We start from the raw sequence: 144,179 nt of genomic DNA, 5'->3' as shown, positions 1-144,179 counted from the left end.
TCTCTCCATAGCTCGCTCAGCCTACTCTGTTACAGACCCCAGGACCACCAGCCCAGGGATGGCCCTACCTATAATGGCCTGGGCCCTCTCCCAGCAATCACTAATCAAGAAAATGCCCTACAGGCTTGCGTACAACTCGATCTTATGAACTCGACCTTACGGAGGCATTTTCTCAGTTGGGATTCCCACCTCTCAGCTAACTCCAGCCTGTGCGAAGCTGACATAAAATTATCCAACAGAGAGTGATCCTGAATATTAAGTTGCCCTTTGACCTTTGCAAAAATAACAGCTGCTTGGGTGGTGGATTTTAAATCCAACAAAGAGCAGGTCTCCCATGGGTGGATCCACTTGTCATCAAGAAGATGAACAGCGTGTCTGGGGGAGGGGGGCTGTTCTTCCCCAGGGAGGGATGCCATGACTGGCTCAACAGATGGTAAAGACCCACGGGACATCCTCTGCTCCACTTTGCAGTACTTTATTTTTCTGGCTCTGAGACACGCGCCATTCCTTATTCACACAGTCTGTCCTTTCTCTTCCAGTTCTGTGACCTGGAAGAAGTCAGACATTTTTATTATAGACCCCTGCTGCTGGCCTTTCAAACTCCAATGCATGCATGAATCACCGGGGCATTTGGTAAAATGCAGATTCAGGCACAGTGCGTCTGTAATTCTAGCAAGCCTTCAGGCAGGCCTTGACTGCTCCCCAAAACATCGGCCGCCTCTATCCATTTACCCTTCCTAAGTGTCTAGCGTTGTCGTATCCAACTCAAGTCATCCTTCTGAGGGGCTGGATAGAGTGATTACCTGACTGAGGTACCCAAAGTCTTGGGTTCAATCCCCATACTGCGTAATGCCAGCATGGTGGCACATTCCTGTGTGATCCCAGCGCTCAGGAGGTGGAGGCTGGTCCCTTTCAGCAGCAGTGTGAGTTCAAGGCCAGCCTAGACTCTATGAGACCAAATCTCAAAACAAAACAAACATCCTGTTGAAGAAAGTGTGGTAGTTCACATTTGTAATCCCAGCACCTAGGACAAGGAGGCAGAAGGATAGCCACAAGTTCTAGGCCAGCCTAGGCTACAGAGTGAGACTTGGTCTAGGGAAGAAGAAAGGAAAGAAGGAAAGAAGGAAGGAAGGAAGGAAGGAAGGAAGGAAGGAAGGAAGGAAGGGTGGAAGGGAGCAAGGGAGGGAGGGAGACAGAGACAGAGACTGAGACTGAGACAGAGACAGAGACAGAAACAGACACTGAGACTGAGACAGAGACAGAGACAGAGAGAGAGACTGAGACAGAGACAGAGACAGAGACTGAGACTGAGACTGAGACAGAAACAGAGACTGAGACAGAGACAGAGACTGAGACAGAGACAGAGACAGAGACAGAGACTGAGACAGAGACAGAGACAGAGACAGAGACTGCGACAGAGACTGAGACTGAGACAGAGACTGAGACAGAGACAGAGACTGAGACAGAGACAGAGACTGAGACAGAGACTGAAACTGAGACTGAGACAGAGACTGAGACTGAGACAGAGACTGAGACAGAGACAGAGACTGAGACAGAGACAGAGACTGAGACAGAGACAGAGACAGAGACTGAGACAGAGACAGAGACTGAGACTGAGACAGAGACTGAGACAGAGACAGAGACAGAGACAGAGACTGAGACTGAGACAGAGACAGAGACTGAGACAGAGACTGAGACAGAGACAGAGACTGAGACTGAGACAGAGACAGAGACTGAGACAGAGACAGAGACAGAGACTGAGACAGAGACAGAGACTGAGACAGAGACTGAGACTGAGACAGAGACTGAGACAGAGACTGAGACTGAGACAGAGACAGAGACAGAGACAGAGACAGAGAAAGAGACAGAGACTGAGACTGAGACAGAGAAAGAGACAGAGACTGAGACAGAGACTGAGACAGAGACAGAGACAGAGACTGAAACAGAGACAGAGAAAGAGACAGAGACAGAGACTGAGACTGAGACAGAGACTGAGACAGAGACAGAGACAGAGACTGAGACAGAGACAGAGACAGAGACAGAGACTGAGACAGAGACAGAGACAGAGACTGAGACTGAGACAGAGACAGAGACAGAGACAGAGACTGAGACAGAGACAGAGACTGAGACAGAGACAGAGACAGAGACTGAGACAGAGACAGAGACTGAGACAGAGACTGAGACTGAGACTGAGACAGAGACAGAGACAGAGACAGAGACAGAGACTGAGACAGAGACTGAGACAGAGACTGAGACAGAGACAGAGACTGAGACAGAGACTGAGACAGAGACAGAGACAGAGACAGAGACAGAGACTGAGACTGAGACAGAGACAGAGACAGAGACTGAGACTGAGACAGAGACAGAGACTGAGACAGAGACTGAGACAGAGACAGAGACTGAGACTGAGACAGAGACAGAGACTGAGACAGAGACAGAGACAGAGACTGAGACAGAGACAGAGACAGAGACAGAGACTGAGACTGAGACTGAGACAGAGACTGAGACAGAGACTGAGACAGAGACAGAGACAGAGACAGAGACAGAGAAAGAGACAGAGACTGAGACTGAGACAGAGAAAGAGACAGAGACTGAGACAGAGACAGAGACAGAGACTGAAACAGAGACAGAGAAAGAGACAGAGACAGAGACTGAGACAGAGACTGAGACAGAGACAGAGACAGAGACTGAGACAGAGACAGAGACAGAGACAGAGACTGAGACAGAGACAGAGACAGAGACAGAGACTGAGACTGAGACAGAGACAGAGACAGAGACTGAGACAGAGACAGAGACTGAGACAGAGACAGAGACAGAGACTGAGACAGAGACAGAGACTGAGACTGAGACTGAGACAGAGACAGAGACAGAGACAGAGACAGAGACAGAGACTGAGACAGAGACTGAGACAGAGACAGAGACTGAGACAGAGACTGAGACAGAGACAGAGACAGAGACAGAGACTGAGACTGAGACAGAGACAGAGACAGAGACAGAGACTGAGACTGAGACAGAGACTGAGACTGAGACAGAGACAGAGACAGAGACTGAGACAGAGACAGAGAAAGAGACAGAGACAGAGACAGAGACTGAGACTGAGACAGAGACAGAGACTGAGACAGAGACTGAGACTGAGACAGAGACAGAGACAGAGACTGAGACAGAGACTGAGACAGAGACAGAGACTGAGACAGAGACAGAGACTGAGACTGAGACTGAGACTGAGACAGAGACTGAGACAGAGACAGAGACAGAGACTGAGACAGAGACTGAGACTGAGACTGAGACAGAGACAGAGACAGAGACAGAGACAGAGACTGAGACTGAGACAGAGACAGAGACTGAGACAGAGACTGAGACAGAGACTGAGACAGAGACAGAGACAGAGACAGAGACTGAGACAGAGACTGAGACAGAGACTGAGACAGAGACAGAGACTGAGACAGAGACTGACTCAGAGACAGAGACAGAGACAGAGACTGAGACTGAGACAGAGACAGAGACAGAGACAGAGACAGAGACAGAGACAGAGACAGAGACTGAGACAGAGACAGAGACTGAGACAGAGACAGAGACAGAGACTGAGACAGAGACAGAGACAGAGACAGAGACAGAGACAGAGACAGAGACTGAGACTGAGACAGAGACAGAGACAGAGTGGAAGTAAATCAGACAGCAATTCTTCGGGTCAGGCCTAAAGAATTGGAAATCTCTCTGTGACTCCCTTTGTACTGTAAGCCCAAACATTTACAGTTCAACAAGGACTCACCTTTACTGCTCCCCAAAACAAGACAAATCTCTAGACATGCAGCCCACAGTCTGACCCTCCTTCCTCACCCTACAGAACATCATCAAAACAATGTCATGAACTCTATATTCAAGAGAAGTCAAAAGACCAGGGAGGCCCTAGGCGAACTGAGCACAGTTCCCGGCCACAATAAAAGCATGCCTGGAAAATTAGGAAGGACTCACAAAGGACAAAGAAACGGAAAACCTCAGGGCAGATTGAGAGTCGGGTGGCACGTGCCTATAATCTGATTATCTGTGAGGGAGAGGCAGGGGATAGCAGTGAGTCCCAAGCCAGACTGAGTAACACAGTGCCTTTCAGGGCAGCCAGGGCTATGTAGCAAGAACAGATCTGAAAAATAAAATCACTGAAAAAAAGTAGAATAAACTTGTCCTCAAAAGTCTCATACATGTATTCATCTTGTAACCAAAAATGTCCTCTAAGTGACACCTAAGGAAAGAAACAGAAGGGAAAGTGACACATAGAAAAATCAGATCTCGTGCCACTCGGTTACCCCGGTTGGTGTCAATTAGATGATTAGACCGCTGCTTCTCAGCCAGTTCTTCACAGTCATCCCTAGGGAGTCCCTTTCAGATGTTTTCTCTTTAATTCATCCATGTGGAATGTTTAATCCACTCATTTGTAATTGACAGACTATAAAGTATGTCCATTAATGGGGTGCAACATAATATTTCTATATATGCACCCATCCTGGGATAATTAAATCAAATGACATCACATAGCTATTACCTCACAGACTTACAGCTCACGTGAGAAGAGCCTTGACAACTGACTCTCCTCAGCGTCGACACTTTCCACTTGCTCACCACGGTCTCTACACTCATTGTCTGATGCGCTTGTGGGACTTGCTTCTCAGGATGTGAAAATCTGTGCCCTTTGATGGTGCCCGGCCGCTTCCTGTCTTCTCCCTTTCCTCATGGATACACCAGATACATATATCAATGTTCAGGATCATTTTCCATATTTGTTCTTCCATCCCAAAAGCCAAGTTTCTCCCCTAGAAAATGACGTCACCCTGTTTACGATGCATCTGACGGTGTACAGGTTACACGCTGCTTGAGAACAGATATCCCCATGTCTTAGTCAGTCGCAGCCAAACTGGACATTCATCCCCACTGAACACTGGTCAGATGGAAGGGCTGTCCCTTACCTCAAGATCAAGATTGACAGAATGGCCAGCAGCTCCAGTGTTTCTGGGTGTCAATGAAAGTGAGGAAAACGGGGTTCTGTATCTGTAGCCTTTGGGAAACATAAATCAAAACTGGCATTGAAATTCAATGTTCCAACTCACTTATCAAATTATCAAAGGAAAAGGCAGAGCTGTAGTAACAAAAATCAGTATTCCAATGGCCCCCAAACAGACATGCAAACCAGCTAGGGCAGGTAAGATGGGATAGGATAGGATAGGATAGGATAGGATAGGAGAAAGAAGCCACCTGATTCTCAACAAAGGTACTCAGGACTTACACTAGACAAAAGACAGAGTCTTCAAAGGGTGCTGGGGATGAAGAATAAACCTAGATGTGCAACTCTCTGCCTGTACAAAAGAAAAAAAATCAAGTCAACATGGATCAAAGACCTTCACATAAGACCCAAAACTTTGAAAATATTGGATGAAAACATCAGCACACCGTAAGAGATGTGGACACCGGAGAAGACTTCAGCAAAGATTCCAATAGCCCAGGAAATAAAACCAAGGATTGAAAAGTGGGATCTGGAGCTGGGACATAGCTCAGCAGACCCCATAGGGACCCAAGTTTAATGCTCACAATCTACAGGGCTGCTCACAGTGGTCTGTCACTCCAGTTCTCAGGGACCCAATGCCCTCTCTGGCCTCCATAGATCCTGCATGCATGTGGTGCACATACATGCATGAAGGCAAAAACACACTTATATAAAATTAAAATGAAATTCTTTTAAAAAAATTGCATGAAATAAGAAAGCCTATGCACTGAAAAAACAATTAACAGAGTGAAGAGATGGCCTAGGGGGTGGGCAGACCTCTGCTGTCTATTCATCCAGTGAGAGATTAAAATTCAGAATTAAAAAACAAAGCCAAAGAACCCACTAAATAAATGGACAAGCGAGTAGAATACACATCTGAGAAGAAATATAAATAACCCATCAATGAATAAGAAAATACAGGCTCAACATCCTTAGCCACTAGGAAAATGTAAATCAAGATGTACAGAGAGTGTAACTTACACCGTCAGACTGGTTTTCACCAAAATAAACAAATAAACAACAAATTCTTGGGAGGTTCAGAAGCAGGGTGTGTGGGGGAAGCCTTATTCATGGCTGATGAGACAGTTAACTAGGGCAGCCTCTATGCAGATCACCTTGGAGGCTCCCCACAAAACCAGATCAGCCATGTGGTGCGGCCCTTCCCCATCTTGCTACATGGTTACACTCCAGAGAGAGCACAGCACAGGGGGATCAGGTTGGCACAGCTCCGTTTGAAGCTGCATTTTCCTGCAATAGTGAAGATAGAGAAGCAGAGCCTACATTCCCCATGGAGATATGGATAAAGAAGATGTGGAAAGTGGACACATTGGAGTTTTATTCAGCTAGGAAGAAGCTTGCGGTGACGTCATTCACATGGATGGAACTTCAGCAGAAATAAGCCAGACTCAGAAAGGTAGATATTGCATGTTTTCTCCCAAATGCAAAAAAAAAAAATCTAGATTTTCTTTTTCTTTCAAAAGGCATGAAAGCTGATGAAAGACTATTTGGGAAGAGGGATAAAAACTGTACATCCTGATTTACAAAAATAAAAAATGCAATGGGGTGAATTAGATCCAAGCACATTAAAGACATGTTTGGAAATGTCATAATGAAACACTGTTTTCTGCAATGAATATGTGCTGATAAAATTATTTACTTGTTGGGGTAGAGTCTTGGGTAACCCAGGCTGGCCTCTAATTCACTAGGTAGCCAAGGATAACCCAGGATGTTTGATCTTCTTCCTCTACATCTCAAATGCCGGATTACACATTACAGAAACACACTCAGTTTAATTTTAAAAATTAAAGAAATGCTCTAGGTCAGAACACAGCCATGTTACTTTGCATGTCGGCTCACTGGTCAGAGTCCGCTGGGTGTCTCCAACCACAGGAAGGCCGCGTGCGAAACTAATCTGATCGCACCCCTTGAAACTAGAGCAGAGAAAAAAGGAACCAAGTGTTCTTGGAGTAGCCTTGCCCTCAGCCAACCTTCTACATCAAAGGGAACCGCTGCCAACCTTATACCAAACACCACAGGACATAAATCTCCGCATCCCAGGCTCCCCTCAGTCCTTACTGGAATGAATTATCATCGGCACTTCCCCTTTCTCCCAACACCCTGCCCAATGTCCTAGCCATTTATCCTTCAACCTTTGCGGAGACACCGAATCCACATCCTCTCTCTTCTCCATTCCACTTCTGCTCTCCCACTGGAGACCAAACACACAGCCAAAGCAAGTAAGGCCGCTGAGGAACTGGGTCAGGGAGACTTGCCGGATTAGAAAGCGGCTCCCCTGCACGAATCCTTTGGAGAAAGCACACTTGCTAGAGGAACCTTTAACCAGAGCGAGAACCAAATGAGCCCCGGGAGGAGCTAGCAGACCCTGCAGGAGGAATGAATACCTGGCTGCGCCTGGCAGATGGGGAACGAAGACTTGGGTCCTTGGGGCACGCTTCCCCTACAGTTGCTGACCCCTTGTCACGACATGGACCCATGGTGTCCTTCCTTTCTGGACATAGTCCCATTTTGGTTTGGTTTGGTTTTTTCCCAGGGCTTTGTAGCCAAAAATGACCTTGAACTCCTTGTCTTCCTGCCCCTGCTTCCCGGTGCAGAAATTGTTGCCGTGCAAGTCGCCAGCACCCTGGGCCAGCATTCTGGCCCAGGCTTTCTAAACAACAGGCTGTTCCCTCATGGGCTGTGGCCAGCTTGACAACTTAATTTCAATTACCTGTGTTTATTTCTCTGCTTCCCCCTTCCTTCCTCTGCACTCACAGGTGGTCATTCCTCTGCTCCACCCTCGGTGGATCTTTGCACTATCCAGGCCTCTGGGTAACTCTCCCCAAAGTTCCCTGAGAGAGGGACCTACCATGTAAGTGAGACCCAGCCGTCTGAATGCAGCCTTCTAGAAAAGAAAAATACATGAAACTGTTACAAAACACACTGAGACAAACGCATACACCACACACATACACACCTATATAGCATAGCCACAAATAACACACACACAAAACATACACAGCCCTATATCATATACACACATACCATACACACACAACAAACATACCTACATACCATGCATATACACCATATATACATAAATAATACACACACTTGTATACCATATAAGCAGACAAAATATTTACATATAACATACATTATATATTCACTCCACAAACACACCATGGACACCATACATATCATGTATACACTCATTACACACCACATATATTTACCACAAGCATACAATATGCACCATACAGACAGATACATCTACAGAGTAACACAGACCCTGGCGTAAGAGAGAGCCCTGATGTGATCCACAGCATATCTGGAGAGAACTACCTGCTTTAATGACACGGTCTGTCTTTAAAATGAACACAATTTGTAGTGGATTTTAAATCCTTAGCTCTGTATCGGGCACACAGTAGGCACTCTACAAATGTTGTGGCTGGTCTTTATAGCGGGGCATTTTGGAATCTCCATGCTCATCCAATGGAGTACCCCACGTCACTGCTCTGACCATGATCACACGATCATACAGGCTCCTGTGGTTTTCCCAACATCGGCTCTATAGCCAGGGCAGTTTGCAAGCTGGAGGATTATACTCAAAACTTCCCAGAGAAGTAAAAAGCACCATTCCCTTCTCATTACACACCAAGGCATCCTCATGCCTCCCTCAGGCAAGCGTAAGGATGCTCTTCATAAGAACCAAGGCGTGCTGTTCACTACTGTAAGTAGATTTAGAAATCACAAACATCAAAAAAAATTCAGTGAGATCTATCCATTGAGTCCTCGAAGGGTAAGGATAGACGTGCGGCTGCCTGGTGGACTCTGGGACAGGTCTCACAGCTTCTGCAGCTGTGGTGCATCCTGCGAGCACGGCTCTGCTTCCTTGTGGCACTGGTTGGTACTTCCACAGGCTTCAAATCTTGACTCAATATAAAACGTCTGATGCTAAGAACCAGGACTCAGTTCTCCTCCTGAGCACTTCCTTTGCCTCACATTTCCCATCATCCCCCTGAGTTCTTTCTAGTGGACTCCTTTGCTTTTGTCCATTAAAACACGCACAACAGGCTCAGGATGGCCTGAGGTGAGGGGATTAGGAACTGAACCCCATCAGTGCAAGGTCCAGAATGTTACAGAATCCTGGCCATTCAGAGTCTGGGGAAGGAGATAAAAGTCCTGCCTTCTGTGGCTTTCTCTCCCTTCTTGCATAGCTCCACTAAAACCCCAGTGAGTAGAGAAAAAGTATTTTAAGTTGACTCAAAAAAACAGAGCAGAGGAAGAGGATATAGCAAAAGGGCGGAGTTGGAATAGAACAGGATGGTAATCAAGTGTCAACGTGATTGGACTCAGGCAAGAGCGAGGCTTTTGGGTGGGTTTGTGCACTCCTAGAAAGGATTGACTTGGAGAAGATATCTCTTCTTCCCCAAAGTGGGCATCCCTTCCAGTGGTGCAGATATAAAGACTCCGCGTATCTTGCTCCTTTCCATCCTTGTCCATCTTACTGTTTCTGCTATTCATCCATCACTGACATCATAACCCAGTTTCCATACCTGCCAACATGGTCTGAACCAGTGGCTCTCCAGGAATTCTCTAGGCCTTCAGCACCCAGTCAGGTGCTGATGCCTTGTGTCTGGTCATCCTCTAGGTTCTCGCTCTCTCAAACATGAAGACAGCTGTAACTGAACTACACGGTTCCTAACACATAAACCACTCAAATAAATCTCTCTGTGCATATGTTCATTCTACTGCATCTGCTCCTGTAGAAAACCCCAACTCATACAGGTAAAAAGCTACCTATTGATCTACAGCAATGTCATGGAGGCTGTATTCTTCTCTGAGCAAGCCAAACAGCACAGACAGAATAAACATTTATACATGCTATCCCCCAAGAAAAATTTCTCACCTGTAGCCTATGATCCCTATATGAAGTATATCAAGGGACAAGAAATACAGGGGACAGTAAAGGGATGGAGAGAGACAGAGAGAGAGAGAGAGAGACAGACAGAGAGAGAGAGAGAGAGAGAGAGAGAGAGAGAGAGAGAGAGAGCTTCCAGTCTGCTCTGCTTTCCAGACCTTGAACCTGGATCACAAAGCTCATGATACAAGCATTTTTACCCACTGATACATCTCAACAGTCTTTTTTTTTAAACAGTTGAGAATTTTATTGAACCATAAAGATATATAGGATTATTACACATTCTACAACACAAATGAAACTTGGAAACATGTAAATAAAATAAGCCAGACACAAGAAGATAAAGGCAGAGCCTTTGGTCTCCAGTCTTTTTAAAAGGGTTTGATGGAAATATCACAGAAGAAATGCTAAGAACTTACCCAGAAACTACAATCAAACTTATCCATAAAATAGAACAATTTCAAAAGCCATCATATGCAAGAAGGAAAATAGAATAAAGTTAGGTGATCAGCCAATTAAATTAAATATCTAGTTAATATGAAATACAGAAAAAAGAAAGAAAAAAAAAGAACAGAGAAGATTCCTGAAGTCACAGGAAGAGAAAGCAGCTCTGGACTGAAGACACGAGTTGTCTGGCTGTCTGACAAGCAAGAGACCTGACTGTGGGCATGTCATCATGAGGTATCAGCACATGTGGAATAAATAAAGATGCTGAAAGCTTTTAGAGAAAGGAAATATGTCGATGTGGGGAGCAAGAACAGAGACGCGAGATGGAAAGAGATTGGAGCGATGGATTTCTGATTCAGCCTAATCTCAGATTCTGCACAAAGTCTAACCATCCATCAAACGCAAAAAGAAAACAAAGACACTTACAGACATGAAATTTTCAGATAAACGACCTGTCAGGGCACCCTTCTTTCAGGAAGCTACTAAATAATACGTTCCCTCAAGAGAAAGAAGAGGGTGTGGGATCGGGAAGATGCAACAGAAGAGAGACTAGACAGAACCCACAGGCGGGAGGTAAACCGAAGACTCGGGTGACAAACTGTGTGGAAACCTAGAGATCAACCACTGCAGACTAGAAGGGAAGATAAAAAGACTGTGAGGAGGATTCCAGAGAGGAAAAACAGAGCAGGCAAACGCAATGTGTCTGATCACTTAAAAAAGTGGTCTTCATAGGGCATAGCTACTCACACACATCATCCAACCACTTAGTAAGTGGAGGCAGGACAATGCCACCTAACCAAAGCCAGCCAGGGATGGAGAGGGAGGCCCTGTCTCAAAAATCATTAAAACAAATGAGAAAAAGAATGCCAAAGGTAATTATTCCTTTAAAAAAAAGATTTATTTATTTTACGTATATTAGTAGCTGTCTTCAGACACACCAGAAGAGGGCATCAGATCCCATTACCCATTACAGATGGCTGTGAGCCACCATGGGGTTGCTGGGAATCGAACTCAGGACCTCTGGAAGAACAGTCAGTGCTCTTAACCACTGAGCCCTCTCTCCAGCCCCAAGGGTAATTATTCTCAAGGGATCAATAAGAACATTTTGGGTAGAGAAATTGGGGAAGGTTTAAGGAGGGCTAATCAAAAGTAAAACAAAAGGTGACTACCAACTACAGGAAAAACTAAGTTTCCTTCAAACATGATTTAAAGATATTACTTATCTAATCAGTGAAAGGTATTTCTAAACTGGAACAATGCAGATAGTTACTTAATCAAAATAAAAGTTATAACTGGGGAGACAGAGGTGATAGAGACATAGAAAGAGAATTATAGAGAGGTACAATAAGGAGTGAAACCCCCAGTGGTATAGCAGAAGATGAAAATAATGCTAAGAAACAGCATGAGAACATTATTTGCTGTCAGTGTGGGAGTAGAATGCAGGATGGCCATTACCAGAAGCTGGGATGATTGGATGAAGAGGGAAGTCACAATCACACTTACACAGAGAAACAGATTTCAAGGTGACCACAATTGCTCCTTATAGTCTTCAAACATAAAAAAAGAGTGGCACTGGAGAGATGGCTCAAGGGTTAAGAGAGTGTGCTGCTCTTGCAGAGGACCCAAGTTCAGTTCCCAGCAATGCCTCTAACTCCAGCTTCCTGGGATTCAGTCCCTTGTCTGGCTTCTGTGGACACTTCTGCTCACACATGCATAAATCCACACACAGGCACACAGACAGACACAGTTTTTAATGTAAAGAGGGAAGATACTGTGTGTTCTTAACACACACACTTGGATGGACACACACACACAAACCTGACAATTTAAAGTCATACCTCTGTCAATTAACTATATATACTTAACCATTAAACCACTTTTAATCGTGTATTCTTCTTTAGTTTCTGCCACTGAGATAAAACACTGACCAAAAATAAGTTAGGGGAGGAAAGAGTTTGTTTGGCTTACACTTTCAGGCTATCTCCATTACTCAGGAAAGTTGGGGCAGACAAACGGTCAACTTGCTTTCTTATTTAGTGGAGGCCTGTTGCCTACAGTTAGTGCCACCCATACTGGGCTTGGTCCTTCCACATCAATTAGCACTTATGAAAATGTCCTACAGACACACCCACAGGCCAGTGTGATGGAGGCAGTTCCCCACTGAGATTCCCTCCTCCCAGGGTCACTCCAATTTCCTATGGAGTTAACAATCAAAACTAACCAGGGTACCGGGTAAACCAGACTTAACTCTTCCTCATTGTGTGCATCCTTCTGAGCTACCACATGCCTGATGATGGAAACAGTCAGTGCTGTCAATGAAAGATAAAGACATGAGAGTATCATTTGAAATGCTGGCCTCTATATGACGAATGATTGCTTTAATAGTGTTGCAGGTGGTTAAGATAAGAGAGAGAGAGAGAAGGAAGGGGGCTCCTCTCAGTTGTCATAGGTGTATGGGAACAACCACAGGGGCTTTTTAGAATATGTATAATGTTTTCTTAAAAGTGATTTTACCAAAAGAAAAAATGGGAACAGGATAAGAAAATCAATAGGCTGTCACTGTCTGTTCACTCGCTATCGGCAAATGCTCTTGGAAACAAAACTGCTTCTATAGGGTTCTCTCTGGAAACCACAGTTTCGGTTTGAAACCAAAAATTGGTTTTCCGTAAAACAAAGATTCAAATTAAATAAATAAAACATCAAATTTATTTTAGGCTCAAGTTTTTTTGTCTTTTGGTTTTTTTTTTTTTAAGCATACGTCAGCCTTTCAGTTTCGATATTTTTAGCCACTTTAGTGTGCACGCGCACACACACATAGTAATGAATGTGCATGCGCACACACACACACACCACACAGGCATGTACACACACAGACATGCACACACACACACACCACAGAGGCATGTACACACACAGACAGGCACACACACACACACACACACACACCACAGAGGCATGTACACACATAGACATGCACACACACACACCACAGAGGCATGTACACACATAGACATGCACACACTCTCTTTATTCAAACCCCCTAAAGATGTTTGTTCTCATCTTTTATTTTACTTTGGATCACTTTGATTTATAACAGACATTACAAGCTGCCCAGTTGTTGACCTTTGTGCCTTGTAAAGCAAGGTCTCTAAATAAAAGAGAAGATGCCCAGTTAAATTTGAATTTCATGCAAATAGTTAATATATAATAATAGTTTAATATATGTGCACCTAAATGTCCTCCTGTTGAGTCCTACTTACAAGTTACTCTGACCCACCTGAAACTCAGATTTGATTGGGAATCTGTGCTTTTTCCTGCTGGGTGACAGCCCTATATTACTGCTGCCCTCCCCTCCCTGCCACCCCCCCCCCGTCTGCTCCTCTCATACTGGCTTCTGAGTTAGGGTTGAGCCTGCTTCTTTCTCTCATAGATGCCTCTCTGCCACTTTCAGCTCCACCGCAAGCCTCCATTTCCTCATGCATGGCCACTAGTACTGCAGGAGTTCTTGTAGGGAGTTGGTGTGGGTGTGTCCTGCTTGGGGCAGAGCCATTGACTTACTGGCTGCAGTCAAGGGACCACACAAGGACGAAGGGGCTTCCCTTACTGACCTGGCTCTTGACACCTACCACTAACCTGGAATTTGTGCAAGATGAAAGATTCACCAACACATAACACAGAGTATTCTTCTTGACTTGAAGAAAGGGCCCCTCCTCAGGGTCTTCTCATGGAAAATCCCTTTTCCTGCCTGGATTCCCATTGTGGCAATTCCCATCAGCCCTCCCTCTGGGTGACTAGTCCTTGCAAACATGAATCCACTCTTAGTTTGGTCTATAAGATTGCATCCTGACTAGCTTTGCATCAACTTGACACAAGCCATAGTCATTTGGGAGGAGGTAATCTCAAGAAAATGCCTCCATAAAATTGGCCTATGGGCAATTTCTTAACTGGTGATAGACATGGGTGGTACTACCCCAGATGGGTGGTCTTGAGGTGTGTCAGGACGCAATATAAGCCTGAGGAGCAATCTAGTAAGAACTCGTCTGTGTCCTTTACATCAGCTCCAGTCTCTGGGTCCCTGCCCTTTTTGAACTCCTGCCGACTTCCCTCACTGATTGACTGTGATATGTGATCTTAAGCTGAAATAAAACCTTTCCTCTCCAAGTTACTATTGTCACAACAATAGAAACCCAGTGAAGACAGAAATTGGTTCCAGAAGTGGGGTATCGCTGTAACAGACCTGACCGTGTTAGGGGGGGAATTATGGAAGCACTTTGGAACTTTGGGCTTTAAAAGCCATTAAATACTCACAGATTAATGATCTGTTGTAAGAACTTAGACACTAATGTTGAGAGCAGATCAGATGATAAGAGTTCTAGCTTATGAAACTTCAGGGGAAAATATAGGCTGTATTGGAACTGTTTGTGTTATATTTGTGTTAAGATTCTGCGCTGTCTGGTCAGCTAGAGTTGAAGAATCTGTTAATGAAAGACCAACACCACTGAAGTGTTACCTTTACTTCGCTGACAGAATGGATACTTGTCAGTTGAGGCTAGACGATAAGCCATGATTAACAAGAAGTCAGAACCACTAAAATGAAACCTTATCTCCACCAGTACAATCCATGCTGGCCAGCTAGAGCTGAGAAATCAGCTATGATTACAAAGAGACTGGCATCACTGAGGTGAAGTCTTCCAGGGAAGCGTCCTCAGGATCAGCATATAGAAGCTGTGGTCCAGGGTACACTAAAGTTGCATCTCATGCTGATAACTGAACTTGGTCATGTGCAGGAGTCTCCCAGGCATTACTGGGTTTGAACGCATGAAGGGGCCATGGATCAAAGGTGAGACTTGGTACTGTGTGATGAGACTGGGGTCTCTGAGGACAGAGCAGAAGAGGCTGTTGGTAAAGGTGTAGCCCCTGTTTCAGTAGAAGGGTGAATGGGGTCATGTTGAGAAACTGAGGCTTGGCAACATATGGCAAGATCAGAGTTCCTATGCTGACTAATTTTATGTCAACTTGGATGCAAGCTTAAATCATCTGAGAGGAGGTAATTGCAATTGAAAAATGCCTCTATAAGATCAGGCTGTGGGCAAGCATGTTAGAGCATTTTCTTAATTAGTGATTGATGGGGAGGGCCAAGTCCATTATGGGTGGTGCCATCTCTGGGTTAGTGGTCCTGGGCTCTATAAGAAAGCATGTGAACAAAGCCAGTAAGCAACACTCATCTATGGCCTCTGCACCAGCTCCTGTCTTCAGGCTCCTACCCTGTTCCCGTCTTAACTCCCTTCCATGATGAACAATGATGAGTGTTTTCCTTCTACGTTGCTTTTGGTCATGGTCTTTCATCACAGCAATAGTAACACTAGATAGAACAGTCCCTGGAGGCTGTTGGTAAAGGTGCAGCCCAGTTGCAGAGACCCTGATATTTTGGAGATCCCAGTCCCATAGAACAATTATCAAGAACATCAGCCACTGTAGAGTGGAGCTGGCCTGAGCCCAGGAGAAAAGTTATGTGTGCGCAGAGCAGAGGTGAAGAAGTTGACTAAAACTTTTGGAGAAGCTTAGACAATCATGAGTGAATCTCAGACACTGGACACTGAGTTATTCATACGTAGAGAATTTAGATTTGCCTTGTTAGGATCGTGACTTTACCCTAGTTCTTAGAAAGTATCTAGCAGCTTATTTTTATTTTGCAGAAACCCATGGTTGAACTTTTTAAAAGATTTTGGAGTTTCACAGAGACTTTAGAGACTTTCACAGAGTTTTAGAAAGATTGTGGCTGTTTTAAAGAGACTGAATATTTTAGAGACTTTGGATATTTTAGGGAAGCTTAAACTTTAAAGGAAACTTTTAGATGTCATAAAGAGACTGAACTTTTCAAGTGTTTGGATTTTTATAGAAAGTTGGACTTTTAAAAATTGGAATGTTTTCTATTTATGATATAAATATTAATATTAGTCCTTAGGAATGACCAAGAAAGGAAAGGTTATGAATTAATAAGTGAAATGTTTGTTGTGTCAAGCTGACAAAAGGTCATTTCCTCCAGCTAGTTTTATGTCAACTTGACACAAGCTAGAGGCATTTGGAAAGAGGCACTCTCAACTGAGAAACCATCACCCTAAGAGGGGCCTGTAGAAAGCCTGTGGTGTGCTGCGTTTTCTTGACTGATGGGCACAACCCCTGGATTCCTGGTCATAGACTGTGGAAAAGAGAAGGCCAAGCTAGCCTTGGGAAGGAAGCCAGCATGCAGCACATCTCCATGACCACTGCATCTCTCCCTCCCTCCAGGTTCTTGCCCTGTTTGAGTTCTTGCCCTGACTTCCCTTAGTGATAGTCTGTGATATGAAACTATCAGCCGAAATAAACCCTCTCAGGATTACTTTTGGTCATGGTGTTTTACCATAATAGAAACCCTAACTAAGATGAGCTGGACCCACCCTTCCTATAAGAGGACACAGTCAGGATTCCAAGCCCTGAACCATGGGGATGCTCTGTCTTGGCTGTGGTGACATTGCACGAGTACACACATTTGTCAACATTTATGAGTTCTGTGGAAAGAATGGGTATTTTTTTAACCCTATCTTAATGATACCTCAATGAAATAAATATTTTTGGGAAAAAATCCTAGTAGTTCTCTCTTTAAAGCATGAGTTACTCATTTTTAAAGATCTCAAATAATATAATAGGAAGCTGAACAGCATAACCAGAAGTTTGCATTCCAAAATCTGGATTTTTGTGTGTGCTCTGGCCATCAGTGTGCACTAGTGTGAAATACACTATTTATTGCTATGGTGGCCTCACCTTCTCCTGTGGATACTTTAGAATAATATACACAGAGAGACATGGAGAGAGAGAGAGAGAGAGAGAGAGAGAGAGAGAGAGAGAGAGAGAGAGAGAGAGAGATGTGTGCACACACACTCACAAACAATGCAACAAAGTCCCCTTAGGAATCTTAGAGAAAGCAAAACTGTGTGATGGCTAATCTTCATTGTCACCTTGACTCAATTCAGAATTGTCTAGGATTCACACGGGGTATGACTGTCATGGTGCTTCTGGAGAAGTTTAACTAGAAAGAGAAGAACCATTCTAAATATCAGCGGCAATATCCCATTGGCTGGAGTGTCCGGGATGAATAAAAGGGGAGGAGCCTCATTACCTCATGTCTCTTCCACGATGCCTTTCCTGCCACACTGGACCATACACCTTGGCTCTAGACTGTGAACCAAACGTAAACTCTTTCTCTCTTGGGTAACTTGGGCATTTGTTCACAGCAACGAGAAAATCAACAAATACATTGCCTTAATGATAAAACTCTTACATTCCCAAGAGATGGAGAAGGTACAGCTTGGTAGAACAGTTCTATCAAATCCCAATCCTTGGCCTCTCTAGGTAAATGCACTTGAATATGAGGCAGTTTTGAAACTGGAATTTGAAGATGAAAGTCCCCCAAACTGTGAGGTGGCATTAATGAAATGGTTAATGTTGTCTAGACCCAACTAAGAGACAATTACACCTTCAACTCAAACCAATCAGGAAAAGAATCTAAAAGAAAAGGCAGGAGCAGGGAGATAGGTCAAAAAATGCTTCTCTACTACAGAAAACACAAACAGGACAAAGGGCTCAAGTCAGACAGAGGGACAGGAAGGGACTGAGTTCACCCTAGAAGAGCCATTTCTGGGTAAGGAACTGGAACGGAGCCAGACATCCTGCAGATAGCAAGAGAGGGAAGCAAGCCTTTGAGAGCATGCACGCAAACTCTGGCAGCTTCCTGTAGGCTTTGATAAGTATCTGCTTTGATACTGAAGCGAGAAAAGAAAAAGAAATACGGTAATCTAACTCCAAACCAAGACACACAAAGGGTCTCCATCAGGCAGAGGAATATCAAAAGCCACAACGCAGAAGGGACGAAGGGATGATGATCAGTGTGGAATAATAATGGCTATTGTGAGAACTCTCTGGGTGTCCAGAGCCCTCCTAAGATCTCCCTGTAGGTTTAATCCTTACTTATGCAAGCCGCAAAGCTGAAACTATGATAAGCACGCTCCCAGCCCTGGGAAGCTGGTACTCTAAGACTCGACATTGCATAATTTTAGGCAGCCAGTGAACAGCACCATCCATATCTGATGGCATCTCCATCAGACTGAAACCCCCACCCCTTGCACTTGCTATCCCCATTGAAGACCTGTTGAGTTGATCAAGAGCCTCCAAGTTGACCATCTGCATGGTAAATTTCAATAAATGACCTCCCCAGCCTATTCCAAAAGGCAGGCACATCCCTTAATTTCATCTGATTAAGATGTTTGAATCTCAAATGTCTAAAATTTAAAAAGGAGAGCAAGAGAGGGTAGCATTAGTTGATGGGGAAGGATGCAATGCAAAAGTCCAAGTGAGTAAAAAAATAAATACACAAACAAGTGTTTTCCAACACACATACATACACTCATACACATATACACTCACACATACACACTCACACTACACATACACACACACATATATATATATGCATACCCATACACATATACACACACATATACATTCACAGGTGCACACACATGCATACACATATACACACTCATGCAATATACACACTCTCACATACATATATACACAGATAAATATAAGCACATATACGCTCACACATACATACTCACAATACACATGTACACACACATATACATACTCATACATATACACACATGTATACCTTCACAAGCCCATAAGTGCATATGTATGTGTGCTCTCTCACACACACACACAAACATACACCCACTTGTGCATGCACATGAGTGACTTTCATGTTGAACACTTGGCCCCAGCTGACACTGCTATTTTGGGAGTTTCAGAAACTTTAGAGTTGGAGGAAGTAGGTGACAAGGGAAAGGTTTTTGGAGGTATCTTGTCCTGGTTTGTTCTTCTCTACCACGGGTGAACAGCCTCCTTCCACACATGTTCCTGCTCCCATGATGCTCTGCACAAATGCATGAAGCTGAGGAACCAACAGATGGAAACCCTGAAACACAAAGTAATTTTTCCCTCTCCTATGTTGCTTTGGCCAGGCACTGGGCTAGGGCTACATAAAACTAGCTAGTGTGCCACCACTAGCTCCTTCGGAGAACAGCCTGGAAACTGGTATCAGTCTCAACCCTATAGAATTTGTAAGTATTTTAAATAGTGTGTGCTTTAAAAGCATATGTTTCTTAGTCCGGTGCTTTCGGGCTTCAGGGACTGGGCACCCCCAAATGGCTTACCATGCGGTTACCATGTGGTTTTTTCAATAAATATTCTGACAGCTTGAGAGACACACAGTTCTCTGCCTGCCTCATGCTTTCTCTCAGAGTGCTATGGCTTAAATCTAAACTGTACCCCTGCCCCGGATGCACGCTGTGATCACACAGGGCCAAGCTTCTTCTGAAGGCTGTAAGCCCTGAAGAGGCGACACCTGGCGGATAGACGTTGGTCGGTAAGAGTAGGCCTCAAAGACTCACTTGCACTCTGGCTCTGGCCTGCTTTCTCTGCCTCTTGTTCCACTGTGATCTGAGCAAGTCTCACCACACACTGTCACACTGTGCCTTCCCTACCGGAACGAACTGCAATCTCTCTGAAACCTTGAGCCGTAATAACCCTTGCTCCCTTAAGATAGTCTACCACGTATTCTGTCACAGCAACCCAAAAGAAGGGCAATTAACACAGAAAATTGGCACCAAGAGTGAGGTTGCTCCAGTGATAAATCCAACTCTGGGGTTCTCGGGCCTTTCAAATTGATTTGTAGGGGGATGGTGGAAGAATGTGAAGCACTGATCTACAAAATAATGTGAGCAGAGTCTGATGGACCCTTCTGGTGGGGCTTCAGATGGCCAGAATGCATATAGGCAGTAAAAGTCGTCCCCGTGAGCTTTCAGATGGGAGCAATGATTCTCCTGGGAATCAGACCTGAGGCCATTCATGCTACATCCTGGCAAGGAATCTGGCTATGTTCTGTCTGAGTCCTGAAAAGGTTTGCTGGAAGCTTGGATGAGGGTGAATTCGAAAGCAATGGACTATCTTCAGAGAGTGGAGCATTCAGGAGACAGCGTGGTTGTCACTCGCTGCTTTTAGACAGGTTGGAAGTGAGAATGTTGCAGAGGAAAACGTGGAACCAAATGATGTTGGGATGGTTTGGGAGCATTCAGGCCGTCAGAGCTATGAACAAAACTGGTGTGGCTGTAGTATCAAAGAGTAGCACCATTAAAGAGATGGTACGCTCTGCCTCAAACTAACAGGAGTCTTACAACTCCATCCACTAAAAGATGGAAGGTGTAAAAATGCCATCCCATCAAAAAATATTGCATTTGGAAAGAAAGAAAAGATAGAGCTGTGGGGTGCCCTGTCCAAACATGACCAGCTTTCAGAAGCGTTTCTTCAGGTTTAGTCACATAGGTGTTTGGGGGTTCAAGTCCAGCAGGCCCCAGTGTAACCGTGGACTGGCAGCAGACATCAGCATCATCTATGTGATGCTTATTATACAAGTATGCAGGAGTTGGGGGTTCATGGGGATTTTACCTCTGGATCTAAAGAGAAGCCTATGAGGTCAGGCAAGGTACAGCAGGCCAAGCAGGGTGAGATTTCCTGTATGGAAGATCAGATTGGACTATGCATGAAGCTGTATAAATAAGGCTTAAGCTGTAAAGGAGAACCCAGGATCATGGGACATATGCCAAGAAAAGCTAAGGATACTCAGTAGAACTGGCCTCAGAGGGGGATGTATGTATGGCAAATGTCAAGGCTCCCAAGTTTGTTAGGATCTGGAGGAGACCACCACCTGCCTGATATGCTGGACCTGGAGCTATAGGGTTTAATGATTGGCCCCACTAGGGTTTGGATAACGTGTTTTCCAGTGTGTTCTTGACATCCTCCACTCCCCCAGTTTGGGATGGGCTATTTCCTTGGAGCTCCCATATACTGGAAAATGGAACTTTCCTTTGTCTATTCACAGAGGTTCCCATTTAAGAGTTTGCCATGAATCTCAGAAGATGCTTCAGATCTTCAAACAGTACCGGGTCTGCTAAGGCAATGAGGACTCTTATTTTATTCGTTGGTTCTTTGGAAGTTTCATCTGAGGTATTTTGGTCATAGTCATCCTATGGCTACTCTTGAAATTGAATTGGATGCATTTTGAGTTGTGAGACGGCCATGAGTCTTTGGCAGCCAGAGGTAGCATATTATGGTCTGAGCCTGGATTACCCTCCACAGGCTCATGGTTTCATACTCAGCCTCTAGCCTGTGGCTCTGTTTGCAAGGTTGCAAAGACTTTCGGAGACACAGCCTGGCTGGCTGACATAGGTCACTACCGTCCGGCCTTTGTATAGTTGATATCTGTCCTTTGAGCAGTCTTCAGCTACTGCTAATGGGTTTTTTGATGTTGTTTTGTTTATGTCTATAGATTTGCCTACCCCAAGCATTTTGTATAATTAGAAGCATAGACTGTGTGGCCTTTGTCCCTGGCTTGTCTCACTAAATGTCATCTTGTTGAGGCCTGTACATAGTCTAGCTTATATTGGTTCTTAATTCTTTTGTCCATGGAGTCATTTCCGATGCCATATCCCACGGTAAGAAACTTCCCATGGGAAGAAGTTTTGAAAAGAAAATACGAATCCGTACTTGGCTTTAGAAATCCACTCTCATGTTCTGTGAGTCTGAGCTGGCTTTATAATTAAAATGTTTGAAATACTTTAGCTTCAGTGCTTATCAGGGACCTTCCCCACGAACCCAACTGGATTAGAGTCACCATGGAAACACACCTCTGAGTGTGTCTATGAAAGAATTTCCAGAGTTTAACTGAAGATAGAAGACTCCCTTGAGAGTGGCCGGGATCCTGTGGGCTGGGATCCCTGACTGACTTAGAAAGGAAAATGGAGGAGAGCTGAGTAGCAGCGTTCATCTCTCTCTGCTTCCCGACTGGATGTGGTGTGACCCAGGCTTCAGGCTCATGTTGCCATGGCTTCCACCAGGATGGACTGGGAGAAAATGAACCCTCCTTCCCCTAAATTGCTTTTGTTGGGTATTAAGCCAAAGTAGTGAAGAAAACAACTGATATAGTCTCTTACAAGCAACCTGGGAAGCCTGGTCTATTGCAAGAATTAGCCAGAAAAGAGGAAAAGCAAATAGAACCAAGAATGGCATCAAGCAAACACAATACAATGTGTGCAAAAATCCACAGTTCTTCAATAGTAAGTACCCAGTAGTAAATGGTATTCGGAAGAGGCTTGACAAATGGATACAGCTAGCTTTGTGTGGACACACATCCAAGCAGCTGGAGAGGAAAGATGGGGTTGATGGTATGGTAAGTAAGCCCTCTTGAAGGGGCCAAAGAGCAATGGGTCACAGAGATGCATCTGTGGTTAACAGTCTGTACATGCAGAGGGCTTGGCTTCAGTTCCCAGCACCCACATCAAGTGGTTCTCAGCTGCCACTGAGTCCAGATGGAGAGGGTCTCTCAACTTCTTCCAGTCTCCAAAAGAGGGGGGATCCACCGCCTGTGTTTCTTGGGAGAAATATCTTCTTTCCAAGTCCTTTAGCCACCCTGGGTTTGCTCCACCCAAGTTCCCTCCCGTCACCAAATTGAAAACAGACACAAAATGGCTGCTTCTTTGCTAAAGTGGGAGGGAGCAGCCTGCAGAATGGAAGCATCCAAGTGAGGGTTGAGAGTATCTCCAGCAGTGTGGGGCCCCTGAGAGACAAAAGCCAGACACCAAACCGAGCTCTTACCACACCGTTCTTGGAATTTTTTACACCTCTCTGGTCTTAAAATCTGTTGTGCAAGATCAAAACAACCTTGATGTAAGGTAAGTGTTGATTGGTAGGCAAATCTTTCAGAGCAAAGTGATCAGCAGAGAGCTTGAGGAAAGTATTAAACTGCAAGATGAGCCAAGGGGAGTCCCACATCTTTTGTTACCTTGTCTCAAGACTTTGCCAGCCCCCTTCTGTGTGAGTCTGTGTCCTTTCCCAAAGAGAGAGGGCGGCACAGTCAGACAAACTCAAACTGCATTATCTCTCAAGTGCCTTCAGGGCCTAAGCTCTTATAATTCTAGAAGTATTACTTCAATAATAAAAACAATATAGTTATAACAATTGTATTCATATATCACCCTTACTACATGCTAGGCACTGCACCACACACTTTCCAAATATTGTCTCCCTTAATCCTCACAACCATTCTAATAGGTAGGTTTTAATATTCCCAATTCTCTGATGAAGAAACTTCAGCCCACAGAGTCAGAGGTTACGAGCAATCTCAGCGAACATGAGAACATTTAACTGAAGTGTACGCAAATAAAGCCACATGAAGCAGGGCGTTAGGGGTCTGTGTGTATGCATTTGTTGCCATAGTATCTAAAAGTTCAATCCAGAGTCGGCTCAGCCCACCTCTATCCATAGTAACAGTTCACAAGGGCTGTGTATTCCTTGGGTTCTCTAGAGGAACACAACGATCAGATGACTATATATTATAAAGGGGACTTAGTCCATTGACTAACACCTTTCAGCTTGGTCACCCAGCAATGGCTGCCTTCACACTGGATAGTCTGGGGACCCAGATGCTTAGTTCATGGAGCTGGACACCCCAGCAGTCCCAACGTGGTGCTGAAGGCATGGCAGACTCCTGGAAGGATTGAAGGATTGTCCTTCAGTCTATGTTGGAAGGACAAAGAAACTGAGTTCTAGTGCCAGCGAAAGGGTGTGTAGTAACAATAGTGGCTTCAGCAGTGGTGGCAGCGACAGGGCGGATGAACTAATCAGAGGAGTAAAAGGAAAAAGCAAGAAGCTTTTTTCTCCTTTAATCTGGGCTGCCTGATAGACAGTTCTACCCATATCCAGGGTGGGTCATCCCACGTCACGTAATCTGGTCATGATAGCTCCTCCCAAGTGTGCTCTAGCATGCACCTCATGGTTGATTCTAGATCCAGTCAACCTGACTTGAGCCATTAAATAATGCTTCCCAACTTGAGAACATTAGCATTATCTGTGAGCCTGTGTGATGGTTCATTTCCATAGAAGCTAGTCTCCGGGCATGTCGATGAGGTGGGAAGATGCTCCCTAAATGTGGGTGGCCCCATTCCTTAGCCTGAGCCACAGCAGCATCTCCTATTGCTTCCTGACTGTGGATTCTCTGTGACCAGCTGCCTCTAGCTCCTGCCACAATATCTTTCCCACCACAATGTCTTGTAAACTCAAACTGTAAGTCGAAGTAACCCTTCCTTCTTTAAGTTGGACTTTTCCCCGTATTTTATCATAGTTAACAAGATAAATAATTAGCACAACTTAATAAACTTGCCATCTGTCCTACCCAAGTCTAGACCAATGGAACCAGCACATCTAGAGCCACAGCCCAGCTCTGTTGGGACACGCCCTCTTAGACTGATGAGAGCAGAGCCTGGGAATGCCTGCCTGTATGGACCTTGCTCTGGGCATCCAGTAGGGACTCAGCTCTGGGCATCCAGTAAGGGACCCAGCTCTGGGCATCCTAATGTAGAGATCCTGCTCTTGGCATCCTGTAGGGACCCTACTCTGGATATCCTATAGAAATGACAGTTCATCCAGGAAGCAGAAGGCATGGCAGGTGCCCTCCACCAGCCTTCATTCCAGATGAACTGAGGGCTCTCTCTCACAGAGGAGCAAAGCTGAAAACAAAAAACCTGCAAAACATAGGCCATTACCGTGGGGCCAGTTACCTTCAGAAATGACTTCTTTTACTTCTTGCAACAGTACTCAGTGAACAAAGAAAAGGAGAAAATCCCATTGTCACCCACTACACGTATTGCCCACGGGCACTCTGTCCAGACAGAGACATCTTCAGGAAGTGTCCCTGGGTTTCCTTCATGGGGTAAGAATGCCACTACAGGCTCCAGTTACATCAGGTAAGGAGAGGCCCAGCAATGGAGGTTGGGGGATAGGAATGGTCGAGAAGAAGGAGGGTGTGCCTTCTCAAAAGCTTCAGGTTCTAGACTTGGCAGCAGGAAGCATCTACCTCCCACTTCTTTCTCTTTAGGCCCAGTACTCTCTATTAACCATTGCCTTAGCTAAGAGGCACACCAGATTGTCAGTGTTCTTTCTGGGGGAAAAAAAAACACTACAGACTAAGGTATTCAAATTGCCAAGCCAGTGGTATCATGGGAGACTATTATAAAATCCACTCCAAGTTAAGTCTGCATGCCTCAAAGAGCAAAAAATTAATATACTGTCATTACACAGTTGAGAGAGGAAATTAATTTATACAGAAACCCTTTCTAAAGCATGTTCAGACTGCCCAGATACAGCCCCAAACGGGAGCATTATCTGCCTTCCCGAAATAATACACCATACGCCCTAATCTGGCAGACACGAAGATAATTATACGATCCTGGCAGCACCAATATGCTTGCTAATAAATGGGGAAATGAGAACAATGCAAATCAAAGCTAAGTTCAATGGTTATTCAGAGTGTGGTAGGGATGTTACAGCTACGACAACACATAGCAGCAAGCGGAAAGTAGGCAGAGACAGAAGCCAAAGGCTGGTGAAGGGAGACATGTGTATTAAGAGAAGGTGGCATAGTTGGGGCAGTTACAGCATACATAGAAGAAAGTGGTGTGGGATTCCTTTCCTATAATCTGCATTCTCAGGGATTGAATGGAGCTTTTTAAAAACTCAATCTCAAAATACAAAGTTACATGTGTGTGTGCGCACGGATGTGTGTGTGTGTACATATGTGTGTGTGTGTGAATGTGTGCATTGTGTGTGTGTATGTGTGCATGTGTGTGAATGTGTATGTGAGTATGTGTGTACATGAGTGTGTATGTGTGTGTACATGTGTGTATAAGTGTGTGTGAGTTGCATGTGTGAGTATGTATGTGTACATGTGTGTGTACATGTGTGTGTGTGCCTGTGTATGTATGCATGAGTGTGTGTGTATACATGTGTGCACATGTATGAATGAATGTGTGCGTGCGTGTGTATGTGTGTACATGTGTGTGAGTGTGTATACATGTGTGAGTGTGAGTGTGTGTGCATGTGTTTGTGTGCATGAGTGTGTGTGTGTGTGTGCAAGCGCACGCGAGTGCACACACATGTGCAGTGCCTGTCCGCATTTGCCATCGTTAGCTTTATCAACTTGACCCAACATAGACTCACCTGGGAAGATAGTCTCAGTAAGGGATTGTCTATGCTGGCTTGGCCTGTGGGCATATCTGGGGTGGGAGTGGGAATTATCTGAATTATATGAGTAAATATGGGGAGACCCAGACTACTGTGGGCACCACCATTCCCTAGGCAGGGAGTCCTGAACTATAAGAACAGAGAATAAAGCTGAGCACAAGCAGGTAAGCACCCATTCCCTCAGCTCTTGGCTGTGGATGTGATGTGACCAGCTGTCTCAAGCTCCTATCACCTTCATTTCCTCACAGTAATGTACTTCAACCTGGAATTTCCAGCGAAATAAACCAACCCCTAATCCCCTAACCACCATTTTTTTTGAGTTGAGGTCTCTCACTAGCCTGGAGCTAAGTGCTAAGTAGACAAGGTAGGCTGGCCAGCTAGCCCCAGGTCTCTGCCTCCTCTTGCCTCCCCTTGCCTCCCCTTGCCTCCCCAGTGCTGGGTTTACAAGCACACACCACCAGTCAGCTACCTTAAGCAGGTTCTGGGGACTGAGCTCAGGTCCTCTGGTCTGCAAGGCAAGCACTTACTCACTGAGCTATCTCGAGCCCTAGAGTCCCTTTTAAGCACCAAAAGTAAGAAAGTAAGTAAATAGCTAGCGAGTGTGTCTGCAAGTTCTGTTCCCACAAACTCAAACCTACCCCCAGCTCCGGCAACATGCTGTCCTTTCCCAACAGCCCGTTCTCTTTCTGTCAGGTGACTTTCCTCTAGTCAGATTCTCTTGCAGAGCGACCAGTGTTCTCATTTCTTGGTGTTGACATGTATGAAAAAGTGCTAAGTAAGTGGAATCATCAAATCAGACTGTACAGAGCCTGGGAGCTGCAGAGACCAACCAAAGCAGATGCTACTCTGACCTTGGGAAATAACTCATTCTGATGGAGTTCTTTTTCTCTCTCTTTCCCATACCAATAAACCCCCTGTCCCAATTTTCTGGTCTTTAGCTTACTTGAGTTTGGTTTTCAGTTTTGTTGTTGTTGGTTTTTGCTTTTATTGCTTATTTGATGAGTCGATTAATTATTGAAAGCGAAGCAGTCATGTGTGTGTGCCATAGCACACGTTGTTAGTTATCTCCTTGTATCCTGTGTGGGCCATGAGGTCAAACCCAGGTCATCATACTTGGTGCCAGGTGCCTCTTCCTCCGGAGTCAATTTTGCCTGTCCCAGTTTTTGTTTGCCTGTTTAATTTTTATCAAGATCTCTTTTATCTATATGTATGGACATATCTGTGTGGATATATGTACATGTGTACCCAGATGATTTCAGAGGCCACAAGAGAATCTGAATCCCCTGGAACTGGAGCAGCACGAAACTGTGAAATGCACGGGTGCTAGGACTCAAACCCTGGCCATTTGGAAGACCAGTTTGTTCTTTTAACCACTGAGTCATCTCTCTGGCCCAGTGTTCTGTTTGTTTTTGAGACAAGGTATAGCTGAGGCTGGCCTGACAGTTGTCGTGTAGCTAAGGGTGACCTTGAAGTCCTGGTACTCCTGTCTTCACAACACCAATGCTGCATCCCAGGGCTTCGTTAATGCCAGGAAAGGCCCCTCTCTACCAACTGAGATACATTCCCCAGCTCCTTCCTGTCCCTAAAAAAGGGGGATGGGGAGGAAGAACAGTAATGGAGAAGGGAGACCCGAAATTAGAAGCACCTGGCCTCCGATGTGTTGCATCTAAAACCAGCCAGAAGCCCTGTGTGGTGTGCTTCAGACCGACACTGGGAACATGAACCCTGAGGGAGTCTATCCCATAATGCTAACAAATAAGGTCCTCTGAGTGACTCTTGCCAATTAAATTCCAGGATATGCACAGATGTGGGTGCCAGTGGATTTGAGTTCTGTCTGCACAGACACCTTTGCAAGGGACCCTCCATTGTACAGGCAAGGCAGCAGCAATGAGCTATTTACATATTTATAAACATCTAGACAGTAAGGGGATCTCCACACCCATCTACTCCATGCATCAGAAAGAGGAGTTCCAGGTAAGAGAGAGCAGGGACCCAGCCCTGCAGAGGGCCACAGAAGCTGGAGACAACACTCGACAGTCAAGAGTGCTCACTGCTCTTGCAGAGGGCAGGAGTGTGGATCCCAGCACCATGGTGGCTCACAAGCACCTGTGACTCCGTCTCTAAGGGATCCAGTATTCCCTTCTCATCTCCGTGGGCAGCTGCACACGCATGTGCACAAATACACTCATAAAGACACATACATGTACATAAACAAAATAACGATTTTAAAAAGGACAGAGAGCTGGCCCCAGACTTGGAACACTGAGCAGAGCTCAGCCAGCTTCTCCATTCCAGGCCACCCCACACAGGATGGCCTTTGACGGCAGCCATCAAAGGAGGGCTTAGAGCAAGCTCACCAATGTTCTTAAGCAATACCTTCCCAACAATCTCCTCATTACTCCCCAGAAAGAATCCTAGGGAGGGAAAAAGAAAATAACCAACCAGCTTTCAGTTTCCACCAAACCTGAGAAATGTATTATTCTTAGAGTCTCAAGATGACACTTGGGTAAGGTTCACACACGTCCTGCTGTTAGAGAAAGCTAACTGTTGCTAGACCCATATTTTCCCATCCTTTTACTCCGAGCTGGAGAGATGGCTCGGCTTTTACCAGCTCTGCTTGCTCTTGCAGAGGACCTGGGATTGGTCCTCAGTACCAACACTATCTACCATCTGTAACTCCAGGTCCAGGGGATCTGGTGGCCCCTTCTGACCTCAGAGAGCACTGCATGCATGTGGTGCACACACATATATGCAAGCAAAACACCCATGCAGGTAAAATAGAAATAAATAAGTTTCAAAAAAAAGTAATTCTTTCCCTCACCGATGCCTCCTCTGTGTAGTAAGCATCCTTCATCGCACTGTTTAACAAATTTAATGAGAGGGAAAAAACCACATTGTTTATTGTAGTGTTGAATTACACAGGAGAACATTCCTTTTCCTGTGTGGACAGAAGGCAGTTTCCTGAAAGAATTTTGAAAAGGGGGTGTGTGTGGGGAGGTACTGGCGTGCCTAAGAGGCTCTGTTTGATTTAAATCTTCTTTCCGGTGTTCTTCTGGAGGAAGACAGAGGTCAGGATTGCTTTTCCGTAGAGACAAGCACTTGTATACTTTAGGTCATCCCGTGACATTAATACAATAATGGTGACACAGGGCCTTTCTTGGTGAGCAGGGAGTTGTGAGTTTTCTGGAAATCACCTCCTTCTGGTGGTTTTCTTGGGGTTCAGTTTGCCTTCCTGCTGTGATTTAGGGTGATGCACCTACCTAATTATTAACACAGGGCTACTACTGATGGACGGATCCAGTTCATTTCCATTCAAGACGAACCTGAAGCTAGGGATGTAGCTCAGCTGGTAGATGCTTGCCCAGCATCCACGAAGGCCTAGGCTTGATCTCCAGCATTGCGTGAACCAGGAATGGTTGTTCTTGCCTATAACCCCAGCTAGGGAGGTAGAGCAGGCTTGACCACATAGTCCAAGGCCAGCCTGAGCTAAGTGAAATTCTTGTTTCAAACAAGCCAACAAAAGCATAGGGCTGGGCAGGCAGCTGTTGATAAAACACTTTCCTCATAAGCATAAGGGACCTGTGTTGGCGATGGAGATGCAGCACTTGGAGTTTACCCAGATGGTTTTCGGTCTTGCTTCGGTCCAGTATTTCCTCACTATGATCCCTCTCTTCCCTTTTGAAATAGTTATGTATATTTTGCTCCATTGTATGTGGGAAGTATGTGGTCTGATTTTTTTAAATTTTGATCTTACAGGCATTACAGTTAAGAGATTATCTTGAGTCTCAGAAGAGACTTCGAACGTTGAGCTTTTAAATACCGTTGAGACTGTTAGAGACTGTGAGGACTTTTGAAGTTGGTCTTAATGTGTTTTGTGTTATGGTATCGCTAAAGCCCGTGAGGGCCAGGGAGTGGGATGCGGTGGTTTGAGTAAGAATGGGTCTCCACAGGCTCAGATACTTGAATGCTGAGTCATCCGGGAGTAACACCACTTGAGAAGGATGAGGAGGTGTGGCCTTGTTGGAGGAAGTGTGTCACTGGGAGGGGCTTTGAAGTTTCAGAAGCCCAAGCCAGTCCTAATATGTCTCTCATCCTACTGCCTGTGGATTCAGATGGAGAACTCCCAGTCGCTTCTCCAGCACCACATCTGCCTGCATAGCGCCATGCTTCCTACCATGTTGATCATGGGACTAATCCAGCTATGTGTTCTTGTCTGGCGTTTGCTCTGTTCTCTGCCTCTAACTTCATCTTCAAGGCTCAGTGTGAGCCCTAGAATACTTATGCTATCCCCTCTCACTCTGCTCTAAGGCTGGTCTAGAATTCTCCATGTAGGTAACTCAGGCTGGCCTTAAACTCATGGCAATCCTCCTGCCTCATTCTCCCCAGTGCTGAGATTACAGGCATAAGCTACTATGTCCAGAAATTTTTTTTCCTAAATAGAAAAACCACAATGAGTTGAGGAATTTAGAAAAATCTCCTTCTCTATCATTTCTGGTTCATGAACCTGTCCCTTGGCTCAAGATGTCAAGCACCTGACCTTCCTGTCTGAATCAGTAAACCTCCAGACTGGCAGTTCAAGGGAAACTCTGTAGCTTAAAGTAACCAGCACTTATTCCACCCATGAGTCTGCAGGTCAGTGCAGAAAGCTCCTTTGATTTCAGCTTAGCTCACTTGTGTCTGCAATCCCACTGTGGGCTGGCTCCTGGACTCTGCTGATTTTAGCTGCACTCTCCCTCCACATCCTGGGTGATGCCAACTCTTCCCCAAAGACCCCTGTGTCTCCACATCCCATTCTCTGGCCTATAGCTTAGCCATGTTCTGGGATAGTCAGAGGGAGTAAAGGAGAAAGCTGAAATTTGCTAGGGCACACAGCAGGTCTAGGGACCTACAGATCAAGCAAAATCGCCTACAGAATGGATGTAAATGACAGATGCCCTCTCCTAAGCATGAAGAACTGCAACGCCATAAAGTCACAGAGTTGGGTCAAAGGCCGGACACCATCAACATAGGCCTTCTGCCTAACCCAGAAGCCTCACCTGCCCTTAAGTCAGGGTAGCTGCCCAACACTGCCTGAGGCTGGCCCACAAGCTCAAGCCAAGAGAAACGTTCAGGCAAGTGGAAACCTGCACTATTCCAGAAGCCACTGGAATTCTGAACACCCAGAATGTGTGTGGGACTTGGTAGTCCACACACAATCTCACAGGTCACTGGTGATGGGACCAACCCATTGGAGTCTCACTTAGGAATACAGGGATTGCTATCATCAGGACAGAGGTGATAGGAAATGGAAGACATGGCAATTAACAGGATAGAGAGGGTAAGTCCAGTTCTGGATCTAGATGCAAGCTGTACCATCGAGCCCTACAGATTTCATATCAAACCCCATTTTTGAAAAATCGCTGTGTATATTGGCCATAAAAGCAAATGGGCCAACTTCTTCATCTCTCCTTCTCAATGTATGCCCATTTGCCATGGAATATTTAGGCCTTCCAATCAGATGCCCATTACCATGGCTTCTGACTCTGGCTGGTGTGGTGTGTGTGTGTGTGTGTGTGTGTGGGTGTGTGTGTGTGTGTTACACATGTGTGTATACACTCATGTGTGCACATGTGTAGCTACCTTTTTTCACTATACAGTTGATTCTCTTGAGACAAGGCCTCTCTGTGAACCCACAGATTTCTGGTTTTCAGCGAGGTTGGTGACTACCAAGCCCCATCAATCCTGTCCCTCTCTTCCCCCTTCCCCAGTGCAAAGCATGCGGTTATACATTGAGTGCTAAGGTCATGCCCGGCTTTTTACACGGATGCTGGAGAGCCAAACTCAGGTTCTCTGCAGCAATCCCTCTCGCTGACCCATCCCACTAGCCCCTTGGTTGGAGTTTAACTGGCAGGAAGATGTAATGAGCTTATTTTTGCCAGGTTGTCATTGTAGCACACATGGCTCACAGCTGGATAAGAATATTTCTCTCCCCCAGTAATAGGAATAGAACCTTCTAGCACTATAAAAAGCTAACTATCAGGAGTGAAGCTTCCAGGTGAGTTCCTGCTTGATGTCTCCATGTCCAGCTGTAGGTCTCACGTCTGTGCTCATGCAGGCATGACTAAGTGGACTATGTACGTTTTAACAGAGAGACGTGGTGGGGGTGGAGAGAGAGCACATGAAGTTTGGAGGGAAAATGAGGGATGTAGAGGAGGATGTGAAAGGAGGGGTTGGGAATGGGTTTGTTCAAAGAACATTATATGTGTGTATGAAATTCTCAAACAATAAAAAAATATATATTTTAAAGATGCCATGAAAATGATAGTAGGCCAGGTTCAAAACAGAACCTCAAAAGGTACACAATTCCATATTAGATTTTTAATTTTTGCCAGCACATAAAAAATAAATCATAGACAGATGAACAGACAGACAGATACATAGATACATAGATAGCCAGACAGCCAACAAGGAAGAAAATCAATGTGGAAAGAAGCAAGCATTGCCGTTATTCTAGCTAAACAGCAGCAGATCCCCTCATGTTAGGCAAACTCCTCTTCAAGCCAGCACAGCAACCTACCCAGCCCACAGCTGACCACAGCCCTGTAGGAGAACCCAGCCCAGGCTAGATCTTCCCAAAGCTTTTGCTTCTCTGGTTTGTTCATGTGGCAGATGGCATGGGTTCATTTTCCACACAGACACCCTTGCAATTCTACTTTAAACACAACTTTGTTCCAGTCTCCTATTTATAATTGTTGGATTCAATTTGTTAACTTTTGTTGAAGAGTTTTGAAGGTTTTTAAATTTTGTGTTTCTGAGTGTTAGTGTTAGTGTGTGTGTGTGTGTGTGTGTGTGTGTGCGCGCGCGCGCGCGCGCGCGCGCGGGGGGGGGGTGGGTGGGTGTGTGTGCATGCCAGGGTACACACATGGTGCTGGAGTTAAAGGATATTGTGGGCCACCTGACATGGGTCCTAGGATCATGTGCCCCTAACCACTGAGCCATCTCTCCAAACCACTTTTATTCTCTCTTTATACCCATGGTCCCTGCCACAGATTCACTGGACACTCTTTTAGCTGGGATCCGACATACTTTATCTTCCCATCTTAATTCATTTCAAAATATTCTCCAACTAACCTTAAGATTTCCTCTTTGACCCACAGATTACTTAGAATTATATACGTGCCAAGCCTCCCAGTGCTTATAGTTTGTATCTTTGTGGATTTCCAGTTTTCCTTGTCAATGATCAGTGGACTGGTCTGCCTCTCCTTTCAGATCCACTGGGTTCTGATTATGTTTTGTGGAGTCTCCAACAATACTAATAGATTTGTCTATTTCTGTTTGCAGTTTGGTCTTGTACCTTGTTTATTTTGACCCTCTGGTGTTAGGCAAGGCACATTAAGGGTGACTTTCTCCTCATGGAGAGCCATTTCCTCTGTCACCAAACAGTGCCTGTCATCAGCCTAATTCATCCTCCTTGCCCTGGATGCTGTTTTGCCCAAGTTAACGTAAGTTCTGCAGATTGTCTTGACTAGAGTTAGCATGACTTATCTTTCCCATCATTTTCACCTGTTATTTTACACTGGAAATGGGTTCTTATAACTCAATAAACAGCTTTGTCTGGTTTTTTCACCCGTTCTGTCAGTCTGTCCTTTACCTGTTTGTCAGTCTGTCCTTTTCCTGGTCTATTTAGGCATTTATATTTAAAGCTATCCTTATATATTTGAATATATATCTACCAGGTATATAATCTTTTTCTCTAACCATTGCCTTTGTATCTTTTAAAAGACACATATGAGTAATTTAGAATTAAAATTAATATTTTTTTAAAAGGATAAGAAAATGGTAAAGAATTTTAAAAAGAAATGTTCTAAGATCTGGAAGATGGCTCAAAGGCTAAGAGTCCTGGCTGCTGTACCAAATAAGCTGAGTTCAGTTCCCATCATCCATGTTGTGGTTCACAACCATCTGTAAGTTTCAGGAGATCTAGCACCCTCTGCTGTTCTCTAGGGGGCACCAGACACATGGGTGGTTCATGTACATACACACAGGCAAACATTCACACAATAAACTTCTGGGGGAAAAGGAAATGTTCTATGTGTGCCTTCACAGTCCTCCTAGCCCACTTCCTTTCTTCACATAACTCAAGACTCTGTCTCAGGCTCTTTCCTTCATTTTGAAGAGTCTCTCTTAACACTTCTTGCAAGGCAGGCCTACTGCCAAACAACCCAAGGCAAGCGCCCCAGCGCCCTTACTCTAAAATGCCTTATTCCCCGTTCTTTAGAAAGGACGACTCGCCAGACACAGAGTTCTACATGTTTTTCAGTCAGTCATGTAGCCCCTCCTGCTCTTCCTGCCGTGCGGATGAGGGGACGTGGGTTGTCATCTACGCCCTGGCCTCTAGGGATCATCTCCCTCCCCTGCCTTCTTCAATTTTATCTCAGTCTCTCTGAGGGTCTTCAGTTCTCTGCTTGTACTATCCTCCTGCCCTTGCATGCTATCAGCTCTTCCCATCTACACCCTTAGCATTCATGGGAATCATCTTAGATTCCCAGTGTGGTTCGCATGTCTGAATCTCCAGTCTGACTCGGGACCTGAGGTTTGCCTTGTCTCCTTAGACTGTGCTGTGTTGCTGAGATCAGACTCCTGACTTCAAAGACACTGTCGTCATCAGGTCAATTTTCTAGCCACCTTGAGGCCTTCACGGCCAACCCTCTATCTATGACCTCTTGGAATATCTTTCCAGATTTCTATGTTCCTATTATATTCTGTCTGGAAAAAATAGATGAAAGGGGTCCACTCCTATGTAGTCTCTGGGGTCACACACACACACACACACAGAGAGAGAGAGAGCTGTAAGATTTCTCATGACTGCAGTTGGAGTGGAATGTCTTCAGAAACATGTGACATACAGGGTAGCAGAGGAACTGAGCATATCAGCACATAGCGAACAAAAAGAGGAAACAGCTAATGAATTGCTTGGCCCCATATCCTGCCTTTAACTGCATCGCCCAGTCTTAACAAAATATGCACAGCTATCAGAGTTAAGCATGGACCCTGTGTCATCTAGCCTAACAAGAAAATGTGTCCCCACCATTACTGCCGGGAGACAGGTGTGCCGCATGCTATCGCCACACCCCGACATGAGCTTGGCCCTGTAAAACTATAACTCTGTACTCTGGAGAGTATATGTAAGAATGCAAAGGAGGCCGAGGGGATGGGTCACGTGACTGGTAAGGCATGTGCCATGCAGACATGAAAGAACTAAGCTTAATCTCCAGAATCTACATTTTAAAAGCCAGGTATAATGGAACACACGTATGATCCTGGCACTGGGGCGGGGGGGGGGGGGGGGAGATAGGCAGGCAGATCCCGGATGCTTTCCCGGCATTCAGACTAAGCTACTTGGTGAGTCTTTGGACAATGAGAGGTGAGAGAGAGAGAGAGAGAGAGAGAGAGAGAGAGAATGAATAACAAAAGCAAACATTCACACACAAACCACCAAGAACAGCACCACAGATTGATTATCCAGATCACACACACACACACACACACAAGAACAATTACATCTGCAATCACACCCACATGAACATATATCCACTGCTCACACATGTACGTGCAATACAACATTTAAGAAGAAAATTCAAAATTGATATTACCCAACAGGTGAAGAAAGTATGTGTTCTAGTTAGTTTTAACTGTCGACGTGACTCGGCTTAGACTCGGCTTACAGTTGTCGTATAGGAGAACCTCAACTGAGGCCTTGTCTGTATCAGTTTGGACTACCACATGTCTGTGGGGAGTTTCTTGACTATGAATTGATATAGGAGGACCCAGACCACTGTGGGTGGTACCATCCCTAGGCATGTAGCTCTGGGTTATAAAAGAAAGCTAGCTAAGCATGAACCGGTGAGCAAGACACTGAACAGCAGAGACTCCCAAGCTTTCTCAAAGTCTGGCCTTGAATTCCAGCCCTGATTACCTTTACTGATGGCTTGCGCCCTAGAAGCATAAGCCAAATAAAGCCCTTCCTCCCCTAAGTTGCTTTTCACTGGACGTGCAAGGGCTCTGTACTGTATGACTGTATAGGGGAATGTCCCTGAAGACCAAAGCAAACCAGGAAGGCAGGAAAATGTTCAGCACCACCAGGGCCCTGAGAAGGAAGAGACAAATGAACAGGGAGAACACAGACAATTAAGGCTATGAAACTTTTTAGGACACAAAAATATGGGACTCAGATTCTACACACCCCATAGAATGCACACACACACACCCCCCCAAGACCCAGCTATGAACTGTGAACCTAGGACTACGGTGTCTGTCTTAGATTTATTTTACAGTAGCATGGTTTGAGTCCCAACCCTCAAATATACTAAGTAACTTCTCTACCACAGCATTGTATTCCCCAACCCTTCTGTGTTTTTGACTTTGAGACAGGGTCTCATTAAGTTGCCCAGGCTGGCCTTGAACTCATTACATTACCAGGCTATCCTTCAACTTGTGATCCTCCTGTCTCAGACTCAGGAGTCAGATTATAGGTCTGCACCTATATGATATTTCAATATTGCCTCATTGAGTGTAACAAATGTGCTTCTTTGGTTTGAGTTTTTTGACAGGAGGACTCAAGGGAGTGTGGTATCAGGGTACAAGTTCTCTCTACTACCTGCTTCATGTTCTAAGAACCTAAAACTTCTATTTAAAAAAAAATCAAGTATCGATTCTCTCCTGCTGCTGTGTGGGATGCACATGCTTGCGCGCGCGCGCGCACACACACACACACACACACACACAGTGTGAAAGGAACACAGGCTAACAGGCACATGCAGCTTTTTACAAGCACAACCCTTTCTTTGTGCTGAATGGAGATCGCACGGTCATTCGGAAGTGAAATTAAATGAGGGACTCAATGCTCGAGCTGTTTATTGTTTGTGCCAATCTAGAAAAGTACATTAGGCCCCAAAGGAGAAACTCCTAGCGCAGCTGAATGACAGCATGTTTATGGTTTATTGCAAGAAAAAAAAGTGAGCTAGGCTCACTCTGTAAAACTACATTCTGACAAACATGGCTTAAAACAACAGAAATAATCATACGCTTTTTTTTTAATGATCTGAGTCCCTCCCACTGGGTTTAGCCCAAGTTTCTCTTCTGAACAGGAGAAGCCAGCTCAGACTGAAGGAGCAAATGGGTGGGAAGCCGCTCACAGAGTCCTCTGGAGAGCCAAAGACCCAGGTCCACGCTGTGAAATGAAATTAGTTTCGCCATAAAATTCATACCTGCAAGAAACGGATGCTCTCTGGTGAGGAATCCAAAATGCCATAGAAACGGAAGAGCACAGCCCTCCAGGAGGCTTGTGTGACCTCGTGCCTCCCAAAAGCTGTCCCTGCCTCTCCCTCCTCACAAAATAGATGGATGTGTTTGTTCCTCTGTCATTGCAAGAGGAAGCACACACACACACACACACACACACACACACACACCTGCTTGTCACAGCAAAGTGACTGCACCTGGAAGCCTCCGAAATTGCTGCCTGGTTTAATTGATTGATGAAGAGTAACACCTGAAGTCAGCTCTGCAGCATCTCTGCAGCAGGCAGGAGGAACCTGGGGACACACTCCATGGTGCTGAACCCCCTCCCTTCACCTGTAAATGCAGCTTCCTCCCTGGCTTTATGGTGAGAGAGAACAGCTTGTTTCTATTCACACAGACTGTTTCCAGGAGCACTCACAAGTGCACAAGTCTTTTTAAAAATTTATGTATGTGTGTGTGTGTGTGTACATGTGTATGTGTGTGCATGTGTATGTGTGTACACGTGTATGTGTGCATGTGTGTATATGTGTACATGTGTATATGTGTATGTATGTGTGCATGTGTGTATGTACATGTGTGTATGTGTGTACATGTGTGTATGTATATGTGTGTACATGTGTATGTATGTGTGCATGTGTGTATGTACATGTGTGTACATGTGTGTGCATGTATATGTGTGTACATGTGTGTGTATGTGTGCATGTGTATGTGTGTACATGTGTATTGTGTATATGTGCATGTTTGTGTGTGTGCATGTGCATGTGTGTACATGTGTATGTGTGTGCATGTGTGTATGTGTGTACATGTGTATGTGTGTACAGGTGTATGTGTGTGTGTCTATGTGCATAGAACACATAGTTCATGGAAGTTCATGGAAGCCAGAAAAGAGCATTGGACCCCTGGAGTTGAAGTTACAAGCAACTGTTTGTCCTAGGAACAAAAGTGTCAGTCCTCAGGAAGAGCAGAAAGTGCTCTTAACAGCTGAGCCATCAGCCCAGTCCCCAAGGTCACAGCCTTACATCTAAACAGGCTTGGTGTCCTCTCCCACCCAGCTCTTGGAAATAAAGATTAGGTCTTAATAACCACAGTGAGTTCCCATCCACACTAACCCTTGCCTGTCACTTCCCAGCCTTACTGGGAGACGTAGAACCTACAGGATGTCACAAGACAGCCCTGTGGTCTCTAAAGATCCTTGGCAGGGCAGAGGGGACAAAAGTAGAGCAGGAATGCATCAGAAGAGGGGTCCTCCTTACTGTCAGGAGGGAGCACTCAGAAGAGTAGTCCTCCTTCCCCTCAGGAGGGAGCACTCAGGAGAGGGGTCCTCCTTCCCCTCAGGAGGGAGCACTCAGGAGAGGGGTCCTCCTTCCCCTCAAGAGGGAGCACTCAGGAGAGGGGTCCTCCTTCCCCTCAAGAGGGAGCACTCAGGAGAGGGTTCCTCCTTACTGTCAGGAGGGAGCACTCAGAAGAGGAGTCCTCCTTCCCCTCAGGAGGGAGCACTCAGGAGAGGGGTCCTCCTTCCCCTCAGGAGGGAGCACTCAGCCTCAGTGAGGGCAATGCTAGGCAGGAGGCCAAGGCTTTCGAAGCACTTAGCTGTGTCTGCTGTTCCTGAATGGCAGTTTTTCCTATTAGCTTGCATTTAGGCCAGGAACCATAAACTGCAACTCCCCAAATTCTTTCACTCCAGACCACTAACCATGAATTCCATGAGCAAACATGATTAAAAGTCAGCCTAGTATTAAGGCAGGCAGACTCTTCTCTTAAAGGTCCAAATGTGGGAGCTCAAAGGTGTCGTATCAGATGGAAGCCGCTGAATTCTAATTACCACTTGCTACTGACTTCCAACCCTGGCAGGTATTGAGTGTCCCAACCTACAAAACTCACCTCCCTCCCAGGCATGAAGGGCATGCCTCCTGTCCCCCTCCAGGTGGTGAGCATCCCAGAGAGACTGATCAAGTGCCAAGCTCCCACGGAGTCTTGGGGGAAATCACAGCATCCCAAACTATGATGTGTGTTTTTATTAGCTTGTGTTTGTAAACAAAGAAACCGGGAGGGACCTGGATGGGAAATCTGGGCGCAGCCAGGTGCAATGGGAATACGGGCACATTCTAAGATCCAAGTGCAGTGCCGTGGTCATTGAGGAAACAGGAAGATGCGCGTAGTGGCACAGTCCTCTGGTCCCACTGGGGCAAGATTATGAGTTTGAGTATGGGGGCTGCATAGCAAGGCTCTGTTAAAAGAAAAGGAAGGGAGAGAAGGAAGGAAACAGAGAGGAGGGGAGAGCGGAGGAGAGAGAAGGGGAGGGGAGGGAGGAGTGGAAGGGGGATGGAAGGAGAAAAGGGGAGGAGAAGAGGAGAGGAGGGGGATGGAAGGAGAAAAGGGAAGGAGAAGAGGAGGGGAGGGAAGGAGAAAAGGGGAGGAGAAGAGGAGGGGAGGGGGAGGGAAGAGGAGGAGAAGGGGGGAGAGAGGAGAGGGAAGGGCATGGGCAGAGGAGAGGGGAGGGGGAGAGGAGGGAGGAAAAGAGCTAGGGGGACTAGAAGGGAAGGAAGGTCTGGAGGAAGAATATATACCTGAGCACATAAGGATTAAGCCATCAGGTGTAGGTTCAGTGCCAGAGAGACAAACATGAACAAGACAGAGAATTCCTGCTCCTCACAGAACTTATGGTCTCTGGGAATTAGAAACAGACATTGTGAAAAGAATGGCATGGGAAGGTGAATTATAGAACACAGACATTTCATTTTCTAAGCCAGGAGAGGCCCCCTGCAGGGGTGACCAGGAAGCAGAGACCTCATCAGAACATCTTATAACGTGAGTCTCTGAGGCACCAGCTCCCCAGTAAGGACACTGAGACCTTTTATTATTTATGAAAGCTTGGCTTAGCTCAGGCTTATCCCAACTATTTCGTAACTCAATTATCCATTTCTATGAATCTAAGCTCTGCCATGTGGCTGGTTGCCACTCTCAGTTTCATACAACCGACTTCCTCTGGCTCTGGATGGTGAATCTCCTGTGCCTTTCTCTTTCCCAGAGTTCCTCCCTCTGTCCAGAAGTCCTGCTTTACTATTCTGCCTTCTGCTATAGGCCATAGGCTTTTTATTTTAACCAATCAGAAGGTGTCTTCGGTGGGCAAGGAAGGATAGAGACACATCTTCACACAATGTACAAAGACCTCATTCCTACAATAGCTGACGAAGTTGGGGGAATGCTTGGTAGTGCAGAACCCCTCTCCCTTCAGGTGTAAAACTCAGCTTCTTCCTCAGCTGGAGGTGCCCATGAGGATTCTCACCACAGGCTGCTCCCACCGGACATCCTTCACACCCCACGAGCTCCCAACAGGCAGAGCACACTAACCCACCACCAGCAAACCATCTGCCTCACCAACAAGAAGATAATAAGATAAATAAATAAGTGGACTACTTTCAGCTCAATGAGAGTTAAATAGAAATTTTCTGTTTACCGGGCAGGGGTGGGAGTGTGGGAGGGGGAGGGGGTGGAGAAATGAGCAGATTTGGATGTGTGGGTCACAAACTCCCGCCCCAATCACAGTAACTTCAAACTTCTCACAGTCAGGAACGCTCTTTCGAGGCCATTCTTAGAAGATAATAAGATGAGAAAAGCGCTGTGTTATAAATGAAACAGGAAGGAAGCGTTGCTTGTCAATCTTTTGATGAATGTATTTGAAAACTTTCTTCCTAGTCGGTGCACAGGAGAGAGACAGCGAGAGAAATAACAGCAGGTGTTATCGCAGTCAATATCGCTCTTATGTTTAAAGATAAATGTGCGTTGCTTTCCGAGAACGCTACGTTCAGTCAGAAGCGGAGTTGTTGATCTCGCTTGTCTCACGAACACGATGAACAGTGCCCAGCTTAACCGGCAGGGCTCTAACAGCCAACCCGGTGCTTGTGGGCATTTGATCTGAATGTCAAGGCTGCATGCAGAACCCCTGTGATAACTGATTTTTGCAAACAGGAAAATCACGTAAGAACTAACGGCTTGTCCCTCAGTCAAGTGTTTACCACACAAGTACAAGGACCTGAGTTTGGGTCCCCAAAATCCATTTAAAAACCGCAACATAAGTATGTCTCTGTAATCCTAGACTTGGGAAGCCAGAGAGGCCCTGGAGATCCCTGGCCAAACAGCCTAGCCAAATTGGCAAGCCTCAGGTTCAATTAGAGAGCTTGTCTCAAAAAAATTAGGTGGAGAGCAGTCAAGAACTCAACTCAGTGTCAGCCTCTGGCTGCTTCAGACGCATGCGCATGCGCATGCGCACACATAGGCCACCCGTGTACAAAAGCTGGGTATGTGGCCATAACATAAAATGTCCCCTGATAAAAATTTTCATAATGAAGATGCTAGTTTCTTCTGGGGATTATCTTAGTTACATACGGTGTCTTGGTGTATTCTTCTTTAGCTGTACAAAAAAGACCAGGAGACAGAAAGCAAGGCTCACTCACGGAGCTCTGCGCACTCAGTCTGTCACCCGGATCGGGTGCGTCCCAAGGACATCCTCCACCCGCCTCTTCCTTTCCCAATAATAGGTTTCAGCTGTTCTCATTTCACTACCAAACAAATTTAACCAAGTCCCCCCTGGCAAACCTTGAGGGCTTTCTGTAGATCAAAACCTCCTGAGCCAGGAGACACCGTGCTGAAAGAGCCCCAGCTCTGAAGAGCACGTGCTCGGCTCCCAGGGATGCCTTTACTGAGGACACAGAGCCCATGTGGGACACATCCCTCCCGGTGCTCGCTGCTGTAGGTGACAGGCAGAAAAGACTTCAGAGGAGGTCTTCTCTGGCTGTCCTCTCAAGTACATGTATCTTTAACTTTGCGTTTGGGGACACACAAGTCTCTAAAAACTGTTCCCAGGGAATGTCATTTGTCGTGATACATTTGTTGGGTGGGAATAAAAGCCTGAAAGTTACATCTTAATCAGCTCAGGAAGAACTCTCTTGAGGAGAAGATAGCAAAGCAATTGGAGGGTTTTTTTTTTTTTAAATTGTTTTCTCTTTAAAAAAGAAAGACCATTTTTCTATAGTGATGTTCTTGTCAAGCGAAAGTTGTATTTCGCCTTCTGAATGACGTTGCTTGAACGATTATTATTTCTGCCATCCGTGTGTGATAGGAATGATTGCCATGTTCCCACTGGGGCTAACGTTCATTAACTAGTAAAATAGGTTTTATTTCCTCGAAGCACTGGCAACGCATCTTAAAAGTCAATCTCTCAATTAGGAATCAGTCGGCTCAAGTAAGACACAAAGGAACCCCTCCTCTCCCCAGATAAGCCAGGTTCTCGCATCGCCTGGGCTAGAGTAGACTTAATTCTGCCGCTGAAGAATATAACAACTGAGCCATCAGATGACTTCTTCTGACTTTCTACATCTTTCCTTCCCTAACACGGGGGGGGGGGGGATTTTTTAAAAATATAAATAAATAAATAAATAAATAAATAAAAGATTCTCTAAAAACTCAGGCTTAAGGACTCAGGCGACAGACAGCCTTTTAAGTGTCTCCCATGTGACCTTGAAGACCTGACTTCAGATGCCCAGAACCACATAAAAAGTGGGGCGTGGCAGCCTGCCTCAAATCCCAATATTGATGGGAAAGCGGTCGGGCAGATGCGTGAAGCTTAGAAGCCAATCCAGTCAAATCAATATACTTCACATTTAGAGAGATTCTACCACAAAACCCATAAAAGGTGGACAACCATCTACGAAAGGCACTCTGTCAAGTTTTGGCCTCCACTGGCCCATGCCAAAGTACATATACCACAACGCATCTCACACACACACACACACAGAGGCTTAGATATAAATGTTAACGGATTGTAAACTTTCCTATTGTCAGGAGGAGAGGTAAAGACCCCAGAGAGATTATTGGTTTGTGTTTAAACCGACACACTGTTGCTATGTCCAAATGCCTGGCAAGGAGCCACTTAAGGGAGGAAGTGTTTTCCTGGCGTACAGGGAGGGAGCTAAGCCCAACATGGCTGGCAGGAAAGGTGTAGGCCTAGGAACACAAAGCAATGGTCACACTGAATTCACAGTGGGGAAGCAGAGAGTGCAGACAGGAAGTGAGGAGGACAGGAAGTGACGGCTGACAAACTTCCTCCAGCCGCTTCACCATTTAAAGTTTTCATGGGCTTTCAAAACAGTACCACCAGCCAGGGATCAGGTCTAATTTTTTCTTTCTTTCTTTCTTTCTTTCTTTCTTTCTTTCTTTCTTTCTTTCTTTCTTTCTTTCTTTCTTTCTTTCTTTCTTCCTTCCTTCCTCCCTCTCTCTCTCTCTCTCTCTCTCTCTCTCTCTCTCTCTCTCTCTCTCTCTCTCTCTCTCTCTTTCTGTGTGGTGTGCATGTTTACATGTGTGCACATATGTGAGTGCATATGGAGACCTGAGGTTGATGTCCAGACTGATCCTCCATCAGTCTTCCACCTTAGGATTATTGAGTCAGGGTCTCTTAATCAAACCCAGAGCTCACCAATATGACTAGACTTGTCAACTAGCTTGCCCTGGGGATCCTGTGTCTGTGTCTTCCAAGACTGGAATGGCAAGCCAACTTTCATCCCATGGAGCATCTGTGTGGGTTCTGGGGACCTGAACTTCTGTCTTCAAATTCATGCTTTAAACACTGGGCCATCTCTCCAGTTCTTGATATTTAATATAGGTGACTGTAGGAGCCATTTCACATGCAGGCCATAGTAGCTTAGCTGTCAATAGAAGCAGGGACATAGAAAATGACCCTAACCCATCTGAAGAACCTCTGTTGTCTCCCTCATCCCAGACTTGTTTGACAAGATCCAAGTGTAGATTCTATCTGAGGATTTACAAGTCTTTTCTACCTCTCCCTCCTCAAATTGACCCATACTCTCTCCAAACGCACGCCCTACCCCAGAGGCTTTGGTTCCCAGGAGAGACAAGGGTCACCCGTTCAGAAGCATCTCTATGGCTATAAAGAGAAAGCCTGCATTTCCTCTTGGAGTTTTCCTAAGGATAGACTCAGGACTTACAAATTTCACCCTGATTCTTGTAATTACCCATGCTTCCGAGGAGATGTGGTTTGTTTTCTGCTCTGAAATACCTGTAATGTCCTCACTCTCTGTTAACCGCTTCTGGCTTCTGGCAGGATGGATCCTCACTTGTCCCAAACGCAGCAGGGAAGTCTCTCTAAGACCCAAGAACTAGCTAGTGTCCTCCCTGCTCCTGTCAATCATGAAACATCCCAGACCTTTCTCTGATGTCCCCTTCCAGACAAAGGGAAGCTGGCTCCAGGAAAGAAAGTAGGAGGGTGGGGCCCATGAATGAAGTGAAAGATTTTTACTTCTTGGTGTTCTTTTCCATTGCAAAACCCTTCACAGCATCAAGTCACACAAGATGATAATCTCATAGGCAGAGCCTTGGTTGGTTTCATGGTTTCTCTGCTCTGAGTTCCTTTTCTTTTTTCTTTCTTTTTCTTTAATTTTTTCCTTTCTCTGACAGTTATTGATTTAGTGTGTGTGTGTGTGTGTGTGTGTGTGTGTGTGTGTGCTTATGAGGGTGAGGCATAAACACATCACTAGGTATCCATGGAGACCAGAGGACAACCCACATGAGTTGGCTCTCTCCTTTTACCATGTGGGTCCTAAGGATGGAACTCAGGTCATCAGGATTGGAGGCAAGCACCTCTACCCTCTCAGCCATCGCTTGGCAGTGAGTACTCTACCCGCTGAGCCATCTATGAGCCAGCCATGCTGTGTTTTAGGTGCTCTTTTTGTTTAGTGGTCTTTGTTTGGGGGCTGAAAGCAAGGTGGGGCAGGGCTGTGCTCCTCGTGGGAGGCTCAGAGAAGAATCTGCTTCTAAGCTCCCCCAGTCTGTTGCCTGAACCCAAGTTGGTGACGTTGTAGGTCCATCTCTTTAGACAGCATCCCCTGCCTTCCTGGACAGATAGCATCAGCCAGTCACCATGGGATCTCTTCCTTTCTCCTCTACCATATTTCTTAAATTCCAGTCTGATTTTTGAAGAACCATTTTGATGACAATGGGCCCACCCAGGCTGTCTCAGGTGAGCTCCCTGTGTGTGTGTGTGTGTGTCTTTTTTTTTTAAAATAAAACAAAAATTAGGGTATAGTGTAGTGTATGTATGTGAGTTCAGGTACACATGTTCCACAATGCATGTGTGGAAGTCAGAGGACAACTTTCAGGAGTCAATTCTCTCCTTCCATCATTTGAGTTCCAGAGGTCAAACCCAGGTCATTGGGCTTAACTTACCAAGTGCTTTTATCTGCTGAGCTAGCTCACCAACCCTGATGTTTGTCTTTTTTGGGGGGATGGGGTACAGCAAACTTTATTGATGGTATTCAAGAGTGTTTGGAGGGCTCCCTAGGCCCCTCCTGTTATTATGGGGGTCTGGGATGGAAATTGTGATGGAGATGCTCAGTGTTGGAGCTGAGACAGGGACTCCTCAGCAACTGAGGGCCTCTCTCTTGCTCTCAGTGTCCTTGATGGGGTGGGTGGTTCAGGGTTTTTTACTCCTTGGAGGTCATGTTGGCCATGAGGTCTACCACCCTGTTGCTATAGCTGTATTCATTCTCATATCAGGAAATGAGCATTGCAAAGTTGTCATTGAGAACAATGCCACCCCAGCATCAAAAGTAGAAGAATGGTAGTTGCTGTTGAAGTCGCAGGAGACAACCTGGTCCTCAGTGTGGCCCAGGATGCCCTTCAGTGGGCCCTCAGATGCCTGCTTCACCACCTTCTTGATGTCATCATACTTAGCAGGTTTCTCCAGGCGGCATGTCAGATCCACAATGGATACACAGGGTGTAGGAACATGGAAGGCCATGCCAGTGAGCTTCCCTTTCAGCTCTGGGGTGACCTTGCCCACAGCCTTCACAGCACCAGTGGATGCAGGGATGATGTTCTGTGCAGCCCCACGGCCATCACACCACAGCTTTCCAGAGCGGCCTTCCACAGTCTTCTGAGTGGCAATGATGGCATGAACTGTGGTCCCTTCCACAATGCCAAAGTTGTCATGGATGACCTTGGCGCGGGGGGGGGGGGGGCACTAAGCAGTTGGTGGTGCAGGATGCATTGCTGACAATCTTGAGTGAGTTGTCATATTTCTCATGGTTCACACCCATCACAAACATGGGGGCATCGGCAGAAGAGGTGGAGATGATGACCCTTTTGGCCCCACCCTTCAAGTGGGCCCTGGCCTTCTCCATGGTGGTGAAGACACCAGTAGACTCCACAACATACTCAGCACCGGCATCACCCCATTTAATGTTAGCGGAGTCTCGCTCCTGGAAGATGGTGATGGGCTTCCTGTTGATGACAAGCTCCTCATTCTCATCCTTGACTGTGCCGTTGAATTTGCCGTGGGTGGAGTCAGACTGGAACATGTAGACCATATAGTTGAGGTCCATGAAGGGTCATTGATGGCAACAATCTCCACTTTGCCAAGTGGAGAGCAGATGGCAGCCCTGGTAACCAGGCCCCAAATATGGCCAAATCTGTTCACACCATCCTTCACAATTTTGTCTACGGGGCGAGGCTGGCACTGCACAAGAAGATGTGGCTGTCTCTGGAACAGGGAGGAGCAGAGAGCGATGTTTGTCTTTTGAAAGAGGGTCTCACGTAGCCCAGCCTGATCTCAAACTCATGACATGGTTGAGGATGACCTTGAACTTCTGAACCTCCTGCCTTCCCCTCCCAACTGCCAGGGTAGTTAGTGTCTGTCTGTGTGTCTCACGCCTATTTACACATGCTGGGAAGTGAACCCCAGGGCATCGTGCATTCAACCAACTGAGACACATCCCCAGCTCCCCAGCTCCCCAGCTCCCCTTTATAAATTGTTTATCTGAGCTGATTGTTACAGTCACAGAAACCTGACACATACAAGGTGGGAACATGGGCAGAAGCTGCATGTCCTACGTGGTAGAACCCTGCATCCATGCATGATGTGACAGTCACGCTCACAAGTAGCCTCTCACGCGTCAGAGTGGCGGGAGTACGAGCATTAGACCTTCATCTGAGATCCCATCCACCCCTCCTTACGTCAGCTGTGCATGACCCTGGGACATCCTAGAGTTGACAGGAGGCAGCAGGTTGAGTGTGGTTGGGTCTGTAGTGATGCACCTTTGTGACTCAACACCCAAGCTAGGGTGGATATTTTGGAGCTGCAGCTATTGAAAGGACGTGCTTCTGTAAGTAATTCCAGTCCACTCTTTGGTTTACCAAGCTGGACTTGGCTTGGAATCACTTCTTTTGTGCGTCAAGTTTCCTATCCAAGGTGAGCAGATGTTTCTTTTCCTCCGTGAAAGGTAACATGACTTTATAGGTTATTTACCAAGCACTTACACAAGTAATAGGTTCTGGGTATGAGTTACTCAGTTTCTTCGGCACAGCAAGATGGTCAAGGTTTTAGACATGAGGAGGCTGAGGCCTAAGGGCATGTTTGTCCAACTTATGAGCATCTGACATACCCAAAGTAGTTTCTTTTATCCATCTATTTATTGACGTGTGTGTGCGCGCACGTGCGTGAACACACACACCCATGTGGATTTTTTTTCAGCTGCTCTGATTACTAGCTGGAGTTACAGGCATATGTGTGCTCACACTCAACTTGTTACATGGGTGCTGGGATCCAAACTCAGGGGCACCTACCTCCAGTTGAACCAGCTCTCCAGCTCCCAAAGACCTGCTTTTACCCACTCCACAGTGTGGCCTGGCCAGATCCCACCTATGGCAACATCTACACTAGTCTCTCCTTGTCCTAGACCATCACTCTCGAGAGACTGATGGGAGCTTTGGGGTAGCTTACTATGCAGTGGCAGATGGCTAACATTTGAGCTGTTTTCTGCACAGTGACAGAGGAAGAACCAGAAGGGCAGGTGTTCAAACCAAACCCGGCAGAGGGTGACTCAAAGCTGCTCCTGTAAAAACAAGAGCCCTGTCCTAACTTGGGATGAAGTTTCTGTTTCCCTAGTTATTGGATAAAAGCCCAACTAGGGTAAAAAAACAAATGAAACAAAACAAAAACTTGTGCTGTGAACTCCAAGGCTCAACTAGCTTTCCAAAGCTCAGGGCAAGGTTAGCCACCCCTCGGAGTCTGCCTGGCTGGGACTGCATCATCACTTCAGAGCATTCACTAGTAACTCTTGCCAGATACCTAATCAATAATTAAAGAAAATTAGAGCCCAAGCCAAAAAGAACTATCATAGGTACACAGTTCAAGTTTAATCGACGAAAGGGAACCAGGGCTTTATTTAACTGTAACAAATGGCAAAAGGAGAGGTAGTAGTTTTGGTTTGATTTTTTTGTTTGTTTGTTTTGCTTTGACAAAATAGAAAAAAAATAAGCCCTGAAAAATAATGCGGGGGGGGGGCGGTAGGGGGGGAAGGGTGCTTGCCTTGTGAGGCGGGGCTGAGAGCTCCTGGCTCTACAAAGCAGTTATGAGGCAAGGACAAACTTCCTTGGTGGCAGGTGTCTTTGACCTTGCTGTCTGGCCACACCCACCTTCCTTAATTTCTGACCCCTTCCAAAGAAATGGCTCTGATCTTTTGGTGGGTTACACCTCAGGTGTGATTTCTTTTAAAGCAAGAAGTTGCCTAGAATTCCATTATGATTTCGTTGGAGAAAATTAAATCTCAACAGCATGTGTGAAAATCTGCACTGACAGCTTGGGGAGGAAGATTTCGTCTTCTACTTGCAAATTGTGGCTGCCAGTGTCTTTCCCTCCTATCTCCATGCCTTCAGATATAAGAAACAGAAGCAGGCTTTACACACAGCACACAGCATTGGGCTTTCTCATTGCCCTCCTAGGTTGGGTTTCATCAGGAAACGATTTTCTGCTTTGAAGTGTTTGGGAGAGGATGGTCCTGGCATCCATCTGCTGAGCTGATCTGCCCCACTTGCTCGGCTGTGCGGGCTCCATGCTTTTGCTGGGCCATGTAAACTCTCCTCTGTGGCTTTTTCAGAATGGGGTGACAGCTTCTGGCAATGCCAAGGGGGAAAAAATTTAAAGGAGGAGAAAGTGGCTATGGCAGTGGCTAGGGAGGAGACACCACTCCATCCTGAGTCCCAAATCTGACCCCCAGCAACACTATAGAGACACAGTAAAGACAGTATAGAAACACCATAAAAGCACAGTTGTAACTCCAGCTCAGGAGTAACAGAGAACAGAGGACTGTCCAATGGGCCAAGCCCAGGCTCAGTGAAAAACCTTGTCCCCAAAAATAAAGGGAAGAAGAACCTGGGAAGACACACTAGCAGTTCTCACAAGAAGAACCAGGTTCCGTTCCCAGTACCCACATGATGGCTCACAATTGTCTAAAACTTCTGTTCCAAGGGATCTGACACCCTCTTCTGGCCCCCAGCAACACTTCATGTGCATAAAGTAAATTTCTAAAAATAATAAGGACAAGCACAATTGAGGAATATGCTTGAGGCACATGTGCACACACACACTCTCACATACACACATACACACAGTCACACACATACACACACAAACACACTCACAAGCACACTCACTGGCATACTCTCACACATACTCACACGCCCTTACACACACACATGCACAGAGGGTGCAGGATCTTAACTGGTGGGGTTAAGTTGGGTGCTCAGGATAAATGATGCTTCAAACCCAGATGAGCCAAGGCATCAGTTACCCTCCTTAGCTGGCTGCCACTCACCTGTCCCTGCTGTAGCTGACTGTTCTGTTATAGCTAGCTACCCCTGCCATTCCATCAGGGCTGACTGCTGGGAGAAACACCTTGGTCAAGCAACGCGTGTGCAAGTACATCAGCATGCCTATAGGACATCAGCAGGAGGGATCAGCTGACCCCTAGTTAGCATCCTGCTGGTACCAATTACCAAATCCTCCATCCAGATACCTAATCTAGAAATGATGAAATGATAACACAAGTCGATTGTGTCCCAGGGACTCCCAAGTAACAGCTGACGGAGGAGAAAGGCTTTGTGGGGTCACAGGCGTGATCCCTGCCCCTTCAGACCCAACCATGATTGCTCACTGCTGAGGGGGTGACCAAAATTAGCAAGTTGATTATAGCTGGACGTTTTGTGGCTGAAATAGAATTTCTCAGCTAATTGCTGGAAAGAGGCCAGATGTTGGCTGGACAGAGCTCCATATGGTGGCTTACGTGCTCTGTGACTGAAACCAGATGCAGGCAGGGTACATGCAAGAGTTTCTTAAAGGGAAACTTCCAGAACAGGTGCTTCATCTCCTGACAAGAGGAGGAAGAGGAGAGGCTGGGCTGCTCCTCTGGATCGGGCACTCAAAGAAACAGAATCAAAGCAAACAGGCTTCTCCCTCTGGAGACAGTTTCAAAGGCCAGGCTATTTCTTTCTTCATCTGAAATCCCTTCCCTGGTAATTTCAGTCTTCTTGTAAATGTTCATGTCTTTCACAAAGCTTCCCTGTGTGACATCACTTACAGTGCTTGAGATCTGATTAAATTGCTGCCCCAGTAAAGTTTTTTTTTTAATTATTACATTTATTAGTGTGGGGAAGGGGGTTACGTGTGCTGTGGAAATCAGAGAGCAACAGAGGAATCAGCTGTCTTCTACAGGAGCTTGAACCAAGGTCCCCACACCTGGTGGCAGACACCTTTACCTGCTGAGCCATTTTACCAGCCTCCAGAAAAGATTTTAAAGCATAAACACAAAACAGGCTTGCACCATGCTAACATTACAGATGTTTTCAAGATATGCTTGGGGAAATTTCTTTTTCAATCATCCCAAATAAAAAGAGATCTTCTGAAGCCTAGTAACCTATCACCAAGAAAACCATTTAGCAATCAATATTGACCACTGAGTGTGGCCTTACAGATGGATGTGTTCTTTGGCCCAGTGCTCCTAAGTCTTTGACCTTCAGAAATAATCAAAGGTGTGAAGATAGTGTTGGCCCCGCTCATGTTTTCTGGTTCCTGTCTGAAAGCTGACCTAGCAGAAGCTCTGCCCTTAGTGATCAACCCCGGAGGACTGGAATAGGAAGACCTGCATCAGGAACCTTCCAGTCATGGAAGCATGATCATTTGCTCATCTGGATTTTCAAGGTTTTACTTCAATAGATGCATTACTCATGTAAAAGTGTTTTCCGAAACCCATTTTTGAATTTTAAAGTACTTAGCTTAAACCAGGCACGGTGGTGTACACTTTAAATTCAGGCACTCTGAAGCCAGAGGCAGGCAGATGTCTATAAATGAGGCTAGCCTGGTCTACACGGTGAGTTCCAGGCCAGCCAAGGCTACAAAGCGAGACTCTATATGAGAGGGTGAGGACGGAAAGGGGAGAGGATTTAGCTTGCAGAAGTTTTCTAATTTAAAAAAGTTAATAAACGAATGCAAATAAAAGGCTATGGAGCTGCATTTGGCGCAATTCCATTGTTTGAAAGAGAAATCAATTTATTCTCTGCCCCCTCCACTCACACACCCCTGAAGCGCACACACCAATAATTGCCTGACTCTCTTTGAAGATAAAATAGTGTATTAATTTCTTCCCTTTGTTCATTTGTGTAATTTATCATTTTCATCTATGAACATATAATATGTGTATAACTGAAAATATAGTTAACTTCACATCTGGGTAACAGGAGGCCATAAGCATGTACAAAAAGGGGAATTGTCAGGTGTCTCTCTCGTCTTTCCCTGCCAGTTTCTACTTACAGTGTACTGGTGTAGGCTTGGGACTTCTTTCTTATCATATGTTAAACAGAGCCTCTTGGTTGCCGAAAGGTAATCTGGAGCTGAAACCCTCAGAGAGCCATGAGCCATCGACCCAGTGGTAACCTTCAGAGTGTACCATGTGCATTTAGAGCTTAGACGTAGGTCTTTCTCAAATTGCTAAAAAATTCTGTCTAGCTGTAAATAAATGTTGACCTAGCCCAGGTCTCTGGCTCTTGGGGCCTGCTGGAGCCTGGAGCTCTCTCTTACCTGGGCAAAAGGAAAATAGCACACATAGTGTGTAGAGGGATTTTAATTCAGCAACATGGCTGCTCTGGCAAAGGCTTACATCCAAAGACCTTCTAGGTCTGTGTGATCCAGCCATAATGCAGACATGTCCTAGCTTTGGGTATGATCTGGCTGGAATAAACCTTTAATCCCTAATAATGGAGATAAGGTTAGTTTGTAGAATGAAGCAGCCATGTTTAAAAGTGACATCTAACTAAGGGTTAGAGAAAGTTTGACAGAATGAGTCAGAGGTAGGATGTGCCCAACTCACAGGAGAACAGCACAGGAAAAGGAGGCTACTTGAGATCAGAAGTGGGAGGGGGTTTGTGGCGTGTAGTGTGTGTGTGTGTGTGTGTGTGTGTGTGTGTGTGTATGTGAGTTTTACAGAGACAGGTTGAAGAGAGAACAAGCGAGACACAGGTAAAAGAACAAGCCAGAAAATGAAAAGGAGCCAGAAGGTTAGAACAAATTGCTGAAGTTAATATGAGGCCAGGTAGAGCAGTTCAGCCAGAAGTCAAGAGAAGTCTGATTGAATCAGTCAGCTTGGAAGATTAGATTGTATAGAGGCTAGAAGCTTCCAGGCTTAGGTCTTGGGATAGTGAGACCCGAGAAGGAAACACTCTGGGCTCAACCCAAGCCATGTAACCACACAGCTTGGATACATCTCATCCCTTCATCTGAGGAAATAAAAGTGACATTTAAAATAGTATCCTAGTTAGCTTTAACTGCCAACTGGACACAGCCTAGAGTCACCTTAAAAGGTAGTCTCCACAGATCAGATTGGCCTGCGGGCGTGTCTGTGGGGGATTGTCTTGATGGACGTAAGTGGTGTAGGGAGTCCAGTCTACCGTGAGTGGTACCATCCCCTGCGTAGGTGGTCCTGGACTGCATAAGGAAGCTAGCAGAGCATGAGCCTGGGAGTGAGCCAGAGAGCAGGATTTCTGCTTTAGGTTCCTGCCCTGTCATCTCTCAATGACTGACTGTGCCTGGAAGTACAAGCCAAATAAGTCCTTCCTTCTCTGGTTTGCTTTGGTCGTGGTATTTATCCACAGCAACAGAAAGGATGTGTTGATCATACAGGGTATAACCTTTCAGCCCCCGAGTCTGCCCTGGGCTCTCACATATAACTCTATTACAAAGTTTCCTCCCTGTGATCTGGCCCCCTGCTCTCCTGATCAGGAATGACAGCAGGGTTCCAGTTCTCTCCCATCCTGTGGCCTTTCTATGGCTCCGGCTTTAACTCTCTTATGATTCACTGGCTTAAGAATGTTGGGGAATTTTTACATGTCACTTGGCATATGGCAGTTTCAGGAGAGACTGCCTCAAAGATAGGCCTGGAGTTGTCCCCTCTCGTCTCTGTCCTTGTCTGCTGGGGAAGGCATGTGGTAAGGACAGCTGTAGTAGGAGGGACTGGGTTCCACCCTGGGGAGTGACTCCATATGACAGGGCAAATGGAGGATAGGAGCAGGTGTCCTTTCCCTTCCCCTTCCTGCTTACCCCCACAAGGTAACCCTCCTTGCAGGAATGAGGATATTCTAAAGAGACGTGTGTGCCTGTCCCTCTCATGCCTCTCCTCCTTCTCAGTGGCATGATCACTGCCATCAGACCGGTGGCCTGGGAGAGAAAATGAAGCAGGGATGGCAGGAAGTGATGAGACCTCAGTAGAGAGACAAGCTTCATTGAGCAGCTTGGTTCATTGGAGGGAACATGGGCTATTTAAAAGGGGGAAAGGAAGTTTAACCTGTAACCTGATCACTAGGCTATGGGACTACCCCAAGGGTGCAGAGGTGGGAGTTAGGCTGGGACATGCAGGCTCAGAGCAGAGAGGAAGCGGTCCTACTCCTGCCAGTCTCAGGATGAGATTTTTGGGGTTTGGACATGTCTTGACCTCAAGATCCAGACCGGCTCCTCTACTCACATGGCGTTCCGGTTCCATTTTGATTATCAGACTCTTGAGATGATGGACTCTGTATTAATCAGAGTTCTCTAGACCAATGGTCCGCAATCTTCCTAATGTTGTGACCCTTTAATACACTTCCTCATGTTGTGGTGACCACCCCCAGCCATAAATGGTTTTTGCTGCTACTTCATAACTATGATTTTGCTACTATTATGAATCATAGTATAAACATCTGTGTTTTCCAATGGCCTCAGTCAACCCCTGCGAAAGGGTCACTCGACCCCCAAAGGGGTTGCAACCCATGGGTTGAGGGTCACTGCTCTAGAGGAACATAACTGGTAGTGTGTGTGTATATGTGTGTGTGTGTAAGTGTGTGTGTGCGCGTGTGTGTGTATGTGTATGTGTGTGTGTGCATGTGCATGTATGTGTGTGTGCATGTGCATGTATGTGTGTGTGTGTGTGTGTGTGCATGCATGTGAGTTATTAGAGTGGTTTATAGGCTGTGGTCAGACTAATCCAGCAATGGCTGTCTACTAATGGAAAGTCCAAGAATTCAGTAGTTTTTCAGTCCACGAGGCTGGATGTCTCAGCTGGTCTTCAGTGTATGACAGAATCTTGAACAAGTATGCTCTAATGCCAGTGAAGGAATGAACTGGCCGGGGAGAGTGAGGGCAAAGAGACAAAGAGCAAAGGCTTCCCTCCTCCATGTCCTTTATGCAGGCTGCCGCCAGAAGGCATGGCCCAGATCTAAGGTGGATCTTCCCACCTCAAAAAATCTGGATTTAGGATATGTCTTTCCATTTCAAATGTTTCAATCAAGAAAAATCCCTCACAAGTGTACCCAGATGTACTCAAGTTTATAACCATGAATGCCCTCACAGACTCTGAGGAGTTAGAATTTCCCCAGAAGTTTCATGCTGAGGGTTAGAAAGGGCTGACGGTTCTTATTGCCCAGGCAGAGATCGCACACATTTCTAACGCTTTCGGGCCTCCTTGCTGGGGAGACTGAGGTCCACTGGACTGAGGTCCAGACAGTGTGGTAGGTCAGTGTTGGGTTGAACCACACCTGGAGCAGAACTGCCTCGTCATACCTCTCTCCCTTTATTTCAACCTAAACCTCATCTCAAGAGGCTAGAAATGGAGAAGTCATCTCTTTGTTCCTCTTCCCAAAAGGGCCACGGTGAACTATTCTGCTTTCTCACGATGGCTAAGTGGATGTCCAGCCTAGCTTGTTAGAGCTTCCAGAGCTCAGGCTATGACCGTCACAACTCCACTAATAGTGTGTCCCCACCGGAGCACTTCTTATGAACCCATGGACACGTGAGACCTCGTCCCAGAGCCAACCTTCATGGAGCCTGACTCTATGAGAGGACTTATTCCCATCCAAGGGATCTGGCCTCTTCTTCAAGGAGATTGTCACAAAGCCAAATCCATGCCCTCTTGCTGACACCACCAAAACTCAGGAGCAAGCATGACAGCACTAGGCCAGGGGCCTTCATTTGTACTCTTCACTATCAACCTGGGAGAGCCTCAAGAAACTCTCTGGGTTGAGCCCCAGCCTACCGACCCTATCTTAAGTGGGCTGGAATAAAATGTTCTCTGATCACTCTGACAAACGACCCATGTGGACACAGGAAGTGGACACAGAGCATCCTGGGAAGAGGAGAAACAAGTCACCCTTGACAAAGTCACCTTTGCCATCAAATGCTCTAGGCTGCTGATCCGGTTTCTAAATCCAGTTGTTCCATTTACAGGACAGGAGGTGGGGGCAGGGATGTGGCTGCTCCTGTGAGTCCCAGCCACATAAAAGTCATAAAAGTGATACATTTGTTTTTTGGGTTGTGATTTAGCAAAACAAACTCCAACCAGCACAAACCCTCTGCGTCATGTCACATCGCATATCGAGTGTGAGCCCTGAATCCCACGGGTGTTCCCCTGACATGTAACAGCGAGCTTTCTCCTCACCAGGGACAAAAAACAATCTTGGCTATATCAACACCTAAGCCGGGGAGCAAACACACCTTCAGTGCTATGTGCTGAGCTTAAGGGGGGATGGGCCTGTGAACACCCCATCTTCCAGGAGGCTACTGCAAAGGTTAAGTCAGGGAAGAGGGACCGGCAAATAGCTCCATGGGAAAAGCACCTGCTGTGCTAGTGTCAAGATCAGAGTTAAGATCCCCAGAGCCCATAAAAAAGCCAAAGGAGAGGTGTGGGTCTGTAGTCACACTGCTCCTGCGACCAGATGGAACAAGGTGATTAGACACAGGAAAAACCCTGTGCTCAGGGGTCCCTAGCTCGGCACATGCAGAGGAATAAGAGCACCCATGTTGAGCAACATGGAAGGCAAGGACCAATCTTTAACACTGCCTTCTGACCTCCACACATGCGCACACATGACCTGGCACACGTGCCCACACACAGAGATACACACATGCACATTTTTTTTTAAATCAGCAAATCCTTTGCAACTAACTCCACCCTGGGAAGAGCAGTATCCCTCCTCTCCCGTTTTCTTCTTGCTAGGCCCATTCACTCATCTCCAAAAGATACAGAGGAGAGAGTGTTCTAGCTTCCTGTTATTACAGACTGTTAAATTTTATACCGGGTCCTAATTCTCCACTTGGCTCCTATAATCACCGGCTTTTATTCTAGAAAACCCAGCTTTGTAATTAGCAAGATAGAGATCTCCATGATTCGAAATACGTGCTAAGCCAGTGGCAGCTTCCGCCCACCCAGGCACCGACGCCAACGCCGACGATGCCAACGACGCCAAAGCCTTCAGAGAGATAACCTGCAGAGACACAGTTCCAGAGAAATCTAAATCTCAACCCAGAAATAACAGCTTCTTCCTGGGAAGCAGCCATCTTGAAACAGCCCCCTCCCCCCCAATGGCAAGGGCTCTGAATGAGATATGATGAAAATGGGCATGGTTTAGTCCGTAGATAAAATCATGATGTACCTCAAAATTGGCACTCTTAGTTTACATGAGACATTGACTCATCGCTGACCCAACCAAAGAGAGAATGGCATAGATATCAGATTAAACCAGCCACGTGAAGAACAGATGAGAACACTGAATTTCCTGTTTTAAATCTGTCTAACTTTGTGAGTGTGTGTGTGTGTGTGTGTGTGTGTGTGTGTGTAGTGTGTGCACACATGTGTGTACAGGTATGGGTGATGTGTGGTGCTGCACATGTAGACCTGTCTGTGGAAACCAGAGGGCAAGCTCGGGAGTCAGTCTCCACACACCAATCACTATGTTTTTGGAAACAAGAGTTTCCTTCTGCCTGGGGCTCTCCAAATCCGGCAGGCTGCCTGTCCTGCAGGCTGCAGCCCCAGAGCTCTGCCTGTCTTTATCTCCCAGTGCTGGGATAACTAGCATGCATCGCCATGTTTGTTTCCACAGATTTGGGGGATCAAACTCAGGTCCCCATACTTGCATGGTAAGCACTGAGTCATCGATAGAGCCCAGCACTTCTTTTTGGGTCCCAACACAAGCAAACAGCTATATAAAATTATATGTATATATACATATATACATATATATGTGTATGTATGTATGTATATGAAATTAGCACTCAGAATAAAGTGTGAGGGATACTGGATGCAGTTTAACACATATATAGTATACCTGATGTGTAAAATATACTTCAGTTTTTATCTATTGCAGTCAATCATATTAGCCACATTTAATATATGGTCTGAAACAGACTGCATTGGAAGTCCAAGCTTGAGCTCAGACTTGCAATTGCCCTGTTAGGGTTTGATTGTATTGCTAATTGCTATGACCTGAGCCCTGCTCACTCCCCAAACACAAAAACAGACCTGGGAGTGGCATTTTCATGTCATGGAGGACTCTAAGACAGGAGATCTCAGTAGGTCTGAGCTTCGGTGAGAAGAACCTTTGCATTTATCAAACCTCTCTCTCCCAGAGTCTCGCCACAGACCTTCGGAGGGTGGAGGGACACTGGCAAGCTCTGGGAGTGAGTGGGATGTGGTCTTAGCTTGCTTCTGTTGCTGTGATGAAGTGCTAACTAATACTTACTTGGGCATGAGAAGGATTATTTTGCTTTATGCTTTCAGGTCCCAGTTCATCACTGAGGAAGTCAGGCAGGAACCTGGAGGCAGGAACTGATGCAGAAGCCATGGAGGACTGCTGTGCATTGGCTTGTTCTTATGGTTTCCTCAGTCTTCTGTTTTATAAAAACCCAGAGATGGCTATTCCCTGTACACTGGGTCCTCCCACATCAATCATTAACTAAGAAATGCTCTATAGATTTGTCTACAGGCCAATACAGTGAGGGCATTTTCTTCGTTGATGTTTCATTCTTCTGGATAGCTTGTGTCAATTTGATTGTGTGTGTGTGTGTGTGTGTGTGTGTGTGTGTGTGTGTGTGTGTATGTGTGTGTGTGTGTGTGTGTGTGTTTGTGTGTATCCCATGCAGGGGTGTTGGCATTGGTAGTTCTGGAGAACAGTAAGATGATAGATTCATGGTTTTGAGCCTCCACATTTACGACAATGTTAAAACAGCAATGCAAAGAAATACAGTGGGGTTTGGGAGCCGGGGAGACAGCTCAGTGGGTAAAGTGCTTGCTGCTGTGTTAGCATGAGCACCTGAGTTCAGATCCTGGGCACCCACAGAGAAGCTGAGGATGGGGGCGTGGCTTCGAGCTCCTTGTCAGGGAGCTGTTGGGAGACAGGGGGATGGATGCCAGTGGTTCACTAGCTGGCTGCAGTAGTGACTATCTCAGAAATATTTTCTATATAGAGGAAGACTTTCCGATACCACCCTCTGGCTTCCACATGTGCACACATAGGCACATGGATACACAGAGAAGGAAAGAAGAGTATTAAAGTAGGGTGTTCAATTATCTTGCTTACAACAGAGCTTGAAATCCCCTGGACAAGCATCCGCCTGGGGAGAAGCCCAAGCACAGCTTACACAGAGCCTGGGACCACCTTCCCCTGTTTCTTCAAAGCAGATGGGATTAACCAACTGTGTCTTTGCCTCTTAAGCAACAAATACCCAGGTCTCTGGGGCTGTCCCAGGAGATCGCAGCATTTTGCAACCAAGCAGGAATAAACCCACAAGGTCTGCACCTTGCCAGCTCCGACCTGCTTGGCTTGGAAATTGTCACTCCTGCACCTGGTCCGTCGTACATTTCCATGAGCCCCAGAGCAGCGCAGATCAATCAGTGTCCTCACGAAGGGAAAGGAAGGAGAGGCCCTTTAATTTCTTCCTTGCTGTGAAGTGCAATAAATAACACCAAGCCCTGGAAGGGGATTTCCCAGATGCCCTTGAAAGGATTCTCTGTAGTCCAGAGAAAGTTCTTTTCCAAGCCCCCTTCATTGTCCCTCTGGCTCTGAGCTTTCCCCTGTGCACCTATCCCACTACATCTATCTTATCTTCCACTGACTCTGAAGTCTTGGCAGTCTTTTGATTTTTACCATCAGAAGCGAATAGAAGGCTGGGCATGAAGTGACAGGCAGTTTCCTCTCAGCTGGTGTCCTTGTCCTCTACCACCAGCCTGAAAACTACATTTCTGACTTGCCTTCTGCCTGGCCTTGCTGACCGTGGCGGCTCTCACAAGACTTGTGAAGGTGGGAGGAGTGGAAGGAGGGAAACAGGCCTTTTTCTGTAGATTCGGTCTGTCTCGAGAGCAGGGGTAACCTCTGCCAGTGATGGCGGAGGCAGAGGCAGCGAGAGAGAGCCGGGCCAAGTGGAGGCTGCTGCTGGCCCTCTGCCAATCTGCCAGCCTGGCTTGGGCTCCAGTTACACACCATGAACCTTGAAGAGCGCCCCTGCCTCTGTGTTTTCTCCCACACAAAGGTGGCGGCAGCTTCTGCGGTTACGAATGCCAGGAAATCTGATATTACTTTCCTTTCCTCCAGTCCCACCACCACCAGACGGAGCTGCCTCTCGGCGAGCCGGGAGCAACTTCTGTTTTCCCACTAGACTCTGGCTGTAGAGTGAGTGCGTCTTTCTCGTGCATTAGTCAGGGACAAAGGGCAAGTGAGACTCTTGTCCTGCGTCTGCTTCAGGCTCTTAGCAATGAAGTTTTCACTAAGCTCAAAAAAAATAAAATCAAAGTAGGGTCCTGCCCAGATAAGAAAGTGTCTGGAGTCTGGCAGACTAGTGACAAATGAGGGTAGGAGCCCATTCTTTCTTAAAGGCTCCTGTCCACGAGTTGCTTTCTTCAGATCCACTGCAGACAGTGGGATCTGTGGCGCAGTCGGGAACTTCACATCAGGGAATTCATCTAAGGAAGCTGTTGGGTAAGCTTGCAAATGTAGCTCAGTGGGTAGAGTGCTTGCCTAGCAATGTGCAAAGTCCTGGCTTTAACCACCAGCACCTCAGGAACCCACTGTGGGTGTACACACATAGACCCCATCCCCCAGACAGTGAGGCAGAAGGATTAGGTACTCCAGGACATCTGTGGCCACATCGTAAGTTCAAGGCCAACCTTGGAAAATAAGACCTGACCTCAAAAAAAAAAAAAAAAAAAAAAAGGAAAGGAAAGGAAAGGAAAGAAAAGAAAAGGAAAGAAAAGAAAAGAGAGAGGAAAGGAGGAGAGAGGGAGGGAAGGAGGGAGAAAGCAAGAGCGAAAGGAAGGAAGGAAAGAAGGGAGGGAGGGAGAGAGAAAGGAAGGAAAGGAAGGAAGGAAGGAAGGAAGAAAGGAAAGGGAAGGGAAGGGAAGGGAAGGGAAGGGAAGGGAAGGGAAGGGAAGGGAAGGGAAGGGAAGGGAAGGGAAGGGAAGGGAAGGGAAGGGAAGGGAAGGGAAGGGAAGGGAAGGGAAGGAAAGGAAAGGAAAGGAAAGGAAAGGAAAGGAAAGGAAAGGAAAGGAAAGGAAAGGAAAGGAAAGGAAAGGAAAGGAAAGGAAAGATGAAGGAGAAGGGTAGGAAGAGGAGAAGAGGAAGAAGAAAGCACCAACAGACTAACAAAAAATAAGATGAAGAGCAATGAAGACAACTGGACTTGACCTCTGGCCTGCATGCTCAGGTTTACACGTGTGCACTTACACCTGTGTACATGCACACAAACAGATAGATATACATGCATACTATAGTGATTTCACTGAGAATGGCTCCCCACAGGTTCATATATTTGAATACTTGGTCCATAGTTTTAGGAACTGTTTGGAAAAGAGGCACAGTATTGGTAGAAGAGGTGTGACACTGGGTATCATTCTCAGTTAGTTCTCTCCCTCCCCTTCTCTCTCCCCATCCCCCTCTCTGTCTCTCTGCCTCTCTCTGTTTCTCTCTGTCTTTCTCTCTGCCTCTTGCTCTGTCTCTCTGTCTCTGTCTCTGTCTCTCTGTTTTTCTCTCTGTCTCTCACTATCTTTGTCTCTTGCGCTCTCTCTCTCTCTCTCTCTCTCTCTCTCTCTCTCTCTCTCTCTCTCTCTCTGCCTTATTCCTTGTGCTTGTGGATGTGATGTAAGCTCTAAGCTACTGCTCCAACACCATCCCTGCCTGCTGCCATGCCCCCCACACACACACATGATGAGCTCTACCATTCTGGAACCATGAGCCCTCAAATGTTGTCACTCCTGAGTTGGCCATGACGCTTTGTCATAGCAATAAAAAAGTCACACACACACACACACAAACGCAACGAAGAGAAAACAGTTGTGTCAGGGCTACCTTCAACACACGGAGCCTGTGCTGAGTCTGGGTAGTGGTAAAACTGACTGCCAGCACCAGGTGTTTTAATAACCAGCTCTCCAGGGAGGAGGGTACGGTGATTTCAATGAGAAATGCCGACCACAGTCTTGGGCCTTGGACACTGGGTCCCCAGTTGGCAATGCTCTTTGGGGAGATTTAGGCAGTGCAGCCTTGCTGGAGAAAATGGGCCACTGGGATGAGCTATCATAGCCTAAGGTCTCACGGCATTTCCAGTTCTTCATCTGCTTAGTGCTTTTAATAAAGGGGTGAGCTTCCAAGGCCCTGTTCTTGCTGCCACACCCAGTTTCCCCACTATGGTGGACTCCTATCTGTCCCTCTGGAACCATGGTCTCAAATACATCCTCCATGCTGGAGGTGGCTTTGGTCATGGTTTTCTTTTCTTCTCTCTTCTTTATCATGGAAACAAAAAGTTTACTAATACAGAGGGTGAAGCCCCAGGCCTTGCTATTGACAGCGCTCCATGAGGTAAACGCTCCTGCTGTGGCCAAGCCAGCATTGCTCTTGAGCCCAAGAGGAGACATAGATCAAGTCCCTCTGCATTTGTACAAGCTGGCCCCAGCTTCTATGGCTTTCCTTCTGAATAGACAGTCCGACTTCTCCAACTCCGTGCAGCAGATACGCTGGCGCGTTCTCCCCTTCCTGGATGCATGCAAGAATATTCTGTGCAGCAGTTTGTTCTCACAGCCGTTCAGAAGTAACCTCTGGGCACATCAGTTAAGCTCAAACAAGTCTGAGTGCATCAGGGAGGCAAAGTGCTCTGCAGGCCTCAGAATGAGGCAGATGTACCATGCCGGGGCATCATTTGCAAGCTAGATCCTAAGGGACTGGTGCAGAGCAGTCTGCGTGCTGCACCATCTGGGACAGCATAGCACGGGATGGCTATTAGCCTGCCTACATATATGTAGGCTATCTTGAGTAGTAATAAAGAAAGGGGCGGGGGGGAGCGTACACGGTGGCTTCAGGGAAGAATTTGATTAGATGGTGCCCTGAGTTTAATTAGAGCTGTTTCCATGAGTTAGGGGTATTTGCTGAAGAGCAGGTGACTTATCAATGGCTATATCACTTAAGAAAAAAAATGACTCCCCAACCCCGGTAACCATCAGTCATCAGGTAGTTCCTCGGCTTGGGATGAGGTCTCGTGAGCCCCTCCCCCTTCATGACAGAACGTTGATGAGCTCACGCTCATGCAGGTCTTGCGCATGCGCGCGGCAAGTTCACACACAGCAGTTGCGTCGTGTCCAGAAGATACCGTTTGGAAGCAATCCCATCCTCCAACTCTTACATTCTCTCTGCCCCATCTTCCACAGCATTCCCTGAGTCTTGAAGGGTTGTGGTAAAGATGTCCGACCTGGGGCAAAGCTCTCAACAGTTAGCTATGCTCAGCACCGTGGCCAGTAATGAATCTCTCTGTACCCACTGCTGTGCACAGCCAAAAGAAACTCCTCGGACCAAGGCCAGCCCTCACTCATCTGTCAGTACACTGTCTGAATTCTTCATGGTGTCTATTTAAAGAAAGCAAAAGGCAGTAGCAGAAAGTAGGCGAGAGGAATGATGGGATCAGTTAGCGAATGAGGAGACCCGGTGAACCGCATGACCCAAGCTATTTCATCGCAGCTCGCACACTTCCTGCAACCTCTGTACACAAGCCTGAGCTGAGGTCTGTTTCAGGGACCCTGGGTGATGGGGTTCAAAGAGAAACCACAGAGCATTCGCTGCTGTAATAAGGCCACACACTGAAATGACTGTGGATGCCAGACAGGCACCGTGAGTGTGGGAAGCTGCCCAGGGAGTGGCAAAGCTGAATCAAAGGTTTAGCCATGCACAGGGTGAAGCCACAACTCTGCAGAAGTGGAAACCCAGGGTTGCTAGCTTTAGTCACATGTCACATTTCCAAAGAAGTCATATATCTACTGTAGGCAGCTGAGGAGGCGGCTGCGTTGGTAGCACTTGCCATGCCGGCATGACCCAGAACCCATGTGGAAAGCCAGATGATGGAAAGGAGACCTGTCATGCCAGCGCGGGGGAAGTAGAGACAGAAGGAACCCTAGGACGCATTAGCTGGGCAGTCTTGCTGAATCGGTGAGCTCTAAATCCAGTGAGAGACACTGCCTCAGAAATTAAGATGGAGTGACAAGGGAAGATTCTCAGTGCCAATGTCTGATCTGCGCCCGTGCGCGCGCGCGCGCGCGTGTGCACACACACACACACACTCACAATCCAAAACAGTATGTGAAATCCCTTCTCCTTGCAAAGCCACTACCTTCGACAGATGCCAACCACATAATGTGGGCAAAGGAAACATACTAGGACTTTGTCATTGGAGAGAGAACAGTTGCATCTCCATCCCGGAGATGTGAGGCTCACTTTAGGCTGAGCCTTAGATGAGGAGCAAGCACCTGGACCTGCACACTAAGGACAGGAACCCTATCAGTTCCCCCAAGTCCAAGACAATTAAATGTAATGATGGTATTTCCAAGGTCAATTAAGTCCGAAACCTCTTCCTCTTGATGCTATGTGCTAAAGGATTTTAGGAGCTATGAAAAGTCTGTCAAGCTCATATGAAAGTGAAGAAGGAATGGGGGTGGGGTGCATGGGGCAGACATGGACAGAGAGTGAAGCATGGTCACATGGAGAGCTACGCCACACAAGCCACAGCATCACATCTGCCTCAGGACAGGGGCGAGGCCAACGATAGGAAGTCCAGGCATTTCACAAGTGGTTTATATTTCCTTTGACATGTATGTGTAGCTTCAGGACTTGAACCCACAGCCTCCGACATGCTAAGCGAGCACTCTCCTACTAAGCAATGTGCTCAACCCCTCCCAACAAGCTTGCTGGTTTATTGCTCTGCCTGCCAAATCCCTGTTCCTGTTCTAGTTTGATTAGAACTGTCTGAGCCCATCAGAATCAGCAGGAGATTCAGCTCTCAGTTGATAGAGTACTTGACTAACATGCAGAGTCCTGGGCTCAGTTCCTGGCATAAATAGCGTATAATGATGCACATCTGTAATCCCAGTACCCTGGAGGTGAAGGTAGGAGGGCCAGAAAGTCAAGAGACCAGCCTAAGCTATAATGAACCCCCATCTGGAAAAAAATATGTACACTTGTACACACACATGCACACATACACATATACACACCTAGACACACACACATACATAGACACAACATACAAATACACACACATACATACACAGACATATACACACACATAGACATACACATAGACACACACATAGACATACACAACATATATATATATACACACAAATACACACACAGACGTATACACACACATAGTCATACACATAGACATACACACACATACACATAGACACAACATACATACACACATATAGACATACACACATATACATAGACACAACATACATACATACACACACAGAGACATAAACACCACAACATAGACATATACTCACACACACACACACACACACACACACACACAGAGTGGTGACTTGAGGATTGGCCCATGGTCTTGGGTATTTGAATTTTTGCTTCCCAGTTGGTAGCACTATTTGGGGGAGGCTAGGAGGAAGTGTGTCAGTGGGGATGGGCTCAGGGTCTTCACTTGCCCTACTTCTAATGTACGCTTTAGGCTTCTTACCTACGGCTTAAGATGTGAGCTCTCGGCTTCTCGTTCTCCTGCCATGCCTGTTACTTATGCCCTGCCTCCCTTCACCATCATGGATCCTGCTCCAGCTGGAACCAGAAGCCAAAATACTTTCCTCTGACACTTGTCTTGGTGATGTTGTTTTATCAGAGCAACAGAAAAGTAACTAAAATATACATACATGGTACATATATCACATGAAATAATATTATACATGCAAACAGCAACAGAAAATTAGCTAAAATATACATAATACACGCATGGTACATATATTACATGAAGTAATATTACACACACAGCAACAACAGAAAACTAACTAAAAATACATAGACACATGATACATATAGTACATAAAATAATATTGTATACACAGCAACAACAGAAAATTAACTAAAATATACCTACATACACACACACATACACACTGTGATTAATTTGCCCTCAGTGGCTCCTGGCTGAGAGTGTATTGATTTCTAGAACTCAAGGACCTCAGCAGGAACCCTGGAGCTTCTATAGAGCAAGCCCAGGTGGAACTGAGATTAATGACCACAGCCACATCACCACAGACCCAAGAGTGACCATGGTGACAGAAGCAGCTAGCCCACCCCGTCCTCTGAGCACCTACTATAGTCAAGGTCCTTTGGAAAACAGAAAACCAAAAGTCACCCAGTGACATCAGTGCATCTTCTTCCTGCGGAGAAAAGTATCACTTTTCAGGGTCCAGTGACACATCAGGATAATTCTAGGACTAGAGAGATGGCTCCATAGTGAGCAAAACCCTTGCCTGCTGTGATGGCTGATCTTATTAGTTTTACACCCCTGGGAAAAGAGATCTTCAATCTAAGAATTGTCCCTATAAATTAGACTGAGAACATTTTCTGGACTGCTAATTGAGGTGGGAGGGCCGAGCCCACTATGGGTGGCACCATGCCTAGGCCTGTGGGCCTGAGCTAGGTAAAGAAGCAAGCAAAGAGCATGGGAGAGCAACCCAGTAACCAGTGTTCCTCCCTGGCTTCTGCTTCGTGCTCCCACCTTTTCTGTTTGTCTCAGTGATGGACTATATAAGCTGTAAGCTAAAACAAACTCTTTCCTCCCCAAGTTCCTTCTGGCCGAGATGTTTATCACTGCCACAGAAAACAAACTAAAACACATCCCAAGAGGACCTGAGTTCAATCCCCAGAACACACATAAAAACCTGGCAAGGCAAAGCTTGCTTTGTAACCTTGGCAATGGTGAGATGGGAGGCAGAGACAGATAGATCTCTGGAGATCACTAGCCAGATAGCCTAGCCTACTTGACAAATATCCAAGCCACTGAGGGACCCTATAGCAAGGAATAGTAGAAGTTGCCTGAGGAACAACAGCTGGGGTTGTCCTCTGACTCCCACAGGCAAGCACACCCACTTGCACACAAACCAAATTTCAGATACACCACACTCAACAGGATAATAGTAGAAAGAGAAGAATGTTACAATGGAGTCTTCTTTGAATGAAATTAAAAAGGGAGAAGAGCCCAGGACAACTGTCTGTGCTGCGCCCAGCCAGAAGGAGCTGGCAGGAGACCCATCTGTGCTGGTAGAATGATGTCCTTCGTCAGCCAGTCCAGCTGTCCCCGCTTCTGCAAGGAGGACAAAGGGCTTTACATAGCAAGGTCACTCCTCTTAAGAGAGCCAACTTGGACCAAACTTGGTCTCTTTCATTCAGAACTTCCTTGTATTCTTGGCTCTTAGAATAGGCCAGAACACTCCAACACTGTGATGTTTCCAACCTGTGTTAAAGCTGAAATCACCATGTATTGTAACCTCTTATCTACAGAGCAGGAAGCCAAGGTTCCAGGAGGTTAAGTAACTAGTCCTACCAGAATAAAACAGACCACAGGGATGAATGAATCTAGTCTATTCCAAAGTTATTCTCTCTCCCCCTCCCTCTCCCTCTCCCTCTCCCTCTCCCTCTCCCTCTCCCTCTCCCTCTCCCTCTCCCCCTCCCCTCCCTCTCTCTCCTCTCCTCTCTCTCTCTCTCTCTCTCTCTCTCTCTCTCTCTCTCTCTCCTCCCCCCTCTCTCTCTGCAAATGTCGGGGTGGGTGCAGGAACATATGGAGGCCAAGATGAATATCAAGTGAATATCAGTCCCTTTCTACTTTGGTTGTTTTGTTTTGAGACAGGGTCTTTCTTTATAGCCCTGGCTACCCTAGAACTCACTCTGTAGACCAGGCTGGCCTCAAACGCACGGAGATCCACCTGTCTCTGCCTGTCAAGTATGGGGATTAAAGGTATATGCCACAGTGCCAGATCCTTACTTTTGTTTTTTTAAGATGGGGTCTCTCACTGGACCTGAAGTTCATAGATTTAGCTAGTCAGGCTGGCCAGCAAGCTCTTGGGATTCTCCTGTCTCTGCCTCTCCGTTGTTTGAACTACAGGCATGTGCGTATACCTGGCTTTTTTGCATGGACCCTGGGATGCTAACTCAGGTCTTCATATTTGTGCCGCAAGCACTTCACCACTGAGTCATCTCTGCAACCTTTATTGTATTTATTTTTAATCCTGTACTATTTGTTCAGTTCCTATGTTTTGGTTTCTCTTGGTTGGTTGGTTGGTTGGTTGGTTGGTTAGTTGATTGATGTATTAAGCTCCAGCAAGCCTGAAATTCTTTATATCACCAAGGCTGGCCTTGAACTCACAACAATCCTCTGACTCAGCCTCCAGGAGCTGAGATTACACACATGAGCCGCCACACTCAGCTCACTCTTTACCGTAGAAGCAAATGCATAATTGTGATGATAAACTTAAAATCCATGACAAGTGTTTGTATTTCCACCCCCACTCGCCTTTATTATCCAAGCGCACACGAAAACACACGCATGTGTCGGTTTTGTCAGGACTGGTCAAAACACGTTCTCTGCACTCCTTACAAAAGTACAGAGCGCTTTGCGTCAGGCAGAGAAAATAGCAGGAAGAATTTCAGGTTGCCAACAGCTCATTACCTGGATGAGAGCTACCTTGAAATTACCACAAGTGGGCTCAAATTACACTGTGTCAACTTGCAGATAACCTGTTATCATTTAATACCGGCCCTGCGTGGATTTATAAAGCATCTCTGCTCTGAGTTTGACTTCAGAAACGGTTCTGGAATCCAGTGAACACCAGGTTTACCAAACGTGAGAGCAACCCTGGCTACTTTGGCCGATCGGGAGAAATAACAGAATCCTAACGTGGCACCTGTTCACTGCTCATGCATGGAATAAACCAAGCACTTCCATATGCTAGACCTTGGTTTGTGGAAACGAAGCTACAGAGGAGGCACATGGGTTGATTCCCCAGGCCTCGGGGAGCTTTTGCTCATGAGAGTCTGAAGATAGACCCATAAGGTGGAAAGACATCAGGTTGTCATAAATCCTATAGAGGAAAGCAAGCTAAGGAGCAGGAAGGTGGCTCAACTCCCACCAATGGGTCAAGCGCTTGCCATGTAAGCATAAAGACTGGAGTTGGAAGTCCCAGAACCGAAGCGAATGCTGGGAAACACATGGTGGCCGCCTGTAATCCCAGCACTCAGGAGGCAGAGATCCCCAGGGCAGTCTGACTAGCAAGAGAAGCTAGAATCAGCACACTCTGGGTTCAGCAAGAGACCCTGTTGCAAAAAAATAGTGTTGAGAGAGCTCAAGGGAGGCACCCAACATCAAGTCTGTGTGCAAATAGGCACACACTTATGTGCACATGCATGCACACACACATACATGCACACACACATGCACACACACACATATAATTCTACACACCACACACACACACACATGAGAAAAACATACATGCACACATACATACATGCACACATACATACATGCACACATACATACATGCACACATACATACATGCACACATACATACATGCACACATACATATAATACATATAAAACATGCATGCACACATACATACATGCACACATACATGCACACACACATATAATTCCACACACCACACACACACATACATGAGAAAAACGAAAATGAAAATTAAGTTCAGACAAAGGGAAGTGCTAAAGAAAGACTTTTTTTTTAAAATAAAATGCACCAGTCAACTCAAGCTGTACTGACACAATGCTTAGACCTGAAGCCTCAACAACTTGTTGTATTATGGTGCTGGAGGCTACTGTGGAGGCAAAGTCGAGGATGTAGTCCACACAGTCTCCAGTGGAGTCTCTCCCCAGGGTTTACTATGGCTGAGTTCTTGCCACACCTTGCCCTGGACTTGGTTCTATGTGTTGGGAGAGAGCCTATGTGGGTCTAGGGAGAGAATATGAACTAGTTCTCTGTAGTCTCTTGCTATGAGGACACTACTCTTGCTGGATTAGGGCCCTCACCTTGACTTAATTATATAAGTCATTAGTCCAAACACAGTCACAGGGGTACTAGGATTTTAGCGAAGGAGTGTTTAGAGGGACATAGGCATTCAGCCTATAGCATTCAGGATAGATAGATGGAGATAGAGCTTGCCCAGGGCAGCCTTTACTATTTGGCATTTGTACCTTTAGGCAGTCTCCTCCCACATAAATCAGGAATGACCAAGGCATAATAGAATTGAGCAGAAAATAAGAGATTTGGCTTCCAGGGCTAGGTCTTAAAAAGCCCAGGTGCTGTCCTCAAACTCATGATCCTCCTGCCTCAGACTCTAAATTGCTGAGGAGCAAAGGTGTGCAGAGCACACCCCACAAGTCCTCTTTGTCCTTCTATCATTCACTCAGCTCATTTAGTCTGTCTCCCCCAGACACACACTAGGATATAAGTTATGTGTTGGAAAAAAGAATGTCCATTCGTTTGAACCATTCAATATGACACACACCTAATAAGTATTTGTCAAAGGACTTAATAAAGCCCTGGGGAGTAAAGATGGTATGCTTCGGGACAAGAGCAGGTGGAGAGAGGTGGAGTTAACGTGCGTGCCTAGGGAAGCCTCCGGTTGCTTTGGAGAGGGTGAAGGGGGCAATAAAGGTCAAGTGTAGAGAACATGGCTGAGGAGGAGAGTTCTTCCCTTGAGGTGGGTCCAAAAGACTAGAGGGAACTGGAGCTGTTGAGGAGAACGATTAGGCTAGCTTTCTGTAAGGAGTGTAAGATACATACAAAGTTCCATTTCCACAAACTGCACACACCAATTCTTTCTTGCTTGTTAATGCTTAGCAAGCTGTCGGAGTCAACATCCTAGGAGGGAGACAGAAGCCAAGGGTGGAGAACACAGCCCCCACTTGAGCTGCTCGCTTGTCTATACCATCCCCGTCCCCGCATATCTCCTTGGCTGGCTTCCTTAGAGTGGAATGGAGGTTTGAATGAGGACCAGAGTTTTAATTAATCAGACACTGTTCACGGTGGCTCGGCTCCAGCTCATCACAGGGCAGCCACTTCCATCCACGATCCTCAACTCTTATAATTATTATCAACATCCACAGCCTACACGGCGGAGGGACACACGGCAGGGCAGCGAGGTAAGCAGTTCAGCCTCGCCATGACCGGGTGCTAAGCAAATGCTCTACTTTCCCACGATTTTATTCTACAACCCTCGGACCCGACTCTGCCATCTTTCTTTAAATAGAATCCGCTTATTTAAAGCAGGGAGCCATTCAGATTTGTTTCCTACCAAATCTTGCTGAAGCTTGTTCTCCGGGAGTGCTGCAGGCAGAGAGATGTCTTTGAAGAACAACAAAAAGTGGCCATTCCTACTGGAGCATGGCCAGAAAATTAAAATACAGAGATAAGAATCCAATTGTGCATTGCTCACATAAAATCACATTGAGATTGTGCATGCAATGGTGCTTAAACCTATTCAGAGAGAGAAAAGAAATGTGTTGCCTAAAGGCCTTATTCTCAAAATTACACACACACACACACACACACACACACACACACACACACACACCTATCTGGCTATCTTTATGTCTTTATTTTATTCTTGCTATATTTTATCTCATAATAATAGTATACCATCTGCTAAAATAGGCATAAGGCTCCTTTTTCTTCCAGCCTTCCTGTTTTGGAGCATCTACTGATGCGCTTGGAAACCCCTTTCCCATTTCTCCTTTCCCAACCTTTGACCTTATACCCTGAAACCATTATTCTTGTAGAAGCTCCCTTCCAAAAAAGAGTCTGGTTTCTTTCTTGTTTTTTTTTTTGTGGGGGGGTGGGGGTGAGAGGCAGGGGCACAGAGGCAGGAAGGACAGATCCCACTGTTACCCTCAGCAGACTGAAGGGTTCCACTCGATACTTTTTGAGACCTCAACTCAAGCAAAACTGGGATTTGTGATTTTGTTCCAAAAAAGAATTTTTGGACAAGCTGGTATATGGCCAGAGCTGGGGATTAATAAAGACATTTTGATACAGACAAAGAAGATGGGTAAGAAGTAAGACAGCCTCAAGACGGTAGATGTGGGCTTTTCTGGGACGAACCTGCTCCATCCTCTTGGCTATGGTCACATGCACCATTTTAGTGAGTTTTGAAGTTGCTACCTTCAAAGGGTTGCTAAGAAACCTGATGAGATCACTGTGTGGTTCTGAGGACTTCAGTTGATAAGGACCCCCCAGGACACAGGAAGCTAAGATAGGCTCACTGCCAACAAAGTTAACCTTCTGTTTGACATTCTCAGGCCATGCAGGGGGTAAGGAGTGAGGCCCAAGGTCGTTGTTAGAGCAAATACTGCTGGTTTTCCTGGAATGTCTACTTTCCACTTGTCAAAAGGCTTTGCAGAGACTCTGAGGTACTGACTGGTTAAAAGTTCACACCATTCTTCCAGAGGACCAGAGTTCAGTTCCCATCACCCACAAACAAAGAAACCAGTAAAGTGTGGTATCTGAACAGCAGAGTCCCTCAGTATAGCTGCCAGCACCAGCCAGCAGCATATGGGAGGGAGGCTACAGACGCAAACACCTCAGGATATAGTCACTAAACACAGTGCAGAATTAGTAGGCCATTCAATGAGCTTTATTAGTTATCAGGAAAACACAAATTATGAGAATTTGAGACAACTTTACCTCATTCTATTGGAAAATAACTGAAAAAAATCTAAGACTGGTTTTTGAGGCCACAAAGAATGCCATGGATAATGAATGAGAAAAGACAATTTGGTATCACGTCACTGAAGGCAAGAGAACTTTACATACAACCTACCAATTCTACAACTAGGTGGAGATCTAGAGAAACACCTAAAAAGGAACTCTCTGAAAAGAATTTACTTTCTTTCCTTCCCTTCCTCTCTCCCTCTTTCCCTCCCTCCTTCTTTCCTTTCTTTCTTTTAAGGCAGACCTTGCTGTATATTCCTGGCTGGTCTGCAACTCACATAGATCAGCCTGCCTCTGCCTACAGAGTGCTGGGATAAAGGCACCTACCATTACACCTCCCCGCCCACAGAGAGAGAGAGAGAGAGAGTCAGAGAGAGAGACAGAGACAGAGACACAGAGAGAGAGACAGAGAGACAGAGAGACAGAGAGAGAGACAGAGACAGAGAGACGGAGAGACAGAGAGAGAGACAGGCAGACAGATAGACACACACACACACACATACATACACACACACACACACACACACACACACACACACTGTGTCCACTTAGTATGTGCATGGATACCACCTATCAGAGCACAGATAGCCTTTGAGGGGCCACATCCCTAGAGAAAGCTGAGTCTCTATGCCCATAGCCACAGATTGTCAATAATACTTCCTCAGCCAGGGCTGGGCTTCGTTGCTCTCTCTCTCCTACCTGTGTTTGGACTTTGTCTAGATTGATCTTAGGCAGGTCTTATGGATGATTGTTTTTAAAACAAGACAAGACTTCTCTACATTGCTCAGGCTTGAGTCAAAACCTTTCCATTAGCCAGGCAAGCCTTGAACTTGCAAGTCTCCTGCCTCAGTCTCCCAAGTAGCTGAGATTACAGGCTTGTTCAGCCAGGGCCAACTATGACACGTTTTTAAAATAAACTCTACTTTTCATGCTTTCCAGGCCACTCGGTGTCTTAATTACTCTTCAGTTGCTGTAAGGAGGTACTGTGACCAAAGCTACTTCTAAAATCAAAGTGTTTAATTGGGGGGTTGTTTACAGCCTTAGAGATTTCATTCATTATCATCATGGTGGGGAGCATGGTGGCAGTCAGGCTGGCATGGCTGGCACTGGAGCAGTAGCTGAGAGCTCACATCTGATCCACACCACAAGTTGGAGAGAGAGAGAGAAAGAGAGAAAGAGAGAGGATGGGTATGGTCCTTTGAAGCCTCTAAGCCCACCTCCAGAGACGCACATGCTCCTACAAAGCCCCACCTCCTAATCCTTTCAAAACAGTTCCACTAACGGGGGGGGGGGCAAGCATTCAAATATTTGAGCCTACAGGAGCCTAATTCTCATTCAACCACCTCACCCAGTAGTGAGAGCCACAGAGGCTCTACTCGGTTCCCCTTTCTCCTTTCCTTAAAACAGTCGCAGCTTTCATGTGGGATCCTCTCCCTCCAACGCTAAGGCTCCAGATCAAGCCACATGCAGCTGCCTTCATCAAATGCTGAGCTGATTGGCTTACAGATAACATGGGAGCAGGGCTGTCCAATCAGAAGGAGCCCCAAGATGACTGGGAAACACCCTTGCCCTTTTCTACGGATCTAGAGTCTTGGAGGAGCGGAGCCCATCTTGCTCTAAGCCCGCCAAGTGGAAGCTGAGGATGAAGCCAGCAGAGGTGGGAGGTGAGCTAAGTGAAGGGAAATAATTAAATCCCAATGACATCATTTATGAGCTGAAGTAACTAAACGCAAATCTACTCTTGAACATCTGACTGCCTGAGCCATAAACTCCCCTTCTGCCTAAATGATTTTTGTCTGTTCTGTGACTCACAACCCCCAAATTTCTAGACCATGAATAGCTTTCTTTATCATTTGAATAATTTTTGTTAATTCTTTGAGAACTTCATTCATGTGTATAAAGTGTTTGGAGCATATTCACCCCAATTTCTTCCTCCAACATTTCCAACATCTCAATACACCTCCCACTCAACTTCATATCCTGTTTTCCTTTTAAAGTAATAACCATTGATATTGTTGTTCTTCCTATGGGGTTGCAAATGCCTTCAGCTCCTTCAGTCCTTTCTGTAACTCCTCCACTGGGGAACCCACATTCAGTGCAATGGTTGGCTGTGAGCAGCTGACTCTGTATTTGTAAGGCTCTGGCAGGGCCTCTCAGGAGATAGCTATATCAGGCTCCTTTCAGCAAGCATCTCTTACCATCCACAGTAGTGTCAGAGTTTGGTGACTGTATCCGGGATGAATCCCCAGGTGGGACAGTCTCTGGATGGCCTTTCCTTCAGTCTCTGCTCTGCACTTTGTCTCCATATTTACTCCCGTGAGTATTTTGTTCCCCTTTCTAAGAAGGACAGAAACACCCACACTTTGGTCTTCCTTCTTCTTGAGCTTCATGTGGTCTGTGAATTGTATCTTGGGTATTCGGAGCTTTGGGGCTAATATCCACTTATCAGTGAGTGTATACTATATGTGTTCTTTTGGGTTACCTCACTCAGGATGATATTTTCTAGGTCCATCCATTTGCCTAAGAATTTCATGAATTCATCATTTTTAATAGCTGAGTAGTTCTCCATTGTGTAAATGTACCACATTTTCTGTATCCATTCCCCTGTTGAAGGGCATCTGGGTTCTTTCTAGCTCCTCGTTATTATAAATAAGGCTGCTATGAACATAGTGGAGCATGTGTCCTTGTTATATGTTGGAGAAACTTTTGGGTATGTCCCCAGGAGTGGTATAGCTTGGTCCTCAGATAATAAATATCATATCCAATTTCCTGAGGAACCACCAGACTGATTTCCAGAGTGGTTGTACAAGCTTGCAATCCCACCAACAATGAAGGAGTGTTCCTCCTTCTCCACATCCTCGCCAGCATCTGCTGTCACCTGAGTTTTTGATCTTAGCCATTCTGACTGGTGTGAGGTAAAATCTCAGGGTTGTTTTGATTTGCATTTCCCTGATGACTAAGGATGTTGAACATTTCTTTAAGTGCTTCTCAGCCCTTTGAATTTCCTCAGTTGAGAATTCTCTGTTTAGCTTTGTTCCCCCCACCACCCTGTTTGTTTGTTTGTTTTTTTGTTTGTTTGTTTTTCAAGACAGGGTTTCTCTGTGTAGCCCTGGCTGTCTTGGAACTCACTCTGTAGACCAGGCTGGCCTCGAACTGAGATATCTGCTTGCCTCTGCCTCCCAAGGACTGTGATTAAAGTCGTGCACCACCACTACCTGGCTCTTTCCCCATTTTATAATAGGGTTATTTGTTTCTCTGGAGCCTAACTTCTTGAGTTCTTTGTATATATTGGATATTAGCCCTCTATCAGATGTAGGATTGGTAAAGATCTTTTCCCAGTCTGTTGGTTGCTGTTTTGTCCTATTGACAGTGTCCTTTGTCTTACAGAAGCTTTGCAATTTTATGAGGTCCTATTTGTCGATTCTTGATTGTCTTAGTCAGGGTTTCTATTCCTGGACAAAACATCATGACCAAGAAGCACTTGGGGAGGAAAGGGTTTATTCAGCTTACACTTCTACATTGCTGTTCATTACCAAAAAAGTCAGAACTGGAACTCACACAGGTCAGAAAGCGGGAGCTGATGCAGACAGAGGCCATGGAGGGATGTACATTACTGGCTTGCTTCTCCTGGCTTGCTCAGCCTGCTCTCTTATAGAACCCAAGACTGCCAGCCCAGAGATGGTCCCACCCACAAGGGGCCTTTCCCCCTTGATCACTAATTGAGAAAATACCCCACAGCTAGATCTCAAGGAGGCACTTCCCCAACTGAAGCTCCTTTCTCTGTGATAACCCCAGCCTGTGTCAAGTTGACACATAAAACCAGCCAGTACAATTGACCCCTTGTCAACTTGACACACAAACACATCACTAATAAGCCTCAACCCTAAGTTCTTATTCATCCCCAAGATCTTAAATAACTTTAAAAGTCCCACAGTCTTGACATATTAAAAATTCAATCCTTTTAAAATATCCAATATCTTTTAAAATCCAAAGTCGTTTTACAATTAAAAGTCTCTTAACTGTGGGATCCACTAAAATATTTTCTTCCTTCAAGAGGGAAAAATATCAGGGCACAGTCACAATCAAAAGCAAAAATTAAACTCCAACTGTCCAATGTCTGGGATTCAACTCACGATCTTCTGGGCTCCTCCAAGGGATTGGGTCACTTCCCCAGCCATGCCCTTTGTAGCACACACCTTGTCTTCTAGGCTCCAGCTGCCTGTACTCCACTGCTGCTGCTATCTTGGTGGTCATCTCATGGTACTGGCATCTCCAAAACGTTGCTTTCTTCCACTGTAACTAGGCTTCACCAATAGCCTCTCATAGGCTCTCTTCATGGTACTAAGCCTCAACTCCTTTGCATGACCCCTTCAGCCCTGGGCCATCAATTGCAACTGAGGCTGCACCTTCACCAATGGCCTTCCATGGCCTCTCACAGTACCGAGCCTCAGCGTGACCCCTTCATGCCTTCAAAACCAGTACCACCTGGGTAACTCTTACACATTACCAAGTCCAGCCACAGCACAAGGTACAACCTTGGCTATTTCTGGAACACAGCCTCTATGCTCTCAGAAAACACTTCCCAGAAGATGCTGGTCTCTTCTTAATCACCGCTAATTTCTTAGCTCCAGCTAACCAGCATAAATAGTCCCGGTAATACAAAGTTTTTGCTTTAGTAGTTCTGGTATCTTGTTAATCACAGCTGATTCTTCAGCCCCAGCTAACCAGAACCACAGAATCTTCACAATCAAACTAGCAATGGCCCTGAAAAAAGTCTTTAATCTTCCCTCTGAAATTTCACAAGCCAGGCCTTCATCTTCTGCACTGTTCTCAACATTTTCTTCCAAGCTCCTACACAACATTTGACAGAGCTCTTAACACCGAATGGATCTTCTGGCCCAAAGTTTCAAAGTCCTTCCACAGTCCTCCCCAAAACATGGTCAGGCTGTCACAGGAATACCCCACTATGCTGGAACCAATTTGTCTTAGTCAGGGTTTCTATTCCTGGGCAAAACATCATGACCAAGAAGCATGTTGGGGAGGAAAGGGTTTATTCAGCTTACACTTCCACACTGCTGTTCATCACTAAAGGAAATCAGGACTGGAACTCAAGCAGGTCAGGAAGCAGGAGCTGATGCAGAGGCCATGGAGGGATGTTCATTACTGGCTTGCTTCCACTGTTTTGCTCAGCCTTCTCTCTTATAGAACCCAAGACTGCCAGCCCAGAGATGGTCCCATCCACAAGAGGCCTTTCCACCTTGATCACTAATTGAGAAAATACCCCACAGCTAGATCTCAAGGAGGCACTTTCCCAAGTGAAGCTCCTTTCTCTGTGATAACCCCAGCCTGTGTCAAGTTGACACATAAAACCATCCAGCACATTGATCTTCGAGCATAAGTCATTGGTGTTCTGTTCAGGAACTTCCCTTGTGCCCATGTGTTCTGGAATTTTCCCCACTTTCTCTTCTATTAGTTTCAGTGTATCTGGTTTTATGTGGAGGTCCTTGATCCACTTGGATTTGAGCTTTGTACAGGGAGATAAAAATGAATCAATTTGCATTCTTCTACATGTTGACCACCACTTGAACCAGCACCATTTGTTGAAAATGCTGTCTTTTTTCCACTGGATAGTTTTAGCTTCTTTGTCAAAGATCAAGTGACCATAGGTGTGTGGGTTTATTTTTAGGTCTTCAATTCTATTCCATTGATCTACCTGACTGTCACTGTACCAGTACCATGCAGTTTTTTAATCACAATTGCTCTGTAGTACAGCTTGAGGCCAGGCATGGTGATTCTGCCAGAGGTTCTATTATTGTTGAGAATAGTTTTCACTATTCTGGGTTTTTTGTTATTCCAAATGAATTTGAGAATTGCTCTTTCTAATTCTATGAAGAATTGAATTGGAATTTTGATGGGGACTGCACTGAATCGATAGATTGCTTTCAGCAAGATGGCCATTTTTACTATATTAATCCTGCCAATCACGAGCATGGAAGATCTTTCCATCTTCTGAGATCTTCGATTTTTTTTCTTCAGAGACTTGAAGTTCTTGTCATGCAGATCTTTCACTTCCTTAGTTAGAGTCACACCAAGATACTTTGTATTGTTTGTGGCTATTGTGAAGGGTGTCGTTTCCCTAATTTCTTTCTCAGGCTGTTTATCCTTTGAGTATAAGAAGGCTACTGATTTGCTTGAGTAAATTTTATATCTGGCCACTTTGCTGAAGTTGTTTATCAGGTTTAGGAGTTCTCTGGTGGAGTTTCGGGGGTCACTTAAGTGTACTATCTGCTAATAGTGGTATTTTTTACTTCTTCCTTTCCAACTTGTATCCCTTTGACCTCCTTTTGTTGTCTAATTGCTCTAGCTAGAACTTCAAGTACTATATTCAATAGATAGGGAGAGAGAGAGAGAGAGAGAGAGAGAGAGAAGCCTTGTCTAGTCCCTGACTTTAGTGGGATTGCTTCAAGTTTCTCTCCATTTAGTTTTATGTTGGCTACTGGTTTGCAGTATATTGCTTTTACTATGTTTAGATATGGGCCTTGAATTCCTGATCTTTCCAAGACTTTTAACATGAAGGGATGTTGAATTTTGTCAAATGCTTTTTCAGCATCTAATGAAATGATCATTTTTTTTTTCCTTTGAGTTTGTACTCCACAGAGCTCCCAGGGATTAAGCCACAAATCAAGGAGTATACATGGCCTGCAAATGTAGCAGAAGATGGCCTTGTCAGGCATTAATGAGAGGAGAGGTCCTTGGTCCTATGAAGGCTCGATAGATGCCCTAGTATAGTGGAATCGAGGGTGGGGAGGTGGGAATGGGTAGGTGGGTGGAGGAGCACCCTCATAGAAGCAGGGGGAGGGGGATGGAATAGGGGAGTTCCGGGAGGGGGGAAACAGGGTAAGGGGATAATACTTGAGATGTAAATAAATTAAATAAATAATAATAATAATATCCACTGAGTCCAATTAATACTGTTCATGAAGACATGGATATGGGACCATCCCCTGGGACATGACAACCCAGCATGATTCTCTTTGCTTCAGCAGCAATCAGATATCAATAGCTCCTCACCTGGGGTGGGGCTTTGGGAACCTTTCTCCCATTCATTGGGTTTTTTGACTGTCACACAACTGCTTGATCTTTAGGTCAGAACCCCAGATAGGGTAGCTTAAATAAATATGAGGATCACACACACACACACACACACACACACACAAAACCCAAATGATAGCAGTAAATTAGACTTTTGAATGTTCAGTGGTAAAAACTTTTTCAAAGTAAACCTGTAAGAGATCCAGAGTGTCTCCAGTACTGTGCACTGTGTTACAGCATGTGAGTGACTTCACTGCTGTCTTGGTTCCGAAACGCAAGTTAGGACCGGAATAACAATTTTAGAGTCAATGTTCTACCGTGAAACCATACACTGTACTTCGTATGCCATCGCACCGTGGGACGTGCAGAAACGCTGCCTGCGCACCTCAGACTCCATCGCGCCGTGGGACGTGCAGAAACGCTGCCTGCACACCTCAGACTCCATCGCACCGTGGGACGTGCAGAAACGCTGCCTGCGCACCTCAGACTCTAGGCTACATCGACGGTCTCAGAAAGTTTTCTGCTCCTCTGAAAACAGTTTAGTGATGGAAAAAAAGACTTTATCTGTTTTCTTTATGCCACTCTCCCAGCATGCACCTTTTCGTATGTCTTTGTATGGTTCTGTGTCTTTGTATGGGTCTGTGGTAGAATTTTGAGTCTAAATATTGTTATTCCAATTGCTAACAACTGGAGATTAGAGGATACTTGGTTTGGGATTGGGAGAGAATTTCCAACAGTTTCCGGAATGACCCTAAATAAACATCAGCCATTTTGGACTACATAGTCACATGCAGCAGAATTGTCGGCATTGACAGTGATCAAATCAGCAAACGTCAACTCTGGGGAGCACTGAAACTGTTCCAGGTCCTGTAGTATCAGGGTGTCGTGCTTTATGCAAAAATAAATTAGCTCATTAGGACACAAATCTGCTTTCCTCTTTAATAAATAAATAAACACAATCGTATGCATGTTAACAAAATTTCTTTGAAAATAACTTTATTTATCATTTCCCAACATTAAATGTTTGTTTTTGTATAGTTATGGGATAAAAACAAGACCCAAAACATTTCAATACCCACTTTCCATAGCACTGCCTTACAAGAGGTATCATGAAACAGTAAATTTTTTTCCACTGTGAAATCTTTGTGGTGTTTTTTTTTTCTAGGCTATTCTACATAAGCAGTGTTTCTGTCTCTTACTTCTATGGGTATAGATCTAGCTTATCTCTTAACCTGTTTCTAGGTCAACAGTGTCAAACTCAGAATCATTTCTTTGTCAAAATTCTCCTAACATGGCTAAGGTCAATAATCTATTACAGGTAAGTTCATCTGAAACACCAGTTGTGTTTAGAAGTGATCAGGTAATGTGATATGTTAAAGTCACATCATAAAAGGAATTTAGACAAATTCACAGGACTAATGCCCATGGGAATGGATACCCAACAGAAGCAAGCCTCGCCTTTCCACGGGGAAGGAGGTCGTCAGAGTTATCACCAGGATGCTCTTATTCTGACAGAGGCTGGCAACACTTGAAAGGATTCTCACCTCACCAGCTAGAGACAACGAGCTGAGACTGGAGAGTTCCAGGCGCTTCTAATACATGTTTGTGCCACCCTACGCCCAGTAGGTGCACAGTCACGATTCTCAGTCAGAAGTATGGATGGACCCATGAAGACCTTGAAAATGGGACTTCCTAGGAGTCTCCTGAAGGATGACAGCCATGATGGACCATCAAAGCCCTCTCAGTAGGAAGGTGGGAGACCCAATGGCAACACTTGGCAGAACTGCAATCTCCCACTGCTGGCCTCCTCCCTTCTCTCCGTGCCACTTCCTTCTCCCCCGTACTTCATCCCGCACCCCAAAAGCCCACATCCTCCGACCCTTGAGGCACCCAATTCACACCCTCTGAAGAATGTCTTAAAGCCAAAGAATTAAGTGTTTCTTTCTCTCTTTCAAGTTCAGTGAAGTTTCCATGGTTTCACAGAATCATGATGGCTTAGCAGAGCTAAGTTAGAAGCAGAGCCGTGTACCTTACAGGATAACTGACGTGGCAGGCCAACATCCTTAAACACGGCCTTATGGGAAAGATGATAGATGATAGGAGCAAAGCTGTATCGGTGTGTTTCAGTGAATGGGAAGAGGCGGGAAACACAGAGTAGACTCTAGCCCTGGAAGCAGAGGAAGAACAAGCATTAGTTTCTACAAATGGGTCAGGTCACAGACCTAACTCATAGGCTGTTCAAGGAAGTCAGCATAAGGACTAGAGAACAGTTATCAAATGGTCAGCCAGAGAAAGAGCAGAATGCACATGTGGAATTACCACTATTAATAGTAATAATAATAGAAGCATAGGACATGAACTCAGTAGGTAATAATAGCTGGATAGTTGTCTATTGTTGAAAAGATTTCATTGTGAGGTAGCCCCTGGGCGAAGGATCTGGCCAACAATTTGCATTTTGCACCCACGTTTTTGGCCCTCATTCTTTGTATCCACTTCATGGCGTATCTATTACAGATTTCAAGATTACCTTTTCTAGGATTCCTCAGATCTGAGGTTAAAAACCTTTAGTACATTGCAGGCAACAATAAGCAATGGGAAACAAAAACCCAGCACTAAAGGCCTGGCTCTTCTTTTCTTGGGAGATTCGCTGGGTGAATACACTGATTTTCCTTAAAGGTCACTGTGTTGTTTTGAAACACCTCGCACCTGACACGGCCCTCTTCCTGTGGGACGTAGCACAAAGGTCGTCTAAGAGACACTTCCTACCATTCACCCATCAGACCATCATGCTTCCCCCACGGGAGAAACAACTCAAGCTGGTCCATGAGTTCACGAGGGAGTTTGCGGGGGGGGGGGGGGGGAGTTGTTATCTGAGATCAAGACAGTTAAGCTTATTTTATACATCTTCTTCCATTTGAGTATGATTTGTTACAGTGGGTGTTTATTAAATTTTTACTATATACTGGGAGGAAACATACTAAAGGTTTTGAATGTATCATTTCATTGAGACCTGAAATTTATCTTCTGAGGCAAGTTATTATTAGTCTCATCGTAAGATTATTTTTATTTATGTGTCGACGTGTATGTTTACATGTAAGCCCGAGGAGGCAGAAGAGGGCATCGGGAGTTGGATCTGGAGTTATAAGTACTCATGATCCACCGGATGTGGGTGCTGGGAGCCAAACTAGAGGCCTCTCTGAGAGCAAGAGCATCAAGTGGTCTTAACCACTGGGCCATCTCACCAGCCCCCAGTTACTCTTGTTTAAATAATAATAATAAGACAACAGCCAGGTGTGGAGGCATTTGAGAATTGGAGACAGGAAAATTGAGGCACTCAAAGTAAACCTTCGCTACATAGTGAGTTTGAGACCAGCCTGGGCTATATAAGACATTGTCTCGAAAACAGAAGAAAAAGGTGACAAAGACTCACAGAGTCTTAGGAGTGTTCCTTGCCTTGGGGGAAATGTCCGGTGAATAGTGAGAACGGAGGAGCCCTTCCTCCACTCTAAGCTCTGTGACCAAATGAAAGTGTGGGCGATGGAAATCAGGAGAGTTCTGAGGAGCTGAGAGGGAAGCTGGGTCCCTCAGACATGTGGTCTCTATTCTCTGAGTCTTCTCCACACTGCCGGAGCTGACCAGCTCACTCCCAAAGATAAGAACCTGAGAACTTCTCAAACCTAAGGCAAAATGTATCACAAAGAAGGGGAACACAATAATTGTCTAGCAAGGACATATGCCGTCTCCTTCCACCACCATCCCCCACCCCCTTGTGCTTCTGAGAAGAGTGACAATCCCATTTCTCAAATAACAACAGAAGGTCCTAGGCTAGAAAGATGGCTCAGCAGCTAAGTGACAAGTTATTTCTCTGCTGGTGAAATGCCAATCCAAGCCAGATTAGAATGTATTAAAGGCAGGTTTATTGGGAAGCTCCTCTTGGGTGAGTTCACTGGCCTCAAAGATTGAGACCAGGAAGTGGGTGGAGAAAGAGGGAAAGGGGTGTGGAAGGAGAGAGAGAGACAGAGAGAGAGATAGAGACACAGAGAGAGACAGAGAGAGACAGAGAGAAAATAAGAAGGAGGAAGAGGAAGATTAGGAGAGGGGGGAAAAGAAAGAGGAAGGGAGGGAGGGATGGTGGGAAGGAGAGAAGGAAGGAGAGGAGAGGAGAGGAGAGGAGGGGAGGGGAGGGGAGAGGAGGGGAGGGGAGGGGAGGGGAGGGGAGGAGGGGAGGGGAGGGGAGGGGAGGGGAGGGGAGGGGAGGGGAGGGGAGGGGAGGGGAGGGGAGGGGAGGGGAGGGGGGGAGGGGAGGGGAGGGGAGGGGAGGGGAGGGGAGGGGAGGGGAGGGGAAGAAATGTTGTCTAGATTATAGAGAGGAGCCTCTAGGGGAAGGGCAGCCCATCCCCTGGGCTGGAAAGATCAGGGTTGAGGGCAAGGTGTGCCAGGTAGGGACTGAGGAATGATGGGAGAACCTAATGGCCAGGTCTGCTTTAATATGTAAAATATGCACCTCAGTCCCTTGTTCCACGTCTGAAACCAAACAAAAAGCACTGGCTGTCCTTGCAGGACCTGAGACCAGTTCCCAGCAACCACATGGAGGCTCACAACCATCTGCAACTCCATTTCCAGGGGACCTGATGCCCTCTGTGGCCCTCCACGGACAGCATCCCCACATGTAGTACACAGACACGCAGGCAGCAAAACACTCATGCACGCAAAGGAAATGGAGCTGTGTAAGAATATCAGGTCCTGAGGGGTTGACTCAAAGACCAGAGCTACACTTGGCCTTTCTGGATGTTTTCTTTGCTCTGTCTAGTTATATTGAAATATTTGAGTAAACATTGAAAAGCCAGGAGATTGAGCAAGGTGCAGTCGTTAAACATGCCCATTATTTAAAAGAAAAATCAAATGTTACAAATTTACAGTGGAATACATTATAAACGAAGGGAAACCGTGTAAAATAACAACAGGAATAACAAGTGTGACCTCAAAACAATTATGCTGATGCCCAAACTGAAAGACGATGTATTGAAAGGTGCCAATGAAAGGTGTCTATCAAAAGCTGACCTATGGCGGTCAGAGGCGAGGAATGGTTCCACAGAGATGGGGCAGAGAAGAGGGGAAGAAAGAGGTTGGTATAAGGAGAACTGGGGAGTGGTAGAAAAGTCCACAGTCAGTTACTATGACGTTCCCATAGCTGTACTTCCATATCAAGACCCTTCAAGCTGTCCACCACAACGTTGTATGTCAGCTCTCCCCCAGCAACAACATCCAAGAAACACTGAAGTCCACTATGGCCTCAGAGTTTACTGTCCATACCACTTATCCTAGTGGGAGATGGTCTTCCGTCTACTGAGTCTATCTGCAGGAAGCCATGTAACAGGACAGGCAGTGTAGCATGGTCCTGGGGATGCATCCAGTAGTGTAAGATTATCTTCCTTATGTTAATAGGTATGAGAAGATCCATCTTAGCTGTGGCACAGATTACCCCCTACGTAGGGGTCCTGGGCTATGTAAAGTGGAGAAAGTGCCAGTTAATTTTTGTCAACTTGACCCAAACAAGAGTCATCTAGAAAGAGGGATATCCACAGAGAAGCCACCTCCATCAGACTGGCCTGGGTCCATGTCGGAGGCATTGTTGGTTTTCTTATGACTTATGATTTCAGAGGGCCCAGCCCACTATGGGCGGAGCTATCCCTATGCGGGGTTGTGTTAGAAAGCAGGTTGAGTGAGCCCCAAGAGCAAGCCAGCGAGAGGCAGTACTCTTCTGTGGCCTCTGCTTCCGTTCCTGCCCTGGCCTCTTTCAATGATGGGCAGTAAACTATAAGCAAAATAAGCCTTTCCCTCCAGACATTGCTTTTGGTTATGGCTTTATCACAGCAACAGAGAAGCACCTAGGACAGCCAGCACTCTCTGCTGTGGAGTCCAGATGCAATGAGATCAGCTGCTTCAGGCTCCTGCCTCGGTGACTTCCCTGCCACTATAGACAGAGAACTGATCAGAATAAACCCTTTCTCCCGCAAGTTGATTTTGTCATAGCAACAGGAAAAAGAAACTTAGAAGCATTTTAATTGGCTTTCCTGCAAGTCCTGAAAAGGCATAAAAATGAAAGTTCGTGTCTACCGAGGTAGTCAATAGACAGGTAGGATTTTATTCTGTGCTTTTTGTTTGTTTTGTTTTTGATTATTAGTTGGCTGGCCTTTAAAAAAAATTAATTATGTGTATATGTGTATGTCTGGGGTGGGGGTGTTGGGTGGGTTTAACAGGTGTGAGTGCAGTACCTGTGGGTGCCAGAAGGAGGCGTCAGATTCCCTTGGATCTGGAGTTAAGGCAGTTACAAGCCTCCTAGCTAGGGTTTGAATGGGTCCTCCGCAAACACAGTACCTGCTCCTAATTGTTGAGCCATTTCTCTAACCTCATGTTGATTTCTTGAGACAGGCAGGATCTTTATAGCTCAAGCTGCCGTGGAACTACAGACTTTGAACTCTTGGCAGTTCCCCTGACAGGGCCTCCCAAGATTAAAGGTTTGAAGCACCACACCCAGTTTTTCCTGGATTTTGAATTCCATTAATGTCACCACAAACTGTTTGCGTAAGTCTCAAGAGAATTATAAACGGAGGGAACAAACAGAACGTACCCAAGGGGATCAACGACAGACATGCAAGAGCCTGGCCTCACCGCTCTGCAGGGATTGGGGCCACAATTCGCTCACAGTCAGAGGAACGAAATCGAGAATAAGTGTTTGTCATGTTCCTGACACCCTAAAGCGCTGGACAGACTTCCTCATATCACCTATTCCAGCAGCATCCACCCTCACTCCTATTACCGGCAGGTCCTCACCACCCTGCCCAGCCCACAGCCCCACCAAGCCAATCACATCTGTTCTAGGCATCCCATCAGCCAGTGGTACCCATCTTAGGTGGTTGTATCCCCTCTGAGGACTAGCCCATCATCCTGCTTTTACCCAGAAAGTCCATCATCACGCTGTCCTTTCTACCCGGAACATTCTCTTTAAGTGACCAAGGGATGCCTTCCTCTCTTCCTGTTGTGTTCTGAATGTGAAATGTCCCCTCAAGCCTCAAGGTACTTGCATACTTGATTCCCAGTTGGTGATGCTGTTCAGGAGGTTAGGGACCTTCACTGAAGAAAGGGGTGGGCCCCTGGGGGAGGGGCCTTGGCTTGGTATTACCTCACTTCCTTTTCCTTCAACTTCCTGGATGCAGACGCAATGTAACCAGCTGCCCCACGCTCCTGCCACCCCACCTTCCCTACCATGGTGAACTATAGCCCTTCCTAAACTGCAAACGCCAGAAGTTTCCTAAGTTGTTTCTTGTGAAGTTACAGCAACAGGAAAAGTAGCGAACACACTTCTCAATTACTAAACTTAGTAATTAGGGAAAATAATGTTTTTAGTACAATATCTCTTAAAAACCCTAACCGACTGAGCCAGGGAGATGGTTCAGTGGGCGGAAGTCACAGAGGCCTGACGACCTGTCTTCCCTCCCCAGAACCCATGTAAGAAGCCGGATGTGACCAGAGCATCTGGAATCCCAGCTTTCCAGAGCTGAGATGGGCGGTGAAGATAGAAGACTCCGGCTGAAGCTCCAGAAGTTTCAGGTCAGCTAGCCTGCAGCACACTGCTCAGCAGCAGAAACACCGGTCTCAGTGAGGTGAAAGGCGAGAACTGCCCTCCTCCAATGGCAGCCACATGCACACTCACACACACACACACCTATTAAATAGGTTTTTTTTAATCACAATTGATTTTTTAAAAATCCATGAAACTCCAAAACAAAAAACAGCAAAATGTTCTCTAAAAAATTTTTTTTTATTAATTGAGAATTTACAATGTGTTTTGACCATATCCAACTCACCTCCTCCCAACTCTACATCCTCATCTCCCCCTCCCCCCAGATCAGGTCCAGTCTGTGCTATTACATTCCTGGGTGTAAGACCATTTACTGATAGTGAGGTCAACCTACCAAGGGCCACACCCTTAAAGAAAGCCAGCTCTCCCTCCCCCAGCAGCTGCCAATAATTACCAATAGCTTCTGAGCTGGGAGTGGGATTCCTTGTGCCTGCCTCCGAATCTGAAGTCTGAACTAACTGCAGTAACCACTATGATTATATATACAAATAATATGCGGGCTTCTCAGAGAGGCCCTTCTTACAGAGTGCACTTCCCAAACCCATATGCTCAAACTTAATCCCATGCTCGTGAATGTGCTCAGAGTCCCCCCTTCCCCCGCATAGTGCAAAGCAACTTGAGAAGCCCCTCTGTGTTCCCTCAGCGCAGCCCAGTCTCAAACACAATGCTTGCACACGTGTCCATTACAGTTAAGAACTCCTGTAGTCACTGACTCTGCCATCAGATCCGTTGCCTCGACTCTGGGGCTTTCCCTACACGTTGGAGAGATGGCTTGCACACGCTTGTTAAACAGATGAAGGAAAACATGGGGATGTCTAAACCGTCAGGAAGTGCCAGTTAGCTGAATTTCCACTTTTGTGTCTTTAAAAACAGCAACAACAACAACAAAAGTATTCTTCATATCAAACATAGTACTAAATATTTGTCTTTCTGGCTTTCTTCAATTTTTCCTGAAAATGGCAAAATTATGTTCTTCTTTATGGCTGAACAATACACTACAGTGTATTTTTAACCAAAATTTAAAAATCCATTCACCTGCTGATGTGTATATGAGCTGTTTCTATATCATGGCTGTGGTGGTTTGAGTGAGAATGGTCCCCACACAGGCTCATATATTTGAATACTTGGTTGGGGCAGGGGTGGGGGGCGGGATCTGTTTGGGAAGGATCAAGAGATGTGGCGCTATTGAAGGGGATGTGTTGCTGGGTTTGAGGTTTCAAAAGCCTGCCTCAGTGCTCTCCCCCTCCCCCTCCCCTCCCCATCCCCTCTTCCCCTCCCCTTCCCCCTGCAGATCAGGATGCAGCTCTGAGCTGCTTCCTCGGCACTATGCCTGCCCTCCATCATGCTCCCTGACATGATGATAATCAGCTAACTCTATAAAGCTGTAAGCAATCCAAAAAGCCAAACTTTTCCCTCTGTAAGTTGTCTCGGTCACGGTATCTCTTCACAGCACTAGGACTAGGACCCTAGCTATAATGAAGAGCTCATCAGTAAACATGGATATGTAGTTATCCCTATGATCTGTTGACATCCCACTGACCTCAGTGGTTTGGCTGATCATGAGGCATTGGTATCTCTGTCTTCAGAATGCATGTGTAAGGGGGGGGGTGCTATGCATGCTACACATTTGTGTGTAGGTACACTGACCCATGTGGGCTGTGCGCATGTGTGAAGGCCAGAGATTAATATCAAGGTCTTTCACCCATCTTGTTTTATGAGACAGGGTCTTTCAGTGAATCTGTAGCTCATTGTTTCGGCTGGGCTGGCCGGCCAGCAAGGCCCTGGGATCCTCCTATCTCTCTCCCTAGCTCTGAGGTTACAGGTTCGGTTTCCATCACCATGCCCAACTTTCATGGGATGCTGGAGATCTGAAGTGAGGTCTCCATACTTAGGCAGCAAGCACTTTTCCTACTGGGTCATGTCCCCAGAGCTAGGCTCTCAGGAACCCCCATGATGAGTTCCATAAATGGCTGCACTCATTTGCATATCCGATAGAAGCATGAGAGAATCACATGTGCGCGCGCACACACACACACACACACACACACACAGACACACCCTGTCAGTATTTGTTGGTGATGATCATTCTAACTGCAGTGAGATGAAATCTCATATCTTTGATCTCCATTTTCTGGATTTTGCAATAATTAAGATTTTAAATGAACTTTATCATTGAAAATACTTACAAATAAACATCACACATCAAAATTAGAAAGCTTTTGGGGGGAAAAAAAGAAATGCAAATGGCCAATAACTGGGTTTTTTTGTTTTTTGGTTTTTTTGTTTTTTGTTTTTTGGAATATTCTATATCCCAATCCACCAGGTAAATGCAAATTAAAACTACTTGGAGAACACCATCTCACCTGTCAGAATGACTATCACCAAGTCTGACAAACCTTGCAGAAGGTGTGGAAAGAAAAGAAACCTTATTCACTGCTGGTGGGGGTGCAAATTAAACAGCCAGCATAGAAATCTGCTTGGAGATTTCTAAGAGTTCTTACGTGGCCTTTCCTTAACCTTGCCTGGTCTGTGGACAGCTGATGTTGGCTGTTGATAGTGTGACTCAAACACAAGACAAGCATGAAAGAAAAGCTAACAGAAGTTCCAAATGAAAGTGAAACTGCTGAAATTTCAGTTTTAACTATTGAGCCTGTGGTACTACAAAGACAACTTGCCTTGGCTTCTCATAAAGAGAGTGTGTTAAATATTAACACATGGATGCTCTTAATGAGGTGTGTCTTCGTGAGGGTTTTACTGCTGTGAACAGACTCCATGACCAAGGCAAGTCTTATAAAGGACAACATTTAATTGGAACTGGCGTACAGATTCAGAGGTTCAGTCTATTATCATCAAGGCAGGAGCACGGCAGCATCCAGGCAGGCATGGTGCAGGAGGAGCTGAGAGTTCTACAACTTCATCTGAAGGCTGCTAGCAGAATACTGGCTTCCAGGCAGCTAAGATGGGATCTTAAAGCCCACACCCACAGTGACACACCTACTCCAACAAGGCCACATCTACTCCAACAAGGCCACACCTTCTAATAATACCATTCCCTGGGCCAAGGATATACAAACCGTAACAGAGGGTCTACCTTAGTCACTCACTGCTCTACCGCTCCGAAGAGACACCATGACCAAGGCAGCATATTCAGAAAGCATTTAGTCGAGGGCTTGTTTACAGTTTCCGGTGAGTCCATAACCGACATGGTGGGTGAATGGCAATAGGCAGGCAGGCATGGCACCGGAGCAGAGCTCAAAGCTCACATCTGATTCACAAGCCTAGTGAAACCTCAAGGCTCACCCCCCAGTGACACACCTACTCTAACACACCTTGTTGTGGATGGATCTGTGCTGCCTGTATTTTGATGTAAATTCTGCTCTCCCAGGAGGGGTTGTCTGGAATGAGGAATGAGTCACAGACTCAGGTAACTTCTTGTGAAACTCCCAAATGAATAAAGGGATCAATCACTGGGAGAGTAGGGGGGCTTCTAGGTTGGACTGAGGGAGAGAGGAAGCAGGAGAGAGTAGGGGCTTTTGACTGGGGACAGCGAAAGGGCAAGATGTACCTGCTAGGGTCTCTCCTCTCCATTTCATGGCAGATCTGCCAGGATTCACCACTGGAGGAATTTGATTTCATATGGCTTACAAGATTCGGATTCTAGCTGTTGTGCCCAGAGATGGAGTTACCATTGTTTCAGAACTAAGTTTGTGTGGTGTTTTTCTTCTCGAAGCGACTTGACTGGGTTCCAGAGAGAAAAGTACAGGGGCAAAGCGTGGGTTTGCCTGATGTGCACCACCAAGGCCGTGGAGGTTTTGAAGCATGGGGCTGGCATGGTAACCACCCGCCAGTGGGAACTTAGCGAGTTGGGTGGAGACGGTTCAGGAAGCACTTGGCCAGAGAGTTTGCCAAGATGAGAACACCCCGCCGGTGCCATGTGGGTGCCAACATAGTGCAGGATATTGATAGTCTTTTTAATAATTCCTGCAACACGCCTCCTAATCCTTCCTAAATAGTTCACCAACTGGGACCCAAACATTTAAATAAATGAACCTTTGGGAGCCGTTCTCGTTCAAACCACCAGAGGGTCCTTCCATTCCAGGCCAGCTATTGACCAAAGCATTCCTCCTTTGCTAGACTGTATTTGTTGGACATGGTATTATTAAATGGCTGACTAAACTGTCACCTAAGTAATTTCTGTATAGTTTTTTTCTCACTGTATAACGATGATCAGTCTGGTCATGTGATCAGATGGGCTGTGCTAGGAATATCTTCCCTCTGTGTGGACCAAGTCATCACACGGAGAAAACCAAACTCCAGTTCATCCCATCCCTCTTTGGTACCCAGTTAGTGGTGCTGTTTAGGGATGTAATAGAACCTTCAGGAGGCGGAGCCTTGCTGCAGAAGGTACGTCACCGGAGGTGGACTTTGAGGTTTTACAGTCTGGCTCCATTTCCTGTTCCTTGGACTTTCCGGATGCAGTTGAGATGTGTTCAGTCAGCTTCCTGACAAGGCTGGACCCATAGTTCAGCGGCCATGTCTTCCTCTCTGCAACTCTAAGCTACAACAAACCCCTACCCCCACCCCCACCCCCACCCCCACCCCCACCCCCACCAAGTAGCTTTTTGTCCAGTTATTTGACAGCAGTTATGGAAAGGTAACTAATACACTTGCCTATGCCACAGAGTAGAATGTCACAGTGAAGCAAAGCTACATTGTTTTAAGTACAGAGACCTGGAGGAAAAGGATAATTCCCACTCCCCCCCCCAAACAACAACAACAACAACAACAACAAAACGTGGGCCTGGGTTTCTCAAGAGAGTCACCCTCAGATGTTTTTACAATGGCTATGTGGTGAACGTTCTAAGTTCACCTTCCAAGGCTTAAAATTACAAGATTTGAAGATTCACCACACTTAAAAATCTGAGTAAAAATGTGCAGTTAAGTACAAATGCATGTACTGATTCACTTATTTTTCTTCTTTAAGATTTATTTTTATTGTTTTCTATTATGGGGAGGCTATATATGCATTAGAGCAAGTGTCTGAGGTCAGAGGTACCCACCCTTCTTAGGGCTACAGATACACACACACCTGGTGGGTGCTGGTGATGGAACTTGGGTCCTCTGGAAGGATCATCAAGTGCTCTTAACCTTGGAGCCCTCTCTCCAGCCACTCTTGTCTTTAAGAATTTCCTTTGATAAATACAATCGTAGGATAGTTTTCTGAAGTGTATTTTTTGAGTTTAGGCATGAGAAAGGATCTTTAACACACTGAAAGTCAGCATGGTTTGGTGTTTGTAACATCCTTACCTGAGACGTCTCTATAGCAACCTCAGCTGTACATTGTGTTCGGATTCCCATCCCACACTATCTTGGTTTTCCCTGTCGTTTTTGATCCTACATCTGCACAGCCCAGTTTAGATTAGAACCTCAAAAAGACTGAGGATAAAAATGTGTCCTGAGTCCTTGCAAGCCGTGTTGGAATCACTAATTAGTATTCTGTAGAGCATGACCAAAGGTGATCAAGTGAAGGGCACTCTCATCCCTTCCACTGCCAATTCCCAAGGAATGAGAAGTTTTACTCTACTGTGGGATTTTGGAGAGTGGAAAGGCGTGTGTACTTGGAAAAGGCTCCACTGATACCCTGGCCCTTCTTCTTCATTTGTTGTTAAGTCGTGTTTCGCTCTTCCTTTCATCGAAGTGTTCTGTGATTTCATGGAGATATTTATGGAGGTTTGCTGTTTAGTTTGTTTCTTGTTTTTGTTTTTTTGTTTGTTTGTTTGTTTGGTGGTTGGTTTGTTTTTTGGTTTTGTTGTTGTTGATTTTGGTTTTGGCTCAGTTATAATGTATTTATCCTCTTCTTTGTCCTTTCAAAAAATATATCTTCTTTTAGTTAGAAAACATACTATATAGCCCAGTCCAGCCTTAAACTTGCAACCCCGGGGCCTCTACTTCCCAAGTGTTGGGATCGCAAGTGTGCCTACAGGCCCTGCAGGACCGTCAGAAGTTGAGGACATAGGCTTTCTTCCCTCTTGTTCTCCTGTCTCCTCATTTTCCTCAGTGTCTCTTCTTTCTCTTATTATTCCTTCGCTCACATAACTCATCACAACATAGAATTCAAGGATTCTTGTTGTTGGGTTTTTTGTTTGTTTGTTTGTTTGATTTTTAAATAACTCTCCTTGGTGGGGATGTTGGAAAGACAGCTCAGCAGTTAAGAGTGGATACTGCTATTGCAGGGCACATAAGTTTAGTTCCCAGTAGCCATATTGGGCTTACTCCCAGCTGCCTGTAACTCTAGCACCAGGGGGATCCAGTGTCTCTAGCCTCTGATGGCTTCTGCACTCATGTGCACAGATCCCCTAACACACACACACACATGCACACACATACACACAGGCACACACGAATATACACATAATTAAAAATCATAAAAATACATCTCTTTAAAAATAACTTTCTTTTGTAACATTTTAAAATTTTGTGTGTGTGTGTGTGTGTGTGTGTGTGTGTGTGCGTGTGCACGTGTGTTTAAATTTGTCTTTGGCATTCACCTTCTTTTCTCATCCTGGGCCCTTTGACCCAGGGGTCCTTTGTTGTATCCGAGATGGTTAACAATGTGGTTGCCTTTACGTATTCTCGGGAATCAATTTCAGGGCCTCTATACCAAAATCTACAGATGCCCCACTTCCTTCTATAAAATCTGAAGTGTTTGCATGTAGCCTTTGTATGTGTGTTTCATGTGCCTGCAGTAATATCAATGGTTTATGATGCCTGGGATTCGTTGTTTTCCTCGGCACTACGCTACCCAAATGGGACAGCGCAGGGGAGGAATCAGGTACTTCAGCTCACCATTCAAGGAGTGCAGCTCATCGTGCCAAAGAAGGTGTGGGAGACATCATGGTGGCAGATGCACACAGCTGGGACTCCTTGCAACTCAGTGCACCAGGAAGTAGAGAGCTTGGGCCACAATTGGAGCCAGGTTATAAAGGGTAAGCCACTCTCCCCCACTACAGTGACTCACAGACCTCCCTTCCCCGACTGCAATGACCCACAGCCACCTTCCCCACTGCAGTGACCCACTTCCTCCACTGAGGTGCCACTTCCTAAAAGATGCACACCTCCTAAAATACCACCAGCAGCCAGAGACCAAGTGTTCAAACACCTGAGCCTGTGGGAGACATTTTGCATTCACATTGTAAAACTCTAACACGCTATAAATGGTACACGGTATAGACGGTGGGAAACCATAACACAATATAAATGTGTCTTAGTTAGGGTTTGAGGGTGCTGTGAAGAGACACCATAACCACAGTGACTCTTATAAGAAAACATTTAATTGGGGCTGACTTACAGTTCAGAGGTTCAGTCCATTTTCATCATGGCAGGAAGCATGGCAACAGGCAGGCAGACATGATGCTGGAGAAGGAGCTGAGAGTTCTACATCTGGATCAGCAGGAAGCAGGAAGCAGGAAGCAGGAAGGGAGACACTGGGCCTGCCTTGAGCATCTGAGACCTCAGTGACACAATTCCTCCCACAAAGCCACATCCATCCAATAGAGCCACACCTCCTAATGCCACTCTCTGTGAGCCTGTGGGCCATCAAACCACCACAAAATGGTACACAGTACTTGGGTAACCCTAACACAGTGTAGCTGGTACATAGTACCTATACAACATAGTACAAGTACTTGGGTAACCCTAACACAGTGTAGCTGGCACATAGTACCTATACAACATAGTACAAGTACTTGGGTAACCCTAACACAGTGTAGCTGGTACATAGTACCTATACAACATAGTACAAGTACTTGGGTAACCCTAACACAGTGTAGCTGGTACATAGTACCTATACAACATAGTACAAGTACTTGGGTAACCCTAACACGGTGTAGCTGGCACATAGTACCTATACAACATAGTACAAGTACTTGGGTAACCCTAACACGGTGTAGCTGGCACATAGTACCTATACAACATAGTACAAGTACTTGGGTAACCCTAACACGGTGTAGCTGGTACATAGTACCTATACAACATAGTACAAGTACTTGGGTAACCCTAACACAGTGTAGCTGGTACATAGTACCTATACAACATAGTACAAGTACTTGGGTAACCCTAACACAGTGTAGCTGGTACATAGTACCTATACAACATAGTACAAGTACTTGGGTAACCCTAACACAGTGTAGCTGGCACATAGTACCTATACAACATAGTACAAGTACTTGGGTAACCCTAACACGGTGTAGCTGGTACATAGTACCTATACAACATAGTACAAGTACTTGGGTAACCCTAACACAGTGTAGCTGGTACATAGTACCTATACAACATAGTACAGGTACTTGGGTAACCCTAACACAGTGTAGCTGGCACATAGTACCTATACAACATAGTACAAGTACTTGGAAAACATCGGGAAAGTATAGTCTGCGCAAGATCAGTACAGACGAGGGTTTGGTTTTATTTTGTTTTGTTTTCCAAAAATGTCCAGTCCATAGACACAAAGTGACTGTATACTCTTGTCTTACATTCATGTCTCCAGACATAACTAAATGACCTTTAAAGGTTAAAACCATGGTTCTCTGGTCAAGAACCATGAGGCACATAAACGCTTCCGGTAACTACATTTATTTAGAATCCCAAACTTGAATGAGAGTGGTTTCTCTTAGCTTTACCATCTTATGAGTACATATGTATTCAATAGACTCTTGGGTTTCTTTCAAGCCCCAGACCTGCTCTTGCTCCCTCTGGAGATAGGCAGAGATGAGCCACAATCTCCCATACAAGACTTATGGTCTATCTACACATCACCCACTCTGTCTGCACCCATCCCAGCCTCCCTCCATCTGCCGACTTCGATGTTGCCCACCCAAGAAGCCAACAGGATCTCTTAAAACAGTGTTGACAGGGCTAGGGGGGTGTCCACCTGGTCTCTGGAGCATTTAAGATGCCAGCCTCAGGCTGATTCTGCCTACATCACCATCCTCACTGTACCCATTATTCCAGGCTCTTCTGTGTCCCTTAGCCTGTTTGTATTCTGCCGCCCCGCCTCCCCCACCCCCACCCCCACTCCCCTGATCCCCCAGGCAGAATGACTCTCCAAGCACTAGGCCAGAGTGTCCCTGGGCCTTCTGAACAGGCTGACTCTGAGTCCTCGGCTGGGAGGCGGGGCCTGAGGTTCAATATTGCTCCCAGGCTCCCAAGGAAGCCAGGCCTCACAGTGCACCTCAGAATCAACTACAGTATAAATGCCTACCCCCTTCAACCAAAAGGTCATGAGAGCCAGGCACTTGCATTTCCAACGGCTTCCCTCGGATGGTTCAGAGTCCACGCAGAGCATCCTGGTCCGGACTACAGCTTTTATCTATCTCATAAGGCTGAGAATCAGGCCCCTGAGGCTGGGCCCCTGTCCCTAAAGCCATAAAACCAGTAACTCCGGTTTGTCCTCTTCCTGATCACAATCTCCCACCTCAAGGCAAATCACCCCATGCAAATACACGTCCTTGTGGCACACTAAGGCCCCAGACACACCCGAATAGGCTCCGCCCACAGTAGCTCCCCTTCCTTACCCGATGGGTCTCTAGCAGATGAGATCCGAGATCGGGTGGTTGCACACTGGTGCTTTGGTGCTAGGCGAATCCTTTAAATGAAAGCTGCAAGAGCCAGTGAATAAGTGAATAAGTAATGCAGAATGGAAAGGCCCTGGCTGAGCTTGGTATAAGCCACATTCTCAGCCTTCTTAGATAGAAGCTGGAGCAGACCTGCGCGCTCAGTGTGGCCACAGCAGCAAACACTTAGGCTATTTCAGAGCTCAGATTAAAATGTATTTTCTAAGTTAGTTTTGTGTGTATTGGAAAGTGGTTTGTCTGTCTGTCTGTTTTGTCTCTGTTAGGTTGCTCAAACTGGCCTAGAGTTAACTAAGTAACCTAACCTGGTCCCAAACTCACAAGCCTCCTGCCTCAGCCTCCCCTGGGCTGAGATTACAGCCTTGTGCCCAACCACCTGGCCTCATCCTTTGAGTATTTATGGCAAGAAAGGTTTTTGGAGCGCCTCCCTGGGCTGAAATCTAAAGGCCACTCTTTGTGGGGCTCACCAGAAGTCCTTCTCAGCAGCCAATGCCGCAGAAATCTCACTTTCTCCTCAGAAGAAGAAGCAGGAAAAAGGAAGCGAAGACAAAAAAAAAAAATGGTTCTAGAAGAAACACAGGAAGGAGGGGGCTAGCGTGTTGTGCGCCTGTGTGAGGGGGAGGAGAGGGAGGGAGTGTCTGTGTGGGGGAGTACAGCTGAGAGGAGGGTATGCATGTGTGAGGGAGAGATAGAATGAGGGAGGGAGTGCGAGGGAGGGAGGGAGGGAGGGATGCAAGTGTGAGGGGGCAGGAAAGAGCTTTATGGCACACTTATCTAAAAGGGCCCCTCACAATACCACCTGCATGACCTAGAGAGAGAACACAGCAGGAGCCCTGCCCACATCACCTCCTCATGCCTTCCCGAGGACAAGGCACTATCACTCCTACTATGAGGAGGATGAAGACTCTGGCTGCAAGAGAGAGACAGCTGTGGGCTCCTGGCATGGTGGCTGACCCATCCCCTCTGAGCCACTCTCAGCACCTCCTAGGGATGCTTCTGACATGGAGGCAACGTTCTCTCCAATGCCTGGAAACTCCCCTTCTTCACTTCCCGGTGAACAAAACCGTATTATCAACTTCACACAGAAAACTGATGACTGTATGACTGTGCGCCAGCCTTATGTGTGAGGCACGTGGCTACAAACCCAAACGCAATAGGTCCTTATTTTCTAAAAAGGTCGGAGTCTGGGCAAGGAGAGAGATGCATTTGTGTGTTCCTGTGAGCATCTAAGCCACTGGGGTTTGGAGTGTCCCTATGGTAGTCGTTGAAGCCTATAACCTACCTAATGTAATTGGATGCTATATCCAAAATTACTAGGGTAAGTACAGTACTTAGATGGCATAATTTGGAAGGTTTCATGTCCCTTTCACCTGAGTGCTTTTTGTGGGTGGTGTTTTTAGCTCACGAAGAAGACTGAGTGCCCACCGTATCGACCTTTTCAGTGACTGGGAACTCTCCTCTGTTCCCGTCACCAGCTAGCACCAGTAATGACATCTCTCAAGCCCTTCTTAAGTAAAGCCTTCAAAGAAATATCCTGACAGATTTGGCGGGGATCAGGATAAATTTACCCAGGAAGAAAATGTCATTTTCAATTTTCATAATAGGCGTGTGAAGACACCTACCATATCACTGGCCTTCTTTATAAAAAACATATTACAAAGGATGAACCAATAACCCCAGACAGATCAGCAAGCACACCGGTGTGGCTGGTTTAAGGCCAGGATCCTCTGGCTCTGACTTCAAAGCAGATACCTATCTGACTGGACGTTGTTTCTGTGAGAAGAACCAGTCAAAGGTTTGCATCTTAGGTTGTGAGCCGATCTTCGGATCTCTTAAGAAGAAAGGACTCAGAGACAGCCCAGCACCGCCTGCCAAGGCCAGCACGATGTCAAATGTTTACCAACTGTCAATCCTAATTCCTGTGTCCCAGACTGCCTCTGTTTCTGTCTGTCTAACTCTGTCTGTCTGTCTCTCTGTTTCTCTATGTATGCACACATGTATATGAGTATATGTGTGTGTATGTATATATATGCATGTATGTGTAAGTATGTGAGTGTGTATGTGTGTGTATGTATTTGTGTGTATATATATGTATGAATGTGTATGTATGTATGTGTGTGAGTATGTGTATATGTGTGTGAGTGTGTGTGTGAGTGTATGTATGTATGTGTGTGTGAGTGTGTGTTGTATGTATAGATGAAGGTGTAAGTGCACGTTGTGCAAGCAGAAATAGGCTAGAGGAGGCTGTCCAGTGTCTTCCTCCACAGTTCCCTGACTTCTTCCTAGAACCCAGGGTTTCTCATTGAACACGGAGCTGGCTGTCCCTGCCCCAGCCAGGCTTGCAAAGCAGGAGGTCCCAGAGCTGCTCTGTCCCTCCCTATGCCCCAGCAGGCAGCAGATTCAGACATGTGTACAGGGGATCCGAACTCAAGTCCCCAGACTCATCTAGTAGTAACATAGTAGCCACACCTACAGCCTGCCCGACTAGCACCTTCCACAGCTACATTCATATGCATCCCACTCGCAATAGTGAAATATTGACTTCTCTATCTGAAAGGTCACACTTGTTCTCCCGTTTATTTGATTCCCTTCTGCCACTGCCAGTATCCGCTTCTCCCTTCCACTGCGTTTCCTTACAGTGATGATTGCAGTAGTTATCGGAGTGGTTGCTCAGCTTGGGAACGTGTGTATGCATCTTTCTCTTTGCTCAGGACTTCAAACCCTTTGAAAACATGTTCCTATTACGTTTGGCTTTATATCTGTATGCCTTACCTATAAGGCTGGAGCTCAATACATAGTCAACAATTGTATGTTTTAGCAAAAATAAGTAAATATGTTTTTACTCATAAGTGCAGAGATGGAAACTCCAGGTACCAGAGAGAATGTTGGCTCCGTGTAAGGTGCATCTCCCTCTCTCGGGTGACATGAGTGACTGAGAGAGAAGAGTGAGGGAAAGAACATGCTACTGGAGGGACAAAGCTAGCAGCACATGTAAAGAGCTTTCTTCCAATCTTGTCAAAAGCGTACCTTGTCTATGGCAATCACAGAGAGGTGAATTGCATAGCCATACATGATGAGGTCAAGGGCCAGGGACAGCTTTGGTTGAAGCAGAAATAAAATATGTTTCAAAATTGAAGAGCAAAGTCATCAATTTGAAGAAGGAAGGTCATGGACCTTGGAGGTGGCTTTCGAAGGAAGCTTATTATAATTTTATGTATTATCTACACTCTAAGAACCATTCCAAGAAAAATGCATTCATTTAAACAACAGCAGCAACAAAACAGAGTCCTGCCTGTAAGACAGACTAGTTTAACAGTGACAGTAACTAGTTTAAAGCTTGTGAGAGTAACCAACCAGTATCCGAGTTGACTTAGGGCTCACTCCATGAGGTAGAACCCATACCTGACTCTGCTTAGGTGACCAAGAACCTGAGACTAGATAGCCCAGGGCCCTAGGGGAAAACCAAATACAAAAACAACAACAACAAAATAATAGTAATAAAATGACTCCTAATGACATTCTGCTATACTCATAGATCAGTGCCTGGCTCAGTTATCATCAGAGAATCTTCCTTCTGCAGCCGATGGGAACAAACACAGAGACCCACAGCCAGACAGCATGCATAGAGTGAGAGACCTTGGGACACTCAGCCCTAAATGAGATATCTCCACCAAAGAGCTCCTCCTCAGAGCTCAGGGAACCCAGCAGAAGAGGAAGTAGAAAGAGTGTAAGAGCCACGGAGGATGGAAGACAACAAGGCCCTCTAAATCAACAATATCAAAGCAAACACACAGGAACTCAGAAACTCAGGCGGCGTGTATAGGGCAGGCACAGGTCTGCACCCACTCCTTTGTGTGGATAGCATGGCTTCCAGTTTAGTGTTTTTATGGGATCCTGCATGTGTGAACTAGAAGGTCTCTGATTCTTGTGCCTTCTCTTGCACTCTTTTTTCCTTCTGTCTGTTTCCTTCAATTCCATTGTGTTAGTTTTTGTTTTGTCTACATTTTATTTTATTCTTATCCCCTAGATATTGGCATCAAGACATTCCAAATCTATGAGGCAACAGCGTGACCTATGACCTGCAGACCCGTCTCCAAGACAATGACCACCATATTCCCAGAATCGATTTGGCTTACCTCTCACCCTTACTTGTGTTATGTCATTTTCCATATAAATAAGGAGAACACCCTCTCCTCGCTTGCTCGCTCTCTCTCTCTCTCTCTCTCTCTCTCTCTTTCTTCTCTCTCTCTCCCTCTTCTCTCTCTACCACTTCTTTGTCTCTCCCTTTCAATAAAACTTCTTCCACGTGGAACTGCTTTGGCCTAGCATGCTGTTTTGGCACAACCCACTATTCTAACCCATCACTAGAAGCCTCTTTGTTGTCTAACAAGAGACAGAAAGGGAGAAGGAACTAGGAGGAGCAGGAGGAGAAACCATAATTAGGATGAATCATGTGAGAAAGAAATCTATTTTCAATTACAGGGGGGAAATTTTAAATTTTCAAAATTAAGAACCAGAAACCAACAGGACTCAGATGAGCTGTGTACAATGGTGCATGCCTTTAACTCTAGCACTCGAGGCAGAGGCAGAGGCAGAGGCAGAGAGGCAGAGAGGCAGAGAGGCAGAGAGGCAGAGAGGCAGAGAGGCAGAGAGGCAGAGAGGCAGAGAGGCAGAGAGGCAGAGAGGCAGAGAGGCAGAGAGGCAGAGAGGCAGAGAGGCAGAGGCAGAGGCAGAGGCAGAGGCAGACATTCCAAGTTCTAGGCCAGCTAGGATGCTGTTATTTGAATGTGAAATGTCTCCTGGGGGCTTTTGCATTTGAACACTTAGTCCCACGCTGGTGATGCTGTTTGGGAGGCTGTGGAACCTTTAGGGATGGAGCCTTGCAGGAGGAAGTACTTCAGCTGGGCAGGCCTTAAGTTTGATAGCCCTACTCCACTTCCCAGTCTTTGCTTCCCAACTGTGGAGGAGACATGTCCAGCCAGCTGTTTGCTCCTGCTGCCATGCTGTTCCTCACATGGTGACAGTGGAACTGTGATCTAGAATAAGCCCTTTCTCCCTTCAGTTGCTTTGGACAGGCATTTGGTCACAACAATATTGGCAGTAGCTAAGACATAAAGCCTCATAGCAAGACCTCATCTCAAAAAGGCAATCACCAAACCAAACAAAAAGAGGCACAAACAAAACAAAACCCTAGTTGCTGGACACCTTAGACTTATTTATACTTGACAGGGTCCTGGAATACGGCTCTTCTCAGAGCAAGTGTGCCCTTGATGTTTATGATTGGGGAGGTGGTGTGTATCTTTGAGAACAACAAAGGCTGCCTAGCCTTATATGGGCTGTAACTTGCAGGATTCGGATCCCAGAAAGTCAATAACCACAAAGTCACCCAGGACAATTTGAAGAGTGCAGTTCACGGACTATATATATATATATATATCATATATATATATATCATATATATGATATATATATATATATATAACATATATATATATATCATGAACAGTCCCTACAAATAAAACACTACCAAGTTATTGGCTCAGAGACCTAAGGCAGAAACTGGGGTCAGGCATGAGGAGGGTGTTAGAAGTCAGGTGTTCTGCCATCCTGCCAGTCCTCAGGGACTCAGCACCAGAAAACATCATCCCCTGTTGCCTTCAAATAGGAACACTTCCACTATCCCCATGGGCTGCATATTTTCCCTATGTGACATGTGTATCCTTTAAAAGCCCTGCCCCCATCATGGTCCCTCTCATTTTCTGTGCCTCTTGGTCTTCTGTCTGTCTGTCTGTCTGTCTGTCTGTCTCCTTCATGTCCTCAGTTCAAGAAAGCCTTTCACCCTCCACCACCTCCCACCCGGCAGTAAATCTCTTGTGTGCGATCTGTTGCATGATATGACTCCTGATGTGGCATTCCTTGGCTCTGATCTGCCAAGGTGCTCTGCTGCTAAATCCTAGCAAAGGGGGCTGGGCTGACTGGACCGTAGGCTTGATGATCAGGGGGCTGGGCTGACTGGACCGTAGGCTTGATGATCAGGTCTTCACAGACAGTTTCCAGACAAACGTGCTCATTTAAGGGACAAGAGATCACAAAGCAGACCTCCCATCTGGAGTTCCGGGCCTCCAGCCAGGACAGAAGTGCCCTCGGTACCGAGACGAGCTCCCGCTTCCAGCAAGAATAAGAGTCAACACTGCTTGGTTTTAGGGTCCCCACCTTAAAACTGCCTGGCCAGTTTCTGTCTTCTGTTCTTGTCAGTTCATCAGCTCCTGAGTTTTATTTTAGTCTCGGGGAAGCAGAAACTCCCTCCAAGGGATATATATGATCAAGGTCTTACGTAGCAGTCATTTCCTATGGCCCACACATGCATGAGTCTAAATATACCATCTACCAAGCAGAAAATACCCTCAAGCCAGGGTGTACAATCCCAGCACTCAAAGGCTGAGACAGGAGGATCACCAGGAGTTGGAGGCCAGCCTGGGCTATACAATAAGCTCCAGGTTAACCTGGGCTACAGACTGAGACCCTGACACTTCTTTTTTTTTTTTTTTAAGTTTAAAAAGATACCTTCCAAACTTAGATTTCTTCCCAAGCCTAAAAGAGATCTATAGTTTGCATACATATATTTTTTCACTTATTTGTGAAATCCGGATACTTCTTCCCCCATGCTCTGAGTTTTGATTTGTGCTTCCCACCATCCCCCCCTTGGTTGATCAAAGCTCCTACATCCTCCCTGGCACTCTGCGCCCTCATCTTAGTCACCAGAAGCAGATGGCTACAAGCATGTGATCAAACTTTTTTTAAATGATTTTTTAAGTCAATATATCAATACATAAAAGCAGCAGACAGGCTGGGAGCCTGAAATAAGAAGCAGCACAAACCTCCCTGTCTTTGAAGCGAAAACTTTTCTCTTGTGAAGTCCCTCCATCCTGAATGGCCCACTCACTCTTGTCACTCTTGTTCAGTGGGTTCGTTAACTCTTGACATCACTGCATGTGACTCCTCAGTGACATAGGCAGCCAGCACTCCACACTGGCAGACTGACTTACACAGGTGACAGATTGGGACTTTGCGACCCCCAGGATGTCCCCCCCCAACCTTGCTCTGCTCCTCTAGAGTCCTGGTGATGAGTTACTTGTAGCCAGCAAGCTTCTCTCAACACTTCATCCCACCACCACCCCCCAACACACCCACACCCACACCCCTGCTCAGCTTAATTAAGTCTTTGTCGATCTAAATAAGGTTTGGGTTTCACTGAACTCAGCAAAAGGAAAGTGTGTTTATTACAGTCCTCTAGTTGCAAACCACAGAAATACAATTAGATAAGCTAAAACTCACCAGAGGTGTGACTGTGGTGCTGTGCAGATTCTCCCAGGCCTGGGGCCCTCCAGGCAGAAAGCTGCAGGGGCTTGAGAAGTGGAGTCTGCACTTGGACAAAAACAGCATTGCCTGAGTTGTTAGTGTCAGAACCCAGATCAAGCAAGTCCTAACCAGCCAGACTTGTGGCCCCCATCCTCAACAGACCAGTTAACTGACAGGTTATGGTGAAAAGCAGGCAAAGAGATGTATTCAATGTTATCCAATGTGATCTCATGGGCAAGGTGACTAAAGAGACCCTGTGCCACCTTATCTCAGTCCATGTTGGGGTCCCAACATGAAGTTCAGGTTTTCATAGCAAATAAGAGGTATGCACAGCTAAACATCATGGTCAGGTGTGGTCCCTCCCACTCATCACTGGTCCAACATCATCTGGGTTCTAGTCTCCTACAAGGTAGTCTGACATGTCATCACAACTATGTGAGGTATCTTGAGGCAGATAAACTCCACTGCTGGCTTCAGTCTTTTTCTTCTCCCAGCAGAGACTCCTGCCAAATTCAATTTCTTGGGGTCCAGTGTTTCAGTAGTCTGGTAGGCAAAGAGAAAGGCACAAAGGTCTCTAGTATATCTCAGTTCCTGACAGGGGAAGCATTCATCAGAGGTGACCTACTCACCCACACTCGCTGCAGAAACTGTCTTGTCTGTTTCTCAGTCCAACGGCATCCATGGCAGAGAAAACTTCCTTCCAGTCTCCATCCCAATGTCTAGTTTGTATCTGGCATGAGTTCTGAGAGCAAGTGGCCCAGACCAGAGATGATGTCATTAAGAATAATCACAGTGGCCAAGGGACCAGGCTATGAGATGGAAATTCTTCCCAGGACAATGAAAGACAATGGTTGATGAGACACTCATGCAGCCTACCAAAGAATGTTTTCTTAAAATACAGCAAGGCCAATGACCCAACTGGTGGCTCAATGGTGGTTACTGCCAAACCTGAAGATCTGACTTCACTCCCCAGGTGGAAAGAGAATCTCTGTCATCTCCACACATGCACTGTGGCATGTGTACAGGCTCAGACATACAGGGTAGATAGATAGATGGATGTGATGGATAGATGGATAGATGGTTGATTGATGATGGATAGATGGATGGATGGATGGACGAATGAACGAACAAATTCTAAAAGAAAGGAAGGACAGACTTAGGAATGAAAACACCATGGAACTGGGAAGCGGTTCAGTGACTAAAGCAATTGCCATGAAGACCTAAGTCCCAACCCCAGTGCCCACATACAAAGCCAGGTACGGTGGCCTACACCCGTACTTCCAATGCTGAGGAGCAGAGCTAGGAGGATCTCTGGAGTGCTGAGCGGCCACTGTAGCCTAATCAGAGAGCCTCAGGTCCTGGTGACAGAACATAAATGGTCAGCTTCTGAAACTGGAGGATATAAACATTAAGGTTGATCGCTGGCCTCCACATACATGTGCACACATCATCCCATCACAGTTGCATGAGGGGGGTGAGAGAGAGAGAGAGAGAGAGAGAGAGAGAGAGAGAGAGAGAGAGAGAGAGAGAGAGAGAGAACACTCAGATATGGTAGTACAAGCCCATCATCTTAGTTCTTGGAAGGCTGAGGCAGGATCCTGAGTCACAAATTCAAGGCTAGCCTAGGCTACATAAGAGCTCCAGGACAGCCTAGACTATACAGTAAGCCCTATTTCAAGGTGAAGAAGAAGAAGAAGAAGAAGAAGAAGAAGAAGAAGAAGAAGAAGAAGAAGAAGAAGAAGAAGAAGAAGAAGAAGAAGAAGAAGAAAGAGGAAGAGGAGGAGGAGGAAGAAGAGGAGGAGGAAGAGGAGGAGGAGGAAGAGGAGGAGGAGGAAGGGAGGGTAGAGGAAGAAAATGAAAAATATTTAAGCACTTGACAATTCCATCAAAAATGGGAAGGAGCAAGTCGGATAATTAGGGTGAAAAATGAGAATATCACTGTAAGGAAATAGTCTCCACTGCTCTGGAAGGAAGTGGCTGCTGTGTGCAGCTCACCACAGGAAAATAATGAGGACTTGGGGGCAGCTCTCTTAAACCTTATTTTTGTAATGTTTGCTGTTTGGTTCAAAATACCATGATTTTCCACAGTGTCAAACAAATCTACATTTTAATAGAAGCTTCTAAATCCATTTAAAACCTAATAAATATTACTTTGTAAAAGTGTATTGCTAGGGTTTTTTTTCCCTCCAAAATCTGAAAGCGCAACAGCCTGGTCAGCACACTTGAGTGTGTCAAGTCATATAGAGCATTCAGACTTCACAGACTTTTCTTCTACTCCTTCAGCAGATTGCTTTCTGTCACCTTTCCTCCCCAGTCAGCTCTGGGAGGGGCCAGGCCCTGCGCCAAACCAAAATAGTGCATTTTCTAGCTCGGGTTTGCCCTGGTCCGGGCTGTGTTGGCGAATGAGATAGAAACAAGCAGTGGAGAAAGTCCGTGATTGAGAAGCCCTGGGGCAGATCAGAGGAGAGCAGAGGTCATTTGCATGGATGGCTCTAGAGACCAAGGAGACGGTTCCAGCAGACAGGTCGGATGCCCCCAGATGTGTTCTGATGACACACAATCCCCAGGATTTAGAAACAATCTTAAAAGAGATGAAGACATATCATTCTGCATTAAATGAGGTTAAGTCTCTGCCCCTCAGCCAACTGGGGCTCTGAATAGAATTAAGTTGCATTATAGGAAAATAATGCTGTGTGCCATGCTCACTTGAAGTTCTGGACGGAGATATATGCATCAATTAAACAAAAATGCAGGGGGCCAGGAAAGCAGAGAGATGAAGTCAGCAGACCTGCTGCAAACTCATTTGCTATTGTCGGACGTTGGTAGATGTTCCTCTCGGTCACTTCGTCTGCTCCACTTGCTGAAGCCACTCCACTCTGTGTCTCACAGAACCTGGGCACAGACGGTGAGACACTCCAGATACAGCATGAGTGTAAGGAAGAATATTCCAAAAACATTGCTGCAGTTTGGCTTGATTCACTGAGCTATCAACCATGCAGCCTTCCTCCTATCACGAAAGGCAGAAAGCAGAGGGGTCCAGTCCACAACCCAAGGTAGAGCCACCTCTGGTGACCCCTAAACAGTGAATGAGAAAGAAACATTGGTTATAAGACACAAAGGCTTTGGGTTATATGTCTCACAGGTTACTAATAACGGGCCATTATGCACGAAAAACTGTAGCTCTGGAAAGTTAGCAAGTATTTTGATGATGCCACACAATCTTACCTGAGTATGTGCATAAAAGCAGTTATGATGGGCAAGGTGACTCCGCTGGTAAAAAGCACTTGCTGGGGAGCCTGTTAATCTGAGTTTGATCCCTGGAACCCAAATGGTGGAGAGAGAGAACCAGTTGCCATGAATTGTTCTCTGACCTTTACACACATGTAATGTGTATGCATGAATTCACGAACACACACACACACACACACACACACACACGATGAAAAGTTTAAAATAATTTACAAACTAAAAAGTAGTTACGTCTGGATTCCTTCTCTGTCATTCTGATGGCAGTAACTCTACACAGTTTTTCTGTCTTCTTTGGAGAAACGAACCCTCACACTTTTGGAGATCTGGTCGCTATTTCCCCAAGTAAACAATGTTTTTTTTTTTTTTTTTTTTTTTTTTGGTTTTTCAAGACAGGGTTTCTCTGTGTAGCCCTGGCTGTCCTGGAACTCACTTTGTAGACCAGGCTGGCCTCGAACTCAGAAATCCGCCTGCCTCTGCCTCCCAAGTGCTGGGATTAAAGGTGTGCGCCACCACGCCCAGCTAACAATGTATTTTTAATGCAAACCATAGTCACAGCCCCCCTGGCCACAACAGTTAGTCCAGGGATGCTTCTATGTCCTGAGAAGAACAAATCAGAGCCTTTCCTGTGGATTTGTGTTATTAGGGCTGTTGTGAGCCATGCTCCCTCCTTCTGTGTGGACAGTGGATAGTGACAAAAAGAGAGAATGAAAAAAAAACGGAGGAACAAGGTATGAAACGAGGACCAGAAATTTCTGGAATGGCTGCTCTCCTGTTCCTAACTCATGCCTAACCTTCCCAGCTGTGTTCATCTCCAAATTCCCATTTTGTCTACACATTTCCTCTTGGTCTTTGACATCTAGTTTCTTGAAGAATAGCCTTTAGTGTCTCCTTCTCTAGCATCCTGGGAGAAGCAAGCCAAGAAAATTATAGAGCTGGGCCCTCCCAGAATCTGCTAACTTTGACTGTGGGACCGTGAAAGGCAGCCTGTTTTCTGCTCAAACTAGGTTTAAACCCCGGAGACCCAGCAGATACATCTGCAAGGGACAGAAGGAAGTTTGCCAAGCTCCCAGACACTAGGCTCCTAACACGAGGCCTCAAGTCCATAATTCTGTGGCCATCAGTCATGATGGGAAACACCCGGATCCCCTGGTATTCTGTCTGGACTACACCCCCCACCCCCTACCCCTAGTTACCTGGCAACAGCCAGATAGGCCTGGCTCACTATAAAAGGTGGGTGCTGCTTGCCCCCTCCTCCCTCTCTTCATCTTACTCTCTTGCTCTGGCCTCTGTCTCTTGCCTTCTTGCTCCCCCTCTCTCCACATGGCCATGGCTGGCCTCTACTTCTCTACTCTCTCCCTCTCTCTGCCTTTCTCTGCCTCTACTTTCCTCTTAGCTCCCCTTCCCGCCATAACAATAAATGCCTTAAAACCATGGACTGCCTCTTCTCATCAGGATCCACCAAGCTGGAGCAATGGAACAGGTCTTCCTCTAAAGAGCTGCATCTAATCTCCAGGGGGAGGCCTCCCTGGGTTTCCAGACACGGTCTCCACCAAGCCAAGCTGCTGGAACAAGCCAGAGACACTCTCCTTTTCCAGGAACCAATCAGAGCTCTCCTCCCCGCCTTTTCCCTTCGCCCTGGGCCAGAGTCAGCCCGAGGGCCAAGACTCCATTCTCAGCTCTTCTTCAGCATCCAGCAGCATCTGTGGTGTCCAAGAGTTTGAGAACCTGTCGTCCTCTGCCTACTTGCAGGCCTGGGGACCCCAGAGCTTGCTCTTCTGCAGCACCCAGCTGTGTTTGTGGTGCCCGAGAGTTGGAGCCCGACTACAGTTCGGAGGGGACTCAGACTGTACTTCCCCACTCCTCAAGAGGGGTCCTGCGGCTCCTCACAGCCTCACACCCGCCTGGCAGCTGCATAGGGTGCACACAGTCAAAATTCCCGCATCCTGTGCCCCGCCTCACCCAGCAGTCCGAGCCCCGAGCGGACACGGGACACCATTTTAGCCCATATTTGGCTATATCTTTTACCTGGAACCCATCACTGTCTTCTAGGCCGATGTGGCAAGGATCGTAAGGGAAGGGTGATACAGACATGTCATGGATGTGCAGAGGACCTGTGTGCTCAGCCGCCCACTGAGGCTTATCAGGAACCCACAGTAGCTACCAGTCACGGCCTGTCTTGTTGATGGTGGTTGTTTTTTGTTGCTCCTCCTTGCTATACTGTGCCCATTCGCATTAACTGGGTACGAAGGCAGAGGTCAGTTTCCATTTGTAGGGTAATATACACCAGGAGAGTCTGGAGAACAGCGTCTTCAGAGATTAACTAGGAAGGCCCATCTAGCCTCGTGATCCAGTTTGCTTCTGCTGCTAAGATAAACACCATGACCAAAACCAACTTGGGGAGGAAAGGAGTTTACTACATCTTACAAATTACAGCCCGCCATTAATGGAAGCCAGAGCTCAACACCGGAACCTGGAGTCAGGGGGCCAACCAGAAACCATGGCAGAATGCTGCTTCCTGGCTTGCTCCCCGTGGCTCATTCAACCTGCTTACTTACGCAACCCAGGCTCACCTGCCCCGGAGTGGCACTACCCTCAATAGGCTGGATTCTTCCGAATGGATCATTAGTCAAGAATATGCCCCTTAGACTTACCCACAGGCCAGTCTGATGGAGACAATTATGAAGGACATGAGTGACGTTGAAGAGAACTCTTGCAGTTTGCAAAGAGGACAAGAGCCAGGGCCAAAGGTGTAAACCCCCGTGAAAGACTTCATTTGACAGGAAAATGCTGGGAAGACAGAAGAGTGTGTGGGCCAGTGAGATGGCTCAGCAGGTAAAGGCGCTTGCCTCCAAGCCTAACAACCTGAGTTCAATCCCGGACACCTCTGTGGTGGAAGGCGAGAACCAACTCCTACAAACAGTTCTTTGGCCTCCACGTGTGCACCATGGCATGCACACAACTAAATGTATAGACGTATTGATTTTTAAGAAAATATCTAGAAAGAGAACACCCTTATGGTGCCCTACTCAACAGGACTGCCTAGGGATGAGCATCCTGGGGCTCAGGAGTGCAAACACCTCAATGCTGCCATAGCCACAGTACTGGGATATCGTTTGCCTCTCGGGCTGCCGGAAAAACTGGTGTCACCCATGTGAGGCTAGTTTTATAGGCATACTGAATTAACAAGTTACAGAATCATGGTGGTCTATGCCAAGGGTTCAGAGGAAAGCCTTTGAGGCCAAGAGAGTCAAATGCTGTGTGTGAAGCTGTGAAGCTGAAGCCCAAGTCACAGTGGAAATCCCAGGATGCTGGAGATGCCAGGAGCAGGAGACATCGGCCAAAGAAAGCTGCAGATTTCCAGGAGCCGGCTCGAGAGTGGGGTGGGACAACCTACGCTGTAGTGACAGGGGGTTAGAGTGGCTACCGAAGCACCTTGGAGCTCATAGCATGCCACCATGTGTCCCAGGGTCGCCAAACTTGGAGCTGCAGGGTTTGATGTTTGCCCTGCTGAGTTTTGGTCTTGATTGGGTCCCATCTTTCTTTATCATCTTCCCTCTCCTTTTAGAATGGCCATGTTTACTCTGTCCATTATTGATATGGCTTGTATATGCTTGGCCCACAGAGTGGCACTATTAGAAGGTGTGGCCCTGTTGGACTAGGTGTGTCACTTGGGTGTGGGCTTTAAGACCCTCATCCTAGCTGCCTGGAAATCAGTATTCTGCTAGCAAATTTCAGATGAAGATGTAGAACTCTCAGCTCCTCCTGCACCATGCCTGCCTGGATGCTGCCATGTTCCCACCTTGATGATAATGGACTGAACCTCTGAACCTGTAAGCCAGCCGCAATTAAATGTTGTTAATTTGCGACAACATTTGAGAATTGCCTTGGTCGTGGTGTCTGTTCACAACAGTAAAATCCTAACTAAGACAATTACATATTGGAAATACAAAATTTTGCCTTTTATTTTATAAGGACTCATAGCCATTTTTCTTGACTATCAGAAGAGACTTTGGACTTAAGAACATTATTGGGGCTAGCCAGAAAGTTCAGGGCTCCTCCTGTGTCCACCTCCCTGGAATGGAATTACAGGTGTATACACAACTGTGCCTGGCCTTTTAAAGTGGCGTCTGGAGTCCTCGTGCTTCTGCAGCGAGCACTTTACCAACTGGACTGTCTCCTGGTCCTTCTAACTTGTTTTACATTGAAAAATGTAAAATTCGGAAGAGTCTTGAGAATAACCAACAACAACTATATTCTCTTAAATTTGCCAAACAATTTTATTGATTGGAATCTCTTGCTTCATCTGAATGGGATAACAAAAGTGAAAAAGACAAAGCAAATGTCCTGGTGGAGGTCAAGGTCTCATCCAGGAGCTCCAAAAACTCAAGGGCGGACCTTGCGACAGACGTCCTTAAGGACCCTCAAGGAATCTGACTTGGTGGAGCTTGAAGAAATGAACTGCTAATGAACCCAGCAAATGGCTGGCTTGAGCCTGCTGATCTAGCAAAAAGGAGAACAACAATATGGGCTGAGTATATATAGAAATAGGCTGGAGAGATGGCATGGGTAATGTGCCTTCTACCTAAGCATCATGGACCTGAGCTCGGATCCCCAGCATCTACATAAAAGCCAAGTGTAGCAGTGTGCACTGTAATCCCAGCACCATGGGGTGTCAACAAGTGGATGCCAGGAGACGGCTGGCTAGCTAACCTTGCCGAAACAGCAAGCTCTGGGTTCCATGGGAGACCCTAACTTAAAACATAAAGCAAAGAATATTAGAAGAGACATCAAACCCCAACCTCCCATCTCCACATATGAGTGTATCCTTGCATGCGTGTGCACACCCATACTCACACACTGCACACACACACACACACACGCTCATGCACCACACGCATGTGCTAACTAATATAAATATAAAAATGATTGGAAGTTTTAGATGTGTTGTCTGAAGGAGAGCTAGCTGCAGGGCATGGTGGCTCTTCTTGGGTATGGCTCATCACGCTTCCGTTTGGCCCCTTTCATTCCCTCCTCCTGCCAGCAGAAGTGTAATGGTGGATATGCACTGGCTATATAGTTTGCCAAAGATATTGGACGTCTCTAAACCCAAATCAAGAGACATTCTCACTTGTAGAAAGGAGTTAATATTCTCTCTATCCATTTCACAGGGTCCTAGGAAGAATCAAAAAGAGAGAAAGCTTGTGAACATCCTTTGTTGTCTGACAGGCAGTTTATCCACACGTGGTAGTCATTATCACCCCTAGGCACGCCACCCATTTTCACATTCACGCCATCCGCACACGTCTGGATGGGACTTCCTCCAGCAGCTTCACAGAACGTGTGAAAAAGCATGTAATACAGGCAAAATTTTATTAACCTCGCTGTGGATGGCACCGTCAACTAATCAGCAAGCCATAAACTTTTATGGGCTAATTAATTGATAGATTTTTTTTCTCAATTAAATTAATCTTTCAGAAGATGAAGTTGTTTGGCATATTTCTGGTCTTTGACCATTTCTCCTACAAAATATATGATCTTACAATACCAAGGATGTATTGATTCTTTCTCACAGAAGATATAAAACAGTTCTGAGTAGCCCAATGTGAGGTAAGACATTTCCTTATTTCATGCACTGAAGAGCCAGGGCTTCATGGAAATCACTTGATTTGTGCATCAGTTTTGTTTCCTTGGTTGCTCAACTCCTTCTCTCTACACAGAATAATCAGATTTAATAGAAGATGCTCTGAAGATGGGTGGTGGGTCGGTAAGACTCTTTCCCAAGATAGCTTCTCCAACCTTACCACAGGGCATCTCAGAGTGAACCTGTCACCCAGGAAGCTCGCATGGGATGTGTGACTGCGAGGCCTGACTTCTTTTGTTCCTTGTTAAGTGTCCTCAGAAGGGAGACTCAACACTGGAAGCCTGCTGTGTGTAATTAAGAGATAATTGTACTGCCTCTGCATTGCCGCCTCCTATACCATTAGCTTATTTGCAAGTGGTGTGTAAATGTGGTTAGGATGACAATTTCAAAAATGAATAAAGAATATGTCTTGAAGGGTAAAACGTGATAATTTGAGAAACTGCTCTCCCTTGTTTTGTTGAGATATGCTACCTCTGCGCACCAGGACTTCAGAACAAAGCTGGGTATTTGTAAATGAAGCCAGCTTGCTTTGATCTCCGAGAGTAATCATGCATTTTGGCCTCCTAGTGTACAGCCTAGAAAAATTTAACTTTTGAGACGGCAACTTTTCTTCCTAAGAGATATATGACACACTCTTCGTGTGATTAAATGGATTCCAGGACAGTGAGGGATAGTTCCCAGCGAATTTTGGAGCAAGTCTGTTCCATTTCCCTAACATCGGCTTGATGAAGAAACTGCCTGGTGCTAACTGCTTGACTCATCACTGTATCCCACAGCAAGGCAGCTGGAAGTGAGTTAAAGAGAACAAAAGAATTTTGCAACAATGTATACAGAAAGCACTATTCATCTGGTCAGACCCTGGCTGCACAAGGAGTCAAAGGATAAAGAGCAAGTATTAAAGCAAAGGAATTCAAGCTAGAGATGTTTTGTCGCCATTTCCTCCACTGAGCAGCATGAAGCCGCTGTTTAGATTGGACTCTTCCCAAGGAGACCCGCTAAGGTCTTTAGCCGTTTGCAAATGGTAACACTGAGTTGTGTGGATGAATGCGTTATATACTCCCAATGGGCGTGTGGCTAAGCTGTGTTATTGTACAACACGGGTGAGTGTGTGTGTGTGTGAGAGAGAGAGAGAGACAGACAGACAGACAGGCAGACAAAGAGACCAACAGAAAATGTCGCACTGGTCATTATGAAGTATGAATATAAGTCCGGGTGTAACCGGGTGTATCTGTGCCATGTGTGTGGACAGGGTAACCTCAAGGGTCGGTCATCATCCTCTACATTGAGACACAGGGCCTTGTGTTGTTTGCACTGCATACACCAAGCTAGCTAGCTTACCAGCCTCTAAGACTCCTCTTCCCCCATCTCCCCATAAGAGCCCTGGAATTACAGATGTGCACTCCTGCCTCTGGTTTTTTATGTAGATTGTACAGACATGGGTCCTCAGGCCTCCAGAGCAAGCCCTATACCCACCAAGCTACCTTCCCAGTCACTTACCCCTAAAAAAGTGCTTGCTGCACAGGCATAAGGATCCGAGTTCAAATTCCCAGAACCAACAAAAACAAACAAAAAACAGATGAGGCTGTGGACCCATAATCCAAGTTCTGGAACACAGAGCTAGGAGGGTCTCAGGAGTTTGCTGGACAGTCAGCTATCAAGCTGTGAGCATCAGGATCGGTGGAAGACTTCATCTGACAAAAATAGTGGGCAAGACACCCCGTGTCGACTTCTGGCCTTTACATGCACACACGCTGGTGTGTATACTGCATGCATGTTGCACATGCACTTCCATACACAGAAGGTACGCGGTCTCTGCTCCTTGGCAATTATCATGTCTCTCTGTTTCGGCAGCATACCGTAAGTAGTGTGAACTTAGAATTGCCAGTATTATCAAATATTCTGAGACTTTTTCCCAGCACGTGTAGATGATTGTGTTCGAAGAACTGTTTAGAAAGCGTCAGCGCTCACAGCTTATCATCTGAAGACGAAGATAGTCCAGGTGATCCTCTTCCGAACTTCCGACTAGCATGCGCTTATTCATTCTTTTCGTTCTGCACTGATTACCTCCCATTGTCCTTCAGGAGATCTCTCCACAACTTGTTCCCTATGAGAATTTGAGTGCAATTATTTTATTTGGGAGACAATCTAGGCAGAAGCAATGAGAGAGAAAGAGAGAGAGAGAAAGAGAGAGAGAGAGAGAGAGAGAGAGAGAGAGAGAGAGAAGAATGGGAGAGGAAAAAGAGGTGTTAATTAGCAAGACTCCCTCTGTGGACCTGCTGTAGACCAGAGAGTGGAGCACATCTCCTGGGTGCCAGAAAGTGTGGGCGTTTATTCTTCACTTCCTGCCTGGGGTGTTAAATCCCAGGAATGAGGGCAGCTTTGTCACATAGGCCCAGCATAAGCACACACCCAGGCAGTCTTCACAGTGGAGGAAGAAAATCACAGATTCTGCTGAGGTGCCAGGGGCCACCTGGGATGAATGGTGCGGGGGAGGGGTAAGGGGGCTTTCATGGCATCTGCTACTCCACTTGGATGAAAAGGGAGCCCTGGCCTAAAGCCATCCTTGCAATACTTAGGATTCAAACCATTTTTACCACTGTCTTAAGACAACCGTATACTTTCCTGTACTAAAAAATTATGTACTGCCTAATTTAGTCTTGAATAACCCATCCTGATTTTAAATAGCCTAGAAATTAGCACCCATGTCTGGATCACAAATGTGATACACTTTTTTTAATTTTTCCCTTGTCATCTTTTTTTTTTTCTTATAGGGCAATGAGTACCTAAGAAAAGAAATTATCCATCTTATATAAGAGGAAAATTGCCTCCAAGATTCAAAGTGAAATCTATGCTAACCAAAATATTATATACATTAATGTCACCAAGCCCCCATAGAGTCTGTTCCTGAGGTCCCATCCATACCAAGCAAGTTGAGATGGATTCGGTTGAACAAGATTGTATTCTGCAGCAACTATGTTTCATGTTTCCCAGTTGGACCACTTCTGGGAACAGAGGACCTGAGACATGCATGTCACTTCTCTAGCCCACAGATGGCATCCTAATAGAGGAGCTCACTTAGTTCTCCTGCAAGTTCAAATCCCCAGACCCCACAAGAGACCACCGGTCCCACCCTTACCCTCAGCACTCCCATTTCCTTCCCAAAGAAGTCAAAGTCTCCTGTGAGAGAAGGCACACAGCCATGTGCCATTCTCATTCTGTCCCTGATGCCAACTGTGAGAGCTAGAACACACCCGGGCTCTACAGTGACAGCTGGAAGTGTCAGGACCTTGCTTAAATTCTAAAAGGAGACAGCTGAGGGAGACTCCTCAGGCTGTGAGGTGCTTGCCTCTCAGGCATGAGGGCCTGAGTTTGACCCCCAGGACCCACATAAAACTCTGGGCGTGGTGTTAGGTGCCTGCATCCCAGCATCAGGGAGGTAAAGCCACGCAGATTCCTGGGATTTCCTGGCCAATCAGCCTAGCCTATTACTCAAGCTCCAGGCCAGGGAGCGATCCTGTCTCTAAGCACAAGGTGGGTGGTGACTGAGGATCGACACCCAAAGTTGTCCTCTGCCGGGTCCATCCAAACACACAGATGTGAAGCTTGACTTTGTGACAGTCTCAGGGAGACAAGCCACTCTCGTCATAAATCCAAAGACTTGCTGAATGTCTGGACATTTGCTGAATCTGACCTTGTGTTTAAGAGTCTCTGAGGTACCCCTTGGAATAATTGCCTGAAGATGGTAACAGCCGTTTATAATGCCTTTGGGGGGCTTGAGTGGCATTCTATAACTGGGCTAAGGAAACTTAACTAAGAAGTGTAGATGAGACAAATTTCTCCGCCCCCCCCCCGGACTTTGTCCTCTTAGCATGTGCAGCATCCAGCCTTGGGGTGCTGCTGGTCAGTATTGAATCTGGGCGGGTCCTTGGCTGTGGCTATCATGCTGTTGAGGTAGTGAGTTGATGCTAATCTTAAGGACCCTAACCTGGACTTTGACCTGGGCAGCAGCCCCCAGTCTTGAGAGGCGCTGGAAGGGAAGGAGCGCCTTGAGTATCCATCAATACACTGGCCGTGTGTCACGGTGACACAATCTCGGCTCACAGAGCTCAGGGGCAGCTGTTGTCTCTAGACATTCCACTCCTACCTCTTCCCTTGATTGAGGTAAACAGACACAGAAAGGCAGAGAGCGGCTTAAGAAGCAGAAGCTGATAGAAAGTCCTAAGATCTATATCTTGTGTTTCAGAGGAAAGACCTAGAAAATGGAAAGAACTGGGCAAATGGATACTATTAGCAAAGCTACTTCAAAGAAATGTTCAATTCTGTCCTGCTGACCAATTATTTGGAACACTTGTAAATGAAACCTATTATGATGTGGTTCTCAGATCAACACAAAGAAATCCATTAGGCCTCAGTTGCCACAGACACCGTTAATGTCATAAAAGTCATCACTGAGAAAGAGGAGGGTGAGGAGGAGGGTAGCGGCCAAGCTATCTTCATACGGGGGTCTCTGAAAAGCACAGAAATTTCAAGAAGCCCTCAAGAAAGACCAGTCAATAGATTTAGACTGAACAGGACTGAGAATGCCAGCCTCTGGATTTCACTAGAGAGGTCATAAAATAGACTAAAAAATTCTATTAATCCAAAAAGGAGCTCTACAGAGTGCCAGCAGTTCCTGTCCTTTAGAATGAAAGGAAACAGGGTACAAAGGCGCCTAATACAGCCCCATAGGAGAGCGCAGGGTAGACTGGCTGTATCCTCAGCCACAGTGCAGAGAACAGAACTTGATGTCTTAGTTTCACTGTGGTGATTCTGGTCTCTTGTTGATCACGGCCGATTCTTCAGCTCCAGCTGACCAGAACCACAAAGTCTTCACACAAATGGCCTGGCAGAGCCTTTGCCTCCCTCTGAAGCTTCTCAAGCCAGGCCTCCATCGTCTGCCCTGCTCTCAGCTCTCTGATCGTCCAAGCTCCTACAGAACAGCCCACTGAACTCTCAACACTCACTGGCTTTTCCAACCCAAAGTTCCAAAGTCCTTCCACGATCCTCGCCAAAGCATGGTCTCACAGAGGACCCAAAGGTTTGTTCCTAGCACTCATGGCTGGTGGTTCATAACCACCTCCAACTCCAGCTCCAGGAGGTTGGAATGCCACCACAAGCACCTACACTCACATGTACACACTTACTCACACATACACATAATAAAAAATAAATGATGAAACCTTAAAAGATAGTGTTCATGGATGTTAAACAGAGTATTAGGCTCTATTTGAGAAAACACATGCAGTTCTGATACAGACATGATGATGGTGATGATGATGATGGTGTTGTTGATGATGATGACGATGACTACGAAAACGACCACAATGACCACAACAACGATGATGACGATGATGACTACAACAGCAGCAGCAGTGGCGGTGGCTGCTTTAAACAGATAACATAGAGGCACAGGGATTTTAAGTAACTGCTCCCAGGCAAGTGAGAGGCAGAAAGGCTGAAGACACAAATGCACAAAGTCTGGTTTTCACAGCATGCACCGAGGCACTGCCTAGCTTCTAGAGATAAGCAAAATCCTTAGCTGTTGATGCTTTAAAAATTTGTCTCTTATTATTTTTAATTATGTGTAGGTGTCTATGTCTGCACGCATACACACAGCACTTGTAGAAGCCAAGGAATTGGAGTCCTTGTGGGAGGAGTTCTAGGGGATCAAAAGTCACCCAATCTGTACACTGAGAACTGAACTTCGGGGAGCAATAAGTGCTTTAAAACAGGGCCGGAGGGACAGGTCATTGGTTAAGAATCAAAAACCCTCTTCTGGATTCTGAAGGCACCAGGCACGCACTAGGTACATAGACTTACATGCAGCTAAATCATGCACATACATCGGATAAAGCTAAAATCAGTTAATTAATAAAACAGAGCTTCTTTACTTGATCTTCACTGATCACTACATCAGCCAAAAGGGTAAGGAGGAGTTTTGTTATTTTTTTTTTTTAAATAATGTTAAGGCTTCTTAAACTTAACCCACTTTTGACCCCTCTTGGCCAGGGAAAATTTTACCAACCCAGCTCTAGCATGGATAACTGAGCATTTACTGACAACACATCATAAAGAGATACTTATTAAAACCATTCCCCTATCTGGATAATGTTATCATTTATTAAAGAATAAAACAAATCTGCACAGTAATGAGAAAGAAAGATGTCCTGGCTTACTTTTCCGTGAGCACTAAATCTTGGCTGACTACTTGGTATGACAGGACCAACGTCTTTCAGACTTGATTGATATTTTGATTTTGTAGCTCTCAGTGCTGAGGGTGCCAGTCTGCACATGCAGGCCTACAAAACAGCAGACGCTTTTTTCTGAAATTATCGGGATTCCTGTCTTAAAAGCCTAAGCCAAAATTTATTTAACACTTTTTTTTTATTTATTTATTATATGTAAGTACACTGCAGCTGTCTTCAGACACTCCAGAAGAGGGTGCCAGATCTCGTTACGGATGGTTGTGAGCCACCATGTGGTTGCTGGGATTTGAACTCTGGACCTTCGGAAGAGCAGTCGGGTGCTCTTACCCACTGAGCCATCTCACCAGCCCCACTTTTTTTTTTTAAATAAAACTCAAGTGAACAGCTCCAGAAATGTTTTTTAATGCAGCATTCTAATACAACACAGTCCAAAGATACACTAATGTTGTGCTTATTAAATGCTGAGGAACAATGGTCGGAAAACTCTGTAAGTCTCCGTTTCCTGTAATCAAATCATTCTGTTTCCATAAAAGCTGAGAGCGTTGTGAGATGACAGGGAACACTGTGATCCATAGCACAGGGCCATCTCCTATCTGAGCTGAGGTGAGCTGAACCCCTAGTGCAGGACATTCCAAAACATTCAGTGCTGGTTTGTTTAGTATCAAGTATCGTGGCGGCACGTTTAGAGCTGAGTGCACCTGCCCCATGTCATCCCCCAAGGCGGCAGGAGTCACGTGACACAGTGTGACTGCATGTCGCCAGAGACAGCCCATGCTCACTGTGCATTTGATTTTGAACTGCTATGTGGCCAGTGTGTATTCCTCCTTTGGGGCTTCATATCCAGTCATGTGTCCCAGCATGAGACTGTGATGTGACCTACGGTTTAAGAAGTTTTGCTTCGGGGGATGGTGTGACAGTGGGCAAAGGGGCTTGAACCTCGAAACTCACAGGATAGAGAGAATTAATGACACATTTCCTCTGAGGACCACACACATGGGAACAGGAGTCAAGGCTAAACATACCTATACCACTTACTAACACATACACCGCATATACACTAAATAAAAATGTGCCAAAACTTGAAGCAAAACAAACCAAAATAAAACCTTTGCTTTTAAAAAAGAGAAATAAAACTTAGCTGGACCTTCCTACCCCCCAAAAAGAATTGGGAAAGTAGAAGTTTAGGTCTATTGGACAGAGATCTCATGTTTGATGGTTGTGAGATGGCCTTTGTGACAGAGGTCCTGTTGCTACTGGATGATCGCAGAGGTCGCAAGACTGGTCTTGCCGTGCACTGGGAACAGAAGGAAGGCAAGCCAAAACTGATGTGCTCAAGAGTCTAGAGAGAGCAGCGCGGGCATCTACGTAAAAGCCAGCAATCGTGTGGCTTTGCTGCTCTCTTCATCTGACAGAATGACTGAAGTCACTGGTCCAGGGGGAGCAGCCTTCGGAATGCGGAGCCTCAGCCCCATATGCTTCTGTGGGACAGAGATGCTCAAAAACCCACCAGGATGGGAGTCAGCAGTGAGAAAACAACAAAGCCCAGTAACACCTGTGTCAAGGCCTTAGTAAAAAGGCCAATTTGTTTTTATTGTTTAAGTAATGAGGACAAAGAGCATTACTGGTGCTTTCTCTGTGTGTTCATGAAAAGGCCACTCAACCTTTGAGAACACTGTTGCATTTATTAAACGCCTTGTTACATATATTTACTTATGTATTCCTGTATCGCATGTGGATGCACATTCCTGTGGTACCTGTGTGGAGGTCAGCGGACAGCTTGTGGGAGATGGCCCTCTCTTCCATCATGTGGGTCCCAGAGATCAAACTTTGGTCACTGGGGTTGTCAGCAAGCCTTGTTGCCTGCTGAGCCTTCTCACTGGGTTTGTTTCTTCATTTTTTTTTTTAAGGTAGCGATGTAAATATTTTCCTGGAGTAGTTGACAGTTGAAAACAGAGGATGCTCAATGCACGAGAAGTCTTATAATTAGCACAAGTTCATACCAAAGTAGAAAGATTTGAGTGTTGGCTGAACTATCACAGTACGTAAAGAATGTTCTAGAAAGGGTCTCATGTACCCTAGGCCTCAAACTTGCTCTGTAACCATTGATGACCTTGAACTTCTGATCTGCCTGCCTTGACCTTTCCAGTGCTGGCATTATAAGTGTACCTTATAACATATATATATCATGCCTGATTATACTGGGGACTGAACCCAGGGCTATGTGCATGTTAGCAAAGAAAGTGCTCCACCCACTGAGCTACAGCCTCTGTGTAGGGCATTTTTTTTTTATTACCAGTGTCTTACAAAGCATTTATAATTTAAAGATAGCTAAAGGTATCTTGAATACACTTAAGGTTATAGATAGAATGGCGTGCATTTTATGGGCACTTTGTGTTATGGAATCTAGTATTCATGCTGTTGTATGTTAACCAGTTAAAATCCACTCCCTTGCTCAACAGGATCCCAGTGGGGTGCTGATGGAATCCTAAACAGAGAGTGAGTTGAAGCTAAGCCAGTTATTACACTGGGCATCCTTGGCCGCGGGGATTGGTTCAAGGATAGATGCACTGTCTGCTCAAAGCCCGTCAAATGCAAGGAAGATGATGAGAATCCTTAATGGAAAAAGAAAGAAAGAAAAAAAAAAAAAACAGGTGACTTCCATCTTTCCTCATCTAAACAGAGATGTTGAAACAGCTGCAGATATGGTAGCCATTGTCTGGGAACAGAGCCAGCAAGGAAGTCAATGTTACTAAACGGGTGGTTTTGATGGAGACACAGTCTGCTGATGTGTTTTGATCCTTTGATCAAGCTGCTTCTAAAACTCAAACAGGGATATTTCCGTTACAGTGAACTAGCAGATTCTCTTCTTATTCAAACCTTTGTTAAATAAGATTTTGGTTCGAATTAAATTTGGTCAAAAGCAGAATGCCCAAGTTTTACTAGGCTGAGTTAAAATAGGTTTCACCTAAATTTAGATGGGATTCCTCCTTCTTCGCCTTCCTAGAGCTCCCAGAAGCTCTGCTACCTTCTGCCTGTGCTGAGGTCTTTGTTAACTCTGAAGCCCACATTCTTGGATTTAGAGCTCTTCTCTGCCTAGCAACTGAATTCATAGAGAGGTAGATAAGGTGGGCTTATGCACCCAATCACCGAAGCCCTAATATAATTAACATCTTTCCAAAACGACAAGTTTACAACCAGAATATATTTCTTTTTCTCTCATTTAAGCAAAGCCTTGCATATAAGTAAAAAGGAGGTGTACAGCTCCCATAAATTTATAACTTAATTAATAGTGGTTCCTTATCTTAAAGAAAAAGAATATATAAAACATATTAGAATTCATCCTTGCTTTTTGGCTCATAAATTTGTTGCATGGGACTTTAGAAACTACACATTATTAACTGTATTGCGATAACCAGGGAGCGTGTGTGATATTTCTCACAGTTTGAATTATTTTAAATTTACTGTTCTCCTGAAATGGGATTATCACTCGGGGTCTTTGCCATACTCAATTAGAACCCCACCTTACAGGTCTTAGACCTACCCTAGGTTTGTTTAGGTTAGCAAAATATTGGTAGACACTGCACGGTAGCTGAGTCTTGCTACTTTGTGGGCTTTTCTTTTTCCCACCCTTTATATCTCCAGTTTCTCCCCCAAAGACTAGATAGGAGAGAAAGAAGGATAGAGAGGGAGAGAGAAACGGAGAGATCCCTGAATCAAATTTCTTTCCTTTTGTTTCTTCTTGAGCACGGCTACTAACAAACTATAACCACCAACAACCCATCACTCCTCGCCTTACCTCTCGGGGCTCTAGCATTTATATACCCTTTGAAAAGTTCTCAGAATTCCAAACATCACAGAATCAAAGAAACTATCTGCAGCTGGCAAGAACACACCTCTGCCAGAGCATGAGGCAAAGCATAGTCACCTGCTGCAGCCAGTCCAAAATGGCCCCTTATCCCCACACCCGGGATTAAAACCAAAACTTAGAACATTTCTGTGATCTTTTTTTAAAAGAAACCAAAACTCCACAATTCTCACTACATTGAACGAACAGTGGATTTTGATCTTTTTGCAGGGGTTGAGGCAATAGCTTAGTGGTTAAGAACACTGCTATTCTTGCAGAGAATCTAGGTTCGGCTCCCAGCACATCTGGGGCCACTCACAACCATCTGTAACTCCAGCTCCAGGGGTAGTGATGCCCACATCTGGCCTCTGCAGGCACTGTATGCACATGCTGTATACAGACTCACACAAACATACAGACGCACACAATCTTACACACACACAAGTAAATGGATCTGTCTGTAGGATTCAGTTTGGATCTTGGGCTATCATCTGTTCTTTAAAACACATATCCAAGTAGCAAAAGGGTTCAAGGAAACAGAGGAGACATTTGAAAAAGACCTGAGTCTTTTCCATTCATAAAGCTAAGTCCAGGTGATGCCAGCAGGGCACTACAGAAGCACAAACTACTCATCCCACCAGACCATGATAGAAAACAAGGAATGCTTGCTGTGATAAGTCACTAAGTTTTGGAGTTGTTTCTTACATAGCACTATTGTATCAGTAACGGATTAATGCATTGTTATTAGAAGCAAATGCTAAAGTAAGCTTTCTCTATTTGATGTATGGAAGATTTTGTCTTTGGTGGTCTGTATGACCATGGAAATCTAAAAGCTATTTTATAATCATCACTGTAACACACACACACACACCCATAGTCTGGGGTATTTGAACACTTGGTTCCCATCTGATGGCACTATATGGGAGATTTGTAGGGGTGGCCTTGTTAGAGGAAGTTGGGAGTGGGTTTTGAGAATTTAAAGTCTTGCATCTTTTCAAGTTCAGTATCCCTGCTTTGCAGTTCACGATGGGAGCCTCAGCTGCTCACATGCTACCAAATAAACCTTTTTCTCTGTGGGTTGCCTTGATCATGGTCACGCTCATGATCATAACAATGGAAGGGTAACAAATACTGTAATGTAGTGCCTATCATGGTAAATTACAATATGTATGCATTGATTTACATATATTTATATTGATTTATTTATATTGATTTGTTGATTTATATATATTTGATTTGTATATTGATTTATATATTATATATTTGATTTATATATTTTTGAATTAATTAATTAATTAATTTTTTTGTTGTTGTTTTTTGAGGAAGGGTTTCTCTGTATAGCCCTGCTGGCTGTCCTGGAACTCACTTTGTAGACCAGGCTGGCCTCGAACTCAGAAATCTGCCTGCCTCTGCCTCCCAAGTGCTGGGATTAAGGGTGTGCACCACCATCACCTGGCTGATTTATATATATTGATTTATATATATAGATTTATATATATAGTATATATATTTATATATGATTTATATATATTTGTATATGATATATATATATTTATATATGATATGATATATATATATATATATATATAAAATCAGTTTCTAGAACTGACCTATTAGTAGTTTTGCTGCTAACTACTGTTATCTTTTGGGAGTCACTTGACATTTTTGGACCACATGATGGCTATTCTCAGTTATGAACTTGACAATCTCTGGAATTAACTAAAAACTCCAAAATAGAGGGCACACCTGTGAGGGATTTCTGCTTTACTCAAACTAGGACAATCAACTTCAAATCCAGATCTTTGAGGTAAGAAGACCCAGATCTACTCTGGGCCACACCGTCTGCTGGAAGTCTAGCTAAAGTCATGGAAGAAGGACGTTTTTGCTTCTTTGCCTGCTTGCTTTTGCCTTGCTAGCTCAACTATGCCTTCACTGGCATTAGAGCTTTACTTCTTCAGGATTCCAGCGTGTACTGATGACCAACTGAGACACCCAGCCTCGTGGACTGAGCAATTACTGGATTCTTATACTTTCCATTCATAGCTAGCCATCATTAGATTAGCTGCACCATAGCCTGTAAGCCATCTAATAACTATCAGAGAGAGAGAGAGAGAGAGAGAGAGAGAGAGAGAGAGAGAGAGAGAGAGATTCTATAAGTTCTGTAACTAAAGAAAACCAGACTAATACAGATCGCCCAGTTATTCCTACAATGGGGGCTGAGAGCTTAAGAGATGGCTCAGTGGTTACAACCACTTGATGAGCTTCCAGGGGAGCCGTGTGGTTCCCAGAGAATCCGGTGCCCTCTTCCAGCCTCCGTGTGTACCTGCACTTGTGTGCACATATCCCATCCACACAAATACACATAATTAAAAATAAAATAATATCTTTATTTTAAAGGGTTGAACTAGATCTCTCTCGCTAAAAATGCTATCTTTGCAACCTTCAAACTCATGGACAGTATACACGTAAGAATAAAATATACCGTTAATATTCTACACCCGTGAGAGCCTAAACTAGAAGAATCTTGCTACCCCTTCCATGCTCCTAAGTTTCTTAACTAAATGAGATGCACGTGCCAGTAAATGTCTTAGATTTAGTTCCATTGAGCCTTATAAAAATCCTCACATTTAAAAAATGTGAATATATTAGAGAAAGTCACATCTTAAAAAATGCATTCACTGCATGGGGTGTGCTCAGCCCATGCGGTAGGCCACAGCAGGATCTAACAAATTAAGTGCAGAAATCTACTTGCTAACAGTTAGGGACTCAAGATCAGAAAGCCGACAGAGACTCTGCAGAAAAGGCTCAGTGGGTAAGAGTGCTTGTTGCACAGCCATAAGGGCCTAAGTTCCCAGCAACCATTTCCATCTAGGCTGTAGGAGGCGCACTTTCCCTAGTGGCCTATCAGAGCAACTGATGATGCTAAAGAGCCAAGGCTGTGACTGATCCAAACACAAATCCTCATTTGCATATGAGGTGTGCTGTGATTGGCCCAAATACTTCTCCTCCCGGCTACAGATGCAGGCTGCTCAGGGTCCCTGGGAAATACTTATGCTTTAGGCCTAGGAAAAGTAGGCCTCAAGGGGTCTTTTCATGGCCACTTTCAGTCGTGTGAGACAAGCTGGTAACATGATCAGCTGTCCAACAAGAGTTGTACAGTCTTCAGGCTGAGCCGCAAACACAGCGAGACAGATAACGGACCTGCTGGTTGCCAGGCAGGCGAAGCTGAGTGGGTCAGCTGACCAGGCTACAGACTTGGTGAGGCTGCCTGGAAGTTAAAGAAAAGTCAGCTGGACAATCAGAAAGAACAGCCAGGGTAGAGACAAGGGGGCTGGTGAGAACAGAGAAGACACCGTGAAGGCTGACGAAGAACCACAGGCTGTAAGGAACCAGGACGAATTCCAGATTGCTGTCGATCCTTTTTGGGAAAGAGTCTCAGACACTCCAAACACACAAGCTGTAAGCCTGGGATGAAGAATCCGGATATCCAAGCCTGCCAGGATCTCAAATACCAGCTCCGGTTAAGGGCCAAGGAACCCTGACCCCTTTGTAACTCCCACAAGCTGGGAGTTTGAATACCAGAGGCCTTCTTGGAACCTGCTGTAGCAACTGCCGCAGCAGCCTCCTCCTCCTCCTGCTCCTCCTCTTCCTCCTCCTGCCCCTCCTACTTCTCTTCCTCCACCAAATGCTCCTCCTACTTCTCTTCTTCCTCCTCCTGCTCCTCCTCTTCTTCCTCCTCCTCCTCCTCCTCCTGCTGCTCACAAAGCCCAAGCGGTACAGCATCTACCAAATCCAACACTTGAATATCTATCTACTTACGAATTCAAAGGGGTCTTGGGTTGGTGTTTTGTTCTTGTTTTGGGGGGGGTTTTTTGTTTGTTTGTTTTATTTTGTTTTGTTTTGTTTTTCTTGTCTGGCCAGCCATTTAGAAACATCTTACACAGAACTTTGCGACTGCCTCAGACCTGTCCTAGAGAGCTGCAGTGTACATGTTACTTGCCTCCAAAGGGTGTGCTGGCCCACTCTATCACCTGTCTCCAAAATCCTCCAGTGTCTCTCTGCTGTTTGTGCATTTTCTTCCCTAGATCTTTTCCTGCCGGCAACCGGAGTACTGGAAGGACACAAAAGCTACTGAATGCCCAGTCACTTAACCAATGACTGACTATTGTGTGAGGAGGAATGTTCCAGCCCCGTGCCCACTTTCTGAATCTGAGGGATTGAGCTAAAGGGGTCTGCGTGTCTGTGATGAGACCACGTCATGACTTTGATCTTGGCATTGTCTTTCTGAGACTGAGAACATTTTCTTCATAAATCTCCTAAATAAAGTCCCTTCAAACTCAAGGGTTACATCTAAGGAAACTGATAGAAGACAGATGCTCACAAATTTTCATGAGAAGCAAACCGATGTTCAAGAGAGGCTTTCAGTAAACAGAAGCCACACAGTGACAGAAACTGAAGGCACATCAGCAAAGAAACCGAGAGAAAGCCACAGAGACGACTGAGTGGGTAACAGTGATTGCCTTGTGAGTCTGACAATCTGACTTCCATCCCGGATCCCATGGTTAAAAGAACTGACTCCTGGAAGCCGTCTTCTAACCTCCGCGTGTGCCAAGGTACTCATGTGTTCTCCCTAATAATAATAAGAGGATAATAATAGTGATATTCATTTTTAGAGACCTTAGGAGAAGCAGGTAGGGAGAAGGCAGGAGGAGTGGCCAAAGCAGGTACCAAAGCAAAAAGCAGAGCCAGCAACCTCAGGACCACAGTGCAGGAAGCTGCACACAGGGGCAGACCCATCCTGCTGCAGAATTCTGTTGAGCCTCCTGAGCTGCTGTGTCCTGGGATAACTTTCTGTCTCCTGCACGCTCTGGCCATGCAGCTGCAGAGATAGCTCTGTGTACCTCTAGCTCCTCTGTGCATCATTCCCACAATTCCACTCCCCAGCAATGCAAACGGAACTCTGTTATGTGGACCTCTAAGGAGCTCAAGAGTCCCGGTGACACCCCAATTGAAGGAGCGTTTACAGTGCTCGGGATAGTTCCGACTTTTTATAATTAATAAGTCCCTTCAGCTCCTTTTAATTTTGTTTTTATTATCAAAATTATAATGTGGTTTTCTATTTTATAACTTCTAGTTAATGTGGCCTCCCATTCTTCATCGTGTCGCTAATTTAATAACCAACAAAATCCCTTCTAATTCCTTAGTAAATGAATTTGTTCTGTGTAATTATTAAATGGAATACATTTCTTCAGTATAATATTTATTGTGCCTAAATTTAAAATTAAACATTTGTGATAACAACTTATAATAGGAAGTAGGAAAGGCAGGAAGATTTTTTTTTTTAATGTGTGATGCCGATGCCGTGGCTTTGAATCTATTAAATGGTTTCATTAAGCCAAAGAGACTCCTTGTTTCTGAGACCTGTGGGGTGCCATTGCTATACCCTGCAAATCTCACATTTTATAAACTTCTGCTCAGAAGATCACTCCAGTTTGTGTCATGGTCACCACAGAAGAATGCAACTTAATCGGTTTTGTTATAAACTGAATGCAGTTACTCCTTCCAAGATTGCTTGGCCTGGCACAGAAAGCAAAAACAAAGGTAGGAGCCCCGTGGTCATGCTGCATTAGGTCCCTTAACTGTAGTTGAAAGTAGGCTCAGGTGGAAAAGTGCTACTCACATCAAGATGAGGGCCGGAGTTTGGATTCTCAGGGCTCACGCATGCCAAGCTGGGTTCAGCAGTGAGCATCTGCAGTGCTACACTCTTACCCGGACATGGGAAGGGGAGACAGAAGAGTCCCTGGGAGCTTGGGAGCCAGCTACTCGGACGGGCATACCCCTCGGCAAACAGGAAGACATCTGTGTGCGTGAAGATGAAAGAGGACTCAGTCTGAGGCTGTCCCCTGGCCTTCACACACATGATATCACATGCCCATGACCAAGTGAACACAGGGGGAGAAGACCCTGGCCCTCAAACACATGACATCACAAGCACAGCATGAATGCAAGGGGAGAAGGGAAATTAAAAATAGGAAGTAGGATTTGGAATCCCTATTTTCTTTTGTTCTTTCCTTTTTTTTTTGTAAAATGTGTTTATTTAAAATTTACACTGCTCACCCATGAAATTTCAGTTCTTTTGCTGTTGTTGAGTTTTTATTATTTATTTTTTATGTATTATTGTTAATTTTTTACTTATTCTCTTTATATCCTGCTCACTGCCCCCATCCCAGTCACCCCCTCCCACAATCCTTCCTCCCCTCCCCTCCCCTCCCCTTCTCCTCTGAACATACAGGGTTCCCCCTGGGTATCTCCACTCCCCCCCACACACACGCCATGGCACATCAAATCTCTGTAAAGCTAGGTGCATCCTCTCCCACTAAGGCCAGACAAAGCAGTGCAGCTAGAAAAACATTCCACGTACAGGCAACAGCTTTTGGGACAGCCCCCACTCCCATTGGCACGTATTTTCTTATAAAACTCTCAGCAAAAGGAACAGAGTTCAGCTGGACATGAGGAAGGCACAAATGTTCATCCTATTAAAACAGAGAGCTTGGGCTTACCAGAAGGGGTGTTACCAACAGTTATAGTATCCTCAGAAAACACCCATCTGACTCTCTTAATGCACCATAAAGAAAATCCCCTCATAACTTCAAAGGTAATTTCATGAGATGCGTGATCTGGAATAGATAATCTAAGGGATGTGCTACATTGAACAGTAGAAGAGTTCTGTTTTCTGAGAAGAGCAGATTTGAATGAACTTAATATAGACGACCTCATTTGCTGAGCAACTAGCAAATAAAACATACATGTGAATGGCTTCCATAACATTGGCGCATACTATTCCAATAATTATGCTAAAGAATATACAATCAGTGATGGTAATTCTGCCTCATTGAGAGTGCAAAGACTGCCTTAAATGTTAAATAAGTACCCTCGGCCTCACTCGGAGAGGAAATGCAAATTAAAACTACTGGTTTCCATGTCATCTGTTGGCAGAGAGTCAGCAGTTTGTTAGCACACTCTGAGTGAACCCTGGGAAGAGGGCTTCTCACACATTTTGGAAATTCAGTAATTACAAGCTCGTATGGGGGGGGGGGGGAGTGAGTCTATCTACAGAAATTACAGATGGACGTACTTGTACCAAATTTCACTCCTGGTCAAAATTATTTCCGCCGATGTTTAATAAATACATCCTTGTTTGTGACTGCACGAAACTGGAAATCGGCAACATCCACCAAAGAGTGGGTTACGTGACAACTACAGTGTGTCCTCTGGAACACTCTCATGGTTAGGACTTAGTCATGGTTACTACTGTAACCATGTGATGAGACACAGTGACGAAAAGCAAGTTGAGGAGGAAAGAGATTCTTTGGGTCTCTTTGGCTCACACTTCCACATCACTGTTCATCACTGAAGGAAGTCAGGACAGGACCCTGGAGGCAGGAGCTGATGCAGAGGCCATGGAGGGGCGCTGCTTACTGGCTTGCTCCTCATAGCTTGCTCAGTCTGCTTTCTTATAGAACCCAGGCCGAGCAGCCCAGGGTCAGCACCATGCAAAACATCTGGGCATCCACCACCTAACTAAGAAAATGCCCTACAGACTTGTCCACAGCCTGATCTTAAGGAGGCATTTCCTCAATTGAGCTTCCCATCTCTCAAATGACTCTAGCCCATGTCAAGTTGACCTAAAGTTTACCAGAACAACACTGTGGACCCATAAAAACAGGAGGCACAAAGGAGCTGATGTAGAATGTTCTTGAGAGTAAATGCTTAAGAAATTAAGGTGGGCAAAAAGATCTAGAGTGTGAAGAAAAGACTGAAAAATAAGAGAATATCTTCAGTTGTACATGAATATAAAAAAATATAAAAGAAAAATATGAAAGCAATTGTCTATCAGGATGAGGGGAGCTGAGGAGTCAGCTTCACTATGGGAGGCAGAGAGCCTTTACCATGAACATATTATCTCTTGCATAGAAAAAATTAAGTAAAATAATATAATAAGTGACAAGAAAGGCAATATCAAGAAAGGGTTGGAAAGGTTCATTTCTCAAGTTTACAGCACTTCAGAGTAATAAATTCTACAGCTCAAGCGTTGGCGAACACCTTCATGCCAGCTTTGGCTTGCTGTCTGCTTTAGCAATACGTCATTAGCTTGCTGTAGCTACAACCAAATGAAAACCAAAGGGGGAGTTACTTCTTTTGGCTCACTACTGCAGAGGTGTCAGTCTCTGATTGGCTGGCTCCCTGGCTTTGGACTCTCCTCCACAGGTGGCAGGAGCTTTGTGGTCTGAAGGTGAAATGTCACTCATACAGGCATGCTTGCATACCTCCTTGCCACATGGTGGCGCTGTTTGGGGAGGTTGTGAACTCTTTAGGAGCCCTGCTGAAGATCACTGAAAGGGGAGCTTTAAGGTTTTATAACCAGGCTCCACTTCCTGAAGTCAGCAGATTCCCACCTCTGCCCCACGCTCCCTCCTCCTTGATGAAATATGATCCCCTTGAACTAACCTGTTGTTCCTTAAGTTGCTTCTTTTCAAATATTTTGTTACAGCAATGAGAAAAGTCACTGGTATGAGGCTCTTTGTCTCCTGAAGAACAGGAGACAGGAAGGAGAGAAAGAGATTAATGGAGCCTAGACAAGACTCAGCCCACAAAGATACCTTCTGTGACTTGCTTCCAACCAGGCCTCACCAACTCAGGTCCCCCCAACCTCTAGAAACAAGTGCCACAGCTGGGGACCAAGATTTCAACCCATGAGCTTCCAGGGGACAGTTCCGATCCAACCACTAACAGCAAACCAGGTTTAATGGAACAGAGCCTACCACTCCCTTTGTGTCATCTACGGCTGGTGTAGAATCACGCACGGTATCAAACTTGAGTTGTTGGACCATGGAGCTGACAAGGCCTGCATAGCCACCACCTAGCCTTTTACAAAAGTGCTTTGCCAACCTCTGCCTGGGCTCATATCAAGTCTGGAAAAAAAAAAAAAAAAGGGCATAAACAAATAAGGAAACTTGCACACACGTACACCTTGAAATACACATTCCTGAAATTTTATACCCAACAGAGATCTTCAGATTTCTCACAACTTGAGGTTTTTGGGTTTTTGTTTTTTTTTTGTTTGTTTGTTTTTTGTTTTGTTTTGTTTTGTTTTGTTTCAAATCAAGATCCACAGTGGCTGAAACCAGTGACTGTTTCTCATCTTGGCAAAGGCCCTTGGTCAGGAGTTGCTACATGATTTGAGTTGGGCCAATCAGAGCTACAGAAACACAGCTGCCTTGTGAGCAAGGCCAGGCACGCCTGAAGAGACAGAGCGCTAGCCTGGAGCGACAGAGTCAGCACACTCGTGGGAAATGGTAGTGCCTGTGAGACCTAAGAGAAAGTCTGCTAAAATCACTTTGAGAAATGTGTTTTCCTTTAAAAAAAAAAATAATAATAATAATAACAACAACAAGAAGGGGACATACATGATAGTCCCGCCCCCCATCCTGCTGCTAATCTTTTGCCTCAAATGGTAATTTCATGTCTGTCTGCAGCCTGCAGCAGTTCTCTCACAACACCAATGCGTTAGGGAGTTAAGTATGTATTACTGTGTTCGCTTGGGAAAACAGAGCTATTCTGGGTGTTGCAGAAATAAAGGCTTTAATACGGGAATGACTACTTACATGAATGTCAGAAGACCCCAGGGAACAAGGATCAGGGAAATTGCTGCCTGGAGTTCAGGGTCAGGGAACGAGACTGAACACTGTGGACCGCAGGGCTGAAGGGGGTGGTTCTTAAGTGTTCTCTGGAAACTGCTCAATTGCCAACCATCTCCAGAAGCTCCAGCAGACTCCTAGTTTACAGCAGGGATGTAGCTGGTTCTTTCTCCAGCCATCCCTGAAAGCCCTGTGCATCTTAACTGGCCTGCTCATCCCTGTGTCCCTTTGACCTGCTGAGGAGAAAGCCTCAGATTCTCCTGCATAGGAAAGAGGAGACTGTGGGAGGCGCTGGGGGTGAGTTAAAGATGTGCAATCCAGCTCACATGGCAAAGGTATAAGCCTCCAGGGCATCACTGAGCAACCCCAACAGTACCAGCAAACACTAGCCATACGGGTTCACATCATGGAAGAGAAGGTACCAGTTTGTTTAGGTTTAAAGACTTATGACACTTTTTCTGCTCACACCTCTTTTGTCCTAAAAAGTTTTAAGTGATGGATGAATGTGTGTGTGTGTGTGTGTGTGTGTGTGTGTGTGTGTGTGTGTGTGTGTGTATGTATCTAGGATCAGGTCTGGGGTGTCTGTGAAGGAGTCATAGACGGGGGTTAATTGAGGTGGCCGGAGGACACATCTTCAATGTGGGTGGATGGTGGCCCCACTCTGTAGACCCAGACTGAATGGAAAGGAGAAAGCAAGAGAGCGTCTGTCACTCTCTGTTCCCTGACTGTGAACATGCTGTGGCAGCCGCCTTCAAGCTCCTGCCCTCATACTTGCCCTGCCACGATGGACTGGACCTTGAACTGTGAACTCAAATAGCCCCTTCTTTCCTTAAGCTGCTTCTCTGGTATTTTGTCCTAGCAGTGGGAAAGTAGTTTGATATAAAGTAGGTATACAAGGCAAATGTTTACTGATAATAAATCATAAAAATGCGCTCTAAAGACAGTTATTGATATACGTATACTCATACTGTGTGTTAAAGCATAAAGCAAGAACTGGAGATGAAGTGCGGTGGTGAATAGCACACTTGCTTTTGGAGAAGATTCAAGTTCTCTTCCCAGTACCCACTTTGGGTGGCTCACAGCAGCAGGTAACTCTACCTCCTGGGGATGCAGCGCCCTCTTCTGGCCTCCTTGTATACCTGTAAACATGTGCACATACCTATACACAGACACACACACACACATACAAATATATATTTTTTAAATATTAAAAAAAAAAATACAGGGGCAGGGGCTGGAGATGGCTCAGCAGTTAAGAGCACTGACTGCTCTTGCAAAGTTCCGAAGTTCAAATCCCAACAACCACATGGTGGCTCACGACCTTCTGGAATTAAATCTGACACCCTCTTCTGGTGTGTCTGAAAACAGCTACAGTTTACTTATAATAATAAATAAATAAATCTTGGGGCTGGAGCAAGCGGGGCCGGAGCAAGCAGAGGTCCTGAATTCAATTCCCAGCAACCACATGATGGCTCACAACCATCTGCACAGCTACAGTGTACTCATATACATACAATAAATAAATCTTTAAAAAAAAAATACAGGTACTGAGATGGTTCTGTTATTGAGAACACTTGCTGTTCTTGCAAAGGACCCAGGTTCTATTCCCAGCTCCTACTCAGAGCCTCACACTCACTTCTAACTTCAGTTCCAGAGAATTTGATACCTTCTCAGGTGCTGTAGCCACGTAGTAGACTTAACAGGCAAGCAAAATACTCCTGGATATAAAATAAAATGAAAACTAAAGATTAAAGCAAGTTTGCATAGCAACAAGATGGAAATGCTCTATTATAATCACATAAGGAATTATTCTCAGCTGAGTATTCGTGATATGGAACAATGTAGACTATAGATAATATTTTTGAGTATTGATTAATATTCTAATTTTAGCATCATTAATGCTGAAAATGCCACTTTACATAAATCTATGGCAGAGTATGTTTAGAGCCATTTCTTAAATTACTGGAAATTCCGTCCTAATCTCAAGCCAGAATTTATTTAATGATTTTTTTTTTTTTTTTTTTTTTTTGAAACTCAAGTCAGCAACCCAAACAGCAACCAGTAAACTCAGACATTCTAGGGCACTGGAGAGGCCACTCAGCAGCTAAGAGCACTGGCTGCTCTTCCAGGGGACCTCGGTTCAATTCCCAGCAACCACATGGTGGCTCACAACCATCAGTAATGGAATCTGATGCCCTCTTCTGGTGTGTCTGAAGGCAGCTCCAGTGTACTCATATCCATAAAAAAAAAAAAATCTAAAAATCAAACATCCTAATACAACCCAATCCAGAGACCTCCTAGCTTGATCCTACCTGATGAAGAATGCTCATACTGTGAATAAACTATTGTGTTCCTATAGGAACAGAAATTTTAAAAAGGCATATACAGAAGCACATGGTAAGCCCGCTCATGGAACCATCCTGAATCTGAACCAAGATGCTCCAGGTAGCGATCACTGGCCTTGTGTGTCATAGCAGCCTTCAGAGTGCAGGGTACACGCCTGTGTGCTCAGAACCAAGCCTGTAGCAGAGCCACGTGACTCGGCTCTTGCAACTCCAGTCAGAAACATCTCAGATTCATTATGGGTTTCATTCTGAATTAAGTATGTGTTGTTGCATGCTCGGGAGGCTTTTTATGGTTGCCAAATTTTTCAGAGGCCCCAGAGTCAGTTACAAAGCCATGTCACAATCCACCATTTAAGAGGCTGTGGTTTGAGCCACTATCTCCCGGCTATTACGTTTAGCCAAATGCTTGCCTAATTGATATGCCTTCCTTCTTTGGAAGCCACGAGGTTATGGACCCAGAAGTTCAGACTTGCAGAACAGTGCCCTTGATTCAGTGGTAGCAAAGAATGATAAAATATGCTTGTGGTGGCTTGTTTGTCAATTTGGCATCACCTAGGATCACTGAGAGAGATATAAAGGATGGTTGTCCCGTGAACATGTCTGTGAGGGATTGTCTTGATTGTTGGAATTGATGTGGGAAGAACAAACCTGACTATACAGTATCATTCTCTTATTTGGGGCTGTAGACAGTACTAGCTGGGCACAGAGCATGCATTCTCTCTCTCTCTCTCTCTCTCTCTCTCTCTCTCTCTCTCTCTCTCTCTCTCTCTCTCTCTCTCTCTCTGTTCTTGACTAGGGATAGGATTGGGACCCTAGACAGCACTAGCTGAGCACTGAGCATGCATGCATTTCTCTTTTTCTGTTCTTGACTGTGGATATGATGTGACTGGCTACTCCAAGCTCCTGCCTGTGGCTTGTTTACAGTGACAGACTGGGAGTCATGAGCTAAAACAAACCTTTTTCTCCCCTCAGTTCCTTGTTGTCAGGATATTTTACCACAGGAAGAGCAAGGAAACTAGGGCAGAGATAATGCCGAACTCTAGACTACTATCTCATTCATGAATACTTCCCACACGGTTTCTACATGCACCACCCCCCTACTTTAAAGATATCACTTATCTTTATTCTTCAAGGCTAAACCAGTTGCTTCATGAAAATGTCTCTGGTGAGCTCTTTAACATAAGGTCTCATGCCTCCCAGAGACATCTTTACCTTCCTAATGGATGTTGAGCAAGACTGGATCCCAGTAATTCCTTCTTTCTTCTGCCACAAGGCTCAGCACACTGGCCTGCATGAGTGGTTACGTTGATTTGGAAAGGAGGCAGGCCCAAACCCTTGCTTGCTGTCCGTGGATGTTTTCTTGCTAGGATGGCGGAGTTGATTTGAAGCACACAGTAACAATAACCACATGGCTGAGAGCTCTTACTCTGTGGGCCTTCACAGGGAAAGCTTCTGTGAGGGTTTGTGTATGGTCGGCCCAGGGAGTGGCACTATTAGAAGGTGTGGCCCTGTTTGAGTAGGTGTGGCTTTTTGGAGTAGGCTTGGCACTGTGGGTGTGGGCTTTAAGACCCCATCCTAGCTACCTGGAAGTGAGTATTTTGCTCGCAGCCTTGATGATGCAGAAGATGAGGAAGATGATACAGAACTCTCAGCTCCTCCTGCACCAGGCCTGCCTGGATGCTGCCATGCTCTTGCTTTGATGAGAATGGACTGAACCTCTGAACCTGTAAGCCAGCTCCAATTAAATGTTGTCCTTAGAAGAGTTGCCTTGGTCACGGTGTCTGTTCAGAGCAGTAAAACCCTAAGACAGCTCCCCAGCCCAATTCTATCAGATTGTAAATTAGTATTATTCATTTTAATATTCCCTACAGTGCTTAGATATTGCCTATGTGGTATGAGTCACCACCTTCCACTCTTTCCCAGCCAGAACTTTGCATTAAAGTTTTAGAAATGTCCCCTCATGGGAGCACAGGGGCTTGAGGAGAAGAACTGGCTTCAGCTAGTCACTTTATTCATTGTGTGTGTGTCATCCAAAGCAGAAACATGCTTCTAAGCCCAGGGCCAGGGCCTTTGGATGTGAAGTAGCCCCACAAAAGTGTGTGTGTGTTAAAGGCTCGGCCTCCAGCTGGTGGCTGAATCACAGAAGTGTTAACTTCAATAATGAGTTTGTTAAATGGATGATTGGAAGGCAGAGCCTAGCTGGTAGAAGTGGCTCATTGGCTGGATCTCCGAAGGGGCGTGTTTTGTCTCAGGCACCTCCTAGCTCAGCTCTCCTTCCTCTCCTGCACTCACCTCTGCTTCCTGGCTGCTGAGAAGGAAGTTGCTTTCTTTTCGCCACGTCCATCCGTCCATCCGCTTTGATGCTTTGCTCTAGCCTAAAGGCAACAGAGCCAGTTGATCATAAACCTCTGAAGACTTGGTCCAGGAGACGTCCTTTCTGCTCTCAGTCACTGTCCTTGGGTATCTTGGCACAAAGATGGTGTCTTAGTTAGGGTTTTACTGCTGTGAACAGACACCATGACCAAGGCGAGTCTTATAAAAAACAACATTTAATTGGGGCTGGCTTACAGGTTCAGAGGTTCAGTCCATTATCATCAAGGTGGGAGCGTGGCAGTATCCAGGCAGGCATGGCGCAGGCAGAGCTGAGAGTTCTACGTCTTCATTCAAAGGCTGCTACTGGAAGACTGACTTCCAGGCAACTGGGGTGAGGAGTTTATGCCCACACCCACAGTGACACACCCATTCCAACCAGGTCACACCTATTCCAACAAGGCCACACCTTCAGATAGTGCCACTCCCTGGTCCAAGGATATACAAACCATCACAGATGGAAACTGCCTAATACTGTGTGAGACCAGACAACGTCCCAAATTCCAGATTCCTGTTATAAAGCCACATAGAACACTCCCACAGGTTTGCAGAGGCCTGTGGAACTTATGCTAACACAGCTCTGTTTAGTTTTCCTGTGCACACAGGAGGCTTCAGTGATTTCCCCAAGTCACCAGACCTGTTAGCAAATCCTACCCTGGAATTCAGCTCTTGAGTCCCAGCTCTTGAGTATGGTATGAGTCTTCACATCTGAAGACTGGAGAGAAGATGAAAACTTCCCTCTCATCCAGGATTACCACCCCGGGAGATCCTCCTCTGCTCAGTCCCCGCACTGTCCTTTCCTGTCTTTTTCCTGACAGCCATTCTTACTGAGGTGAAGTGGGAGAGGGCTTTGTGCATTTCTCTGGCGATTGGTGACCCTGAATATTCTCACAGACATATTAACTGCATGCATGCTTTCTTTTTAAGAATCATCCATTTAAGTCTATGGCCTCTAGAACCACTCGGTTAGAGCACAAAGGGAGACAATAAAGCGTGTAGATTTGGTTGCCCAAGAGCTCCACTCCTCCGACTAACATGTCTGTGGAATGAGTGCCCCACAGGATGTTCTTTAACTGACACAGTAGGAATGGTTGAGGTGTTTCATCCTTGCTGGTTATTCAGACTGTTTTGAGGAATATGAGAGAAAAGCTATCTAGTAAGCTTGTCATTCTTTAATCTCACTATATCTGTTCACCACAGCTGAGTAACAAATATCCCTCAGTCTTAGAAGCTTAAGAATATAACTACTGTTTTGTAGGGGTTTTTTTTCCCTTTGTTTTCTTGTTTTTAGAGACAGAGTTTCTCTGCTTAGCCCTGGCTGTCCTGGAACTCACTCTGTAGACCAGGCCGGCCTCAAACTCAGAAATTTGCCTACCTTTGCCTCCCAAGTGCTGGGATTAAAGGCGTGTGCCACCACGCCCGGCTTGTTTTATAGTTCTTAAGACTAGGAATCCTTGTGAAGCTATGGAAGGTCCATGGTTCTGGGTCTCTCAGGACTGCACTCATTTCATTTCTGAAAACGGAAGTGCCTGCTTTCTGGCTCACTACTGGGGCTGTTGACTGGCCTCAGGTCCTGTGAGTTGCTGGCCAGAGACAATAGTTGCCTGTCACACGGTGCTTCTTGTGTATACGTGTAGGTACAGGTGTTGGGGGAAATGCAGATTTTATTTGATGCAAGCGCTCTCTGGGAAGAGGAAACAGAAACATTCAGACAGGCTTGGGTCATGGGAGATTCTTTTCCTGATCATCAGGAAGTTGAGCTGCCTTACCATCTGCCTGCCTGAGGCAGTCGTGGTCCAGACAGTACTAATAACCAATACAGAGTGACCGCTCCCCTTTGCACCAAGTTCTTTCGTGGGCTCGTTCTTTCTTTCTGAACAGAACCCTTCTAGGAAGGGACAGTCCATGAACACTGACACATGAAGGTGAAGTGACTCACCAAACAGACCTAAGGAGAACGGAGTTAGGATGGTGCCTGGTGGTAGCTTTAGATCCATCTTACACCTTGGACTCCTAGCTGGAGATTTAAGCTGGGGCAAGCTTGTGATCAGGTTTTTCCCACTCTGCTTTGCTCTCTCCAGCCCTGGACACTTTTCCTGGTCTGACTTGGTCCTCTGTACCTTTGGTGCCAGGCTTCTGCAAAGTAGTCTATGGTCTCTCCTTCCAGCTGTGTGAGTGCGATGTCCGATCCTACCACTAAACTTGCTAAGGAAACAGGCAAGATTCTGCTTACTAAGATGAAGGTTCACTTTTCAGCTCAACAAGGCTGTGACAGGCACCTAAGAACCAGGGAGTTCATGTATACGGTGGCTCACACACAGAAGCAGCATCCTGAACAGACTAGAAGCCATTTTCTTTCTATATCGAAAACCTGTAAAATCCAGAGCATGAGCTATCCGACCATTTCTAAGGTCTGGTCTAACTTGAGGACTAAGTTAGACTAAGTCCTCTAACTTGAGGACTCTCGGATCATCTACAGATGTGCTCTTACTGATCCCCCCTCAAAACAAATATTACAGCCCCTGGAGTCTTCTTATAGCACACACTGGATCATGTGACTCATCTTAAACACGCTCTACATCCAACTTCAAATCCTCCCAACACTCTCAAGTTAAAGCAATGTGCAGCGCCCCTCTCAGCATGACCTCTCCCAGTCCGCGCTATGATCCGGTCTGCGTGGCAGCTGTACCAGTCTTTTCTTGAGTTCCTTGCGTTCCCCATTCCAGCACTGTAGGGTCTTTGCCTCTCTTTTTTTCTTCCTCTGAGCCATCCTTATCTGCGATTCTGCTTCCTCAGGTAACACTCCCATCAGGTTGTCCGTCAATCTTCCCTGGACTGCTCCTCTAGTGTTTGCCACAGTTTACACAGCAGGCGTACCTGGAGCTGACTGATATGGGTGGGAGGACAGGACCACTGCTCTCCAGTTCCCCGCTAGAGTACGTCCTCATGCTTTTCCAGGGGCTCCTTGTTTATCCTTGCCCACATCATGACCCTGAGTTTCCTTATGTTTCTGAACAGTGTTCCCTAGTGTTCTCAGATAAGCTCATTTTATATTAACGAGTCATGCAAGTATGAAGACTTCAGTTTGAATTCCCAGAACCATAAAAGGCTGGCTATGACAGCAGGTGCCTATAATTCCAATGCCCTGTGGCAGTGGTTCTCAACCTTCCTAATGCTGTGACCCTTTAATACAATTCCTTGTGTTGTGGTGACCCCTGGTTATAAAATTATTTCTGTTGCTACGCCATAACTGTCATTTTGCTACTGTCATGAGTCACCATGGAAATACTTTTGGAGATAGAAGTTTGACACAAGAATCAAGACCCACAGGTTGAGACAGGAGGCTAACCTGGTGACAAAAGGACCAACATCTGAGCATGTCATTTGACCTCCACATGCTATGCCTTAGTACACGTATGCCCACTCTCACACACAAAGAGGAAAGGATGGTCCCACACAGGTGACTTGTGTTTTATAATTTATTGTTAATTGGTTCTACTCCCCTTCACATGGGGCCTACTGCCATTAAACAGCCAAGAGGAAGAAGACAGAAGAAACTCAACAGGGAACATCTGCAACACAAGAGACACCCAAAATGTCTAAAATGAGAGTCACCAGATAAATTGTTATTTTAGAATAGAACATTGGTTCATGAAACATGGGCAAAAATAAACGCTGCCATTTTAATGTGCACTTTTCTAAGAAAGGCCATATCACCTCTCTTTGTTCAAAGGGATTGGTTAATATTCTACCATGAATCTCATTAAAATTTACATGTTTAGTAAATGTTGGATATTAAAATGGTGGTGAGGAGGTCTATTTATGGAAGCTGTTCATTTTCCCTGATGAGAGTCTATTTATTTTTATAAGGAAACCGGCAAAGTTAATCACCAGGTTGGGAGTGGCTGAGCCTATTAGGTACATTTGTTCATTTACCTAACCTTTGACAATGAGCAACGGAACATAATTTTATTTTGCAAATTTACAGGACTTAATCTTTACACACATTTTAAAGATTCTGGTGTTACCTAACAAAATGGACAGTTGTGAATGTACACGAGAAACCAATAAAATATTAACCGGCCCTTGTTTCTACAATAATCTCTGTACCTGCCAAGGGGGCTTCTATCACTGCAATGCCCTGCTGATCTTTAGCTCTGACTTTTGTCCTTTTGGGGATGGGCGGAGCTAGTTGTGGAGGAAGGAGAAGGTACAAGCAAACTGCCCCAACAACGAAAAGTTCCTACTTAAGAGTGAAAATTGGGCAATAGCTAATACAGTCCAGGAAAAGTTAATTTGGTGACGGAACGTAGGCAGGTGTAAATAATGAATTCTTGCAGTCAAAAGATTGAGCTTAAAAAAAAAAAAAAGTCCTGGAAATTGGAGAACACAGCAAAAAGAATGTGAGTGACATTTATGTGTGTGTCCCCCCTGGCTACATCTTACTGCAGCTCGGACATCTGCCCACTCCAAGTTTTCAGGGCAGCAGGGCGGGGACAGAGAATGTAGTGACCCAGCCACTCACTCTGGCACGTTCGGCACAGCGGCTGGACCCACGCGCCTAGGGCCCCGCACCGCGCCTGCGCACCCAGTCACGTGGCGGGCGCCCCGCGCTGAGCGGGTTAAAAGTCACGGCCGCCGAGCACCCGGCCGGGCTGTGCTCTCTGTGTTCCTTCGGTCGACTGGGACGTGGGACCTTCTGCTGCTCGAGTCGGAATCCGCGCGGGGAAGCGAGCCGAACCTCCTGGTGCCCTTCCCCAGGGCCCCGAACGGGCTCGCGCGCGAAACCGCGTCTTTCAACTGACAATGAAATCGTAGCCACGGCCGGCGGCGAATAGGCGGGAGGCCGCGAGGCGGAGGGGGTGGAGGGAGGAGGGCCATTCAGCCGAAGCCCCGCCCAAGACCCAGCTCGCGCTCCTATTGGCGCACGCCGCCATTCCGGCCCCACCCCTTAACGGACCTGTCGCTCTGTGACAGGCGGAGGGGCCAGTTCCTGTTGGGCGAGGGGGCGGAGTCAAAGGTTGCCTGAGCTCCGCCCGGACTCCAGGGGGCTCCTCCCCTTTTGTGCTCCTCGCGGCGGGGCGGGCGGGGGAATGTCATTGCCGCTCCGAGCCGCCGCTCCTCTGGCGCCCTCGTCCCGTCGGCTCTCGCCGCCACCGCCGCCTCCTCAGCCGCACGGGGGACACGGATGGCTAGTGGGGCGCAGGGGCCTTTTGGGTTGAGACCGCGGCGGTCGCGGCCACTGCTGAGGCGGAGACTTCGGATCGCTGCCGCCGCCGCCGCCGCCTCCACCACCCCCAGTGTCCCGGCCTCGCGGTGTTGAGGGCGGGAGCGCGCCCAGCTCTTCCTCCGCCTCCGCCTCCTCCTCCTCGTTGTCGTCGCCGTCGCCCTCCTCCTCCTCCTCTGGGTCTCCGCCCAGCACCCCTCGCTCCAGGCGGCGGCGGTGGCCGCGGAGGACGAGCGAGACCCGCCGCCGGGGCACAACATGGCGGAGCCCTCGGCCCCGGAGAGCAAGCACAAGTCGTCCCTCAACTCGTCCCCGTGGAGCGGCCTCATGGCTCTGGGGAACAGCCGCCACGGGCACCATGGGCCCGGAACCCAGAGCGCGTCCAGGGCGGCGGCGCCGAAGCCGGGGCCCCCCGCGGGGCTGTCCGGGGGTTTGTCGCAGCCGGCCGGGTGGCAGTCGTTGCTCTCCTTCACCATCCTCTTCCTGGCCTGGCTGGCCGGCTTCAGCTCGCGCCTCTTCGCCGTCATCCGCTTCGAGAGCATCATCCACGAGTTCGACCCGTGGTGAGTGTGCCCGCCCTTCCCCCGCAGGCAGCCCGCGGTCCCCGTTTGTCTGGAGCCCCTCGGATCCCACCCGGTCTCCCGCGGGCCGGGCCGGGCCGGGCGCGCCCCCTGCCCGCTTGGCGAAGTTTGCCTGGGAGCGGAGCCTGGCTCCTCGGCCGCCCGGGTGGGCCGGCTCCGCGCGGCGCCTCTTCTCCGCCGCGCCCCGGCTTGCTCCGGGGGCCCCCTTCC

At 45.9% G+C, this 144,179-nt stretch overlaps 1 protein-coding gene, 2 long non-coding RNA genes and 1 pseudogene across 3 annotated transcripts in view; 2 read left to right on the top strand and 2 right to left on the bottom strand.

The window, feature by feature from the left end:
* Positions 1-46,377: 46,377 nt before the first annotated feature.
* Positions 46,378-80,584, bottom strand: LOC147002165 (glyceraldehyde-3-phosphate dehydrogenase pseudogene; annotated as a pseudogene).
* A 655-nt stretch (positions 80,585-81,239) lies between these two features.
* Positions 81,240-87,264, bottom strand: LOC147002164 (uncharacterized). Its single transcript, XR_015044565.1, has 3 exons — positions 87,098-87,264; positions 85,453-85,642; positions 81,240-82,306 (listed from the first exon to the last, which is right to left on the bottom strand). It is a non-coding gene; the product is annotated as an uncharacterized LOC147002164 (long non-coding RNA).
* Positions 87,265-87,356: 92 nt separating this feature from the next.
* Positions 87,357-101,704, top strand: LOC110302185 (uncharacterized). Its single transcript, XR_002378785.2, has 4 exons — positions 87,357-87,409; positions 87,642-87,750; positions 94,528-94,767; positions 101,438-101,704. It is a non-coding gene; the product is annotated as an uncharacterized LOC110302185 (long non-coding RNA).
* A 41,474-nt stretch (positions 101,705-143,178) lies between these two features.
* Positions 143,179-144,179, top strand: part of Stt3b (STT3 oligosaccharyltransferase complex catalytic subunit B) — a 64,635-nt gene continuing 63,634 nt past the window's right edge. Inside the window, exon 1 of the mRNA XM_021171401.3 lies at positions 143,179-143,951. Coding sequence (XP_021027060.1) covers positions 143,647-143,951 — 305 coding nt within the window. The 5' untranslated portion in view covers positions 143,179-143,646. The remainder of the gene's footprint in view (positions 143,952-144,179) is intronic.

This window comes from Mus caroli, unplaced genomic scaffold (assembly GCF_978045245.1).
Source record: "Mus caroli unplaced genomic scaffold, Mus_caroli_1 scaffold_11, whole genome shotgun sequence".
In the NCBI taxonomy this organism is placed as follows: domain Eukaryota; kingdom Metazoa; phylum Chordata; class Mammalia; order Rodentia; family Muridae; genus Mus; species Mus caroli.
This window is presented reverse-complemented; position numbering and strand designations above follow the sequence as displayed.